Source organism: Choloepus didactylus, chromosome 2 (genome assembly GCF_015220235.1).
Source record: "Choloepus didactylus isolate mChoDid1 chromosome 2, mChoDid1.pri, whole genome shotgun sequence".
Lineage (NCBI taxonomy): Eukaryota > Metazoa > Chordata > Mammalia > Pilosa > Megalonychidae > Choloepus > Choloepus didactylus.
The window spans coordinates 53,641,718-53,781,932 of NC_051308.1; the positions used below are offsets into that span (position 1 = coordinate 53,641,718).

A 140,215-nucleotide genomic window follows, 5' to 3' on the forward strand; every position below is an offset into this window, starting at 1 on the left:
TTTTTTTTATGCATGATTGTTCTGTAAACACAAAACTTCCCTAGTTAAGAAAAAAAAAATCAGGAAAAAAAAAAAAAACAGGGAGGAAGTAAGCCTCTTCTGTAAGGTTTAAATACCCACTAAAAGATTCTAGGGAGTGTGTCAGAGAAGTGGGGTTCGGTTCTGGATTGGTTGCTGTTTCTAGGTCAGGAATAGGATATGTGGAAAGTAACTAGGAATTGGGTGCTGTCATGAGGTGAGGGCAGTTTAGCAGTTGGAGACCCCAAATTATGGATGGAGCAAGGTGGGTCTGGGAACAACACTAGTGAGAAAGTAGTAGTCACTCAAATGGGAGGGTTAGGTCCTTACAACATTTTACAGCTGCTGTGTGACTTTGAGAAAAACAATTTTTTCTGTTGACATTGCAGCTGGCTTTATCTGTGTCTGTCTTCCCAGCCTGATTAATGTTGTGGCTACTTTTAAATTTTTCCATCGAGCTGCTTTTCATCCTTTCAATTCTGGGCAGTATTTTACACTTTCTTCTACCATGAATGATTATAAGATGTTAGGGTTGGAATCCTGGGGCCAAATGGCCTGTATTTTCATCCTGGTTCCACCAGTTATTTACCAGCTCTGTCTCTCAGTTTCCTCATCTGCAAACTAGGAAAAAGTAAGAGCACTTGCCTCATAGGATTGTGGTGAAGGTTAACAACACATTATTAACAAATCATATATGCAAAGTTCTTAGATGAGTGCCCAGCCCTTAGTAAGTGTTCAATAAACATTAGTTCTTTTCCTTCTTATATATATTTTTTAAATTTTTATTTTAAAGGTAATTAACTTTTGGTTAAAGATGGCAGGTTTTCTACACGCATTTTCTCCTCTCCTTCCAAAGACCCTTTGAAATAATATTAATGGAATAAACAGGTATATAAACTCTGAGCACTGGAGAGACAAGGAAAGACGTTATTGGCGATGGGAGAAACAAAAGGTGGAAGAAATAAAGCAATTGGAGGAGGGATGATTGCTGGGGCAGAGAACAGGAGACTGAAGCTTTGAGGAGTGTGTACAGAGGGCTGCGGGGAGGACAGAAGAGGGCGCCGCTCTGCTCTGCAGAACCCAGTGGGTTTGGTTCCTTGAAATGCCAGGTGGAATGAAGCTGAACTCTTATCCTTGAGCTGCTGAATCCAACCCAAAGCTCAAAATACACAGCAGCACTGCACCACCACCCCAAGGCCAATAAAACAAAAACAGGGACAAACAAAAATCCCCAAACAAAAACAACCAAGGGGATTTTCACTTGAAAAACAGAACGGTCCCAGAAAAGAAAAAAAAAATGCCCAAAATGGTATTTAGACATTTTCCCCAGTGCAACCATTGGCTTCTACCCTACCCACCTGCGAGACGCATACTTGTACACAGTACTCCCAATCTGAGGTTTTAAAATAGGAATAGATATCTTAGAAAGACCTTCACCATACAATACAAAGTATTGTAAACAAACAAAAATAGTAACTGATAGTTTAGAGAAAAGAAGGGAGTTTTAAAAGTGTTCAAATTAATAACCTCAAAGAGATTTATTATATTCATTAAAAAAAAACAGGACACAAACCAAACATCCTATGTAAGTGCAGACTAAGGGATTTAATTTTTAGAAAGTAGGAAATACATGTACATATTTATATGTACATATATTTACATATGTACATAGGTACATAATTTATATGTACATGTAAATGAGTATGCACATATCTAGATGGATGGATCGATAGATATAGATATGAACTCATTATAAAGATATATATTGATACATAGTTCGAATTCATCTTAAAGAATAATTTGTGCTGTCAAATCAATCCATGAACACCCATATACCGACCAGTAAGGTTAAAAGACTATTACCAGATCCTTTGACCTTTTGCCTCCCTTGTGTACCCCTCCCTCATCACATCTCCCTCTCCCTGTCCCCCTTCTACGAAGTTAACCATGATCCCAAATTTTGGATTAATCATTTCCTTGCTTTTCAGTATGCATCCATCCCTAAGCAATTGTTTAGTTTTCTCTATTTTTGATATTTATACAACTGAAACAATGCTTTATGTATTCTGTGTCATGCTTCTTGCACTGGACATTATGTTTATTTTAAATAACAGTTTTACTGACATTTAATTCACATACAGTAAATTTCACCCTTTTAAAGTGTACAATTCAGTGGTTTTAGTATATTCATAGAGTTGTGCAACCATAACCACTATTTAATTCCCAAACATTTTTATCACCCCAAAAAGAAACCCTCTACCCATTAGCAGTCCCTCCTCATTCTCCCCTCCCCCCAGGCCCTGGCAACCACTAATTGACTTTCTCTATGGATTTGCCAGTTCTGGACGTTTCATATAATTGAGATCATATTCTATGTGGTCTTTGTGTCTGGCATCTTTCACTACGCATAATGTTTTCAAGCCAGTTCTTGTTGTAACTTGTAGCTTGTTCATCATTCTTATTTTATGGCTGAATAATATTCCATTGGGTGTATATATCACATTTTGTTTACCTATTGATCAATTGATGGACATTTGGGTTGTTTGGCTATTATGAATAGTGCTGCTATGAACATTCACATACAAGTTTTTCTGTGGACATATGTTTTCAATTCTCTTCAGTATATACCTACGAGAGGAACTGCTGGGCTATATTTAAGGATCTGGCAGACTGTTTTCCAAAGCGGCTGCAGCATTTTACATTCCCAACATCAATGGATTAGAGCAAACATTATATTTTGAGTCATCATTCCTGTTGATGCCTGTTAAGATAGCTCATCCATTTTAGGTACATACCACAGTTGACAGACATTTGGGTCATTGCCATGCTTTTGTTATTTTCCACAATGCTTCCACGAACATTCTCCTAGAGGTCGTCTGGTGCACATGTGTAAGCACTTCTCCAGAGTCTGTGCCCAGAAGCGAATTCCAGGGTCATAAGGTATGCAAATATTCAACTTTCTTAGATACTGCTGAAGTGTTTCTCAAAGTCTTATTCTCATAATAACTTCTTTCCAGTGTCTAAGAATTCCTGTTTCTCTGCAACCTCTCCAACCCTTGACATTATTAGATTTTTAAAAATCTTGGCTAATCTGATGAGTAGGCAATGTTCTCCCAGTGCGGTTTTTAAATTGGCATTTTCCTGATTACTCATCTCACTAGGCATCATTTCATATATTTCTGGGCAGCAAGTTTGTATCTTTTGCCGATATATGACTTGGTTTATTTTACATTTTCCTGTTGATTTTTGGTCGTTTTTCCTATATTCTAGATACAAATCCTTTGTCAATTATATGTGTTACAAATATATCCTCCCAGTTTGCAGCTTTTCTTCCCCTTCTCCTTATAAACTTTAATAAACACTATCAAAGTATGCAATGAATTCAAATGTATTCAATGTATTAATATATCCAAATACATCCATCTTTTCCTTTAGTTTGTGATTTGTGTCTTGTTTAAAAAAAAAAAAAATAATTCTTTGCCCTGAAGTCATGAAGTCCTCCTTTATTTTCTTCTAAATGTTTAAAATTTTGTCTTTTACATTTAACTTCTTATTCCATTTGGAATTTATTTTTGTGTATGGTGTAAATTAGGGATCTGACTTTTCTTTTTTCCACACTAGTAATCAGCAATGCCACCCCTTTCATATATCAAGTTTCCATCCACATGTAGGACAGTTTCTGGGTTCTCTAATTGTTCCATAGAACTGTTTGTCTACTCTCTTCTAATAGGACACTGTCTTAATTGCTCTGGTTTTAGTTAGAATATCAGGGAGAGTATGCCCACCCCACCACCAATCTGGTTCTTTTTCAGGAAGGTTTCAGATATTTTGGACCCCTCTTACAAATAGACTTTAGAGTAAGCTTGTCATGCTCTGTGGAAAACCATATTAAGCTTTGGATTGGAATTTTTTAATTCTATAGGTCAAAATAGAGAAAAAGGATATATTCACAAAATTTATTTTCTTATTCCACAAATGTATTATGTTTTTCTATTTATGTGGGTCTCTTCTAATATCTTTCAAAAAGTTTTATTATTTTCTGCATAAAGAACTTGCACCTCTTTTGTCAGAGTTATTCCTAGATTTCTGGTTTTTTTTTTTTTTCTTTTGTGCTTCTTTTATAACTGGAAACTTTTTAAAATTATATTTTTCCATTTAATACTAAGTGTAGAAAAAATAAAACTGACTTGTATATCGCTTTTGTATTGGCAACTTTGCTAAACTGTCTTATTAATTCTAGTGGTAAATCTGTTGATGATTTGGAATTTTCTATATGGGCATTCATATCATTGGCAAATAATGAGAGGATTTTTTCATCCTTTTCAATTCTTATACCATTTCCCTGCTTTTTCTTGTTTTAGATAAAATCCGTTTGTACTGCCATCCTTATTTTTTCCTGACTTTAAAAGTAATACTTTTAAGTTTTACCAGTGATTTCTGATGTTAGAGCTGTAGATTTTTTTTGTAGATTTCCTTAATCAAGTAAAGGAAATTAACTTCTATCTCTAGTTTACTGAGAGGCTGACTTTTATTTTTTTAATAATAAATGAATATTGACTGTCATCTAATGCTTTTTCTAGACCTATTAAGATGATTATCTCTTTTAATTTTTTAAATTACATTAAGATATTTTCCAACATAGCATCCTGGAGTAAATCCAACTTATGATATATTATCTTTTTAAAAGCATGGCTGATAAAATTGAATTAGTATTCAAAATTTAAAAAAAACAAAATAAAAAATAAAAACATGGCTGGATTATGTTTGGAATGCAATGTTTTATTTAGGCTTTTTTCCCTCATCTATATTCATGAGGGAGACTGACCTGTAATTTTTCTTTCTTATATTGTCTTGTATGGTTTGGGGATCATAATTCCATTAATCTCATAAAATGAATTTGGGAGTATTCCCTCCCCCACTAGTCTCTGTAAGAGTTTGAGTAAGTTTGAATTATCTTTTGGATATAAGGTAGAACTCACCAGTATAATTGTTTGGGCCCATTGTTTTCCTAATGATTCAATTTCTTTAATAGTTACAAAATCATTCTCGTTTTCTAGTTTTCTGTCTCATCTAGAGGCAACTGTTACCAGTATATTTTTCTAGGAATTTGTCCATTTCACCCAAGAATAAAAGGGTATTGACATAGAGTTATTTACAGCATTCCCTGTTGTCTTTAATCTTTAGTTAACCCCCCTCTTCCTTCCTAATATTGCTTGTGTGTGCCTTTGCTTGAATGATCTTTCCAGAGCTTTGTTAATTATTTTGACTTTTTGGCTCCCTCTATTTTATATTTCTTCTCTATTTCATAAGTGTTCCTCTTATATTTTCACTCTTTTCCTTTTCCTGGGTTTCGTCTGTGGTTCTTTTACTAACATCTTAGTGTTCAAAGTTTCTTCTCTTCAGATACAAGCAATTTAAGGTTCTGGTTTTCCCTCAAATTACTACTTTAGCCTTGAAATGTATTTTTTTATTGTTCAGATTTAAATATTTTCTAATTTATATGATTTCTTTTTTAACCCTTTAGATATTTAGAAGAGTATTTAAAAATTTCCAAATGTATGGTTTTGTTTTGTTTTTTTTAAAAAGGGTATGTTTTTTTTTATTAAATTCTGTCATGATTGTTTTGTGATTAGATAATAAGATGTTTGATATTAATTCTTTGAAATTTGTTGACAGTTGCTTTATGGCCCAGACTGTGGTCGATTCTTGAACAATTTTTGCTTGTTGTAAAAAGAATATGCTGTATTTAATTGCTAAGTGCAGTGTTTAGTATATGTTCTTTAGATTGACATTGTAAAGACTCGGGCTATTAAGCTATCAAAATTTTTGATTAGTAAATTATTAACAATGTGAAAAATTAATAATTTCGCAGCAAACGGTGGAAGTCACCCAAAGTATAGAAGTACATGGGATACAGGAAACTGGGTCTCACTCAGGAAGGCAGTGATGCTCTAGGATGACAGCTGTGCAGCAAGTCTCTTAATGAAACAGCCCCAACTGCAGCAGGACACCGGAGGGCTCCAGGAGGAAGGTGTTCTGAAAAAGTGACGATCCAAGAGATCTAACACCATCCTTAAGAATCTGGGAAACTTTGATCCAGGACAAATCCTCTCCATTATATTCCAAAGCCAGGGTCCATTGGAATTGGAGACTTTGAGTTTATTAAGCCAGCTGAGCACACTGGCTAATACGCCCAAGGCCAAGGCTGGTTAGGTTTGCCTTGGGTGGGGCAGGTTGAGATTGCACAGACTGAGGGGAAGCTAATAGCCACTTGGTCTGTAACTGGAGCAGAGATCACAGAGGCAAGGGCTGGTTTCTCTAACCTCTACAAGGGTCATCTCTCAAGTCTCTTAAGAAAACCCATCCAGTGGGGTGATGGAAGAAAATGTTGCAACTTCTATTCATCTCATTTTTGTATTTCTTTAGTGTGTGCATACATTCTAATGTGCATAATTAATTAGTAAAGTAGGAAATGTAGGAAACATATATGTCTGTATGTGTGTATACACACATACAGACATATATACAGAGAGTGGGTATATACTTGGCTATTTTTGGCTGATGAAGTACATAATTATGAATACTTGAAGATCCCGGCTAAACAGGAGCTATGTAGGGTAGAGGCACTTAGATTCCCTCCTGTAGTCGTTTAGAATAATAATGATAGCAAAGACAGAGGTTGTGTGCGTTGTGCTTTTAACTGATTATTTCAGTTAATCCTTACAACAACCTTTCAAGATGGATGCTATTTTTCTTATTGTACAGGTGAGAAAACTGAGGCTTAGGGAGGTTAAACAGCCTGCTTAGAGTCACCTAATGAGTGGAATATCCAGAGTTAAAATCCAAGTATCAATCTCCAGATCTCATGCTCTTTTCCACTAACTTTAGCAGCTTCCCTTAGCAGAATGTTCCCTTTTCAAATTTCAAAGTTGTATTGCATCACTTACTTGTGAATGAGATTAAACTGAATGTTTGGAGCAGGAAGACGGAATCGAACTTCGTATCAGTATGCTTTTAAATTCGAGTAAATGATAAAAATGCAAGAAAATGACTCTCTAGTCTTCTTTCAAAATGCCCTAAATATATTACTAATCCTTCTCAAAGACTCACAAAACAAAGGTTAGTATGGCAGAGATTAAATAAATGATTGGAGGCCTCAGTGGGTTGAATTGCAGCTCCCCAAAATATTTCTATATCCTAATCCTGGACTCCGTGAATGTGACCTTATTTGGAAAAAGGTTCTTTGCAGATGTAATTAAGTTAAGGATCTTGAGATAAGATTATACTAGAGCACCTGAGTGGACCCTAAATCCAATGACAAATGCCCTTATTAGAGTCAGAAGAGAGAGGACACATTCACACTGAGAAGACGGTCACGTGAAGGCTGAGCCAGAGATTAGAGGTAAGCAGCCACAAGGAATGCACGGAGCCGCCAGAAGCTGCGAGAGGCTGGGAAGGAAGTTCCCCTAGGGCCGTGTTGACTTGGGACTTCCAGCCTCCAGAACTGTGAGAGCATACATTTTTCTTGCTTTAAGCCACAAGTTCATGGTCATTTGTTATGGCAGCTCTAGGAAATTAATACAGAGGTGAATTATTTCATTCCCCAAACATGGAACAACTTAGAACTACACGATGTGGCAGCTAAGAACCATTTCTGCAAGATCCGATAACCTGGGACCACGCTTCCTCTAACAGATCAGGAAAAGTCACACTCCTGGAGCCAAGGAGCAAACATGTGCAGCTCACACTTAACTCTGGCCAAGAGAGTGAGCAAGAATTCTTGATCACTATTCACAGCATAGCAGGATAATAATGAAACCGTACTTACTGACAAAAATCTCAAGTTCTGTTTAAACATGGTGATTAGATTCAATAGTTTATTACTAGTTTGTCCCAAAATCCCATTGAAATGCTTAGATAAAGGGAAACTTGAATTATCTTGGAGTGGCATTAATGTGGTAACTTTGTTACAATGGATGAAATGATATTATTATAATTACATTAATTATAGTCCATTGCTTACATTAGAGTTCACTCTTTGTGTTGTGTAGTTTATGGGTTTTTCTTTTTAATTTTTATTCCATAACATATATACAACATAAAATATCCTGTTTTAACCACTTACAAGTATTCAATTCAGTGGGGTTAATTACATTCACAATCCTGCTTTTTTCTCTCTCCTTGTGATTACATTGGATCCACCCGGATAACCCAGGCTAATCTCCCCATCTCAAGATCCTTAACTCAATCATATCAGCCAAATCCCTTTTGCCATGTTAGGTAACATATTCACAGGTTCAGGGTATTAGGATGTGGACCCCTTTGGGGAGCCATCACCTTGCCTATTACAAAGATCCTCCTGAGTAGGATTTTGAATGGCCAAGGACAGTTCTCCTCCTTGAATGGGCCACCACTGTCCACTGCAAACTCAACTTCTTTGCCTGGATAGAATGTGAGTACAGGGGAACCTCAGGGTAACAGCAGCTCTCCTTGGCTTGCTCCACACCCCACCTCTGTCCACTGGATCCCCAGGCAGGAATCAAACACTGCTCTATCTGCCAAGAAGACACACTCTCCAAGCAGTCAACTGAAGCCCATCTCCTTAGTCTTGAGGGAAGGGGCAAGTACCCCCACCCTCTTCTTTGGGGTAAAAGGTTCAGTCTCAGCAGAGCTCTCTGCAAAGAAATCCACCTCACAACCTCCCATTCTCCACTCCCAACCTTCTCATCCTCAGTATGACTGGCTGTCTCACTGGTTCTCAGTCTTCTACATGGAAATTTCTTCAGGTCTGCCTCTCATCTCACTCTGGGATCATTTATCTACTGCATTTAACTCAGTCTCTAATTTAATATGTTGTTATAAAACAAAAAATAGAACTGGGCAGGGGACACAAAAAGATGATTCACAGAAGAATAAATATAAATGATTAATAGTAATTTAAAATTGATTTTCAATGAGATCAAATAAATTCAAATTAAAAGAAGATGCCATTTTCACCAATGAGACTGGCAAGCTTTCAGAATCTACTAATAGGCCTTTTATACACTGCTGAGGGGAATGTAAATTTTTGGATGGCAATTTCTCAATATGTAGCAGTCCTTAAAATGTGAATTTAAGAAAGTCATTAGAAGGTGTACAAAGATTAATAATCTAGATATTCACTGAATCATTATTTATATAAACAAAGTTATTGGTTATTAAACAATGAAGGATTGATTAACCTACAATTTCTGTATATGATGTAATACTTTGTAACTATCTGAAGAGGTATTATAGAAGATTATATGACATCAATAAATAAGTCATGATATACTGATAAATGAAAAAATATGAATTAAAAACAGTATTTACAGATTGGTCTAATTTTGTGGGAAAATACATATGATAGATAAACAATCAAATGTTAAAAATGAGTATCCTTATGTGGTGGAATTATGGGTAAATTTTAATTTTCTTCTTTGGCTTTTCTGCATTCATTAATAAAAAACTGTGAAACTCTATTTTTACCTTTATAATAAAATTTATTTCCTAAAAATGTAAGTGATTCTAGACACAGCTGTCTCTTGAGAATTTGCTTTGATATAAGCAGAGCCTGTCGGGAAAGGTACTGGGGAGCTCTCTCACGGTTAAAGGGGAGCAGGAACATGGAACATTGCCCAGCAAGGACAGGATGAGAGGAAATTCCACATGATGACTAGCAAGGGTGGGGTGCGTGGCTGGGTGGGGCTGGGTCTGAAGCCAGTGCTCTATTAATAGACGGCCTGCCTGCCCCTCACTGGGCCCCAGTCAGCAAGTACTGGTCCTGAGCCCACTAAGAAAGAGAAATGGGATATTCTGTTGGAGCTCAAAGGGCTGGTTAGGGAGGAAGAAATTATATAAAACAATTACAAAGGTATGCATTAACAAATTCAAAATAATGTAGTATTGGCTGGATTATGTAAGTGATAGAGGTGGTGCAGAGTAAATAATCTGAGTTCTGAGAATTTGCTGAGAAAAGATAGGGTGAAATATATGGATGAATAGATTGATTCACCCACACAACCAAAAAACTCCTTAAGGACTGCCTCCTGCCTATTATGCATATTAGGTTCCCCTTCAGTGTCTGTAGCAGGGAGGGGGGAAGGAAGGAAGAAGGGACATTTCAGGAGGGTGGTGCAGCTAAGCCAGTGGTCCTCAATGTGTGGTACCTGGACCAGCAGTGTCAGCAAACCCTGGGAGCTTGTTAGAAAGGCAAATCCTCGGGCCCCACCGCAGACCCAGTGAGTCAGCGACTCTGGGGGTGGGGTCCAGCCTCTGTGTTTTAACAACTCGCCAGATGATTCTGACGGAGCTAACATTTGAAAACCACCAGGCATAGGAGTAAAGGCATGGACAGGTTGTGAGAAAATAATCTATGATCTCTGTACATGAAACAATACTTTGTAACCATCTGAAGTGATGTTGTAGAAGATTAAATGACATCAGTAAATAAGTCCTGATGTATTGTGACTGTGGAGACTGGCTTTACTGGAGTGCAGAGGCCATATCAGAGATGGATGGGAGGCAAGGTGAGAAACTTCCTAGATGGGATAAAGGGGGAGGAAGGATCTGTAAAATAAATTTCAAAAATTTTCACAAACAACATGGCTGTATTTTTATACAACTAAAACAAGGGAATGGGCAGAGGACACTAAAAAGCAATTCATAGAAGAATACATATAAATAATTAATAGTTACTTAAAATTCATTCTCCAAGTGATCAAATAAATTCAAATTAAAAGAAGATGCCATTTTCTCTGATAAGAAAGTCTTTCTTCAGTTTGATAATACCCTGTGAGAATATGAAGAAAATGTGTTAATGAAAATAAAATCATGCACACTCTCTCCTCACCAACATCTCAATTATCTTAATATTTCCCGTTTCCTTATATTGTTTGTTCCCATGTATAGACAATGTTTATACAGTTATATTGAGGTCATATGTGCAATTTTGTTTTCTTTTGTGTTTCTTTTAACACTTTGTAGGGGGATAACATTTTAAGAATTTATTAGCAAAATAAAACTTTCATTTTGGTGTGGGGTTGTGGATTTTAAATCTGAGTTATTTGCAGACTTGAAGGATCCATTGTTTCTGGAAGGTTGTTACAGCAGAACCAAATCAGGAAATATTCAAATATTGGGTTCTGAATTTCAAAAGTTGAAGTCCAGGTCAAAGATAAAAGCATTTGGAAGTGAATGGATGGTCAGAACCAGTTTCTCACCTCACAGATTTGAAAAGATGGTGCACTCAGGGAAGCGATCCAGAGACTTGGAAAGAAGGAGATGCGCATGCCTTGTGCCCACTCCCCCAGGACCCCGTGGATGAGGGAAACCTGGGGATCTGAGATAGGACGGGACCTGTACCACCTTCCTGAGAAGAGCAGAGCATGGGAAGTGGCAAGTGTCTCAGACACCCTTCCACTTAGCACCACGTGGGACGAGAAATTTCCATATGGCCCAGCTAGGAAGGGAGGACCTGAAACAGCCTCTCAGAACTCCCTGCAGCCACAGAGTCATTTGGCGATACAGACCAGATGTGGCTAAGACAGAGGCTGGCCTAGAAAACTTCCACATTAGGGAATAGAGGAGACAAACCAGGTCCCACATGGATCAGTGACCAAGGAAGAGACAAGTTGATGGATATCCTAGTGGATGCCAGCAAGAGCAAGTGATGACAAAGTGCCAGGCACAGCCCCAGAGCAAATCAAGCAATTGGGAACAGGGGGTAGCAATAGGGCTTTGAATGCCTGAGATTACCCAGAATCGGCATAACGGGGGCATGGCACTTGGAGTAACAGGGGCTTTAAAAAGAAAGTCAGTCTTACTACAGAAATTTAAAGAAACCTGCATTTTTGGCACAACTGAGAATGTAGCCTAAGATTCACACTTGTTACAATCATATAAGATTTTTTTTAAGGTCTTATGAAACATTTATTATTTTCATGGAACGTATTATAACAAATATACCCCCATCAAAGGACTGTATTATATTATATTTAATCATTTTCCTATTGTTGGAAATTAATTTTTTCCATTTTTTTATAAATTGAAGGAATTTCTTATTATTGTTTTTTTAAACTATTTTATTGTGAAATATAACATGTATAGAGAGAAGTGGTAACTTTCAAAGTTCAGTTTAACAAGTAGTTATAGAGCAAATTTCGAAGTATAGTATGGGTTACAGCTCCACAGTTCCACAGTTGCAGTTGTTTCCTTCTAGCTGTTCTAATACACTGGAAACCAAGTATATCTATAAAATTATTCAGTATTCATAATCTTTTGTTCAATCTTATCTTGTCTGTTGCTACTTCTCCCTCTCATTTGATCACTGCTTTAATCTCCAGGGATACCTAGGCAATGACCACTCTAACTTGTTCATATTGAAAAGGGGTGTCAACATTATAGGGAAGAGGGATGCAGCTGGTTGATGTCCTTAAGAAGACTGGTATACCAGTTTGAATGTATTATGTCCCCCCAAACGCCAGTATCTTTGATGCAGTCTTGTGTGGGCAGATGCATTAGTGTTGATTAGATTGTAAGTCTTTGATTGAGTGTTTCCGTGGAGATATGACCCACCCAACTATAGGTGATAACTCTGATTAGATAATTTCCATGGAGGTGTGGCCCTGCCCATTCAGTGTGGGCCTTGATTAGTTTACTGGAGCTCTGTATAAGCTCAGACAGAAGGAGTGAGCTTGCTACAGCCAAGAGAGACACTTTGAAGAGCACACAGAAGCTGAGAGAGGAGCTGCAGCTTACAGAGACGTTTTGTAGACAGCTTTTGAAAGCAGACTTTTGCTCCAGAGAAGCTAAGAGAGTACAAATGTCCCAAGAGCAACTAAGAGTGACATTTTTGAGGCGCTGTGGCCTAGAGAGGAACATCCTGGGAGAAAGCCATTTTGAAAACAGAACTCTGGAGCAGACACCAGCCACGTGCCTTCCCAGCTAATAGAGGTTTTCCGGATGCCATTGGCCATCCTCCAGTGAAGGTACCCAATTGTTGATGCCTTATCTTTGACACTTTATGGCCTTAAGATTGTAACTCTGTAACCATATAAAACCCCTTTATAAAAGCCAATCCATTTCTGGTGTTGTGCAAAAAGGCAACATTAGCAAACCGGAACAACTGGGGCCTCTGGGTTTCGGGAGTTATATGGCATAGGAACAATCTGGAGGTTTTAAGTTTCTGAGTGAGTGAAACTTTTTAGAGTCTCAGATAGAGACCTAGCTATTCTTTAGGGTTTTGGGGAACATTGTTGATTAGGGCTTGGCATACTGTGGCAAATTGCAACATCTAGCCGAAGCTTGCCAAAGAGTAACCCCCAGAGCAGCTTCTTGATTCCATCTGAAATCTCTTAGCCACTGAAACCTTATTTTGTTACATTTCTTTTTCTGCTTTTGGTCAAGAAAGCATTCTCAATCCCATGATGCCAGGGCCAGGCTCATCCCTGAGAGTCATGTCCCATGTCACCAGGGAGACTCACACCCCCGGGAGTCATGCCTCACATACAGGGGAGGGTAATGAATTTATTTGCAGAGTTGGGTTTAGAGAGAGAGAAGCCACATCTGAGCAACAAAAGACATTCTCTGGAAGTGACTCACACATAATTATGTGTAGGCTTAGCCTTACCTTTACAGAAGTAAGTTTCCTAAGAGCAAGCCTCAAGATTGAGAGCTTCACTTATTAAGTAGGGGTCCCCCATTTTCACATAGCATATATTTTCTCCAAAATAAAAAATCAGTGACTCACATGATCTTCACTTAGTTGTACACTTGTCATCACACTCAATTTTAGACAATTATCATAACCCAAAACACTGCATAACTCTTATCTGCCCCCCCCTGAATTACTTACCACTAGTATTGGTGTGGTACTAGTAAAGTATTCCTATTAAATACAGTCCGTAGCATGCAAGAGGTAGTTTTTCCCATATACCACTCTGTTGTTAACTCTTTGTACAAGTGTCATACCTCTGAAGTAGATCATGCGGTAACTTATTTATATTTGTAGTGCTAATCTGTGAGATACATGACTTTAAACACCCCCTTTCAATCATGTTTGCCTTTAGTACAGCACTGTTACTTATAATCCCATTAATGAACTATCATCACCACTGTCTATTCCTATACCTTTAAGTTTAACCTCATTAACAAGTCTGTGCATATTAGCTAACTGCTCGCCCTTCTCTCGCTTCTATCTCTAGATCCCCTATATTCTACATTTTAAGATTTTACATTATCTAGGGGGTTCATATTAGTAGAATCATATAATACCTCTCCTTTTGTGTCTGACTTCTTTCACTCAGCATTATGTCCTCAAGTTTCATCCATGTTGTCATATGTTTCAGGACCTCATCCCTTCTTACTGCTGCATAATATTCCATTATATGTATATGCCACATTTTGTTTAAACACCAGTCTGTTAAAGGGCACTTGGATTGTTTCCATCTTTTGGCAATAGTGAATAATGCCACCATGAACAGCGGTGTGCAAATGTCTTTTGTGTCACTGCTGTCAGTTCTTCTGGGTATATACCAAGTAGTGGAATTGCCAGGTCCTAGGACAACTTGATATTTAGTTTTCTAAGGAACCGCCAAACCGTCTTCCACAGCAGCTGTAACAGTATACATTCCCACCAGCAGTGGATAAGTGCTCCAATTTCTCCACATCCTCTCCAGCATTTGTAGCTTCCTGTTAGTTTAATGGCAGCCATTCTTATTGGTGTGAGATGATATCCCATTGTGGTTTTGATTTGCATTTCCCTAATCACTGAAAAAATAACATTTTTCCATGTGTTTTTTAGCCATTTATATTTCCTCTTCAGAAAAAGGTCTATTCATATCCTTTGCCCATTTTATAATTGGGTTGTTTGTACTTTTGTCGTTGAGTTGTAGGATTTCTTTATATATACGGGATATCAGTCCCTTACCAGATACATGTTTCCAAATGTTTTCTCCCATTGAGTTGGCTGCCTCTTCACCTTTTCTTCCATTTTTAATGTAATAAAAATATGACAACAAATATGTTCATAGTTATTCTAAAATATGTGTTTACCACCTACAATATGCCAAACTGTGAATTAGGCACCAGAAATTCAGAGGTGAAAAAAAATTGCTATCTCCCATTGTCTGGTGGGAGAGTCAGAGTGTAGTGATCATCTCAATGCAATATGAATAGTATTATAAAATGTGTATGTAACTTGTGTCTTCTTTGAAATTATTTCCTTAGGATACCAAGTAATGAGATTCCTGGTTTATACTGACAAATTTCTTTCTAAAAGGTAGCATTTATACTGCTTTAAAATATACGTAATATCCCTTAATTTGTATATGTGCTGGAAATCTTTTGTTTTCCTTTTTATTTGATTTATATTGTTTCTTTCTCGGGAGGAACAGATTTTTATAAATGTATTTGAACTTATCTTTTCCTGTTTAAAATTTCTTCTATGTTTTTAAAGCTTGGAAAATTACCTCGTTAAAGATATGCTAAATACCCGTTTTTATTTTCTGCTATTTTTAAAAAAATGATTTGATTTTTATTTAGTTGTTCAATTAATTAGTCTATATTTAATTTATTTTATCAATTAATTAGAGCAATTTATTTTGAGTTGCTAGCTAAGACCATTCCTCCTTTCCTTATTATTTGGTGACATTTATCAAATATAACCCTCCCCCCCTTTTTTGATATATTATACTTGGTAGCTCCTAGACCCTGATGGGCCCATGGCTCCTGCACTATTGAATCAATTACATCCATATCTTCATAGGGAGGGAAGAACCCTCAAGAATAGGGAAGCTACTGTTTGGTTTTGAATTTCAAAGCTGAGTCAGATCCAGTGAGATTATAGTACAAAAGCAAGGGCTTTGGATTTGCAAAACCCAGACCATGTTGATGAAGCTAAAAAAAAAAAAAAATTAAAAGGATTTGGGAATTCAAACTGTTGGAGTTTAGAGACTAATCACAGACCAGATCATGGATCAGAGAGGAACATGGAATATGATGTTAGTGAAACTCCCACCTCATAGGAAGGGAAAAGTTCCTTCTAATGCTGGGAGTAGATGCCAGGTGAGAGATGGAAGAGAAGGGGAAAGGATCATCTGAAACGTTCCGACTCCCTTCCTTAGACCAGGATGGAACATTGACAAAAGGTGTCTGGGGGTGGGGATGGGGGTTGGTAAAACAACCAACCTGATAGATTTGGGAGCATCTGCACAAACTGGGCAGAGCTTGGAGAAACTACAAGCCTTGCAGAGAAACCCTTCCCTGAGTGGGATGCCATGTCCAATGCAGTCCAAGAAAGGGTAGGAGCAATGACTGAAGCAGGTGCTGAGGGCAGCTTTAGATGATCCACATGCCACAGCATGTTGGGGAGAAAGCAATGAAGCGTTTTCTGCCTTCCCCCCACCCCACTGCCAAGAAAGTGTGGAATGGCTGAGAGACCAGAAGAGATACCTAGGTTCCAAACAAGGAAACTCAGAGCGTGGCACGCTTATCACTAGAGGCAATGGCAAGAACCCAGGTATGGGTGGCACATGCCAGTGTAATGCCCACAGACCAGATCAGGCCAGCTGCACCTCTGTGACCAGGCAGGACAAGGGGCACCTCCTCAGAAGCCAGGGGGGACCCTGGATATCCACACAATACCACTGCACCCTGGCACCATCCTGAGAAGGAGAAGGAGAGACTCATGAGAGCTGTTAGGGAGTTTGAGCTTTGACTTGACGACTTTACTTGAAAGAGATGAGGAAAAAGAGCTTTAGTTAACATTAATCAGCAGGTTGAAATATCCTGTCCCAGGTCATTTCATCTTTGCTATCAACAGGAAATAGCCTCCAGACTAAGATTATACAGTTATAAGACATAAATTTATTTTTCCACATCTGAGTAGTATGTAAATTTTGAAACCACCGAGCACACCATAGATGCATACAAACATACATATAATTGAGGCCCTTCTGGGCTTTTTATTCCTTTGTTGATTTAAAATGTATCATTAAAGTCAAAATTTTAAATGTGTTTGGGGCCTGTTATGCCCATAAGCAGTATACAAAGAAATCTTTTGTTTTGTTTTCCTTTTCTTTACTAGGCACAGTGGGGATTTTAGACTTTGTGGCAGAGGAACTCAAACACTTAATACGCTGTCAACTTAATGTGAGGCGTAAGATGGCCACTGTCGCTAAGGAAGTTTTATGCTGGGAATAAACGTAGGAGAGTGGGACAGTTTGGAAACAATTTGGAAAACTCTTCTGGAAAATCCCTCACACTCCATAGGGATGACCGTATGTCTCAGTTTGCCTGAGACAGACCCAATTTAAGCCTGCTGTCCCAGCACAATTATTAACAGTGCCGCCTTCCACTGTCCTGATTCGAGTAATAAATTAAATTGTCACTCTAGCCATGAAGTCTTCCTGGCACAAGGTGGCAGCACTTGTCCACAGTTGAAAAGGTAATGCAGCTAGTGCAGTATCAGTGTATCCAGTATCAGTGGCAGAGAAAACGGTCCCTGCGTTAACTCAGGTCAGGGCGCAAAGCATAGCACCAGGCCACCAAAATGAGGGTACCTGAGAACCCAGGGATGTGTAATGAGGTAGGCCTGTACAAACATTCCTCCATCCGTGAGAGAAACTGTCCTCAGGGTACAGACTCTCTCAGTTCATGAAGTTGGGCTTTGTTTACGCATTTCCTGTGTGATCCTCAGGGAAGGGTCTCCTCCACCAGTAGCTTCTTCACGGACAAGGACTCTGATCCATGCCCGGAATGGAATGTGCTGACTGCCTGCATATGTTCAAATGGCCTGTGGGAGTGTTTGTTTTCCAGATGATACTTCAACTGTCAGCTCTTCTCCCTCCCCGCCCCCACAGCTTGCTGACCCATGCTCCGTGTATTAATCTATTGCTGTGTAACAATACTACCATAGACTTGGTGACTTAAAACAATACACATTTATTATCTCACGATTTCTTTGGGGCAGACATCTGACCATTGCTTAACTGGGTCCTCTGCAAAGCTGCAATCGGGATGTCAATCAGGGCTGGATTCTCATGTGAAATCTTGACCGGGTAAGGTTCTGTTTGCAAGTGCATGCAGTGGTTGTCAGGATTCAGGTTCCTGCAGGTTGCTGGACTGAGGGCCCTAGTTTCTTGCTGATGGTAGGTGAAAGGCTGCCCTCCATTTCTTGCCATGTGGCCTTCTCCAAAGAGCAGCTCAGAACATGGGCTCTGTGGTCGATCCCATTATATGGCAGGGACAGTACTCTCCTGATCATACATGTGCTCCCCTACCTTTTCCCATCCTCCTTTGCAGTTAGGTTGGGATCCTGTGATTCGATCAGGCCTATTAACAGAGTGGAAGTTCAGTGTGACACTTATGGGCTGAAAAAACTAAAGCCAGTGTCCCCTGCCATCCCTCTCTTCCCTGACTCAGTAAATATGGAGACCAAGTGTTACAATGGTCGTGCCATAGATGGAGGGGGCCTGGTCCCTGAGAGGTGGGCTGGAGGGGAGCCCCTGCCAACCCACACAGACTCCGTTTGAGTGAGAAATAACAGCCTGCTGTGTTAAGTCACTGAGATATTAAGGTTTGCCTATTGCATCAGCCTCATCTGACTAACCACCTTTGTTTGTTGTTTGCGTTTGCTAATGCTGCCATTTTGCAAAACACCAGAAATGGATTGGCTTTCATAAAGGGGGTTTGTTTGGTTACAAAGTTACAGTCTTAAGGCCATAAAGTGTCCATGGTAAGGCATCAACAACAGAGTACCTTCACTTAAGGATAGCCAGTGGTGACCGAAGACCTCTGTTAGCTGGGAAGGCACATGGCTGGCATCTGCTTGCTCCCAGATTGCGTTTCAAAATGGCGTTCTCCAAAATGTCAGTGTCAGCTCCCAAACGCCGTCTTCAAAATGTGTCTCTCAGCTGCAGCTAGCAGTGAGCTTTTATAAGCCTCCAGTGAACTAATCAAGGCCCATCCTGAATGGGCAGGGCTACACCTTCAAGAAAACATTCAATCAGAGGTCACACCCTAACAAAAGGTGTCACTCACAGTTGGGTGGGTCACATCTTCATGGAAACAACCTAATTCCAATATCCCACGAGATTGGATTAAAAGATCGTGGCTTTTTGGGGGGGACATAATATATCCAAACTGCCACATTTGTGTTTCTTTATCAACTCCCAGGCAAAATGTTGCAAAGAGAAGCTCAACTGAGTACATTCAGATCATACACAACCAGCAGTGGAATGAAGAGGATGGCCCGGACCACTCTGAGAGTAACATGACTGTTGGTTCCGTTCTCTTATAAGCTGTGTGACCTTGGGCAAGACACCTCTGCTCTGTGCCTCAGTTTTCGTATCTGTAAAATAGGGTAGTATAGTACCTTCTCATAAGGTTGTTGTGAAGAGTAAATGAATACAGACATGTAGACCAGTGGAACAGTTCCTGGCTCAGTATCCATCTTATTGACCAGGGTTAGGGAAGCACTCTGGGGCAGGTAGTGGGGCTCACTTCCACCCTTCTCCCCAGCCCCATCAGCACACGTCTCTCAGCGTTAGTTCTCAACTGGGGAAAAGAGCCATGTCACTCATCCTCAGAACAAGTCCTAATTTAAATGCTTTCTTCATTTCTCTTTCCTGCATGACCTCCCTCTCTTTCAAGCTGTCACCCACCCTAAGGCTGCTTCTTTTCCTTAACACTAGAGGGTGCTTTAAGACTGACCCCATCCAAAGCTCCAGTTGAAATTCTCACTGAGTCCAGTCAGCAACTGGCAGGAGCTGGGCAAGTGACCAACTGGAGCACATCACTCTGAACAAGGAGATGGGCTTCTCCTCACCAACTAACCATCAGGTTGCACACTTTCCTATTCCAGCTCTTTCCCGGACCCCTTTCTTAGAGCCCTATTCATTTCCTTCCTACCAGTTATCCCAATGTGTAATTATTTATTTGTTTCTATGCTGATTATTTTGATATCCCTCTGCCTACCAGACTATAGGTTCCATGAGGGGTGGGTCATATCTGTTTTGTTTACAAGACTATTTCCAGCACCCAGCAGAGTGTTTGGTGCATAGCAGTTTTTTGATAAATACTGGAGGACTCATTAAAGTAATCCCCCTGTTTCTTTTCATCTTCTACCCCCACCCCCACTCCCTGACACACTGGAACATCAACCTGACCTCATGCTCCCAATCCTCCCATCCCAACCTCAATACCTTTGGTTATTGACACAAATTCCTAACAAATACTTCCACTCCAATACATTTTACTCATTGCCACTACCCTGCTCAAAAAAACCCATCACCCACAGGGTTCAATTCTCAACTGTTTTCAAATTGGGAGGGATGGGGGCTAAATCTCCCCAAGGCCCCCATATTCTTAACTATATAGGGAAGATAATACTGACTTACCAGTTGCATTGCATAAATTAAATCATGGCAGGCCTGGGGTCTAGCAGAAAAGATATTTAGTAAAGGGTAGCTCTTTGTATCAGTAACGGTTTAGTTTGAAGGAATGGAGATTGTTCAGAGGTGCAAACAGAAGACTCTAGGGGATGTTTCAAAGACTACATAGGGGACAGAGAATAGATATAATTTTATGTTTCTCCTTCCAAAAGATACAAGTAGTATCAGCAGGTAGGAATTAAAAGGAATGATTTTTGTTTCAACTAGAATTTCCTAAAAACTAGAAATATTCGAAAATGGTAATGGCTTTGAGCGAGTTCCCTATCACTGGAGGTAATCAAACTGAGGTCAAATGCCCACTTTTTAAAGAAGTCACTGAAGAACACTGTGCGTCAAGTAGAGGTTGGAATTGGGTCACTTCTAAGGTCCCTTCCGCCTTATAAGAATTGAAGATTCTGTGAGAACCCTTCCCCGACTTCTCTGGCCCATTGAATTCTCTCACTTTTTTGAGGCCTTATTTATTTCGTTAAGTGCTGTATTGATGTTTGAGTTTTCATGTTCCTTCCATAATTAGGTAGTGAATTTGTTTTTAGAACAGTAGCCTTGTTTATGTCTTACTCCCCACTTCCTGCTGCATCTAGCATAGTACTGGATAGCCAGGGGGCGCTCAGTAAAGATTTGTTACAAGGAAAGAGAGGAGGGGAAGATCCAGCCAGGTCTTCAGAAAGAAAAGCTCCCATGAAGAAGCAGGGTTGCTTCCTCGTTGCTCCGTCAAAGTGAACCTCGGCTTCAAAAATTGAACAGTTAGGCAAGGAGGTGACCCCAAGGACATTGGGATCCTATGACTCAGCTTTTGAAATGCCGAGTGAGAGCTCATTGTTTCCTTAGACATCTTTATGTAGAGGTCAGAAAAATAAAAAAAAATGCATGAAGGATTAAGGGCAGTAATACTTGAAATCATTTGCCTTCTCAGATTAGGGTAATTTTGTCACTTTAGTGCTTTAAAGGTGATAGTGTGAACAAACAGCCTTTATTTAGAAATTCAGAAAGAAATTCCACATGCCTGTGAGCCAGTCCCATTACAGCAAATCTGGAGATTAAATACATCTGCTTGTTTCAGTATCTGGTGGGGAAATGGCCCTTGGGAGTCCCCTTGTTATTGGCCCCTGTGGGGTTTCAGACAAGTTGGGCAAACAATATCACAATCTTTCTGTAAAAGGAAAGTTGACACTGTTCTTTATATTTCATAGACATATAAAGAATGGAGATATTTGTGGTGGGGGAGGGGGACCAGAAACTTGGGATGGGGACACCTGGGCGGACATCCCCCTCAATTTTGAACACCGGGAGTATTCTAAACCCTCTTAGTCTGCAGAATTGGCCTCTTCCTATTAAAAGGTAGCAGCACTTCCTTCCTGTACTTGCTTGAGGACAAAACTGGGGCTTCTCCCCACCCACCTCTCTCCTGGTAATTAGGCCTATAACTAGGGTTAGATCACAGCATAACCCAGCCAGGGATCATAGGCCTGATAATAGAAGAAAGAGACTAGAACCCCAAACAAGCTACAAGTCCTAGCCAGCATGGACCAGCAAAAGCCAAAGGAACTCCTGTGGGATGGGATTCTGAAGGTGCTGGATCAAGGGAGCTGGAATATAAGGTAGGATACAGGTGTCTTTACTGATTTGGGGGCATTCTTCTGACATACAGGATTTAAAACCCTCAAATGTGACCCCAAGGATCCCAGGAGATGATGTAACCTCACTATTAAAATGACTTCTAGAAGCATGGAAAAAGTGATGGCCGAAGGTAGGTGAAGTTGAAATGCCAGCACTGTCCTGGCAGACAGTGGAGGAAGAAATAAAAGGGTCAGTGAAGTGAGCATGCTAGATGATTCTGTTCCCTGATTCTGGAAGACCCAGTACAACATTCACAAATGCCAAAAGAAATGAGCTAGTGAGAACACCAGCATCACTGAAAGATCAGTCAGGCCACTCCTCTGTAAGCCAGGGCTGACGGCAGGAGAGGTAGGTAGAGAACCCGGCTCACTGGCATCTCCCGCCCCCACTTGGGGCCAGGTATTGGCAATTAACTGCAGAAGCCAGGTGTATGCAATTATGATGGTGATCAATAGGAATGGCGTGAAAGCCAAGGGTGCCTGACCCACAAAGAGTTATGAAGATGGTGAACAGAACACAGGGCCCTGGAAACCAAATGGATATTCAACCAACAGGGGTGTTTCTCAGCTTGTACCGTTAGAAGTCAATGATGGATGACAAGAAGTCTGTTAAAAAGTTACTATTCCTTGCCCAGTTTCTGGGCTTGTGTCAATTTTCAGACTCAGAATCCACTGACTGAAGAGGAAGCTGGGCCCCGGGAATAAAAAAACAGTGCAATGCCACAATAAATATACAGAGTAATGACTCTGCAAGTCCGTCCCAAAGGGTCTCACAGCCATTTATTCAGGTAATGCTACCCTGGTGCAAAATGACACCCAAATATTCTGAGGACTGCTGGACAAAGGGTCCTAGCTGACATGACAACCAGAGAAACAAAGCATCATCACTGTTAGAGTGGTGGCTGGGTAATAAATAAAGTCCTGGACAAGATCCAGCCTTCCAGTGTGTCCACTGGGTCCACAGGTATACCCAGGGTAATTTCTATAGTCCCTGAATGTATAATCGGGATTGAAATCATTGTAGTTAAACCATTGGATCCTTAGCCTGCGGGATAAGAGCTATCATATTGGGGAAGTCCGTGAGGAAAACCCTGAAACTGCCCCACCTCCAGCAAAAATGGTAAATACAAAACAAATCTCCTGGTGAGGGGAATTGTTGATATCAGTGGCACCTTTAAGGACTAAAGGACATGAGAGTGGTAGTTTCCATCTTATTGCCATTTAATTCCATAGTCTGGCCATGCAGAAACCAGGTGCACCCTGGATGATGACAGTAAACAGCTGCAAATAACCACAAAGCAGTGCCAATTCCAGCTACTCTACTCATTTATCTACTAGAGCAGGTTGACACGGTCTCAGGTACATGGTATGCAGTCTTGATTTGGTGAATGCGTTCTTTGCTATCCCCATCAGAGAAGAGGATTAGAAACCACTTGATTTGGCTAACTCAGCCTGGACTATCTGGACATCCTGGCACATTATTGATGGTATTATGCTGATCAGGCTACACGAACAAGAAGTAGTTAGCAGGTTGAAGGCCTTTGTAAGACTCATGTGTCCCAGAGGATGGGAGGTAAACCTTCAGAAGATTCGGGGGTCTGTTGCATCACTACTATTTTTAGGAATCCAGCAATCATGGACCTCCCAGGACATCCTATCCTAAGTAAAAGGCAAACAATTACATCTTGCGCCTCCCACTATAATGAAGGTAGCACAATATCTGAAAAGTCTCTTTGGGTTTTGGAGGCAGTATATTCTACACCTGTGGAAACACTACTGCAGCCCACCAAGTGACATGCAAGGCTGTCAGCTTGTAGTGGGTCCCAGAGCAGGAGGGGGCCCTGTGGCAGATCTAGGCTGAGATGTAAGCAGCCTTGCCACTTGGCATTAGAGGTATTAGTGTTAGGAAAAATGCTTTGTGGCGCTTATGGCAAACCCCAATAGGAGAATCAAAACCTAGGTACACAGTCCTCTCTGGTTCTTTTACAAGTTCATGCCGTCTGTAGTGGAGAATCACATGCCTTTTGAAAAATAACTCCCCTGGTGTGATAATAGCAGAGAAAGAACACCCAACCATAGGACACCAAATGGGTATGTATCTGGAACAGCCCATCATGATTATCAGACCTACCAAGTCACAGGATCAGGCAGGCCCAGCAGCAATCATCAGAAGTTGGAAGTGGTACATCTGGGGCTAAGCACAAGTAGGACCTAAGGGCAAAAGCAAGTTGCATATAGCTCAGACCCAGATCAACTACTACTATTGCACCAGTGCCCCTCCATCAAGCCCATAAGGGGCCATTTAGGATCATACTTTATGACCAAACAACAGAGGAGGGAAATACCCCAGCTTGGTTTGGAGATGAGTCGGTTTTGTATGTGGGTTCAAGTTGGAAGTGGACTAAAGCTGTACTACAGCCTCTTTACAGTGAGGCCTTGAAAGACAGTGGCAAGAGAAAGTCCTCCCAATGGGCAGAACCTTGGGCAGTGCATTTGGTCATCCATTTTGTGTCAAAGGATAAATGGCCTGTGGTTATAATATATAGAGAGAGCTGGATGGAGAAAGGGTAAAAGATTGAGGACAAGATCGGGGCAGAGACAAGTGGATAGACATATGAGATTAGGCATGAAGTGCGAAAATTTTTGTGTGTATGTTAATGCCCACCAGAGCATCCTACATGGAGAAGACACTAAACTGCCTACAAGACAGAATGACTTAGTCAGTTGACATCAGCCAACTTCAGTCACTGACCATTCCAGTGCTGACACAAGGGACACACGATCCAAGGCTAAATTAGCTAAAGAATGTCCAATCTGCCGGCAAAAGAAATCAACACTGTGTCCCCCACAAAGGACCATTCATCAAAGAGATCTACCATCACTTGGTGACAAGTTGATTATTTTGAGCCCTTTCTATCTTAGAAGGGCCAGAGATTGTTTTTACAGAATAATGTCTATTTCAAATAGCATCTTAATTAAATAATTCCCAACCAGTAAGCAATATATATTCATTTCAATCCCCAGACTCAAGTTACACCAAAAAGATTATTCTAAGAGCAATTGATCATGTTTTCTGATAGCTATCTATATCAACAATTTGATAAGACCTACCGCCAAGGTCTTTCACACTTCTTTACTCCTATTACATGATCTCCTGGAATTCTTTACTCAATAATTTCACCAGCAATCTATACATGAATTTAAATCATCTCAGAACTCTCCTGATTGCCTTTGGAATACCTTCTGTATTTGGGGGTTGAATGTTGCAAGATCACAAGCTTTGTTATCAACTGAACAATGGTTGAAGTTGTAAAAGCCTGTTAAATGCTACTATTAAATAATTAGTTGTGCTCTACAATTACTTTCAACTGTTATCATTTGGAGGAGGTTCAAGTTTCATAGTTCACCTTTTACTATGAGTTTCCAAGTAAGTAATCAAGGACTTGTAGTTATCCAGGTGTTCTTAAACGATGTTGTCTTTGGTACTCAGTAATCTGACCCATATGAGGGGGAGACAGTACCTTTCCAGCAGAAAACAAGGTGGAAAAATCCTAAATATGTGGGTACATTGAGCAAAAAATTTTGCAATAATGTATAAGGAGGAATGTAAGCCTTGACTACCAAGGAATGGAACAGAATTGAGTGAGCCACATACATATCAGGTACATAAAATATCTCTGTACATTGCCTGTAATTATTCATGAGAAAACACATTTTGGAGAGGGAGGAGATCAATGCAGATTGCTTCATTGCATAAATGGCTTTCCTTACATTGATTAGCTTTCTGTTTTCTGATTTTTACCCTTGTGTGTATGTTTAGCAAATTAAGTCCTTTGCTAAAACTGGGATGGGGGAATGGGGGGTGGGGAGAAGATAAAGCTCTGAAATTTGGTAAAAGTGTTGTTTAGCTGATTGTGGAGTCTGGGGCCAGAAGATCAGAAATCACAAACCCATGTAAAGAAACCTGCTGTGGCTTTGTGTTGGGCAAGAGAATTCAGTTACACCCCTAAGAGAAGTAGCCATTAGGAAACTTTCTCCCCAAAAGCTTCAGAGAGGGAGCTTCCGTGGCTATGTGTCAGTGTTCCAAAAACTGGCCCAGTGCATTACAACTAATTGCATTTTACTATAATTTATGTCTTTCACAATCAAAAAGTCTTTAAAATGTTTGGAAGTAGATAAAATAGAAATAGAAAAAAAATGCCCTTAAGGATGCAAAATGACTGTATCATTTATAATATGCTGAAAATTTGAAAAATATTTACCTAGATATAAAATTAATGCAAAAGTGTCCTTAGACAAATAAATTTATTTTTTAATCTTTGTAATGCCAAAAAGGCATCACAAAAGAAAGAAAGAGAGCGAGAGAGAAAGGAAGGAAGGAAAGAAGGGAAGGAGGGAGGGAGGCACAGCTGAACAGATAAAAACCCTCAAATAAGGATTTCTTTGAGGGTTTGATCAGTATGATGCCTACTCCCTGTTGCTGTAAGCTAAACCAATAATATTAGCAGTTTTCTGAGAATTTACTGCATGCTAGGCACTTTGCGTTACATGGATTATTTCATAAAATCCACATAGTAACTTTATGAAGTAGGTACTATTCTTTCCTATTTTATAGATTAGGACAATGGGATTTAAAGAAGACCCATGTCACCTACCCAGTAAAAAGTATAGCTAGGATATTAACTTGGGGTGCCTGTCTCCAGAGTCTATGTGATCAACTATGACACTATAATTCCCCTAAGGAGCTAGGAAGGGAGAATCTAGCTGAGAATCACCTCTCTACCACCGGCATGTGGATCATTCAATTCTGGGGATGAGCCTCTGAAGGCAGGGCTACCGGGCACAGGTCTTCAGGTTGTGCACTTCTCAAGGGTACCACGTCTAAGGGGATGTCATTCACGTTGTTGATACATTCTAACTTATACTGGAGGCCATGGGTGGCTGCAAAGATCTGGAGCCACTATTATCCTGGGAGAGTAGCACAGAACAGTGCACACTTAAATTCACTGGCATACACAGTTATGAAACTGGTCTGTCCCAACTGCACTCCAGGCATCCCATGGAGTCATTTCTCTTCCTCTCTATTGCTTTCAATGACTCAATTCTGACCCTCAACTTGACTTCAAAGAGGTGGCACATGGAGAATACATATTGCCAACTCTGGTTATATTCAAATTGTGCAACAATATATGAACTCCATTTTTTTTTTAAGGAAGAAGTATTTCTTCTAATTGGCCCAAAATGCCATATAGTCTTTCAGAGGTCTTTATGAGGGTCCCTAACCATAGTCTGTAGCACCTCATCCCCCTGAATGCCTTAGTTGTTGAGTGCTTGGACTGGGCCAGCCATTTTAATGTCAGTTTAAAACCAACATAGGAAAGAAGATCACATCTTTCACAAGAAAAATCCTACCCACAAAATATTATCCAAAGGAAAATACTGGAATTTCTAAGTGTGTCATCCATCTGGATAAGCCGCACTCTTCAGTGTTCTCTTTCCACATGGATCATCTCATTTACTGTCTTGTGCTTTGTCCAAGGCATGAATTAATAAGCACCAGGTCATGCAGCTGAAGTGGAGTCAGTGACCCAAACTGCCCAAAATGCCAGATGGTGGGGGAATTCCTCTTGTGAATTTCAAAGTTTCCCTTCTCTCCTGCCCAGGTCGTTGCATCACTTTTCTGGGAGATGCCTGAATAGGCCAGCTCAGCTAGCCTGAAAAGTCTCAGACCCTGGAATGGAGGGGAAATGAGTGGTAGGAGAGCAGAGACCAGTGTGTTTTCCTTGATGTGGCTGTCACCATCCCTGGAAAAGTTCTGCTAGAATAAACGACTGTAAGAACAACAAGGGACCTGGACCACTTCCCTCTGATAAGCAATAAATACCAGAAAGAAGTGACTTGGTGGAAGTTGCAGGGAGGTGAGTGGCAGATCTACTTCTTACACTCAGATCTTCTAGTCTTAAGTCCAGCTGCTTTACAACACACCATACTGGTTTCTCAATCTCCAGATTTAAAGAAGAGTAATTAGAAGACATCCAAACACCAGCATCGCAAAGAGATAAAAAGAAAAGTCCAAGTGGATCTTACTTCTGGAGTGAGATGGATGGAGAAGCCCCAACTAAGCCCAGAGAACAGAAGGTGAGATGAGGCTTTCTCCTCAGAGGTTGATTTCTTGTGTCTGAATGTGGGTGGTGAGTCGTAGCAGCAGTTTTCAAAGGTGCCCCCCATGCCCTTCCCAGAGGTGGCTGGGCTCATTCCCAGGAGGCCAGGTGAGGATTCTAGAATCCAGGCCACAGCTCCTCCTGCCCATCTCCTTACTCTTCTACTGACCGCCATCCTCCGTCCCACCAGAGTGCATGTTTCCTTAGAGACCCTGGGTAACTTAGAACCAACAAACATTAGAAAGAGAAGGGAACTTGGAGATCATACTGTGAAAACTCCCCTTTTATAGTGGAGAGGAAAGGTGCATTGCTAAAGGTCATTCATCAGTCACTGGCAAAGGGGAGCCCTCCAAGTTCCGTTCTGATGTCTTCCCCCAGCAACACACTGGTCCCTTTCCTTCTTGTCTGCTGCCCAGGGGTGGGGGTGGGGTGGGAAGGAAATGGGGCACAGAGGGGCCGCAGGGATTTGGAGAGTCCTACATCAGCCAGCTGCACTTCCCAGAAGGACCAGAGGGGCAAGAGTGTCCCCAAATGTGTCCCTCATTCCAGTGACAGACACCTGTGACCCCAGGAGACCAAGTTAGGACTCCCTGTCTCCTGGAGAAAGGTTTTCTGAAGGTCATTGGCAGGGAGGGTGACTTGAAGACATTCTGTTGAATGTTATCCTTCCAATCTCCAATCAAGTCTGATAACTTCTGGAGACTATCTCACACTCTGTGCTTCCTCATTGCCCTGTGGAGGTGCCTTTGCTCCTGAAGCCAAGATTGCAGTACTGTTGGACTTCACAGGAACAGGGCAGTGTGGTGCAGATACTTTGGCGCCAACGTGTCTTGTGTCAGCACTTAATGCTTTAGAAAAATTAGCCCAGGTGTTATCCTGGACTTGGCAAATATCAATACAAAACGGATCGGGGCAGTGACACCTGGGAGATTCTCCACGTGAGGACAGGGAGTCAGAGGCTCTGTGAAGCAGGGAAGGCTCTGCAGGTGGGTGGTAGAGTCCAACATAGAGGATTAGCTAAGAGGAAGGCACAGAGGTGGTAAAAGGAGCCGACACTTTACAAAATCTGACCACTCTTAGGGCTCTAACTGGATAGAACAGTCAAAGACCTTAGTGGAGATGGATGCACAGAGCCAAGCTGAGGTGGACAACTTGCAACTGCAGGACTGACCCTTGGACTCTTCGGTTTTCTCTCATGATCTCCTCTCCCTTCCCTTCTCCTTTTGTTCACCTCCCACCCTTCCTTTCCCTTCTGCCTCTCCTACTTTCTCTGCCTTCTTCTTTGTTTGTTTTTTATCTATTCCCTTTTCTCCTCTTTTTAGCTCCCTCCCCCACAGCCTGTCCCAGACTAGCCAGTGGCCCTGGGTGGCTTCCTCTAGTTGGGGACTGAGATGGGCTCCTGCCCTTGGGCCAAGCCACTGATGGTCAGTGCCTGTTTTTAACACTAGTAAAGTATGTATTAGAGTAGGAAGGAGATGGCTACATTTAATTTGCCTTTTTAAATTTTTTTAATCTATTGGCCCCAGGAACTGCAGGTAGTACCTAGATTCAGAGAAGATTTTTAATCCATCGAAGAGTACCCATGGATGATACAAAAGGGCTATAATGCACAATCTCTGTATTTTTAATCAGCAAGCAATAAAAGCACCATTGAGTAATGATCAGCATGGCATCCATTAAAAGAGTGGTGGGTTCTTGTCCACAGTAGCCGTGCATTGTGCACCCCCAGTGTGCCAGAGATGAACAAGACAAAGCCCTGCCCTCAACATGCTCCCAGGCCAGCAAGAGAAACCAAAGCAGGGGGACAGTGAGCGTAAACTGAGGACAGGGAGTGCATTCTGGAAGAGGTAAAAGAGAAACAGAATAGGACCTGGGCCAGATTGTAGTACAACTACTTGGCTTGCGTGTTCATTTCTAATGCCCTCTTACTGCCTGAGGGACAGTTGCAGAGGAGCAGGAAGTTTCCCTCCAAGGAATCAATTCCCCTTCTGCAAAGAGGGGGGGGTGAGGAGAGGGGGAGGGAACTGCTCTACATGAGGCATGCTCTTGGGAGCTCTTAATGGTTTTCTCATTTGAATAGTACAACAACCCTGTACAGATTCTCTCATCTCCCATCATACAGATAAGGAACCTAACTTCCAAGGCTGAGTAAGTTTTCCAGGTCCTACAATTTCAACTCAGGTTTGAACTTCAAGGTACCAGATCTTTCCACTCTACAATGCTGTCCCTGCAGACTCAGTGCTCCACGCTGGCAAGAGGGAGCTGGGGCTGGAACCCTGCAGAGGGAATTGCACCTCTTCTGAATACAGAGGCCTCAATGGTGATCAAGGCCAGCTTTGCAGGTTCAGGAGTGTGAGGATGGAGTCGCCCTTCCCTCAGGAAGGACAGCTCTTGTCTGGCTCTTAGATATACCCAGTCCTGCCCTCCCCACCCCAGGCTATACAGATGAGTAAACTGAGGTTCCAGAAGCAAAAAAGTGCTCGCCCTGGGTCCCATTTGCTTCCTCTTAGGGCTCTTCTCATCTGCTGTGTGTTTTGCAGGTCACCAACCAGAGGGCAGGCTGGGCACCCCTCCTCCTCACACTGTGCCTGCTGCAAGGTGAGTCCCAAACACAGTCCAGAGTCAGAGCTTTCAAAAGCGTGCCAACCCAGACCCAATGCCAGGCTGCAGAGACTCCTGACCAGCTCCTCAGTGGCATTTGGCATCCCCTCATCAGTTTGGGCATATCCACAGCATTCTCCCCGGGGATCCAAGACCATGCAGCAGTCAAATTTGGACCCCGAGGGAATGAGGGAGGTGAGAGCTCACGTGAACCAGCATGTGCCTGCCTTGTTGCTTTCTAGCATCTTCACTGTTTTGATATCTCCCATTTCTCTGTTCCCTTCCATGTAAGGAGATGACTGAGAGTTGGCTGCATTTTCTAGATAAGGTTCCAGTGCATGCAAAAGACAAAAGTGGCAGCACTTCATTAGTATTCATTCTACCAACATTTCAGTGCCAAGCCCTCTGACCAGCATTAGGAACATAACGATGCAGACCCTGCCCTACTCTTCTTTTTTTTAATGCAATTTTGAGATATGTTCACATACCAGATAATTATCCAAAGTGTGCAATCATTGGTTCACAGTATCATCATATAGATGTACATTCATCACCATGATAAATTTTTGAACGTTTTCATCATTCCAAAAAGGAAATTAAAAAAAAAATAAAAAAGGAACACCCACAACATCCCATATCCCTTATCCCCCACTATTATTTATTTAATATTTGTCTTTTTTTCTTATTCATCTGTCCATACACTGGATAAAGGGAGTATCAGTTGCAAGGTTTTCACAATTACATAGTCACACCTTAAGAGGTATATAGTTATACAATCATCTTCAAGAATCAAGGCTACTGGATTACTGTTTTACAGTTTCAGGTGTTTAGTATAGCTATTCCAATACTAAAAGCTATTCCTAAAAACTACAAAGGTATATCTATATAAAACGTAAGAATAATCTCCAGAATGACTTTCGACTCCATTTGAGATCTCTCAACCACTGAAACTTTATTTTGTTTCATTTGTCTTCCCCCCTTTTGGTCCAAGAAGGCTTTCTCAATCCCACAATGCCAGGGCCAGGCTCATCCCCAGGAGTCATGTCCCAGATTGTCAGGGGGATTCACACCCCCAGGAGTCAAGTCCCACATAGGGGAGACGCCTACCCTGCTCTTAAAGAGTTCACACTCTACAAAGGAATGAGATGTGTAAACAAAAATTACGTGTATTGATAAATATATATAATATAGCAGTATGTATTTATACTTATTGAACAAAGAAGTACGTGATTCAGTTATTTATTCAATACACACTTATTGAGGGCCTACTATCTGCCGGGGGCTGAGGGCAGAGAGATGAAAGACAGAATCCTGGCCTGAAACATCCTTGCACCCTGGTGCAGTGAGGCTGACCAGGTATGGATGAGGCTCGGCTCACAAATGCCCTGTCTCTATGCTGTGGTGGCAGGATTTTATTCTGATGGTGATGGGGAGCCACTGAAGAATATAGGGAGCAAGTAAATGCTTTAATAAATCATTATTGAATTAATTAAATGAATGGAAATGCTATGGTAATTCCAAAAAAGGATTGGCTCTATCAAGTTTATAAACAAGTTTTATAATAACTCAATGGTAACAGTATTTGAGAAAGTACTCTGTTCTGGTCTGCTAATGATACCGTTAAGCAAAATTCCAGAAATGGATTGGCTTTTATAAAGGGGGTTTATTTGGTTACAAAGTTACAGTCTGAAGGCCATAAAGTGTCCAAGGTAAAGCATCAACAAAGGGTACCTTCACTGGAGAAAGGCCATTGGCATCAGGAAAACCTCTGTTACCTGGGAAAGCACGTGGCTGGCATCTGCTTGCTCCCAGGTTGCATTTCAAAATGGTGTTCTCCAAAATGTTGCTTGTGGGGCATTTTGCCCTCTCTTAGCTGAGCTCCTCTTCAATATGTCACTCTCAGTTGCTCTGAGGTCCTTCTGTCTGTGAATTCCTTTATACAACTCCAGTGATCCAATTAACACCCACCCTGAATGGGCGGGATAACACCTCCATGGAAATTATCCAATCAAACGTTTCCCTCACAGTTGACTGAGTCACATCTCCATGGAAACACTCAATCAAAGAATTCCAATCTAATCAATACTAATGTCTGTCCCCACAAGATTGTATAAAAGATAATGGCATTTGGGGGGACATAATACATCCAAACTGGCACATACTCTCTGTGTGATATCATCACAATCTCCTTTATCTGGACCTCCCACTGCCCCCTTTAAAACTTATTTCCAAATGGAAACTCAGGCAGGCCTCCAATTTTTCTGCTAACTTACAGGTAATAGGTACTCCTACAGGTACCTACAGGTACACCTAACAGTTACTTTAAGTCTCAAACATTCTAAACTCAAGACTTTCAAGTGTCCAGTTAAATATTTTAGTGAACACTTCAATCTTCACTCAAAGATATACCCTCCCTCAACCACTAGGACCTGCAGTCCAGGAAGGGGGAGGGTATGGGTACCTTCTTCTCTTTCCCTCCTCCTTTATGGCCTCTAATTTTCCTACAATTAAACCTTAGGACAAGTGCAAAGGCAGGACCAGCTTCATGGGCATGTGACGTGAGCCTTGGTTTGATGCTCTGCCATCGCTGTCAGAAATTCTTAGCTTTTGAACAAAGGACCCTAAAGGACCCTACATTTTCATCTTGTACTGGACCTCCCCCACCCCACCCCCAGTTGTGCATCAGGCCCTGGCAACAAGATATTAAACTGAACATTTTTTCTTTCTTGGGTTTAAAGACCCCAAAGACAGAGAACAAATTCACAGGTGCCAGGCACCCACTCCTAAAGAAAGATGCTGAGCCACCTGTGCAGGACCATGGAAGGAGATTGTGAAGCTGGGTGTTCCCGCAATAGCCCAAAGAGTAGCTGTCCAGGCACACGGAAAAGGGTGAATAATCATCAGAGGGGAGAAGAGGCTCCCTGTGAGAGCTGTTTTGGAAAGAAGTTATCATCCCCTTGTGCTCCCATCCACCTGCCAGAGGAGAAGGGAGGGGTCAAGCCAAGTAACAGAAGGAACTCCTAGAAAACTACTCAGTAAGCTTGCCATGCGCCAGGTTCCTTCTGACAGCAGACAATTGTGTGCTTCCTGCAACCAAATGTGGGGCCTACAGAGAGGAGCTGGCTGGGGGCCTCCATCAGGGCGACTGCCCAGAGGGATCATGACCACAGAAAGAAGGAAGGGCCCCCAGAAGCCTAGGCCTGTGAGTGGCACTGGAGTCCTAAAAGACCAGCAGGGGGCCCTGCAGCCAGAGGCCTCCAAATGGAGATCTGGAAGGAACCCAGAAATGCCTCAAGAAAAAGAGGCCATGAGAAGGAATGAAGTTCTAATACATGCTACAAAGTGGATATATCTCGAAAACACCATGCTAAGTGAAACAAGCCAGGCACAAAAGGCCATATATTGTATGATTCCATTTATGTGAAATTTCCAGAATAGGTAAATCCATAAGCGGGGAGAGAGGAAGGGGAAGTAACTGCTTAATGAGTATGAGGCTTTATTTTGTAGTGATGGGAATGTTTTGGAACCAGACAGAAGTGATGGTTGTACAACTTTGTGAATGCACTAAATGCCACTGAATATTAAAAGCTGCTAGGAAGACGCAGCTTTGGACACCACTAGCAGATCACAACTGGCATATTTAGCTCTTCTCTTCCCCCCAGCCCATGGCCAGTGCTGAAGGGGCCCAAAATATAGCTTTGAGTAGAGGAAGGGGGAGGGCAAAGAGAGAGATCCCAACTTGTCCCCTTCCTCCACACAGACCTCCAAGCCTGAAGCAGGTCCTAGCTGGGAGAGAGGAAAAGGCTTCAATCAGATAAGAGATTGAGTGGTGATGTGTCATTGGATTGGACCGGATATATCATTTTTAACTAGACTGAACTTTTTATGAAGATATCATCAAGGAATGGGCAGAGAGTAAAAGTGTATTTGTGGGGCCCCCTGAGGAACTGGGGAGAAATGCAGAAATGCCGACTTCCCCACCTGGGTTACTGCTGATTTTCCCACAAACGCTGAGGACTGCCAATTTAGTGGGCCCAGCCCTTGATCTGGGGGCTTTCCCTTGTGAGACTAGTTGCTGCAAGGGAGAGGCTCAGCCCACTTATAATTGTGCCTAGGAGTCCCCCTCAGAGAGCCTCTTTGTTGCTCAGATGTGGCCTCTCTAAGCCCGCTTGGCAGGTAAACTCACTACCCTCCCCCCTACGTGGGACATGACACCCAGGGGTGTGAATCCCCCTGGCAACAAAGGAAATGACTCCTGGAGATGAGCCTGGACCCAGCACTGTGGGACTGAGAGGATCTTCTTGACCAGAAGAGGGAGGAGAGATGGAGCAAAATAAGGTTCCAGTGGCTGAGAGATTTCCAATGGAGTCGAGAGGTCACTCTGGAGGGTATTCTAATGCAGTATATAGATATCACCTTTTAAGTTTTAGTGTGTTGGAATGGCTAGAGGGAAATACCTGAAGCTGTGAAACTGCAACCCAGTGACCTTGATTCTTGAAGACAACTGTATAACTATGTAGATTGCACAGTGTGACTGTGTGATGTGAAAACCTTGTGGTTTGCACTCCCTTTATCCAGTGTATGGACAGATGAGTGGAAAAATGGGGACAAAAATTAGATGAAGAAATAGGGTGGGATGGAGAGGATGGAAAGATTTAGGTGTTCTTTTTTACTTTTTTTTTTTTTAGAGTAAGGAAAAGTTTCAAAAATTGATTCTGGTGATGAATGATGAATGATGGTGCTGTGAATAACTGATTGTATACTGTGGATGATTGTAGGGGTGTGAGAATATATCTCAATAAAACTGCATTTAAAAGAAGTAAATGAACAATGGGGGGAGGAGGGGAAGGGGATGTTTTGGATATTCTTTTTTATTTTAATTTTAATTTTATTTTTTGGAGTAATGAAAATGTTCAAAGATTGTGGTGATGAATGCACAACTATATGACAATATTGTGAACAACTGTACACTTTGAATGATTGTATGTTATGTGAATATATCGCAATAAAACTGCATTTAAAAAAAAAGACATCATCAAGGAGCAGAGAAGTCCACAGAGCAAGCATGAAGAGGCATCCTATTGAATTTAACTCATCAATAAACAGGTCATATACTCTAGTTCAGCTATGGATCATATTTATGCCTACTGCCAAAGCAGACATATTCATAATGCTTCTCATTGGCACGTTTACACTTGGTTTTGCTGTATCTACAGAAAAGTGGTCAGTATGAAAAATTTTGCAACTACTGGTCCGGGGATATACCCATCCAGCAGACCAGCATGCTCGTGTGTCATGCACATACACCGTTCCAGAGGAAAAGCACACTAACCTTTTTTTTTTTTTTAATTAAATTCAGATTTATTGAGATATATTCACATACCATACAATCATCTATGGTATACAATCAACTGTTCACAGTACCACCATATAGTTATGCATTCATCACCCCAATCTATTTTTGAACATTTTCCTTACACCAGAAAGAATAAGAATAAGAATAAAAAAATAAAAAAAGAACACCCAAATCATCCCCCCCATCCCACCCTATTTTTCATTTAGTTTTTGTTTCCATTTTTCTACTCATCCATCCACACACTGGATAAAGGGAGTGTGATCCACAAGGTTTTCACAATCACACAGCCACCCTTGTAAGCTACACTGTTATACAATCGTCTTCGGGAGTCAAGGCTACTGGGTTGCAGTTTGATAGTTTCAGGTATTTATTTCTAGCTATTCCAGTACATTAAAACCTAAAAAGGGTTAACTATATAGTGCGTAAGAATGTCCACCAGAGTGACCTCTCGACTCCATCTGAAATCTCTCAGCCACTGAAGCTTTATTTTGCATCCCCCCTTTGGTCAAGAAGATGTTCTCAATCCCACACTGCCGGGTCCAGATTCATCCCTGGGAGTCATATCCTGCATTGCCAGGGAGATTTACACCCCTGGGAGACACTGACCCGTTCTTGCTATTTAGCATCTCTTGTCTACATTCCATGCAAACCATGACTCTTCTATCAGATGTTCACCCAGCCCTCTTATAGGTGCTTATGTGGCAGCTTTTTAAGCATCTGGCATTGGAGCACAGTTAGTGACCCCAGGCTCAGGACAGACATAGATTCACCACCTTGTATGAGAGCACCTGGCATGTGAGTATTAGCTGAATAATGAAGAAGGAGAAGGAGAAGGAGACGATGACATTTTCATCTCCCAGATGGAGACATAGACTCAGTTCCATTCCATATCTTGGGGTGACTCCTGCCCCAGTGACTAAGCTCTGCCATTTCTATATTGATTCTCCTTAGCTTCACCTTCACAGTGACATTTTCTGACCTGTCCCCTGATTCTGGTGGAGTTTGGAGCTTGTGACTCCCCAAGCAGTGACTATACTCAGCACTTGTCCTCCTTGACTTTTTTCTCTGCCTGCAGCTGCAAATGCTTTGAAGGGCCCAAGGCTGGTATCCGGGCAGGTTGGGGGAGAAGTCACCATCAGGTGTCATTACCACCCCACGCCCATCAACAGGCACCAGAGGAAGTACTGGTGCCGCCTGGGCCCCCCAACGTGGATCTGCCACACCATTGTGTCCTCCGACCCCTACACCGACCTTCACTACCATGGCCGCGTGGCTCTCACGGACTTCCCACGGGACGGCGTGTTTGCAGTGAGGCTGTCTCGGCTGTTCCCAGAGGATGTGGGGTACTACCGCTGTGGCATTGGGAACAGAAACGACATGCTGTTCTTCAGTATGACTCTGACCATCTCTGCAGGTATGAGTTGATGGCTGGTGGGGCAAGTGTGGTGAAAAGCATGCTAGGAAGGAGAAGGGGTAAGGGGTGGCTCAGAGACTCAAGAGGATTTTAAACCCTGGGGGAGGAATGATAAGGAGTTGGGGTGAGGCAAGGACTTTAAGTTGGCTTTAACTTCAGAAAGAATGTCAGACAAATATAAGGAAGTCTTTCCAGCTGAATGTGCATACACTATCCTATCCAGTTCTCTCTGAATGTTGTAGATAGTTCCAAGAAGATAGTGGATTGGATCAGGTAGTCCCTTATTGTCCCAGTGTCTCAGCATTCAGGTAGAGAGGGGAGCACTGCAGAAGAGGTAAGACAGGCAGGATATCTGCAAGGACTGAAGAATTGGATTCTCACTCAGACAGAACCTGCTGAGCCCCTTAGCGGGCATCAGACAGCTACTGGGCCCATCCCCCCTATGCCAAGTTCCAGAGAGTTGATCCAAATCAGGCACCCAGAGTATGAGAGAAGGAAACCCAAGCTGTGAAAAGCCACTCTACAAAAGAGTAGGAAGTAGCCAGGCACTCCTACCTGAGAGGCGATTTGTTTTTTTAGCTGCTGCCATCTAACCATCTGCTGAACTTGGCTACTCTACTGGAATTGGAAAGAGCCATGGGTCTCTGGGGAAAGGAAGCAGCAATAGGTCCTGGACAGCTGGGTCAAGAGTATATGGGCATAGGAGAAAGAGACAGGAATATAAAATGCCATTATTGAGGAGAACCCAAGATGGCGGCTAGGTGAGACAGGGCAAAATAACATCTCCATGAAAAATACTAGATAAAAACCAGAAGGTGACCCAGAATACCGGTTTCAGTGATGCACCAGCTGGACAAGGTCTGCTAGAACCACAGGGGCCGTACACTTGGTGAAAATTGGAGTCTGCATTCTGAAACGAGTGAGTAAGCCAGCTGAAAGACCTGCAGCCATGCTGCAGTGTGGGGAAGCCAGGGGTTGGCATTTGGAGACGGACTGGTTCTTTAAAAAAAAAAGGGGGAAAACCCAGGAGCAGCTGCATTTGTGACGGTGAAAACCACGCAGTGGAAGCACGGCAGAAGCAGTCTGAGCCAGCCTCTCGGTGTCCGGCGTGGAGGATAGCCCACTGCAGATTCCCTCAAGGCCAGGGGAGTGGAGAGGAGAGCCAGAAGGAGAAAGAAACTCCACTGCTTGCAGTCGCTCCACAGCAGGCTAGAGACACTCCTGCCCGGGGCCATGCCCACAGCCCAGAGCCATGCCAGTTGTCCCTGAGCTGGGAAGGAGGAACTGTGTGAGGAGAGGGGAGGGGTGGAGACACCCTGTTCAGCCATCTTTGCATCAGGCTGAGAGCGCCCTTGCACGGCCCAGCAGCCCGGGGCTTCCCTTGAGGGATGGCACGCACTTGTGACGTAGCAGAGCCTTCCCTTAACAGAGGTCCTGGAAGATCAGAGCTGAGAAGGGGGGCCTGCTCAAAAAACCCAGGGACGCTACATCAATGCCAGTGGTTTGTGGGTCAGCGTCAGAGAGGATCGGGGGCAGAACTGAAATGAAGCCTTAGACTCTTGCAACAGCCTTGAATCTTCAGGAACCTGGGAGGTTTGAATATTAAAGCTGCCCTGCCTCCCTAGCCACCGGGACACACGCCCCACATTCAGGGTGGATGGCTCCAGCAACACATCCAAATTGAGTTCACCAACTGAACCCCACAAGAGTCATTTCTCCACACACCACAAGAACAAAGTTGAGAACTGACTTGAGGGATATAGGTGACTTGCAGATGCCATCAGCTGGTTAGTTAGAGAAAGTGTACGCCACCAACTTGTATTTCTGAAAAATTAGATTGGTATTTTTTTTTTACAAATTGAAAGAACCTTATCAAGCAAAGCAAATGCCAAGAGGCCAAAAACAACAGAAAATCTTAATGCATATGATAAAACCAGATGATATGGAGAACGCAATCCTAAAGACCCAAATCAAAATATCAGAAGAGACACAGTACTTGGCACAATTAATCAAAGAACTTCAATCGAGGAACGAAAACATGGCAAAGGATATAAAGGACATGAAGAAGACCATGGAACAGGATAAAAGGGACATAAAGAAGACCCTAGAATAGCATGAAGAAGACATTGCAAGAGTAAATAAAAAAATAGAAGATCTTATGAAAATAAAAGAAACTGTTGGCCAAATTAAAAAGACTCTGGATACTAATAATACAAGATTAGAGGAAGCTGAACAACATCTCAGTGTCCTAGAAGTTCACAGAACAGAAAATGAAAGAACAAAAGAAAGAATGGAGAAAAAAATCGAAAAAATCGAAATGGATCTCAGGGATACGATGGATAAAATAAAACTTCCAAACTTAAGACTCATTGGTGTCCCAGAAGGGGAAGAGAAGGGTAAAGGTCTAGAAAGAGTATTCAAAGAAATTGTTGGGGAAAACTTCCCAAACCTTCTACACAATATAAATACACAAAGTATTAATGCCCAGTGAACTCCAAATAGAATAAATCCAAATAAACCCACTCTGAGACATATTCTGATCAGACTCTCAAATACTGAAGAGAAGGAGCAAGTTCTGAAAGCAGCAAGAGAAAAGCAATTCACCACATACAAAGGAAACAACATAAGACTAGGTTGTGACTACTCAGCAGCCACCATGGAGGCAAGAAGGCAGTGGCATGACATATTTAAAATACTGAGAGAGAAAAATTTCCAACCAAGAATACTTTATCCAGCAAAACTCTCCTTCAAATTTGAGGGGGAGATTAAATTTTTCACAGACAAACAAATGCTGAGAGATTTTGCTAATAAAAGACCTGCCCTACTTCAGATACTACAGGGAGCCCTACCAACAGAGAAACAAAGAAAGGAGAAAGAGATATAGAGAATTTTAACAGAAATCTATAGTACCTTACATCCCAAATCACCAGGACACTCATTTTTCTCTAGTGATCACGGATCTTTCTCCAGAATGGACTAATATGCTGGGACATAAAACAAGCCTCAATAAATTAAAAAAAAAAAAATTGGATATACTCAAAGCACATTCTCTGACCACAAAGGAATACAAATAGAAGTCAATAATTTGTGAATTGTAACTCCACTATTTACTTCCTACATGATATAAAATACACAAACTCTAATGAAAAATCAGTGGTTTTGAACTCAATGTAAAGTATGTAAGTTTTGACAAGAACTATATAAAGGTGGGGGAATGGAGGAGTATAGGAGCATAGTTTATGTGTCCCATTGAAGTTAAGTAGGTATCAAAGAAAAACAAGATTGTTATGGATTTAAGAGTTTAATTTTAACCCCCACAGTAAACACAAAGAAATTATCAGAGAATATGACCATAGAGATGAAAAGTAGAGTATGGGTTAAGAGAAATGTGGGAAGGGGCAATGGGGAGTTAAGAAATGAGTGTAGGGTTGCTGTTTGAGGTGAATGGAAATTTCTAGTAATGAATGGTGGGAAAGAGATAGCATTACAACATTCTAAATGTGATTAATCCCACTAATGGAAGGCTAGGGAGGGGGTAGAATAGGAAGATTTAGGCTGTATATATGTTTCCACAATTGAGGAAAAAAAAAAAAAAGGACGGTCTAAATAGATGACAATTGAATGTCAAGGATGACCCTGGATGGAATCTGAGGATGGAGGACAGGAGGCTCAAAGGGACACAGTTGAGACATAGGGGGGGAAAAAAAAGGAAATATAGAATGTATGCTTTGTATCAATGTTGAATCTCTAGTATTTCTTAGCTGCATTTAATGGGATTGCATAAAAGAATGTTCTTGTTCATGGGAATTGTATATGTGAGTTATAGTGTTTGTTCAAGGATGGGTGCAGCTTGTTCTCATATGTTCAGAAGACAGAGCAATAGATGATGGATGATAGATAGGGAGGGAGGAAGGGAGGGAGGGAAAGAAATACCAGTGTGACAGCATGTTAAAGTTGGTGGATTGGGGTATCAGGGGAGAGGGGTCAGGGTATGCTGGAGTTCTGTGTATGGGGTTTGTATTGTTTTTGCAACTGTTCCTATAACTTTGAATTTATTCCAAAATAAAATATAAAAAAAATAAAATAAATTAAAATGCCATTATTCACAACACATAGAGAATGCATCTAGTTTCCCCAATTTTTTTTTATCCAGCTATTGGCCAATGACTGCATCTCTAAGTGAGGTTGCATTCTGTTTAACAAACATTTTAAACCTTTACTAAATCCAGTAGGTGGCCTGGATAGCCTTCCCATGTGATCTTGCTCCATTGTTCACACAGGTCCTTCCAGCATCATCCCTACAGCCACTCTGGCTACTGAAGAGCTTGCCACGAGGTCCTTTGGAACATCTCCGATGGCCAACAGATGGATCCCAGGAGCCACCCAGACTATAGAAGGACAGGGGACAGGTTGGGACAGAGTTGCTCTGACTTCAGAAACTAGCAAAATGACAGATCCAACTAAGGGAGGACAAACCTCAGGAACAATGGGGGCAATATTTCTAGGGACAGGCAGCTGGGTGAAGGGTTCCATTAGAGCAACTGTTCCCATCCCGGAGACTCAACAGGCTTTGAAAAGCAGAGGTATGTCCAATGCAACAGAAGGTGTGTGGGTGTGGGGCAACAAAAACTCAGTGGCAAATAGGGCTAGGGAAAGCAAGGGAGGGAGGAAGATAGCAACCACCAAAGCTGACAGGCAAAGAGAAGAAACAAAGAGGGTCAGAATAGACCTAGTTGGAGCCTGGACAGTTATAGGAACCATCAAGCCATCAACCCTGGTCTCAGAGAAATGGGCCTGGGAAAACTTCCAAGAGGCAACACCAGTTTCTAGGCAACGAGCTTTGGGCTCCATTGAAACAACCCCAGCTCCAGGCATGTGGACCTTGGAAACCACCAGCACAGAGACAGCGTCTGCAGAGGGAAGCACTGAAGGACATCCAGCAGTTGCTGCAGGAGACAGTGGTCCCCAAGCAACACCAAGCCAGGCCCTGGCAGCAGGGCCCCAGAGGCCCCCTGGCAGGGGCTCCTCCTTGGAGAGGTAAGCACCCAGGCCCCTCCCCTCATCCCCTGGCATGTCACTCAATGAGCTCACTCTGTGCCCCTATCCTCTGCTCACTTCTCACTCTTCGTACCCACAAGACAGTAAAGGATAGAGGGTATGCAAATCAAACACCTTCCCTCTTTCAATGGTCCTTGCTGTGAGAATGCTACCTGAGTATTTCCATGCGGTTTTCAAGCAAAATCTAAATGAGAGACTGACAATATTTAGGCTGGAAACTTCAGAACTTATTTTTAAAAGATGAGGAGTGGAGCCTCCAGAAAGGGCAAGTGACTTGCTGAAGCCACAAGGAAAATTGTGGCAGAGGTTCCACACCTGAATTTCCTGGCTGTCACTTGGTCCTGTTTCCTGCCATGGTCTATAGTGGGCTCCAAACACAGGTGGGTGGAGTCGGGAAAAGGATCCAGTACTTGGCAACCTGGAGACAGTCCCAGCTCTGCTACCCATCAGCCACAGGAGTGAGGACAGCTAGAGTCGATTCTCATTATTTGCAGTAGTTCTGCTTTATCAAGTCTCCTGGAACACTGAATTTGTGAAGACTGAACCATTGCTCCCTTTCCCCAGAGACCCATGGCCCTTTCCAATTCCAGTAGAGTAGCCAAGTTCAGCAGATGGTTAGATGGCAGCAGCTAATAAAACAAATCTCCTCTCAGGTAGGAGTGCCTGGCCACTTCCTACTCTTTTGTAGAATGGCTTTTCACAGCTTGGGAAAAGTACAGGGTTAGGTTCCTAAGAGCCTCTGGTAACAACATTTTCATCAACTGATCAATACATAGCCTTGTTTTATGTGTTTCTGCTTAAAGACACCTTATTTAATATTTATTGTTGATTCATTAACGTTGAACTCACACCTGAGTGAAGTTTATCTGACATGTACCTTCTCCATTAGGCACATCACAGCTCTCTTGCACTTAGGAACACCAGACAGCTCTTCAGCTCTATGCTGAAAATCATACTCAAAATCAATTAAACAGCAAAATCACCAACAAAAGGCACAAAGAATGCAAAAAATGCAATACCAAATAAACTGCAAAAAAGATACCTGTTTACATTATGAGAGCTGAAACAAGAAGGCAAAGCGTCACCTTGTTCGACCTCAGCCAGGAATGTTCACATTGGACAACTCAAATTTTTGGCCATTCTACTCACATCCATGAATGATCATGAAAGCACAAGTATTGATTTTAGGGTTATGAATAAATTTTTGCAAGGATGCCAATTCACAAATATGGAATTCATGAATAATGAGGATCGACTGGAACTTGTCTTGCCCTGTAAAATGAGGCGCTCAGGCCAAATGGTCTTTCATCTCCCATGCAGCTTCAACCTCCCCTGTCCTGTGCTCTTCCCACCCCTGCCCACTCCAGTTCATCTCCAGAAGAGAAAAGTCTGGCTGGGATCCTGACTCCAGTGTCTGCAGTGCTGGTGCTGTTTGTGCTTGTGGCCCTTTTTCTATTGCAGAAGAAGCTCTGGAGAAGGAGGACCTGTGAGTTGGGTTTAAGTTGCCCCAAGACTGGGGGAGGGGAGGGAGTTGTGGGTAGAGTCAGAGTCTATGCCAAGCCTTTTGGATATAGAAAAGCTAAATTCTCGGCTGAGCCATTTCACCTCTCATGGCCCTGCCTTTATCCATAAAATGGGGGAAATCATCTCTTTCCTTATTCTCAATGGCATCCCAGAGCTTAAGGAGAAGCTCTTCGAGGTTGGTAGGACATTTCCTAACACCAGAGGCATATAGACCACACAAGTAACCCCAGCAGCACCCAGCTGGGGTGCAGAGCTCAGAACACGGGCCCGTCTCTGCATCGGCACATGTCTGCTTAGCCCACTGGAATCAGCCTACAGCAAGGTGTGCACATCTAAATATTCCTCAGATCAGAGCTCCGTGGTGTTTAGACCTGGTGAGGAAAGGGTGAGATTTTCTGAGAGCAAAATGGAGGAGGCCAAGGCTCTCAGACCCAGGGCCCCGAAGGCCTGGCTCGGTCCCTGTGTGAACTGAGGGCTCCGCTGTGATCTGGTGTGTTGGGAAGTTCTGGAAGGCGCGCGGTGGGTGGGGGTGGTTCCCAGGAAATCAGATGCATCACTCTCCGTGCCTAGTACCCTCACAGGGCACTCTGTGTCTGTGCAGCTCAGAAGGCAGAAAGGACACCAAGAGTCATCCTGATCCAGATGACACGTTTCCTGGGGCTGAGCCTCCAACCAGACAAGATGCCCCACGTGGAAAGGCAGATGCTCCTGGATGACTCCCCTCCTACCCATGCCAGCCTGACTGTCCTGGCGAGGGACCCAGGACCCTGAAGAGTGGAAGGATAAGCTTCTTAGTCACCACGAAAGGCAGAACCAGGACGGGCCAGCACCCTCTTCTTAGCATCTCTCCTCCACCTGTATGAAGGGAAGCTAATGGAGCTGGTGCTCTATCTGAGGAAGGGAAGGCTGGCTGGGGTGGGAGGGGGTGAGGAGCATATTGAATAATTATCCTTGGGCCTAAGAAAGTCAGGCAGAAGTCACAGTCATAGGTGACAGTATGACTCAAAGAAGGCTTCAAGAAAGAATTCACTACACTGAAAAAGGTCATGCAGGGAAAGCGTAGAATTTCCATTCCTAGAGATTTGAAAATAGGAGGCTGCAGACCAGTGTAGAGAACTACAAAGCCTCAACTATTATTCCCAGCCCTCACTGGGCTCTGCTTTTCAGTACTCAGCCTCCTCTACACATTTTAATTATATCCCTCTTGCATATCACAGCTTGTTTCATGTATATGAGTCTTTGCCTCCTCTAGTAGACTCTAAGCTCCTTAAAGGCAGCAATTATGTTTTATCCAACTCACTGTGTTCCAGAAAAATTTCCAATTTAATAGGACCCCAATAAATGTTTGTGATTGATTGTCTGGCTCCGGGGGGCATAGGCTCAATGACCCCTGGGGACACTGCCCACGCAGTTGCTCTGAATCCTCTGGGCATCTGCCCCTTCATTTGGGGGTCCCCTACCATGACTCCTTAGGCAGGTGGTATCTCTATAGTGGCCAAAAGGAAGAACATCCCATCCTCAGGTCACCCCTCTTCTCTTGACCCCATACTTATTAGGCTTTTTGGTGCTGGCAATTAAAGGCCATTGTTGCCCAAGATGTGGGGGAGTCAGGTCCCACTAGTCTAGACCTTTTGACCCAGTCTAGATTTTCTGGGATTTTCCTAAATTCATGGAGTAGTAGGGTATTTTTCAGTAGATTCTCACCTTCTTCATAAAGCTCTTCTTGTTCAAGGCAGTTGAACTACTGCCTGTAGTTCCTTGACAGCAAGTACTGTTGATGAAGCTGGACAATGTTGGGGAAGGGAGGGCAGCAAAAGAGAGAGTGGCCAAGAGGGATTTTATGTGGATTCTGTTTTATGACCTCATGCCCTTTGGAGGACTTTCCCTTCATCTTTTCAAGAATCACATCTACTCTTTCATTTTGTCAGATCTGTTGGCAAGATGTCTGGATTCGTGTTTGGACAGAGCAATCTTTGAGCAGAGGAGCAGAAGGGAAAGACAGTTCCCAACATGGAGTCGAGAATTGTCAGGCAGATGCCCCCAGAAGGCTCAGCCCCACTAACTAAGCTATCAGGAGCACCTCCTCATAACTGGTGCTGAACCCAAATGCAGTACCAGAAGAATCAAGGAGATAAAGTCTCTGTGCTTTGTGAGGGTGACGTGCTGTCTTGGATCTCTTTACAAATGAGAAGTAGGGAAGTTACATATATCTGACCAAATAGAATTGTAACATTTCAGAACTAATAGGTCCTTAGCGATTAACTAGTCTAAAACCCTTAGTCTAGAGGTGCAGTAACTGAGGTCCAGCTGAGGTGAAGCAACTTGTTTCAAGTCCCTTAACCCAGTTAGTAATGGGAGCCTTTCCTTTGCCCCATGCTAACCAGTGTATTAACACATAGCTCATTGTCCAAAATGAATGATTCCATGGTCAGTCATCATTCCAGACAATTTTTATGCCCCTATCTCAATGACTTGCCCAAAAGCCTAGAAGAGACATAAGACCAACATCATTATCCCATTCAACCAAAGAGAAAACGGGTCCTGGGGGTAGGTCAGTCAGTCAAGGCCACTCAGGTAATTAGAGGTAAGGATGAGCTGAGAACCCAGGCTGTGTATGTTTGTTCCACCTAGCCAGGCTTTACCAGGGCTTCCGCAGAATGCTACATTTTCAGGATGTTATGAAGTGTTCTGAGGAAAAGAAGGTTTGGTATCTCAGAGAAGTTTAGAAAATACTGGGTTAAACAAAAAACAGGCTTCTTCTCTGCAGGATTTCTCAGAGGCTTTAACATCCGAAGTTGCATTGTGACCAGCCGGATGGTGGGGATAGTTCACCTGTTTCCCAAGCACATAGGACTATTAGGTTTTGGTGAAACAATCTCACAGGACTGGAGTTCCTCAAGTCACTCTTTGTTTGGAAAGCTTGATGCACTAAACCAGGTGTCAGCAAACTTCTTCTGTAAAGGGCCAGATAATAAATATTTTAGATTTTGTAGGCCACACGGTTTTTATTGTAACTAATCTGCCTTTATGGCCCAAAAGCGAACAGAGACAATAAGTAAATGAAAGACTGTGGCTGGATTCCAACCAAACTTTATTACAGAAATGGGCGGTAGATTGGATTTGACCCTGGAACCATAATTTGCCAATCCCCACACTAAACCATAAAACCATTCAACACTCTCCTGCCCCCACTCTCCTCTGAAGGCTCAGATCCCACTCTTCTACAAAAGCTTCCCTAATCTCCCCAGCTCTCAGGGGCCGCTTTTTCCTCTGAACCCCTCTAATACTTGCTGCCTGGGAGTTAGCAGTTAGAATATCCTGTGTGGCTACCTCGTTTTTGGGGAGAGAGGGAAGAAAGGAGAAGACCACCTCAGCAAGGGAATTGGCCCAGTGGCTGGAGTCAGGGGCAGCTTCCAGGAGTCAGGGTGTTTGGAGAAATCCGGGGTCCACCAGCAGGAGGAGCCAGGACAGTTTCAAAGAGCCAGAGCAGAGCCAAGACCAGAGTCTCAGGGCCAACAGTTCGGAGCAGGGCAGATAAGATCTAATTACACCTCTGCCAGGAAGGAAGTGGGGCAGCGTGGAATGTTTGCAACTCTACTTTACAGGCTAACTGATGCGTGGAGTTGGGCAGGAGGCAGTTGGCTTAAGGGAACAGAGGCAACACAGACAAAGTAGGCAAATTCTACCACTTGGTATTGTCAGTGATTATCTTTTCATCTTATTTCTCCAGCTAGCATGATGCTCGCACCACTGGGATGAGGGGCAGGGAAATATCCATCACTAGACTGGACTCAGGAAGCATCCATGGGGATTTCTAACCCAGGATCCGGGGAGTCACTGGCTTTCAAGTGATCATGCAGATTGTCAGGAAAGAGCACAACCTTCCAGTTCTCAGTTGCATGCCCCCTCTACTTATTAGTGCTGCTACGATTGTTAAGTGTTGCTTAACAATACTAGAGGCACCATCCTAGGTGTTTTCACACTTAGTATCACATTTGATACAGCATTTCTATAAGGTAGGTATTAATTAGTAACTCCCATTTTACAGATGAAGAAAACAAAGTCCAGAAAAAACAACTGGTTATACTACTAGAGAAAGGGCAAGCTGGGAATTGAATGCAAAGTGGCTACCTCCAGAGCCTCCATCTTTGATCACTATGCCACACTGCCTTCCTCCTTGTTTGAATTTATAAGCTGGTTATTTCATCAGCCCCTTTGTTCTCCTTGTTCTCCTCTCTTAGGCCTGTGCATGGAAGTTTTCATAACCCTTCCCACTAAATTGTTCTTTTCAGTTACCCAACTGGCTTATTCTTGTCCTGACCAAGTGAAGTGTAAGACTTTCAAAGAGTTGGACCTGAGAGCTAAAAATTCAGGTACCAGCCCTGAGGTCCTTGCTGGCTTTGTACAAACAGATTTCAGCTCTTAATTATCTGTCAGGATGTTCGTCCATCTTAGCTTACAAAGGACAAATGCTTAACCCTTAGGCAACTTCTTACTGCTCTCCATTAGCATTTCCTCTCTTCCCATTGCAAACAAAGGTGGCAGCCTGAGAAGTATAGAATCAGTTTAATAACAGTCTCAGTTAGATATAAGGAGGAAGCTTCCTCCACTGGAAAACCTGATGAATTTCATCCAAGTAGAAATGGTTTGTTTCATGCTATCCCAGTGTCGAGAGCTTGACAAATATTGTATAGGGAGTGGAGATTCTGCACACAAGGAGAGGATCTTCTGTGGGTGGTCCAGCAGGCCAAATCCAGTGCTGCCAAGGTCTCCATTTTACATTAAGTGATCTGGCTTGGCTTACAGGCACTGGCCATCTCAGCCCAGGCTGCTCCCTTCACTGTCGGCAGGAAGATGAGCTCTACCCCCACTGCCCGCTCTCCAAGGGGTCAGCTGCAATCCAGGTGAGCAGCAGAGAGGCGGCAGCCACAGAAAAGGAGCCCATGCCCCACCTCTGAAGGTGTGTGGAAATCATCGTGAGCACCAAGGCACTGAGCCAGTAGGCCACTGTTTGCTTCCTGGGCTCGTTCGTTACAGACGCACGTTCACTGATTAGCATCTGACCAGTGTTCTACTTGTTCCAACCTCTGGTCATGTCCTCACTCATCACTGATTTGCCGCTCCTATCTCAAGCTACCCTCTGTGTGTTGCGGGTCAATCAAAGGCCACTTCTTTCCCTGATGTTGCAAAGTCCTGGCTCTCCAAACCTAAGTAGAAGTGGAAGAAGAAAGCCAGGACTACCCCTAGCAAAGGCATCTTCCAAGTTGCCCTCTGTCTGAAGATGTCGCATCTTACTTCAAAGGAGGGAGTAGGCAAAGGGCATCAGTCTTCCTTAGGGCCTGGGATGAGAAGAGCAGACTGGTTACAATACACAATACACAATGCAAGTGGTTTAAACTCTTTATTTTCCAGCTCTCTCTTCCCCAATCCCCACTCGTGTAGGGCAGACAAGTAAAAATTACAGTATACATCACCAGAAAGATGCCAACCTCTGTTCTACAGATGTGAATGTCGAGGTGCAGATAGGTGTAGGCTGCAGGGAATCACGAGGGGTGTTTTTCCAACAGCCACCTGCCAGGCAAACCTTGGGCTGAGGGCCAGACCCAGACCAGGAACAAGGAAAGAACAAGACTTTAGGGGGACCCCAATGCTTTATGAGAGGGGCTGGGCCCTGTCACCTGACACTCCACCTGTTGACTTTGGATGTCTACTCCAAAAAATCTTCCTCCTTCCTTTCCTGGAGTTGGCCAGGGTGTGGAGGTAGATGAGAGTAGGAAGGTTGTTCGGTAAACTTAGAAAAGATTTGTTCATTTGTCCCTGCCTCTCAAAACCTGATACTAAGGGCTCTTTGGGGCCTGAAGACTAAGTCCAAAGGCAAATAGAGAGAACTTTTGAACCAAGAGAGATTTTGGATTTTCAGGCTCTTTCAGGTTCAGCTTCACCATTCCCTGCTCCCTACAACAGCCTCCTTAGGGCAAGACACAGTCAGTCTCAGGGATCTCACACCACAGTCTCCGCCTTCTCTCCTGCACCAGCCAAAAAATGATAGGGGGTACAGACACCACCTTCTCTCTCAGAAGTGCTGGAAGAAACGTTCCCACTTTGGTTAGTAGTTAACTGAGCTAGTAAGCAGGTAAGGGGATTGGGCATCCAGGAAGGAAGGCAGGTGGTCAGGGAAAAGGAGGTAACTCAGTGAGTTCATAGAAGGAGAAAGAAAAAGCCTGAGGCTCAGATACTTACATTTGGCCAGGAATCCCCACTCTCCAACACTATGAAATGACTGGAACCACTAACTGGCAATGGTCTTCTCCTCCTCGTTCAAACCTCCCCCCACCACACATACCACCCAGCTTGCAGTCACTTGACTTTTCCCCCAGTAAGGTTGCTCTTGGCATTGACGCAGTGCTGCCAAAGGGTGCCACGACCCAAGCTCCTTAGGAAGGACTCTGGGGAGCCCCTATAGATTCACCCAATAGCCTGGCAAATCTGGAGTCTTTATGATTAACCCTCTTTCCAACCCCTTTCACCTGCTTCCTAACAGGGAGACTAACCTAGGAAAAAGCTTAGGCCTCTCTATACAAGTCCAGGCTCAGAAATTCCAAAAAGCTTGCCAGAGCACGCCAACTGGAATGTTTCATCCCAACCCTCTTAGTGGGATTCCAAGCAGGAACCACAGTAGGGACCACATTGCCAACCCACCAGCACTCAGCTAGGCACCAAGGCAGCAGTCCCCATCCCCCACCCCACCCCAGCCCAAACGGCAGAGCCAGAACAGTAGAGGAAAAGTGAATGCTGTGCTCCTGCCAGTGGATGACAACTAAGATCAGGAAATATGGTACCATCATCTGTTAATGGTGCTGGTGGAGTACTTGAGGCACGGATGATCCCAAATAGCCAATAGCCTTAAAAAGTGGAGAGGGGGCTTACTGGTTAACAATGACAGATTGGCAATTCTATTTTCCAGTGATTGATACTAAAAATGACTGTATATTCTAGTCTCAATGGAGTCTCGGGGGAATGCTGGATTACAGGGCTGACTGGCCCTGGGGTTAAACATTGACTCCAGATTAAACACTGACCTAGCCAAGGACCTGCACATGGTAGCAGAGAGCTGGCAGTAAACAGCACTGAGAGGCTTTTTCATCTAGCTACTTTTACTTTGTCTGTTTGGCAAAAGCCACACTTAAAAGAACCATCCATACTGAGTGCTGCCTGATGGCAGTGGTGACCTGGGGAAGGGCTGTAGGGCTCAGGCCTCCCCTTCTCTGTTGGTCGCTGGGTCAATCCGGGGCCTCGGAGCACCAAACTAATGATGCAGTGCTGAAGTGTTGGGTCTGTGCGGGCCTGTGGGCTTGGTCCTCTCCAGTTTTCTCTGGATCAAATGAGAGCAAATGGGGGTAGCTTTTTTGCCTGTGGAAACACAATTTAAAATACTCATCCTAAGAATGAACTCTGGGAAGTGGAAGAAGATGCCCAGTGCTGGGAAACCTTGGTTCTAGATCCTCCTGTGCCACCCAGGAAAAGGCTTAGGCCTCTATTCATAAGTCCTTTGCTAACTTGGGCCCTATGCTAACTTGGGCAAACCATTTCACTCCTCTGTCTTTGGTTCCTCATCAATCAGCAGAGAATCACTCTTCTTTCAGAAAACCTGCACTGTCCTGTTCATTTGATACTGAATTAGAAACACCTATTAGATGCCAGCCACTTGACATGTGATATTTAATCTTTATAACATTCCTGTGGAGTAAGTATAATTAGCATCATCTCATAAAAGAAGAAACTCAGGCCTAGAGACAAATAACTTGTCCAGGGACCCCACCACCACCACCACCACCATTAGCAGGTGGCCGGGCTTGGATGAGAGCCCAGGGCAGTCTGGGCTCAGAGCCTGTGCTCTTGGAACAAGGCTGCACTGACTCTCCATGCTTGCTACCTCCAGCCTGTGTTGTGGATATTGACTCCACAATTAGATGAAGAGCCCTGAGAGGACAGGGATGTATACTCTGGCATGTCTCTGGAATCTCCCTGGACCTCTAACTGATCATGTTCATAGTAGACGCTTGTGGAGAGCTAAAAAAATGCCCCCACCCCAAAGTTATCTCCACATCCTGATCTCCGGAATCTGTCAATGTTACATTATTTAGAAAAAGGATCTTTGAAGATATGGCTAAGGATATTGAGAAGAGGAGCTCTTCCTTGATTACCCAGATGGACACTACATGCCATCACAAATGTCTTCAAAAGAGAAATTCAGAGGGTGATTTGAGACACACACAGAGAAGAAGGAAATGTGACCACACAGGCAGGGGCTGGAGTGATGTGGCCACAAGGCAAGGACTCCAAAGAATGCTCTTACCAACCAGAACTAGACGAGGCAAGGAGTGGCTTCTCCCCACCCCCACCCCACCCCCAGCGCCCCTGCGAAGAGCGTGGCCCTGCCGACACCTTGATTTCAGACTTTTGGCCTCCAGAACTGTGAAAGAATAAATTTTGTTTGTTTTAAGCCTCCAAGGTTGTGGTAATTTGTTACAGCAGCCTCAGCAAACTAATACAGTGTTCCATCAAAACACAGATTCTTAGAACTGGAACATCTTTGGAAACCAGTTGGCCCAGCACACTCTCAGATGAAAACAAAAAAAAAATTGCAGCCCTAAGGCAAGAAGTGATTTGGCAAAGGTCACTCTGCAAGTAAGAGTGAAGGAGAGGCAGAAGGAGAAGCAGGTTACAGTTTTTCTGTCCCCCAGACCAGTGTTTTTCCCACTTCCCCACACTGACTCACGCCAAGTCTCAAAGATATGAAAGTCAAATGAAAAGCTTGTTCTCATTTTTATATTCTCTCTTTTTTATTATTTACAGGGGAAGCTGTTGAGTTGTGAAGTGATGCAAGTTTTAGAACGTAGAATCACTGCTGTTATCATCATTATTGGGTTAGGCAGTTGCACCGTCTTGGCCAACACTGCTTCTCCCAGGGCTGGGAGGCCAGGACTATGTTTTAGGGTCACTGGGCTCCAGATGGGGAAATCACAGAGAGGGGAAGCTGGGTAACTCCAATCGCACCAGCAGTGCATGACTGAGCCTAAAATAGGATGTGGGGTTTTGAGTGCCTAACTCTTCTCTGGGTTCTACTCCTCAATTTCCCTTTTCCCTAAGCTGTGTCAGTCCTACATGGGTGGGATAGGTGGGCTCTGTGTATCTGTGTAGGTGTATATGCACATGTTGTGTACATGTGTGTGTGTCTGACACAGTCTGCTAAGATCATTTGGGAGACTAGCAGGAACATGCACCAGGGCATGATCTAAGAAACCACCACCTTCATGGAATGGCTGAATGGGGAAGGGCATCTGGAGCCCCCAAGGCAGGCTGAGAAGCGATGGCTTAATGGATGTGCTCCCCTCCCTCCCCTCTGGCATGTGCTCCTCAAGTTTTTTCACTAGTATCCTGTGGGTCTACCTTGATCCCTACTCCAACCCAGAAAACGAGACACAAGTCACCCATTGCTTTGGGGGAGGTGGGTCACTGAGAAATAAGAAAACAAAACCTACAAATATCTTGATTATTGCATTCAAAAGGAGAGAGGTGTAAGACAAAAACAAAGACAATTGAAAGAAGGTGCAATCTAGAAGAACTAGTTTTGTCCATCGCTGCCCCACACCACTTGCATCTCTTCTTACCTCCTCTCACTAGCTATAGACCCTAGACTGGAGAGGAGGAAAAGAGCTAAAGGGGAAGAAAGAGAGCTTGACTATTGATCTGTGTACCCACCACCCCACCACCGCCACCACCTTGGGGCTGAGTCGTCAGGTTGTGGGTGATGCAGTGGGTTAGGGGCATTGACAGTGATGGAGACATCTAGATGGGCTTGGAGATGCCAGAGGAGAGGGGGCCTGCAGAGAACTCTGGAGCTCGGCAACCTTGCCAATGTCCATTGCACCTTCAATTTTATAGGAACAATGGAGCACAGAAGGCTGCAAGGGGTGTTTGAGGAGAATGAAATGCAGACCAGTCAAAGTTTCTCTCTGTGCACAAAAGGGGCAAGAAAGTGTGGCTGTGTCCCGGAAGCTCTCCCTGAAGGAGCCCAGCAACACGGACAAGGAGAACACAGAGTGTCCTCTGTGGCCCCGGTGACAGGAGACCTGGGGAGACCACAGACCTGTCAGGATAAGCAGAGACAAAGGCCCACTCGCCAGACAGGACAAGTCACATCACAGTAGATGGGGCTCCACAAAGAATATGAGGCCAAAAAAATGCCGAGACAAAGTCAGGCTAAAAGAATGGGCCTCTACTTCTCACCACAACAGTAATATCGGCAAGAGCCACCCTCTCACTCGTGCCCTCTTTAACCAGGCTTAACAAAACCCCCAGAAGAGAGAAGTGAGACAAAAAGGAAAGGAATTTCAGAATGAGACTGAGTTTTAGATCTGGAGCAAAGTGACCAAGAAATCATTGAATTGGACTGAGTTTGCCTGGAAATGACCAGGTAACTTTTTATCTTGCATCAGACAGATTATGGGCTTAAGGTCTGAAATTAAGATCCATAACAGAAAATACAATTTTGCTTCTTGCCTTCCAAATCTGTGATTGTGGATTAATACCCTGCAGCAAGTGAATGGTTCATTAGCATAAGACACGGGGCTCTGACGGCCGGCTGTGTGCTTCCTCAGAGCTCTATTTCTCCTTTCTTCCTTCCCCTCCTGGGGTTTGGCCTGTAGGACTCTTTAGGGAGAGCCTGGTTCAGCCCTGCACAGGTAGGATGGGGCCGGGATTCTGTGTGTGTGTGTTTGGGGAGTGGGCTTCTTTTGTGTGACACAGGACTGCTGAGATCAATTTGGGAGCTCCCAGGAGTCCTAACCAGCTCATGTTCTGGAATCCACCATGGACGGGTGGAGGTAGGGAAAGAGGAAAGAGGTGACTACCCTCCCTGCTGTGGAGCGGTTCAATGCCCCAACAAGACCCCTAGGTGAGCCGTTTTCAGGGGATCCCTGGAGCAGCCAGGGCCCTTCATTCCTTCCGGGAGGAAGAGAGAAGAGCCAAGCTCCCCCCAGAATTCCTGAAAGCTCGAGATGCCAGTTTCTGGAAGCTCTTGGGTTGGTGTGGGGGCTCCATGGAAGGTGTGTAAAGGGCGGACTTGGTCCAGGCTAAGGATCCTAGAAGTCGGGGGGGTTCCCAAGGGTCTGGGGAACATGAAGCCAAGGACTAAGAGAGCCACTACTGCCTTCTGTACCCCATCACATGAGCAGCAATGGCACACCTTGCTCTGGGCCAGGTGTTTTAGATCTAGTGTATAACCTGTGGGTTTGCTATTATCACCCCTATTTTCCAGTTGAAAAGAAACATGAAGGTGACTTGCCTAAGGCCTTGTGGCTAGAAAGAGGTAGAACAGGATCTTCGCTCTTGGCACTCTGCCTCACATCCAGCAGCTGCCATGATGGAGGATATGCAAGAAACAGTTTTCCCAGAGTCAAGGGGAAGCAAATGGAGCCAGCCAGGAAAGCCGAAAGCAAAGGAAAGCAGGGGATTGGTGGGGGTCACGTGCCCCTAGCTGGCCACTGTGCCTGCAGGACAGTGTCCCTTTAAGAGCTCAAAACAGGTGTGGGTCCAGAACGACACACAGTTTCAGTTTTGGCAGCAGCATCCAGTGCCCTGCTGGCAACTTCCGGAGAGAAGGAGGCCACCGACTGGCCAGCAAGCTGTGACCCCAAAACCCTGGTAATAGGAGAGAAGGAAGTGGCTAAAAGTAAGTGTGTCTTCTCTGGGATCTCTGGATAGGATGCCATCTGAGAAGGGCTCGGGGTGGTGGCTCGGGTGATACCTGGCTTTCACAACTCCTAGACTCACAGAGATGGGTGAAGAGGACAGGAGGGTAGCCTGGGGGGCTGTAATGGGCAGCAGGCTGTAGAGGTGCATATGAAAGGGGGCTGAGTGAGGATGCACGTGGAAGCCCCCACCCCTTCTCTGCAAAATGCCAGCAGATGAGAAGAAATGTCTGTGGTCGCTTCAAGGCTGGTGCCTGAATTCCCGACTAACACCTCCACTGTATATTAACTGTGTGACCTTAGGCAAGTCACCTAATCTCTTTCTCAGCCTCACTTTCTTAATCTATAAAATGGCTATATAAATAGCCATATCTCTCAGGGTTGGTGTGAGGTTCAAATGAGGAAATATTGCTATGTAGCCTCTAGAGTAAAATAGCAATTGTTTGCTAGCTTTCAATTTAGTTCAATTAATCAAAGATTTATTGCACACCAGACAGACCTAGATTTAGATGACACCTATAAAGTGACCAGCCCATAGTAGGTACACTTCTAAGCCTTGAAGTTTTCCACTGCAAACTTGCTAGAGAGGGCACATTCAGTCCCTTTTTTTTTCTGGGCTTCTAAGAGGCTCTGAGATCCTTTCCTGTTTCAACCCATTGTACCATGCTGCCCTGTTGCACGTGGGGAACATGAGGTCCTCACAGGATAACCGAGTAAGGTGGGGCAGAGCCAATTTCCAAGGCATAGCAGCATTCCCAGAGCCTGGAGCCCTCCTGGCGCTGCAGGCAGGGTGCTTCAGACACGGGCTTTGCCTCTGCACCCTCTCCCCTTGCCCACCCTGACAGTACCCCCATGCCAGCTGGGGGGCCTGCTGGCACACGAGTAGTGGCTGTGCAATCTCCATTCACCCCAAATCCCCCAGTTCCCTTTGCAGAACTGCCACTGTGCCTGGGACTCCCCGAGCTACTTACTCTGTTTTGCACTGTGACCTTTGCCTTCACTTTCTCCCTTCCACTAGGGGAAATTACAGGTTTCTTAACATCTGGAGAGGGGATGTGCCAATTTCAGGGGTTAGTGTAGGAGACAGCTAGCTATCTGGTGGCTGGGAGTAGAGGGTCTGCCAGGACTCAGATCTGGAACTCTCCATCCATCTTTCTCCCTGACTCTGGATGTGGTGAAGTTCCAGAGAGAACACTGAACCAGGAGTCAGGAGACCAACTAGCTCTGTGGTCATTGCCTGTCTCCTGCACCTCTGGACTTCGGTGGTTTTATTTTAGTGAGATACCATCGGGCTTCCATTGTGTAAATCCTCTTACGAAGGACTTTCACAGCATCATCTCATTCCCACCTGAAACAAACCTGGAAGGTAGATAAGGCACTGATCATGATCCCATTTTACAGTTAAGGAAACTAAGACTCTTGTGAGCTCATGTGAGTGGTATAAGGTCACCTGGCAAGTGTGTAGGAGGACATTTTGGCACCATCATTTTGATATGGTCATGGGGGCTTAAAAAAAAAAAGACCTAACTTTAAAAAAAAAAAATTATTCTTACCCTTGCATTGTGCTCATCTACGTCTCATCCTTCCTCTGGGTGGGCTGGGGCTGGAGTCTCAGCATCACTGGCATTGACACAGTGTAATGGAGTACAAAGAAGCTTTGAGATTACTTCACCCGGTTATGGGAAACAAATGTAACATTCTGCACATTAATAGCAGCTGATATTATTTTCCAGGAAGAAATTTCTCTGTTGGCACCTGCCTTTGGGTCTAGGTGCCACTTTACAGGACTTGCCCTTCCTATGAAAAGCATAGTGAAGAAAGACAAGTTAACCCTCTCCTCTAAGATTAGATTTTCTGTTCCTACCTTTCCTGACTGCTTCTTCTCAAAGTCAAGGCCCTCTGCAGTATAGCAGAGTGACTAAGTCTGGATTCTTGATCCAGTACTTGCATTTCAATTCTCAGTCACTTACTAGCTGTGCAACCTTGAGCAAATTTCTTACCTCTCTGTGCCTCAATTTTCTCATCTGTGAAATGGGTTTGCCCATTTTATCCTACTTCCGGGGGTTGCTGTGACAATTGAATGAGTTACCAGTAAAATACCTGGAAAGAGCACATTATATTTTAACAATACGTATTATTCCCCACTTCTATTCCAAAGCATTTGTCTCCTCTCTCAGTCCGTGCTGGTCCAATTAGAAAGCTCACCCCTTGTCTTCAAAGAATACCCAGCAAACAGACTTCTGTTTTCCTGTCACTCTGTGACAGGGGAAAGAGAGGGCTGTGGTGATTGTAGAGAGCAGAGAGGAAAGGAACTAAGGTTTTATAAACCCGACACCATACTAAGGACTTTACCTATGTTGTTTCATTTAATCCTTCTAGTGACTCTCTAATAGGTATGGTTATCTCCAGTTTACAGATGAAGAACTTGAGGCTCAAAGCATTTCAACAGCCTGCCCCCAATCACACAGCCACCAAGGGACAGAGCTGATAGCCAAGCTGAGAAATCCACATTCTGTGCTCCTCTTCAAGTGCATAGCAACCTTGCATGAAGGTCAAGTGTGCAGCCCACCACCCCACCCCACCCCGCCCCCATGGTTGAGTAATTGTACCTCTATGGTTAAAGAGAACTTTATGTTTTAGGGGCTTCATATTAAGTGCTTTATACTTTCTATTAAGTACTAGCAAATACATTATCCCATTATCTCTCCCTCCATATTCCCACAACTTGCACTAGCCCTTCAAGCTAGAAGAGGCCGGGACTATTATCTCCATTTTACAGATGAGAGGATTGAGCCAATATATTTTGTCCAAGTAGTTGGGCTCTCCCAGGAGCCCTTGGCAGAGCAGAATGCTGGACTCCTGGGTTCTCCTCGATCCTCCAGGTTCTGCTTCATGCAATTGCCCCTTGGGTGCCCAGAACCAGGAAGGCGTTTAGCAAAGTGAGAGAAATCAGCCCTGTCTTTGTCCCCTCTCAGAGAAAGGACAAGGATGTAACCATTTCCAATCCAATCAGCCTTTGCTGAGCACACAGTCATGCAAGCCCCTCTGGGGAGGAGAGATTAATCATAGTTGGCCCCGGCTTTCCAGGAACTCGCCATGCAGTGGAATGGATGAGATAAATACCTACACATGTAGGCAGAATGGGCTGGATTCAGTAACAGAGGTTCTAAGTCGTTGTTAAAAGGCCTTCTAGAAATCCACAAGGCCTATTCTGAGATCTTCGTAATACTGTCAGTTCAAATGCTTGATTTCTGCTTATGTCTTGCCATAATAGCAGGTCCCTTTTGACAGAGTCTTGGATCTTTCTAGCTCAGACATTCTCAGGACCCTTTGACTATTCCTTTCCATCTCCTTGCCCTCTGCATTCTGATCCCCTTCCCCTAACACTGCCTTTACCTGGAGTCTTTCCCAGACTCCTAGTACTTATATAAACTCCTACATAAACTTGCTAAATCATAGCTCCTGTCTATCATTCACAAGTCTGAAGCCCTTCCAAGTCACTCAGACTGCTCTCCCTCCCTCAGTGATTTTGTGATTTCTGGGATCCCCCACCCTGGGGAGATGAGAGGGACACCCCCAAATGGACTCAGGCAGCGCCTCTCCTGAAAGTAGGGGAAAGGACTGTTCAGGCCAAGGGAAGTCCCCTTCCCCAGCCATGCCAGCCATCCCCACTCCTCTGGACTCCAGAGCGTCCTGCTCCTCCAAGTTCATACTCCCAGGAATAGTCAGCAGCTGCCAACTTGGCAAATGCATGCTCTGTCCATCTTCTCTGAGCCCTAGCTATTGGGAGACCCCTGACCAATTCTCTGCTGTGTTTCCAAGCAAATGAAGAGGCAAGAGTTGGCTATGGCTCACCAGAAGCCAGGCCAGGACATGGGCCCAGGATACCCTAATATCAAGAGAACCTGAAATTAGAAACCACAGATTTGGACTTGAAGAACAGACACTTTAACTGAAGGGGAGCTAGTTAGATTAATTTTATAAAGAGACAAACTATTCTCCAACACAAGCCTAAACCCCTGCCTCCATCCACAATCGTGCACACATATGGTATGAATATATCAGGGGCGCTAACTTGGCAAGAGAACAATCTTGAATAGCCTAGCCTCACCAGTGGAAAAATAACTCCCAGTTTACAGGCCAGAAAAGGTGTCTTTGTGCATGATGGTTATTAGCATCCATATATCCCAATGGAAGAAGCCCCTCTGCTCATTCAAGGACTGAAAAAGGTGGAGCACTCTCAAATTCCTATTTCATTGTGGGTCTTGGGCCAAAAATCTCTTCAACCTGTAGATTTCCTATCTGCAACAAGAAGATAATAAAACCTGCCTTTGGGTTCCCTTGATCACGTGTGAAATCATAAAAGAAAAGAACCTAGTAAAGCATCTGGCATTTAGTAGGTGCCCAGTAAATGTTATTCTCCTTCCTTCCTTCCTTCTTTCAGCAAATCTAGCTCCAGCCACCCTGGGACTGGGATTGCCCAGAGCCAAAAGTCTGGTTTTGAGAGGAAGGGGTCTTTAATGATTCTTGAAGCCCAGAGTCCTTTCAGTTGCTAGCAGGGAAGTAGTGTTCAGTTTTTAGCTTCTGGCAAAGAAGCTTCCCTGATACAGAAATTGTGAGAGCCCTCTCCCTCCAGTCATTGCCCATGGGACTGGACTCCACACTTCCTTGCTGAGGTCACCCTCTGCCAGATTGGCCTTTCTAGCTGGGCATCCCTGATAGTCTACCCCGTGGCCTGTGGCCAGGCAGAGGGTAATGGGTAGCAGGCTCCAGTGGACATGCATAGCCACCCTAGCATTGAACAAGTGGAGAGGAAGCCTGTGCTGGAAGTCGGGACTCCACCTTGAAAAACCTGGCATTTGATTTGCTGTAACCCAGTCAAGTCACCTTGCCAATCCAGAGCTACATCCCCCAACTCATCCATGGGAAGACCCACAACTGTCTCACAGTAATATCAGGGAGCTTGCTTATCTAAAGATGACGATGGGGCTGAGAATGAAGGAAAGCTACTGCTGGATTGGGCTCTTAAAAGCATGTGGCATTTTGTCCTCCCACGTGTGACTGCCCCCAGAGCTAGCACAAATGGAAATGGCAAATTCCCTGGTACCCTGCAGCCAGCCCTCTGCCCCCCCCACCCCCACCCCCCAACAACTGCCCCAGAATAGACACCTGGGAGCCTGTCCCATGGTGGCCTGCGGTGCCTACCCAGATGCCCCCCTCTCCCCAACTCCCAGCATCCCTTGAGCACATCCACACTGGGGTCAACTCTAGTGTTTGGCTAGGGCCTCACTCCAAGAGTTAATCTTTGGCCTGGACTGAAATGTGTGGACCAATTAACTGGACTCAAGAGTTGAGACACCCATATTCACACCCACTTCCCCTACGCCTCCCCCTTTACTTTTCCAAAGAACAGGAGAAACAGAATACCTTTATCTCTACAAGGAAATGAAAGGTTTCCTTGCTGGGAAATCCCCAACTGAAAAGAAATAACCAAGATAAACAACTCTATTGCTTTTGGCTCGGTCTGGTAAAGGGTGTCTCTAAGAGCAGCAGGCAGGGGCCAAGGTAGTGAGGGGAGGGCTAGGAGATAATGCCCTGGGCTGTGGTGAGTCCCTCCCCTCTCCCTTGGGAGCTTCCTTATCTTTATGGGTGCTTATTACTTGTTATCATGTTTTCTCATTTTAACACTCTATTTTGTCAGTCTGTTATCAAGTTTAAAGCCCAGCAAAATCCATGGGAAAGCACCGACTCCTCTCTTCCCCGTCCCTCCTCCTCTTTTCTCCTCTAGGCTGCAGTCAGGCCAGGCACTGGCACCCTCGTCCTTCCCAGCCCTGGGCTGAGTCCTCCACACAGCGGCAAGGTGCAGCGTGCTGCTCCCTCTGAGTGGGGCCTTATCTTGTGTTCTCATCTTTGTCTGTTCTGGCTTTACCAGGCTGAATAATAAAGGCCAACACCTGTGTTTTTCACCCTGACCCCATTACCTAGTCACTGGGAAACCTTGGACAGGTCACTCAACATCTCGAGATCTCTGTTTTCTTATCCATAAAATGGTTGTAATTTAATCCAAGTACTCCATTCAAATGGAAGCTATAAGGCTCAGATAAGATAGTGTAAATGGCAGTGCTTTCATCAGCAAAGGGGGCTCTACAAATAACGGGAAAAAGCGTAAGATATAAGCATGTTATCATATTTGAGTTGCAATGCAATAGGCTGCAAGGGGTCAAGAGCATGGTCTTTGAATTCAGACATGGCTGGGTTCAAATCCTGCCTCCCCACCCTCCCTCATACACACTTAATCCCCGAGTCACCTTGAAAAAAGTGCTTAGGCTTTAAACTTTCATTTCCTCAGGTATAAAATGAGGATAAGAACACCCACCTCATAGGGTCGATATAAAGTTTAAATGTGATAAAGCATGGGAACTATTTAGCACAGTGCCTGGGGCATGGTAAGAGAACAGTTGATGCTGGCTATCACCATTATGATTACATTTACAACCCTAATAATTATTAGCCCTCCTTTATGCGCCTTAGTTTGCTCAACTAAAAATACCATAAAATATGCTAGACCCTCCACCTCCCAGGGACACATGGAGGGCACCTGTAATGGAAAGATGGGGCCACGTGTTCACAATAACCCGTCAGCCAGCTAGCAAGTGAGCAGTTCCAAAGGCCTTAGGTGTGCTCAGGACCAGCCCTCTTGAGTAAGGATACAGAAGAAACAGTGCCTCTATCTCTATACCAAAGGATCTTGCAGCTTAGTTGAGAAGACAAAATCTGCTTTAACTGTTGAGGAACAGTAAGCACTGTGATATGGGTCTTTGAGGTGTAATGGGTAAGGTGGAGCCATCCATTGATTCAACAGGTTGTTTGTCAGTGGCTGGAGACAAAAAGCCAAACAGGTATTATAGAAACTCTAAGGTCAGCTGGTCTTGGAAGACAGAAGGGCTTCATCTCCTTGTCGTTATTGTCTTACAGCATCTCACACAAGAAGTTGGCCTGGGCAGCACAGCCCCACTCAGGAGCTCCGGCCATGACCCTCTTCTTCCTCACCTGCCTGTTGGCTGTCTTCTCAGGTGGGTCTGCCAGGTGCCAACTCCCCATGGTTCCACCCCCTTCACCGTACCCTCTTCCAGGATCCAGCTCCCTGGGGACCTTGAAATCAGGCCCATCCCCAGGGATGTCCCTCTCAAAACATGCATTCCCTTGAGGAGGAGTCACATAGAGACAATGCAGAAACATCACTACAAAAGGATTGGTGAGAATCGGGGATCGGGGACAGAAATGACAATTCCAAACTCCAAGGCCAGGGATTTGGTGAAGGGTCTTCACTGGGAAAAAAGACCTTGATCTCTGGATCAAACATTTCTAAGACTTGTTATGGGATTTTGAGAAAATCACTTATCCTCCCAGTCTCTCAATATTTTTATCTGGAAAAAATCTACAAAGGGTTTTTATAAATAAAAGGAAATAATAGCAAATGTGAAAGCAAAGCTCCCTACAAAGGTGGCATTATTATTATTATTTATAAACAAGGAATATCATTAAATAAGTTTGCCATCCCATTGTCTTTGAATGATCATTAATCAATTATAATCAGAACCTAATGATCAATCAATCATTTTACCCAATCCCAGCAAATGTCTAGGTAAAGATTTACGTGGTAAATATTCCACAGAAGGCCCATGTGCTAAATGGAAAATTTCATCTCCTCAGTGTGGATGGTCTGGATCCCTTCAGCAGACTTTACTCCCCAAGGGCCTCAGAAAGCTTCTGTCTTATCTCTTCCACAGTGGTTTCCATGAAGAGTCCCATATTCGGTCCCAAGGAGGTGAGTAGTGTGGAAGGCAGCTCGGTGTCCATCAAGTGCTATTACCCAGCCACCTCTGTCAACCGGCATTCCAGGAAGTACTGGTGCCAGCAGGGAGCCAGGGGCCGCTGCATGACCCTCATCTCCTCGGAGGGCTACGTTTCCAAGGAATATGAGGGCAGAGCCAACCTCACCAACTTCCCGGAGACCAACATGTTTGTGGTGGACATTGCCCATCTCACCCAGAATGACACTGGGCACTACAAGTGTGGTCTGGGCATAAGTAGCCGAGGCTTGTCCTTTGATGTAAGCCTGGAGGTCGGCCAGGGTAAGGACCGAAGCTCCTTGAGCTTCTGTGGAAACGTGATGCAGTGGGGAGGGCTTGAGGAAGAATTTCCTTAGAGGGAAGGGTTTGTGGTCCTGGGAGGAGGTGAGGAAGGCTGAGGGTCCTCCACCCTCTGGATACAAGGACTTTTCATAATAAGAGATGGGAATGAGACAGATGGGGTCCACATGGGGATAGTGGCTGGACCTTTCTAGTTCTTCAGGGCCAGTAACGTTTTAGGGCTTTACTTAGGCCCGAGCTTAGAAGGGCACCAAGAGGACAACTTCTCTCTTGCATTTGTTGCAGATGGGACAAAAGGTCTGTAAGCCACAGGGATCCTTTAATCCCTGCCATTAAGGTACCTTTAGATCAAGGCTTTGTGTCACTGGAAGGTTCCTTTCAAATGCACATTTGTCACCTGGGCTCCATTAGCCCATCAACACTATTAGCATAAATGAGATTATCATTTCTCTCCCAAAGAACAAGGCCCTGAAGGTACAGGTCATTCTTTAAGGCTTGTTTGATTTGGGGAAGAAACAATTCTGAAAGTCTTTCTGACTAGGTTTCAACAACGAGTACAAGGGCATCTTAAAAGAGAAGAGACCTTAAGGGAGGAAATTTGGGAGAGATGAGGAGCTCCCAAAGATATGTGTCACTCCTTTGTGATGTGCCTACTGTCTGCTTGTGAGCCAAATAAAGAACTCATTCAGATGGTGATGGATATCCATAGAATTTCAGAATCTTAAGAGCAGAGGAGAGCTTAAAGTTCACCCTATGCAGCCTCTGATTAAATTAAGTGGTTGAAGCTCACTTCACCAGCAGCCCGTTCCATGTTTGGACTGTTCTAATTTTTAGAAACTTCTATTGCCATGTGCTGAAATCCTCCACCCTGTTACTTACATTCATTGCCTTCATTTCAGAGTGCATTAATTTAGGCACCTGCGCTGTGTAGGCATTGCGCTAGGCTCTGCAAGGGAGCCAAGCATAAATATCTACCCTCAAAGAGCTTCCAGTTTCTGGGGAAGACAGAGAGGAACATAATTAACTATTCACAAGTTTGGATGTAGTAAGTGATTCAGATGTAAGTGCCAAGAGAGCACAGAAGAGGTAGAGATTAGTGCCAGCTTGGGGAAGGCTTCAGGGAGGAAGGGGCAGTAAAGCTGGGCCTTGGAAGATATATGTTGGTAGGGTCCCTCTGGGGGGGGGGGTGTTCCAGGTGATAAGCACTCCCAGACTCCCAATGGGAACAAAGAGCAGTCCGGTGCTGCAAGAAAGAGGAACCACAACTCACCCCCCATCCAATCCCATCCTGCAGGTCCTGAGCTCCCAGAGGGCACACAGGTCTACACAGCAGACCTGGGCAAAAGTGTGATCATCAAATGTCCTTTCAAATTTGAGAATATTCAGAAGAAGAAGTCATTTTGCAAGAAGTCAGGCCAGAGCTGCCCCGTACTCATCGACTCCAATGGGAATACTGACCCCAGCTATAAAGAAAGAGCAAAATTAACTATCCAGGGTACGAGCTCATTGGAGTTCCAAGTCTCCATCAAACAACTCCAGCTCAGAGATGCTGGCATATACATCTGCAAGATCGGAGACCGCGAGCCCAGCGATGAGCAGAGGGTTGTTGACCTCCAAGTGCTGAAGCCCGAGCCTGAGCTGCTTTACGGAGATCTGAGAAGCTCGATAAACTTTGACTGTGACCTGGGCACCGAGGTGGCAGATGTGCCCAAATTCCTGTGCCGGATGACCAAGGGGGAAGCCTGTGATGTAGTCATCAATACCCTGGGGAATAAGACTACAGCCGTTGAGGGCAGGATCCTGCTCACCCCCAAGGACAAGAAAGGCTTCTTTAGTGTGGCGATCACGGGCCTGAAGAAGGAGGACGCAGGGCTCTACCTGTGCGGAGCCCACCCCTCAGGTGGGCCAGCAGAAGGCTGGCCCGTCCAGGCTTGGCAACTCTTCGTCAATGAGGGTGAGAGCCTGGGGTGGGGCAGGGAAAGGGCAAGGCAATCCAGCAAGCAAGAGCCTAGCTTGGTTCCCTTTTCTAGGGCATGAATTGTAAATCTGTTCATCATTATTCATGTCTCGGTCAACAAAACCCATTCACCGATCAGCCCTGAAAGGGATGCTGTGTGGACAGCAGCTCGTACGGGAACGTCTTAGTTTCCTAGGGCTGCCGGAACACAGTCCCACAAACTGGAGGGCTCAAAACAAAAGAAATGTGCTCTCTCATTGTTCTAGAGGTTACAGTCCAAAATCAAGGTGTCGGCAGGGCCATGCTGCATCTGAAGTCTGGAGGGGAGACTCTTTCCTTGCTTCTGCTAGTCTCTGATGTTTGCCAGCTCTCCTTGGCATTCCTTGGCTTTTACAGACAGCACTGCAGTGACTCCTCCAATTTCATGTGGCTGTCTCCCCCACATCTGTCTGGGTCTGGGTCCGAATTTTCTCTTCTTATAAGGACTCCAGTAATACTGGATCAAAGCCCACCCTGATCTAGTTGGCCTCGCCTTAACTAATCACATCTTCAAAGACCCTTTTTCCAAATAAGGTCACATACAAGAGACTGGGACTTAGGACTTGAGTATGCCTTTTGAGGGAACACAATTTAACCCATAACAAGGAGAGCTAGAAAATGTGGCTTCTGCCTGTGTTAGCTCTTAATTATTCTCCTCTGTTATCAAAGGACTTTTGACTGCTGTCCTCACTGAACAGAAATGTAGAGAGTGAAGGTCCTGATTGAGGCAGGACTTGTACATTGCCTGGGTTTCAGAGAGGCACAGTGTGCGACCCCCACGAGGACCTAACATGGAACCCTAGTGCCATGACAGGGCATGCAGTGTCCCCTCCCACTGGCCCCTGGGCAGGGTGGCAGCCCATCCCTCATACTCAGATGAGAGAAGGTTTGGGCTTAGCTTTCCTGTGAAGGCAAGGCCATAGCCTCTCAATTTCTGCTCCAGCCTCTCTTAGGGTTATTAGGGCATGATCTGGCCTACCCAGCTCTACTTTGGAGAACCATCAGTGTGATGAAATAATTCAACCCTGCTCCTTCTCACCCTGAAATGCTCTACATTGAATTGCCCTCATGAGAAGTAGCAAACCAGCACTTGTCCTTCAAAGTATATGTCCTTGTGAGTTCCTTAAGGGGCTCATACGCCCCATGCATCATTTCTCTGCATCTGGGGTAACTTTGCATCTGGGGTCCCCCAGGGTTCTCTCTGGACCTTGGTTTTAGCTGCTTGGAGGAGCATCTTTGAAATGCTCCTCAGGATTCTAAATAATTAAACCTCTCTATGCTGCATAGTTTATATTCTAAATCATTCCATTCTAAATATATTTTCTTCACTTGGAGAAAATCCATATGACCATTTTTATGTGATGAACAGACAAAAGCATCTGTAGAGGAAGATTAGGTCAGAAGCCAAAGGAGAAGGGCTGATATCCTCTCCTTAAACTCCTTCCGTTCTCTGCTCAGAATAAGGTGGGAAAAGGGAACAAGATGACAAAGCTTGTGGTTAAGTTCACAGGAGTTTGGTCCCAGTGGTCCTCGCTACAGACTCTGTCATTAGGTGAGTCTTTTCCGTCTCCTGAAGAGGATGAGGTAATGAGTCTAAGTGTCACTCCCCGCCCTGGCCGAGACCACGGGGAGCGAAAAGTTAGCCAGGCTGGGCAAGACTGTTCCTGTGTTGCCGTCCTCCCGTCCCACATCTCTCTGTCTGTGCTTCTAGAGACCAGGATTCCTCATAGTCCTTCTGTGGTGAAAGGTGTGGCAGGGGGCTCTGTGGCTGTGCTCTGCCCCTACAACCCTAAAGAAAGAGACCACCCGAAGTACTGGTGTCGCTGGAATAACACTCAAAATGGCCAGTGCCCGCTGTTGGTGGAAAGCGAGGGGCTGGTTAACGAAGAGTACGAGGGCAGGCTCGCACTGTACGAGGAGCCGGGCAACGGCACCTACACCGTCGTACTCAACAGGCTCACCTCCGAGGACGCTGGCTTCTACTGGTGCCTGACCAATGGCGATGTTCGCTGGAGGTCCACCGTGGAGCTCAGGATTGTGGAAGGTAAGAGCTGAACTGGGACAGGAGGGAAGGGGGTTGCCCTGGGAACCTCTCCATTCAGCAGCAACAGCAGCCCCAGTCACTCTTCCCCCGTCCCACCTAACTCCACGCTGGATGGGAGAGTCCTCAGGAGTGTGCATCATTTTTGTATCTGTAGCAAGTGCTAGCACACACCCCACATCCTTCAAACTACTGTACCACATGGAGCACCTCCTATGATGAAGAACATTCCTTCTTTTACAGCATATCCAGCATCAGCTAAAGTAGAGTACTGAGTACAGCAATTTGTGTCAAGCCTGAAAGAGAAGGGAAGAGAAAGAAATCATACTGAAGTCATGCAAGGTTCTAGGTTCTATGATAGAATCTGGGTTGATTCGTGGTGGCCATCAATAATAATTATTACGCAGATGCACAATTACATTTCCTATGTATTCAGTATAGTGCATTTATTTGCAATGCTTCCCATAGAGGAAACGGGTTGTGGACAAAGGTCCCCACCACAGTCACGTCCCTGTAGTATCAACTGCAGTGCAAACTTCCTTGCCTATTTTTTGCTCCCTCCCTGCTCCAGGAGAGCCAAACCTAAAGGTACAGGAGAATGTCACTGCTCAGCTGGGAGGGACTCTCAAGCTCCCCTGTCACTTCCCATGCAAGTTCCACTCTCATGAGAAATACTGGTGCAAGTGGAGCAACAGGGGCTGCCAGGCTCTGCCCAGCCAAGATGAAGGCCCCAGCCAGGCCTTCGTGAACTGCGACGAGAAGAGCCGGATCATCTTCTTGACCCTGAACCCAGTCACCAAGGCCGATGCGGGGTGGTACTGGTGTGGGGTGAAGCAGGGCCACCGCTACGGAGACACTGTGGCCATCTATGTGGCCGTGGAGGAGGCAGCAGAAGGTGAGTCTCTGTGGGCAGGGCCTGCACCCCTGAGGACCCCTCAGGATCCTCTAAGGCCCCTGCCTAACAGCTTCTCAATCAGGGGTGGCCCCTCGGTTACACCGTAAGGATGGGGGGGCAGATTTAACCTCCAAAGACTTATTTTTTCCTCCAAAATGGCATCCAAAATAACCATACAAACTAAGTAAAAATAGTGGGTTTGCCATTTAACCTCAGCTTCAAGTTAAGTCCCATAGTTTTCCCTTCAGAGCAGATTGCAGTCCCTAAGCTCTTCTATAGATAGAAATTCCAGGGTCCACTGTCATATACAATATACCTGTGCCTCCTCCCACTGCCAGAGCCTGTTCTCAAAAGAGGGACAGATACCTTCCTTTACAGATCTGATGAAAGAAAATCAAGCCAACCTATTCTGTCAATGTTTGTATTTTAAGCCTCTTTTTTAGATGTCACATGAAATGTTTTATCTCCGATTAGGGTGTTTTTAATCCTCTTAGAAATCCTAGTTTGTCTGGGTCCAGTGGATCTGCCCGGCTCACTGTGGGATTATTGCCAAACTACCACCAGGGGACAGTACTATCATACCCAGTCCTGAAGTCAAGAATGGGTCAGTTCTTAGGCCCAGCTGGATCTATGGTGGAGCCTTGCAGATTGAAATGAATTTGGTATTAATGGAGCAGAGATCAGCTCTGCAAGCTAAAGGAGGCCATCACTCTATTTCTAATGCCATCCTGGGTCCTACCTGAACAGCGTTGAGCTGTAATACAACCTTGAGATTCCTAATGGAGCCTCATTCCTCAGTTTCCCTAATCACAGGGAAAACAAAACATGAAGAGCCATAACCCACCCGCCCTACCCTCCCCTGCTTCAGGGTCCCACAACATCAACCAAGGAAGTGCTTCTCCCACTGAGGAGGTGGTGGAGCCAAATGTCAGGGTGGTTGAGAACAGAGCCAAACTGGATCCCAGCCTTGTCGTTGAGGACAGAGAGGATACTGGAGACCAAGCTGGTGGGAGCAGAGCTGTCGCTGATGCTGGCAGGTGAGGAAGGATTCAGGGCTCACCACGGGGTACATCCCAGAGGCCGAGGACTGCAGCTGGGCTGCCAGGTCCAAGGAAGAGGGCCTGTCTGCCTCTTGAACCTTGGGGGCAGGCCCACCCCTACTGCTGCTTCTTGTGCTTTGGAGGGTCCCGTGGTGCCCTCTGACCTTCTCCCCATGGCTGGGTGGGGTTCATAATTCAGTTCAACCTCCCAGGTCTGGGATGGAGAGCAGCTACCATCCTTGTCTTTGCCATGTCTATGAAACCCTCTTAGAAGAATGGAGCTAGGAAGCTGCATCAGGAGGAGGGAGCAGATCACCCTGGGAGAAAAACTGGCCTGAACCAACCTGCCAGTACATCCTGGGGCCCCCAGGTTTCCCTTTTAGTGATTTACTAACTTAATCCTCTTTCCAGTTCTGAAGGGCAAGGCGGCAGCTCCACGGTGCTGGTCTCCACCCTGGTGCCCCTGGCCCTGGTGCTGGCGCTGGGGACCTTGGCTCTGTGGGTGGCCAGGGCCCGGCACAGGAGGAACGTCGGTGAGTCCCCAGGATGCTCCCTGCCCCCACCTCCAACCCCGAGCCCTTAGTTCTGGCTCAGCCACCCAAAGAGGAGGCTGCCATTGTCCTATCTCAGAAAGGTTTCTGGGAAAGGATGGTGGGGGGAGATAAACCCACACACACCCAAAACTTAAATTGTGTGCTGTGCAAATATTGTCTCTTGAAGGACATCTCTGATTGCTCAGGGTCTAAGTTCAGAGGCAGGGCAGCCTAGCAAAAGGAGATCAGGATGTCAGGACACTGGGCTTTCATCCTAGTTGATGACTATCAGCTGTGTGACTTCGGCACATCGCCATTTCATGCCTCAATTTCCTCATGATTCAAAACAGGGATAATAATTCAGCCCTCAAAGGGCTGACGTGAGGATGAAACGATGCCTCTTGAAAGGTCACAGAGTCACAAGCAGAGGTCAGGAATTGAATCTCAATTATCCATGAAAAGGGAGTGGGGAGGAGACGGATAACCCAACAATCATTTCCATTCTGCTTTGGCTAGCAGTCATAGATGAGCAACCAGAGACCCCTGCTCCCACCTCAGCTGTACGGTGGAGCTACCGCAGGGCCCCCACAGTGGAAAGGCATGTCACTAATAGCTGGTTGTTCTCATACCCACCTACCCACCCCCCACTTCTATGCCAAACCCTCTTCTCCTCCGACAGACCGGATTTCAATTAGAAGCTACAGGACAGACATTAGCATGTCGGACTTTGAGAACTCCAGGGATTTTGGTGCCAATGACAACATGGGAGCCTCTTCAGTCTCTCAAGAGACATCCCTTGGAGGAAAGAATGGTACGTCTCCTCACTGAAGGGAACGTTCAACCCCTGGAAGAGCAAGAACTGGACCCGACTCTGTGACTGGGTTGAGAGTAGGATGTACTGAGACCTAACTCACCCCCCTTCTTTTCACTCAGAGTTCGTTGACACTGCCGAGAGCATCACTGAGAATGAGGAACCCAAGAAGGCAAAAAGGGTAAGGGGAGAAGGGAGAAGGAGGCTCCCTGTGTAACGAGGAGATGCAGCATGAGGGACTACAGTTAGACATCAAGAAAAACTACCTCAAAGTGGGGACCAATTCCAGAAGAGGGAAGATGTTATGGTGTAAATGTTATTGAGGAGAACTTTTCCAGGGAGAGGTGTATCTTACTGAGAAGGGATTGTTGCTGGGTGTTGATGTGGATGAGGCTGAGGAAGGAGGTAAATGGCATTTACAGGCTGCAAACTTGCAGGAAGGAGGAGAGTGGGAGGCATGGAATGCATGAGATTCAACCATGGGAGGTGAGGTGGGGAGCTCAAATGTCAAATGTTGGTGAGTAAGTGGTTGCTCCTCCTGGGCTTTGGGACCCACAGACAATAGGTGACCTGCCTTGCTTGAGGTTTTGCTCAGAACCAGATTTTTGCCTGGGTCTGAAAGACATTTGCTTGTGGTGGGCAGTATGATCATCACAAGAAGCCACCACCCACCCCAACCAAGGGCCATAGTGCTTAATGTCCCACCAGAGACAACCCTGCCTTTGGGCTACACAACAGCCTCCCCTCCTACCTCAAAAGGATAATTCCTTGTGCCTTGAATCCTGAGCGTTGTGATCATACCCACTTTCCCTCCCAGCAGAAGAGCCCCCAGCATTAGGAACAATTCGGGGAATGAGTTAGTCCTGGAGACAGCCTGCACGCCTGCCCTCGTGGTGCTGAAAGGCTACCACCCAGGGCTGGTGGAGAAGGAAACACGTCAACTGCTGAGACCGCCACCAGCCTTGGCCACCTTGGCCCTCAAGACTGCGTGGGCAGGGCTTCCGGGGACAGGCCCAGGCTGCAGAGCTGGTTCCACTCCATGTGTCAGAAGGAGGTAGTGAGACAAAGGGACATATTTTTAGAGACTTCAACTTTCCGTTTCTCAAAATAAGTCCCTCTGGGTGAGCCTGGGGGCCAGGATAAGAACAGTGGGTCAACGCAAGCTTGTGCTGCTTGGGCCTTAGATAATGAATTTAGGGTACTTAGCACATCCCCTCTCCACAGATCCCCACCCACTGAGCCCATGCCCAAAATACTGATTTCCTCTCCTGTTGCTCCCTCAGTCATCCAAGGAAGAAGCCGACATGGCCTACACTGCCTTCCTGCTCCAGTCCAGCAACATGGCAGCCAACGCCCAGGCTGGCAGTGGTGAAGCCTAGGAGCATGCTGCTGCTCCTCCCGCTGCCCTTCACGATCACCTTCACAGTCACGTTGATCCGCAGGGCCCCCAGCTTCCGGGCCTCCCACTGCCTGCACTCACAGCCCGCCTAGGCTTTTCCTATCTGGTCCCCTCCCAGTGGCATCGAAGCCTGGTCTAATTGTTCCTGTGGGGGTACCCACCTGCAACTTATTCGTAATGTGGGAAACTAAGGCATGGAAGGGGAATTACAATCTTAGAGGGGCCTCTCAGAAAGAAGAGAGACAAGGGTGGGTGGAGAGCCAATTTCAGAAAGGAGAGCTGTGTAGGGCCTCTGTGCTCCCTTATTATGGGATGTCAATGGGATTTGCCCCTCTGCTCCCCCCTGTCTTCCTTCCTCTCTTTTTCTTTCCTTCATTGAAAATACATATTTGAATACTTGTTAGAGTCCAGGGGCTCTGCTCGACACCAGGACAGGTATGCTGCAAACCCAGCCAATAGCCTTCCTGTATATATCATTGGACCCTTGGGAGCCACGGCTTCTCTTGGTGCATTTGAATCCCTAAGACCTTAAATCCTTACTAGGTCTCCTCATCTCAGTCCTTTTTGAGAGAAACAGGGACTCAAGGATCAAGTGACACAGATACACATACAAATAATCATAAACATTCACTCTTGCAACTTCATAAGTGAGAAAATTGCGCTCCTGAGAGGGGAAGAGGTTTTTCCAAGAGCACTAAGTGTGATAAACCAGTGTCAAATCTAGATTTGGCATCTCCTGTCCTCTTGACCAGAGCTCTTTCTGCAAGGGCCACTGCTCCCCTCATGGAGGAGAATAGGATAAGAATAGGAGGAGGAGGAGAAAGATGTAAAAGGAGCCACATCTCTCACAGAACCCACCTTGGGAAGATGACACTTTACTTTTCTGTCACTCTTACAGACCTAGGAAGATGAAAGAACAAATGCTCAAAATCCCTTATATTTGAAGAGTTCCTAAGAAGGGAAGGCAAGAAGGTGTTGATGGTGCTGGGAGGGGCTACTTTCAAAGAGCTAACTAAGGTTTAAGGTCTTTTTTTCCTCTGAACTCTGTACTTCAACCAGCATCTACAAGCTGGCACTTGCTAACAAATCAAAAATATTACTTAATTCATTAACAATTAAAGACTGTGATTAAGATTAACAACTGTGAGGAGCTAAGATTGCATTTTCTCCCCATACCTTCTGTTTCCTGGACAACCAATTTGCTTTGGTCCTATTCTTAGACACCAAGGACATGTGTCAAAACCAAAGGCTTCCCCATTTCCAGTGCTGGACTGAGGTCAACTATGAGAGTACCCAAAAGTGGGATCAAGATTATCTTCAACAGAAGAATAGTTTTGTGTCTACTCCAGTGGTCAAGAGCCTAAAGCACAATATTGCAGAACATAGTTAAGAATATTTTACATTTGCATAAACTGAAAGCAGGTGTTTTAGTTTCCTAGGCTGCTCAAAGCAATACTATGAAAATAAGTTAGCTTAAACAATGGGAATTTCTTTGTTCACAGTTAAGGCTGGGAAAATGTCCAAATCAAGACATCATCGAGGCAATGCTTTCTTCCTAAAGAGCAGCTGCTGGAGAGTCTTGGCTCCTCTGCCACATGGCAAGGCACATGGTGGTGTCTGCTGGTCTCTTCTCTTCTGGGTTCCATTGCTTTCGGCGTCTTGCTTCCATGCCTTTCTCTGTGTCTGCATTTCAGTCTCTTATAAAGGACCCCAGTAATAGGATTAAGAGCCATCCTGAATGAGGTGGGCCACACCTTAACTGAAGTAGCTTCATCAAAAGTTCCTACTTACAATGGGTTTACACCCACAGGAACAGATTAATTTTAAGAACATGTTTTTCTGGGGTACATACGGCTTCAAACCACCACAGCAGATAAAACCAGTGTTACTCTTGAGCATAAAAAAGTCTTGGTAAAATCTCCATGGATTACTTAACCTCAAATCTCATACTTTCCAGGGTACCCTCCAAGATCAAGAGGCCATTAATTAAAACTGAAGTAACCAAATGAGTTAACTTCTTTTCTAGGATTATCAACTAGGAGCAAGTTAAATAATAACTTAGATTTTAGAATAGTCGATCCAAAGTCTCTTTAGGGGACAGTGATTAGATAAAGGACCCCTTGTCTACGAAGGCTGTTTCTAGGTTCTGGCACTAAACCATGTCATATCTTAAAAGGAATGCTCAAACTATCTGTTGGCTGCTATACCCTCACCCCACCCTTAGACGCCTCCACAGGGCCCCCATGTGTGGAGAGTTCTCTCTGGGAAAGAGTACCCTCCAGTCTTCTATCCTGCCTACTGAGGGGCAAAGCTGTTGCTTCTACCCAGGCCTTGAACATAATGCTTCGGATGCTACGTGCTTCCCCAGCCTGCCCTCGCCCAGGACACAGCCTTCAATTCTCCTTGGGTCTCCACTCAGCTCCTCTGAAACTCGGGCTCCTCCCCACCCAGGAGAGGTGGTTCTCGGGAATGTTTATTTCTCTCTTCTCTATGTTGGGCATTCATATTTTTAGCTTTTCCTGGAATAAGAGCAAATCATTTTGAAACCAAAACTGCAAATATGCCAGAACATAGCATTGTTTTCTCCCTGGAATTTGCTCTCTGACCCACCAAAGCACCATGCCTGCAGCACAAGGATTGAGACACAGGTTGCAATACCAACAACCAGCAAGCCAATCCTTAGCTTGTGCAGCTTATGCCAGTCCCTAGAATCAAAGGCCAGGAAGTGTCACTGAAGCCACAGATAATCTTCTATTATTCCTAACTGATGTTGTCAGTAGGTGACAGCAAGTATAATAATGTACTGCCCCAAACCCCCTGCTCCTGAGGGACAGAGAAACGCTTTTCTCTAGAAGCTAGTCTACAGCCTTAATGGGATATCCAATAAGCTAAAAACTCACCAGTCTGGGGGAGTAAAAATCAAGTGTTGGGCTCACAGTGAATTAGCAATGATCAATGTCCAGTACTATCCAGGGAACTACTTGGTATATTTCTGATGACAATTGAATCTTCTCCAAAGTTTTGGAATTATTTTGAGAGATTTTTTTTTTTTAATGAATTATGTAATGACGTGACTATGCATTACTAAGGCCCAATAGGGCCAGGATCTGGTTGTGGCAGTTTATTGTTTATTTTGGTTTGTAAAGCTAGGGAAAAAAACAAACAAACAAAAAAAAAAAACAATTCTCTCATTTCTCCCAGACTTTTCCAAGACTCTTGTCATCCAATTATTACCTTAGGAAATTATTTCCTGAAATAGATAGGGCTTGAACTCCCCTTGATCCATATTCCACTTTTCTCAGTCTGCTTATCTTGCCAAAAAAACAAAAAAACAAAAAAAGTCCTGGAAAGGTAGTGCTGTCAGCTCTCTTTCTATTCAGAACAGAACATCTCTCCTATGAACAGTAGACAGCAGAGAAGGGAGCTGACTATGACATGGTTTGTGAGGCTGGTCCCCAAGGCAGAGAAACATGTCTAGGACCCCCCAGCTTCCCAGAGATAATTAACTCTACTAGGGAGCATGTACAATAAAAATCATAAGAGATCCTCCCCAAAAGACTAAATGTCTAAGTAGACAGTGGGCACACCGAGACAGAAGATGTGAGACAAAGACCAGTGGCACCCAGCTTGCCGAGGGTCTGAGCAGAATGGAGAGGAGGGTGCCCAGCCATGAGAGCCAAGGAATTCTAGTTCTCCTAAGGCTGATCAAGAAAGAGTGGCCAATCCACGCTCACTAGAATCAGAATTCTTTGTCCTGAAATCTGAATAGATAGAGAGATAGTGAAACCACTCAAGTGTATTCTTGCACATAGAAGCCAATTCAGTGACACCAGGATTTTGAGAAAAGAGTTTATTAGCAAATGCTAGCCAAGTGGAGACAGTAGGGAAGTCCTCAGCTCTGTCTCCTGGATCTGTAGAGTTAAGGGAGCTTTATTAGATTAGACAAAGGGAGGTGGAGATAAAGATATTAGGGATATTGGCACATAGTGATTGGCTAGTAAACATTTAAATTAAGGACTGCAAGCTGGCTATTGCCATTGGCTGTTTAAAAATTCAATTAGGCATTGCAAGGTGGCTATAACTGCTAACTGTTTCTCTGTTTTGATGAGTGGGCTCGTGACATTGCTGGCACGTGTAACGGCCAGACCTCCCGCTTCCTTTTTGGGCATGATGTTTCTTTCCTGTTGTTCCTGCTCACTTTGATCCTGCTCAGAGGGTATTTTTATATTCTGGGCTGACTTTAAGTTCAGGCTGCTCCTTTGGCACATGCTTCATTAGTTTTAGCCAGTTCTGCAGGGAAAGAAGAAAACAGAAACTTGTCCTGGAATTAGGCAATCCCCTCATCAATTCTAAAAGGGGAAGTGAAAGCTTTAAGTTAGTAAGGGAGGGGCTAATCTAGCGAGTTAGTATGTGGTGGTTTCAATAATATCCTGAAATCCTAGTTTGTTTGCTTGTTTGTTTCCTGACAGGTCACATTAAAATTCATCCCAAATTCTCACATATTTAGTATTCTACTCTTAGAACACCAACAGGAATGTGGCTATATTCCAGAAAAGAAATCTTAGTCAAAAAATTCTACCATTTCTTTTAGAAGAAAATAACGAGCAGGCTTATTTTCAGGCTTAACACTTCCAAAGCCCTGCTCCTGGGGATTGGCACATTCTGGGATAGGCAAGACTGTGGACCAAGTTCTTGGAAGAGGGGACCACCGTGAGTCCAGCAGGCGAGAGGATTCTCCTGGAGCACCATGGAGAGAGCAGTGCTGGGTCATGGGGAGGCTGGCCTCAGGATCACACCCCTCAGTCTGGAAAAGACAGGAGATGCATTTCTGAATCAGGCCCCCTGGATGGTAGAAGTAGCAGGGTGCAGTAGCCAAGAAGGACCCATTGCAACAACCTCCACCCCAACGATGATGACTCCTCTCCACTGCACTCTAACTACATTCCAGTCAGCATGTGTGCCGGTTTGAATGCATTATGTCCCCCAAAACTCCATTATCTTTGATGTAATCTTGTGTGGACAGACGTTAACAGTGTTGATTAGATTGTAATTCCGTGAGTGTTTCTGTGGAGATGGGCCCCACCCAACTGTAGGTGATAACTCTGATGAGATAATTTCCATGGAGGCATGGCCCCACCCATTCAGGGTGGGCCTTGATCAGTGGAACCATGTAAATGGGCTGACAAACAGAAGGAACTCAGTGCAGTGCAGCTGTGAGTAACATTTTGAAAAGGAGCTATAGCCAAGAGGGACACTTTGAAGAAAGCACAGGAGCTGCAGATGAGAGACAGTTTGAAGATGGCCGTTGAAAGACTCTTGCCCCAGAGAAGCTGAGAGAGGACAAATATCCCAAGTGCAACTAAGAGTGACATTTTTGAGGAACTGCAGCCTAGAGAGGAACGTCCTGGGAGAAAACCATTTTGAAACCAGAACTTTGGAGCAGACGCCAGCCTTCCCAGCTAACAGAGGTTTTCCGGACACCATTGGCCATCCTCCAGTGAAGGTACCTGATTGCTGATGTGTTACCTTGGACACTTTATGACCTTAAGACTGTAACTGTGTAACCAAATAAACCCTCTTTTATAAAAGCCAATCCATCTCTGGTGTTTTGCATTCTGGCAGCATTAGCAAACTAGAACGGCGTGCTAAGCCCCTTGTGACATTTACCATACACAGTCCTCACAACCTTGTGAGAAGTACTCTCTTCATGCCCATCTGTAGGGATAAAACCTAAATTTTAAGTAGATAAAACCTAAGTTAAAAGGTTACTATGTAAACTTACTAACCCCCTCCTACGTGGGACCTGAGTCCCAGGGGTGTAATTCTCCCTGGAAACGTGGGTCTTGACGCCCTGGGATGCGCCTGGCCCTGGCATCATGGGATTGAGGATGACTTCTTGACCAAAAGGGGAATAGAAATGAAACAAAATAAAGGTTCAGTGGCTAAGAGATGTCAAATAGAGTTGAAAGGTCATTCTGGAGTTTATTCTTACGCATTAAATAGATATTCCTTTTTAGTTTCTAGAGTATTGGAATAGCAAGAAGGAAATACCTGAATCTGTTGAACTGTAATCCAGCAGACTTGATTCTTGAGGATGATTGTATAACTATATAGCTTTTATCATGTGACTGTGTAATTGTGAAAACATCGTCACTGACACTCCCTTTACCCAGTGTATAGGCAAATGAGGAATAAAATACAGACAAATATATGTATAAATAATAGGGGGGGAGATTAAGAGGCATGGAATGTTTTGGGGGTTTTTAAAATTTTCTTTTTTTCTTTATTTCAGAGTAATGAAGATGTTCCAAAATTGATTGCAGTGATGAATGCACAACTAGATGATGATACTGTGAGCCATTGATTGTACACTTTGGATGGATTATATGGTGTGTGAATATATCTCAATAAAATTGCATTAAAAAAAGTTATTTTGGACATTAAATGAATTTATCTAAAGGACTTAGAGCAGTTCTTGGTATATCTGGTATTATTTACTGGCTATGAATTTTTTTCCCTTGAGTCTATCCCTGCTTCAGCATACCTGGAAGCTGGAGCTCCCTGCAGAGCCCTGCACAGGACTGGGGATGGTTTGCACAGAATCCTCTGATGAGAGAAATGGACAGAGGCCATAGGAGTGGTCTTTATGGCCAGTTCCTGGTCCCTGAATGCTGGATGAAATCACAGAAGCACAGCCTCAGCTTTACCTGGAAGGGTTTGCCATGAAGAACTGGGGTCCCTGGAATGGAGGTGAAACAGGCTGCCCCTTGCCTTGAGCTCTGATTTTCTGGGAGGGCTAAAGGTGGTGCACAGGGATTATAATTGAATCACGGAGACCATCTGTCTAACACTGGCCCAGAAAGCAAAGCACTCAGGGACACCCTCTAAGGGCTGGCATCCAGCCCTACGTTGGGTAGGTCCAAGGGCTCAGGCCCAGCTACTTCTTCCCCTTAGGAATTATAGTACAATGAACTTGGCTGGTCTTTGTCCCTGGTTCCTGGGAGATATCCTCTAAAGCCTGGAATTTCCCACAGATGGTAGGAGTGTTTTTTGCTATTCATGGTGGGCCTGGGACTACTGCTGATGGTTTTTATGCTAATGAGGTGACTCAGGGTTGAGGCTTTGAGCTACTGGTCAAATCAGCCAGACATCCCACATTTCCATCTCATGAAGGGGCCAGGGGCTGAAGATTGGGTTTAAACTAATAGGCACTGATTCCATCAATCATGCTTACTTAATGAAACGCTAATAAAAACTCTTGGGAACTGAAGCTCAAGTAAGCTTCCATGACGGACAATACACGTCAATGTGCCAGGAGAGTGGTGCATTTGGACACCACATGGAGAGAACAGGGAAGCTTGCATTTAAAACCTCATCCCATGTGTGTCTTCTTTTGGCTACTTCTTATTTGCCTGTGATCGTAAGTATAGCACTTTCCTGAACTCTGTGGGTCATTATAGCAAATTACCAAATCTGAGGGGGTGATAGCCCCAGAATTTGTAGTCAGCTGGTCAGAAGTGAAGGTGGCCTGAGCCCCTGAATTTGCCACTGGTACCTGAGGGGGGATCTTGCAGAAGATCACCCTTAACTGCGGAGCCTGACCCAACAATGGGTAGTTTGAGTCAGCACTGAAATGTGTTGAGCGTACACAGGAGTGCAGAGCGCCAGAGCCTGAACATGTTTGCCTACAGCAGCCCACCCAGCCATAAGCAGCACTACTGCCCATGCCCTGTGGATGCTTCAGTGCTCAGATTTCTTTATCCCTCCATCTGGGAGTGCCTGGTCCTGAGTCTTAGTTCCCAAGATGAGGGAGCACCAGAGACACATAGAGTCCCGTCTAATCTGGCACCAGGCCTGAAGAGGCAAATGCCCATAGTGGTCAGGACTCAGACCCTGGATCCAGATTCTATGGGTTTGAATCCTGGCTCTGCCGCTCTTCTAATTGTGCCATCTTGGGCAAGTTACATCACCTCTCTGTGTCTCAATGTCCTCATCTGTAACACAGGGAGAGTAATGCAACCTAAGTTAAAATGCCATTCTGGAGGTTAAATGGATTTTCCTAAATAACACAGTTCTCTGTATATCTGGTATTATTCCTTCCACCTGCCTGTCACTGGCTCTGAGACTTTTCCATCAGGTTTACCCTTCTGGTCAGGCATTGCCCTCAGAGCAAATGCCCCTGAGAAGGACATGGCACAATGGAGTCCCAGCCCCTTAGTGTGCCTTGCCTCTTAAACAGTCTCCTGGGACTAGGGCAATCCAGCAGCCCTGAAAGTCAGAAGGGGGATGTAAAACCCAGAGGGAAAAAGAAGACAGAAGGGAATAAGGACTATAAACAACTCCTACTTCACAATTTAGGAAGGGGTTGTGCTTCCTTTGGACCCAACCCTGGAGACCATGAGGCAACTATTGAAGGTAGGGACTGGACAGGGTCTAAGAGTTTCTTTTTATTGGTTTGGTGGTGGTGGTGGTGGTGGTGGTTGTTTGGGTATATTAGAGCAATCTTTCTTTTTTTTATTTTTTTATTTTTTAGAGCAGTAGTAAGTTTACAGAAAGCCATGCAAAAGCACAGAGTTCCCATATACCCCTCTACACATACTCATACATCACTTTTCACTATTATTAACATTTTACATTAATATGGTATATTTGTTATAATTGATGGACCAATATTATTGTGTTTACATTATTAACTACAGTCCACAATTTATTAGGTTCACTTTTTGTACAGCTCTATGAGCTTTTTAAAAAATTTTTATTGTGGTAACATATACAACAGAAAATAACCCTTTTTACCACGTTCAAATATAAAATTAGGTGGTGCTAAGTACATTCCCAAAACTGTGCTACCATCAACACCATCCATTATCAAAGCTTTTCTATCACCCCAGACAGAAACTGTATCAAGTAAATATTAACTGTCCATTCTTACCCCCACCCTTGCCCCTGGTAATGTGTGTTCTAATTTCTGAATATAAACTTACATATTCTAATTATTTCACATAAGTGAGATCATACAATATTTGGACTTCAGTGTCTGGCTTAATTCACTTAACATGATGACTTCAAGGTTCATCCATGTTGTAGCCTATATTGGAATGTCATTCCTTTTTATAACTGAATAATATTTCATTGCATATATATGTCACATTTTGTTTGTCCATTCATCCCTTGATGGACACTTGTGTTGATTCAACCTTTTGGCTCCTGTGAATAAAGCTGCTATGAACATTGGTGTACAAATATCTGTTTAAGTCCTTGCTTTCAACTCTTTGGGGTATATACCTGGAAGTAGAGTTGTATGGGAATTCTTTACTTAACTTTGTGAGGAACTGCCGAACTGTTTTCCACATAGCTGCACCATTTTGCAATCCCACCGACAATGTATGAGGATTCCTATTTCTCCACATCCTCTCCAACACTTATTATTTTCCTTTTTTTTTTTAAATAGTAGCCATTCTAGTGGGTGTGAGGTGGTATCTCTTCGAGGTTTTGATTTCCATTTCCCTAGTAGCTAATGATGTTGAGCATTTTTTCATGTGCTTAATGGCCATTTGTATACCTTCTTTGGAGAAATACCTATTCAAGTCCAACGCCAATTTTTATTTGGGTCTTGTATTTTTGTTGTTGAGTTGTAAGAGTTGTTTATTCTGGATATTAAAACCTTACCAGATGTATGGTTTCCAGATATTTCCTCCCATTCTGTAGGTTGTCATTAGCTTTCTTGGTAATGTCCTTTGATGCACAAAAGATTTTAATTTTGATGAAGTCCCATTTATCTACTTTTTTTCTTTTGTTGCTCATGCTTTTGGTGTAAAGTCTAAGAATACATTGCCTAATAAAAGATCCTGAAGATGTTCCCTTATGTTTTCCTTCTAGGAGTTTTATAGTTTTCATTCTTATATTTAGATTTTTGATCATTGTGAGCTCATTTCTGTATATGGCATGAAGTAGAGGTCCTTCTTCATTCTTTTGCACATGAGTAACCAGTTTTCCTAGCACCACTTGTTGAAGAGACTATTCATTCTCAATAAGTGGACTTGATACCCTTGCCAAAAATCAATTGGCCATAAATGTGAGAGTTTATTTCTAAACTCTCAATTTGATTCCATTGTTCTATATGTCTTTGTGCCTGCACCAGGCTGTTTTGATTATTGTAGTTTTGTAATAAGTTTTAAAATTAAAATAAGGAGTACGAATCCTCCAACTTTGTTCTTCTTTTACAAAATTGATTTGGGTATTCAGGGCCCTTTACCCTTTCATATGAATTTGATGAGTAGCTTTTCCATTTCTGCAAAGAAAGCCATTGGAATTTTGATTAGGCTTGTTTTGAATCTGTAAATAACTTTGGATAGAATTGACATCTTAGCTATATTTAGTCTTACAATCCATGAACATAGAATGTTTCTCCATTTATTTAGGTCTTCTTTAATTTTTCAGCAATATTTTGTAGTTTTCTGTGCATAAGTCCTTTATATCCTCAGTTAAAATTATTCTTAGAGATTTTATTCTTTTAGTTGTCATTGTAAATGAAATTATTTCTGTATTTCCTTCAGATTGGTCACTACTGTTGTACAGAAACACCACCGATTTTTGCATGTTAATCTTGTACCCCACAACTTTGCCAAATTTGTTGATTAGCTCTACTAGCTTTGTTGTAGATTTTGGGGGGATTTTCTATATATAGTATCATGTCATCTGCAAATAGGGAGAGTTTTATTTCTTCCTTTAGAGTTTGGATGCCTTTCATTTCTCTTTCTTGTCTAGTTGCTGTGGCTAGAACTTCCAGTGCAGTATTGAATAACAGTGATGACAGTGGGCATCCTTGTCTTGTTCTCGATCTTAGAATGAAAATATACAGTCTTCACCATTAAGTTTGTTAGCTGTGGGTTTTTCATATATGCCCTTTAGCATGTCAAGGAAGTTTCCTTCTATTCCTGGTTTTCTGGGTGTTTTTATCAAGAAATGGTGTTGGATTTTGTCAGACACCTTTTCTACATCAATTGAAATGATCATGTAGGGTTGTTTTCCGTCATTCTATCAATGTGGTTTGTTTCAGTTTGCTAAAGCTGCTGGAATGCAATATACCAGAAATGGGTTGGCTTTTACATTGGGAATTCATTAGTTTACAAATTTACAGTTCTAAGGCCATAAATATGTCCTAATTAAGGCATCAACAGGACAATACCTTCTCTGAAGAAAGGCCAATGGCATCTGGGATTCCTCTGTCACATGGGAAGGTACATGGCTGGTGTCTGCTCATCCTTCTTTCCCGGGTTTTGTTGCTTTCAGGTTCTGGCTCTTTCAATTGCTCTCTCAGCTCCTCTGGGGGCTTTCCTCTAAGCCTATGAGTGTTTCTCTCTTTGAGCTCTCTAGCTTTTTTTTCTGTCCTTTATCTTCTCATAAAAGACTCCAGTAAAGGATTAAGACCTACCTTGAATTGGATGGGTCACATCTCAATTGAAACAACCTAATCAAAATGTCCCACCCACAATAGGTCTGCACCCACAGGAATGGATTAAAAGAACATGGACTTTTCTGGGGCACATAACTGCTTCAAAGCAGCACGTGGTGTATTCAAAGTTGATTTTCTTACATTGAATCAATCTTGCATTCCTATGATAAACCCCACTAGATCATAGTGTATAATCCTTTTAGTATGCTATTAGATTTGGTATGCTAGCATTTGATAAAATTCACGAGTGAAGTCATTTGGGTCCTGGACTTTTCTTTCTTAGGAGGTTTTGATTACTGATTCAATTTCTTTCTTGCTGTTGGAATATGGAGGCCTTCTATTTCTTCCTGATTCAGTTTAGGTAATTTGTGTGTTTCTAGAAACTTGTCCATTTCATCTAAATTTTCTAATTTGTTGGCCTACAATTATTTATAGTATTGTCCTAAAACCCTTTTTATTTCTGTGGGGTTGATTGTAATATCCCCCCTTTCATTTCTGATTTGAATATTTGCATGTTTTCTCTTTTTCTCTTTGTCTGTTGTCTTCATGTCCTGGCTGCTATGACTAATACATCACAGTGGGTTAGCTTAAACAATAGAAACTTATTGTTGCATGGTTTCAGAGGCTAGAAGGTTTGCTTCTTTCCAGGATCAGCAGTGTTATGGGTGGCTGGAAGTTGTTGAGTTCTGTGGCTTTCCAACCATATGGTAATATCCTCTCCTTTCTCTTCTGGGTTTCATTGACTTCTTGTTTCTGTCTCCTCCATCTGGCTTTCTCTTTTTATAAGGCCTCTAGTAATAGGATTGAGGCCCATCCTTATTCAGTTGCCCACATCGTTACTAAAAATAACACCTTCAAAAGTTCCTATTTTCAATGGGTTCACAATCACAGGAATAGGATTAAGATTAAGAATATGTTTTTTCTGGCATACATAATTTAATATACCACATCAGTTTAGTTAAAGGTTTGTCAATTTTATTGATATTTTCAAAGAACCAGCTTTTGGTTTAATTGATTCTATTATTTTTTTTATTCTCTATTTCATATATCACCACTCTAATCTTTATTTCCTTCCTTTTGCTCATTTTGGATTTAGTTTGTTCTTCTGGGTGTGGGGTTCTCCCAGGTGTGAGGTTAAGTCACTGATTTGAGGTCTTCCTTCTCTTTTAATATAAGCATTTAAAGCTATAAAATTGTTTCTTAGCATACCCAATACCCATAGTTTTTGTATGTTGTATTTTCATTTTCATTTACCTAAGAGATATTTCCTAATTTTCCTTGTGATTTCTTCTTTGACCCATTTGTTATTTAACAGTGTGTTGTTTAATTTTCACATATTTGTGAATTTTCCAATTCTCACTCTATTATTGATTTCTAGTTTCATTCCTTTGTGGTCCATGGAGATGCTTTGTATTATTTCTATATTTTTTAAGTTATTGAGACTTGTTTGAGAGCTAAGATATGGTCTATCCTGGAGAATGATCCATGTGCACTAGAGAAGAATGTGTATTCTGCCACTGTTGGGTGAAATGATCTATACGTGTCTGTTAGATCTATTTAGTTTAGAGTATCATTCAAGTCTTCTATTTCCTTATTGCTTTTCTGTCAAATTGTTCTATCATTACTGAAGGTGGTGTATGGATATCTCCTACTATCAATGTAGAACCATCTATTTCTCACGTCAAATCTGTCAATAATTATTTCACATATTTTGGGGTTCTGATTTCAGGTGCATGTATATTTATAAATGTTACATCTTGTTGAATTCATCCTTTTATCAATATATTGTGTCCTTTTTTTGACTCTTGTAACAGGTTGTGACTTGAAGTCTATTTTGTCTGATATTAGTATAGCCACCCTAGCTTCTTTTTCTTGTTGAGAGGTTTTTGGTTACCATTTGCATGGAATATTTGATCCCATCCTTTCATTTTTAACCTACTTGTGTCTTGGAATTTAAGGCAAGTCTCTTGTAAGCAATATATAGTTGGTTCATGCTTTTTTAGCTATTCTACCAATCTCTGTCTTTGGACTGGAAAGTTTAATCCATTTACATTTTAAGGAACTACTGATAATGCAGGACATTTTTTTTCTGCCATTGTGCTATTTGGCTTTTGTAAATCTTGTACATTATTTTCCTCTTAATTCTTCCGTTACTGCCTACTTTTGTATTTCCTGATCTTTTGTAGTGAACCCTTGTGAGTCCTTTCTCATTTCCTTCTGTATATTTTCATGTGTTTTATTTGTGGTTATCATGGGGCCTGAATTTAATGTCCTATACCTATAACAATCTCATTTGATTTGATTGCAACTTAACTTCTATAGCATACACAAACTATGTTACTATACCCCATCCTCCCCTTACCTTCATGTTGTTCTTGTCACAAATTACATCTTCATACACTGAGTGCCCAAAACCATAGATTTATCATTATTTTTTATATCTTTGTGTACTGGCTCCTATAAGAAGCAAAAAGTGGAGTTACACACAAAAACACAATAGCACTGGTGTTTAAAATTACCCATATGATTATCGCCAATTACTTGAGATCTTTATTTCTTTATGCTACTTTGATCTATTCTCTATTGTACTTTCCTTTCAATCCAAAAAACTCCCTTTAGCATTGCTTATAGGGTAGGTCTAGTGGTGACAAACTTCCTCAGCTTTTGTTTGTTTGTTTATTTATTTAGGAATGTCTTATCACCCTCATATTTGAAAGACAATTTTGTGAATTTTATAATTTTATAATTTCCTGGTTGGCAGTTGTGTTCTTTTAGCACTTTAAATATGTTGTTCCCTCCTGCCTTTTTGCCTCCATAGTTTCTGATGAGAAATTGGCACTTAATCTTATTTAGTCTCCCTTCTGCATGCAGCTTTCAGTAGTCTGTCTATGTGTTTGGCATTCTAAAGTTTGATTATAATGTGTCTGGATGTGGATCTCTTCAAGTTTACCCTGTTTGAGGTTCATTGGGCTCCTTAGATGTTTATATCATGTCTTTCTATAAATTTGAGGAGTTTTCAGCCATGATTTCTTCAAATATTCCTTGTGCCTTGTCTCTCTTTCTTCTCTTCTTGAGATTTCCATAATGTGTAAATTGCTATGTTTGATGGTGTCCCACAGGTCTCTTAGGTTCTCTTCACTCTTCTTCATTCTTTTTTCTTTCTGCTTCTCAGACTAAATATTTTCACTTTTCTTATTTTTCAGTTCACTAATTCTTTCTCCTGCCAACTCCATTTTGATGTTGAACCCCTCTAGGGAAATTTTCATTTCAGTTATTATGGTCTTCTGATCCCTATCTCTTTATTGACATTCTCATTTTGTTACATTTTTTTCTGATACTCTTTAGTTCTTTGTGCATGCCTTTAGCTCCTTGAGCATATTTAAGACCATTTGTAAGTCTTTGTCTAGTGTGTACAAAGTCTTGTCTTCTTTGTTGATGATTTCTGATGGTTTATCTTGTTCCTTTGAATGAGTCATCATTTCCTGTATCTTTGTATGCTTTGTATACTGAGTTACCTGTTACATAAGTTTGTATTCACTTAGTGTTATGACAGAGATTTCCTTGAATGCCAGGTGAGAGTGAGGTCAGGGACTTGGAGTCAAGGAGAAGCCTGTTTAAAGTCTAGTCAAGCTAAAGGGAAGTCAAGGAAGTCTTTAGCTGACACAGACCCAGACACTTGGAGACTCTAGGAGATGCAGACAGAAGAACATTTGGAGATGTTGAGCTAAGAGATGAAGCCCAGTGTTTGCCCCAGAGATGCTAAGAGAGGACCCCCCAGACACTTAGAAAGAAATGTCCTAGGAGAATGTGCCGGTTTGAATGTATTGTGTCCCCCAAATGCCATTATCTTTGTGGTCTTGTGGGACAGACATTTTGGTGCTGGTTAGATTTGCTTGGAATGTGCCCCACCCAGCTGTGGGTGGTGACTTTGGTGGGATACTCCCATGGAGGTGTGACCCCACCCATTCAGGGTGGGCCTTGATTAGTGGAGCCATATAAAACATGCTGACTCAAAGAGACTGAACGGAGTGCAGCTGTGAGTGATGTTTTGGATTGGAGCAAGCTTGCTGGAGAAGAACGTCATGGGAGAAAGCCATTTTGAAACCAGAACTTTGGAGCAGACGCCAGCCACGTGCCTTCCCAGTTAACAGAGGTTTTCCGGACGCCATTGGCCATCTTCCGGTGAAGGTACCCGATTGCTGATGTGTTACCTTGGACGTTTTGTGGCCTTAAGACTGTAACTGTGTAGCAAAATAAACCCCAGTTTTATAAAAGCCTATCCATCTCTGGTGTTTTGCATTCTGCAGCATTAGCAAACTAGGACAGAGAACAAGCAAGTATGCACAGAGGCTGAGACAGAAGCTAAGAGAGACAGAAGCCTAGAGACATTTTGGAGAAAGCCATTTTGAAACCAGAACCTGGGAGCAAAGGACCAGCAGATGCCAGCCATGGGCCTTCCCAGCTGACAGAGATGTTCCAGATGCCATCAGCCTTTCTTCAGTGAAAGTATTCTCTTGTTGACGCCTTAGTCTGGACACCTTTATAGCCTTAGAACTGTAAATTTGTAACTTAATAAATTCCCTTTATAAAAGCCAATCCATTTCTAGTATTTTGCATAACAGCAGCTCTAGCAAAGCAGAACATAGGGTCTAAGAAATAGTTTCTTGAAGACTCTGCTTGATGTTGTTTCTATAAAATAAGTTGAACCATCTGTTAAGAGGTGGTGGTGAAAGTCTGGCATCTTAAAAGAGGGGTGTCCAAAGGAAAACAGAAAAATACAATATAAAAGTTGTATTAATGTCTAAGAATTTGGTGGATAAAAATCTTCCAATTAGGTAGTACTGCTCCTTGAGTTTTTTTGAAGTTAAAATGTAGCTGCTCCTGATGAAATTGTCCACAATCATGGTTATTCCTCATATAAGAGCCTGTATGTCTTCAGCATGTTACCAGAATTCTTTAGTAAAGAATTAAAGAAACAGCTTATCTAGGGAAAAATCCAGCCCATGCATAGTCTGCTGCAATGAGTCCTTTGAGGTATTTACTAAGTTATATATCAGGCTTTAGCTCAGGCTTTAGGTCTCACAGTGCTTCTTTAGATCATGGGGTAAAAGCAACATAGAGTCTCAATAAGGATTTGGCCAGATTTTAGTTTTCAGTAACATCAAGTCAGAAGGGTGGGAGGAAAATTGAAAACACTAGTTTGGGGAATTATAGCCAGATATTGAAGGAAATTGCAAGAACTGAAAAATTGATTAAGGTTGGCAATATGTGCAAAATGGCAGGATCCAGTATAATTTACATGTCCGTACAAAAACATGAAGTTCCCACAGTTTACAAAGGGCATGCAAAATAGCTCAAAGAAAAAGAACAAGACAGAATATCATAACCCACAGGAGTATACTATAGTTTTCTATTGAAAGACAAAATTTCTCTTTAAAGTCACCCTCCTTTTGATCAAAGATAATCCCAAAGAACTATTATTCTTGTTTATAAAATAAGGCTGATTTTATTAGATTTGGCCTGATAATTTCATAGATGCAGCAAGAATGGTAATTTATCATTTAGCCTTTTTACATTTGGTTTTTGGAAGTTTTGATAAAAGATCTCAGATTGGACTTTTTTTAATACACTTTTTATTGTTAAATTTAACATATATACCGAACAGTGTTAACTTTCAAAATATGATTTAACAAGTAGTTATATAGGTAATTTCAAAGAATGTGATGGGTTACAGTTCCACAGTTTCAGTTATTTCCTTACTGTGAAATATAAGATATATACAGAAAGGTAATAACTTTCAAAGTACAATTTAATGAGTAGCTATAGAATTGATTGGAGTTTTACAAGTATCTCTAGGCTAGGAAGCCAAGCTAAGAACTAGCCACCAGCTTTCACTTCTACTACCTATAGATTTGGGAGAATTCTTTCTCTTTGAGGTTAAATCACATGGTTCCTGGACCTAGCAGGTGAACTTTACTCACCTGTAGGTTACGAACCCTATAAGTCAGGTACCAGGCCAGTTTTACCAAGAGAGCTTTGTAAGCACTGGCTCCATAAAGTCAATCTTAGTTCCTTAAAAATGTCTTGGTTCTTTAAAAGCCTTAGTTTTATAACCTATGTTTCCAATTATATCCCATTAACAAGTAGGACAGATTCTTATTGAACCTATGCAAATAATTATATTGCCATGAAAATAAGAATATTCAAGAGTTTCCAAATTCTGGAAAGATCAAGAAGGGAGAAAAAGACATTTGTTTCATTTTTGTTGGCAAAAGTATAGTCTACTAACCTGTTATAGCTTAAAGCAAAACAGAAAGGGGTTCCTTATATCCAGAAAATAGAATATTAAAGGTTCAGCAATATTTTAGACAAAACCCATAATAATGCTTTATCACGTCAATGGTCCCATGAAATTGAATCTTGTCCTGCTTGATCTTGTGTCAGCAATCTCATAAAGTCTATCAGCTTTTCTACCTGAGTTATAGAAATTGTGGCTCAATCCAGACCAAAATAAATTTGGTCTCAAGGTGATTTAAACAATGACATTAGAAGACTGAGCTCCAGAGTACCCGGCATAGTCCTTTCCAAGTGTCTTTGAGACAGTCCCTTTTATATTGAAGACAAAGCAGTCTGGTGTATAATTGCAAGCACCTTTAAGTATCAGGATAAAACAAACCAAAAACAACAAAAAACTGTGGATGATAAAAGATTAATGTGGCCATGGTTAACATTCCTTTTTCATTTTTACAAAAATGAAAATCTGATTAGATTTCATTATAAAACAATCCAACTGACAAGGAAATTTGGTTGTTTCTGTGACATGTAACATTTTTTAACAATAACTGAAATTATGCCATTATACTGTTATCGTCTGTCGGGCAAAGCTGTATCAGGACATGTCATGGACAATTAAAACATCACAAATCTCTAGGAATGTATAAAATCTCTGAAATATTTATATTAACAACATTGTATCCATACAAAATTAAGCAATGGAATGTTAAGCATCTCTTTTAATTCGACAATACTTTCCATTATCAACCAAGAAATAACAAATTAAGCTGCAAGGCAATAAAGGCATATCTCTAATTGAAGTCTGGACTATTTTTCAGCTTTTTAAATAGTTGTTGTAAGCACTAATACTGACATTCATAAATGCCGAGTTCTAGTTCTGAGTTTCAGGTGTCACACAGATACCCAAAGTTCCAGGGATTGATCAGATTATACACAAAGGGATCAGCATCTCAGAATCTGGAGATAGCCATTACAATTCAGGAATAGATGTGACTGCTGTAAGAGCCCACTTGTCAGGTGAACTCACTACCTTCCCCCTATGTGGGACATTACACCCAGGGGTGTAAATTCCCCTGGCAACATGGGAAACAACTCCTGGGGATGAGCCTGGACCCAGCACTGTGGGATTGAGAGGATCTTCTTGACCAAAAGGGGAAAGAGAGATGAAACAAAATAAGGTTCCAGTGGCTGAGAGATTTCAAATGGAGTTGAGAGGTAACTCTAGAGGGTATTCCTATGTGCTATACAGATATCACCTTTTAGTTTTTAGTGTGTTGGAATGGCTAGAGGGAAATACCTGAAGCTCTTAAACTGCAACCCAGTGACCTTGATTATTAAAGACGATTATATAACTATGTAGCTTGCACAGTGTGTCTGTGTGATTGTGAAAACCTTGTGGCTTGCACTCCCTTTATCCAGTGTATGGATAGATGAGTGGAAAAATGGGGACAAAAATTAGATGAAGAATAGGGTGGGATGGAGGGAATGGAAAGATCTAGGTGTTCCTTTTGGCTTTTATTTTTATTTCAGACTGAGGAAAGTTTCAAAAATCGATTCTGGTGATGAACGCAGAAAGGTATGATGGTGCTGTGAATAACTGATTGTACACTTTGGATAACTGTTGGGTGTGTGAATATAACTCAATAAAACTGTATTTTAAAAAAAGTAAATGAACAATGAGGGGGAGGAGGGGAAGGGGATGTTTTGGATATTCTTTTTATTTTAATTTTTATTTTATTTTTTGTAGTAATGAAAATGTTCAAAGATTGTGGCAATGAATGCACAACTATACGACGATACTATGAACGGTTGATTGTACACTGTGGATGATTGTATGTTATGTGAATATATCTCAATAAAAGTGCATTTAAAAAGTTAACAGGAGGTTTGAACACTTGGTTAAATAGGATCATGGGTCACTGTGAAATAATACTTGGCTCTCTAAACAAAGTGACAAGACTTTAAATGTAAATATAGGCAGTAACATGATTGCAAAACAAAACAAGCAAGTCTTAGTTCTTTTGAAAGTGAGAAGATGTGATTCTCTTAAATAATTAAGGACATTGCAAAGTCAACATGAAGTACAAGAGTCTCTACCTTCTTGGCAATTGGTTAGAAGGTAAAGAAAAACTTTTACAACCTCTTATTAAGAACAGACCAATACATGCCGAGCTGTCTATCTTGGGACTTACCCTTATGAAGCTTGTTAGTGCAAAGGAGAGGCTAAACCTGCTTATAATTGTGCCTAAGAATCTCCCCCGGAGCACCTCTTTGTTGCTCAGATGTGGCCCTCTCTTTCTAGCTAAGCCAACTCACCAGGTAAACTCACTGCCCTCCCCCCCACACATGGGACCTGACTCCAGGGGTGTAAATCTCCCTGGCAATGCAGGATATGACTCCCAGGGATGAATCTGGACCTGGCATCATGGGATTGAGAACATCTTCTTGACAAATAGGGGGATGCAAAATGAAACAAAATAAAGCTTCAGTGGCTATGAGATTTCAAATGGAGTTGAGAGGTCACTCCCGTGGACATTCTTATGCTCTATATAGATTGTATAACAATGTAGATTACAAGGGGTGACAGTGTGAGTGTGAAAACCCTGTGGATTGCACTCCCTTTATCCAGTGTGTGGATGGATGAATAGAAAAATGGGGGCAAAAACAAAATGAAAAATAGGGTGGAGGAGTGTGATTTGGGTGTTCTTTTTTACTCTTATTTTTTATTCTTATTCTTATTCTTTCTGGTGTAAGGAAAATGTTCAAAAATAAATTGGGGTGATGAGTGCACAACTATATGATGGTACTATGAACAGTTGATTGTATATCATGGATGATTGTATGGTATGTGAATATATTTCAATAAAACTGAATTTAATTTAAATAAAAAACAGAAAAATAGTCTAAGAAAATTTTGTCATTTTAACAGAGAATAAACAGATTCTAGTTTTGATCAGTATGTTATTTGACACTAAAGCTCTTCAAAAAATGGATACTGATCAAATACAGGGTTGTCTGCCCGATGCACCTAACAGTCAATCTATGGCACCAGAGTTTTAAAGGGAAGAGTTTATTGCTATGTGAAGCAAAGAGAACAGGTGGCCTGTCAGCCTAAAGTCTGTCTCCCCAAGTTTAGACTTTTTATGGATTTAAACAAGGGGAGGTAGAGTTGTTACCATTACAATAACAAGTATGAACAACTATAGTACCATGAAAAGGAGTGGAAAGTTACCGTTACAATAGCAAGTAGAAACACTGTAGTCAGTTCTGGGCTGACTCAAGTTCCTTCATTAATAAACATCAGGTCTTGTCTTGTGATCATAAGATTTTAAGGTTGTAAAACAGGATAAGGAGGCACGGGGGTGGGGGGAGTGGTCATGAGGTTTTTACAATTTACAATTCAGTGGGTTCCAGTAATTTCAAGCATTTCCTTTGACTATTCTACAATATACTAGAAAGCAGGAAAAAGGCATTTATATAATGATTCAGCCATCCTAATTGTTTGTTAATTCTTAATTTCTTGGTTACAAAATCTTATAAATAAACCCATTAAATCTTACCCAGTTTTGATCACAAGACACAAATTCCTTCTCCACCAATCTTCTATAACTTTTCATAGCCATTCAAGTTTAACCCTACATTTTACTCTTTGTCATTTTACTTTAGGACAGAACTCCTCTCTTTTTTTTCTTAACAAAAACACATCCTGCATACCTTGCATACATGATTTAGCATAAATAGGATTTGAGTTATCAAAAGATTTTGGAATCTATCTTCAGGCTGACATCCTACAAAACAAAATTACTGTTGAAATACAGTTTGCCAGAGTAATGACTCAGGTTGACTAAATGCAAACTTAGTGGGGTTTTTTTTTTTTTTTACCATTTTAAATATCTAGTAGATGTAATGCTAATTTATTTGATCAGTAAACTTGTATAACTTCAGGAAGAACATACCCAAGTATAATAAAAATGTATGCTTGTATTGTGCCCAACACTAATAACTCAGAAAATATAGCTGTTTTATTAAACCAACAGTATAGAGTCATTTGTTAAAGATTTACCTAAATTATGTGAGCTTGGATTTTTAAAACATTTGGAACTAGTTTTTGTTAGAATACTTTTTTTTAACATTTGAAGTATTATAAATTCAGTTTCTTTAATTCCTGGTATTTTAGAAGGATTTAATGTATGTATATGAGTGCTAATTTATCCTAAGCCAATTTGAATAGAGTTTCCTTTAAGGAATTTTTCAGTTAATTTCATGAAACCATCTGGAGATAAGGAAATGTTATGCATATGTATAGACAGGCAGACAGAAATAAAGAGCTTATAGCTTCAACTTTTAAAATTTTAGCCATAAGTCAGACAAACAGAAGTACAAAACCCATTAGCTTATATAAAAGAGCTGGCTTTAGTCTTTGCCCCATTTTATATATTTTTTTCAAGAATGTGTTCCTGGAAGATGGTACAAGTTGAGGTTCCTTGCTTAAGAAGAGGGCAAAACTCACCAATATTTATGGAGGAGACTTCCAAGATGTTCTTTGCCCTGATGTGTAAGAGTGTGGAGGATGTGGACTACATTTTGGATGAGGAACTGAGGAGAGACCAAGCAGCCATCTGGGTGTCCCCAAAGTCCATCTGCATGGATAAAATATCCAGTTTGTTTCCAATTAATTTTTTTATCATCAGGTGGTTGTTTTTGGGATCCCTAAGCCCCTGGAGAGCCCCCAACAGGGAGAAGGGTTCCAGTGACTACATGGAGTTGGGGGGATAAAGTGGGGAGGGAAGAAGAGGAGCTAAAGGGAGGATTGGAGGTAGTAAAAAGAAGGAAGGAAGAAGGGGGTGACAGAAGGGTGAGGTCTTAGATGAGCCAATTTGAGGAGATCTGATGTTGCCCAAAGAGGCCTCTGAAGTTCCGGGGAGTGATTAGTGAACTCATGCCATGCAGAAACAAATTGGCAGGATTAACACCACAGTGGCAAAGCATATAATCACCAGGGGTCTTCAGAGAGGAATGCCAAAAGATTGGGAACTTCTCATAGTGAAGGAGGGTGTCAAAATAATAACTAAAATTTAAGATCCCAACAAAAGAGGAAGATGAAGATTCAAATGAGATCTTAACAAATAAAGAAGACAAACCCAGAAGTCAAAGGTGTAACAAAAGGAGCTGGAAAGAATTTGGCTTAATGGAAGGGGCAAGGAGAAAGGAGCCAAGAAAAATCCTGCGCCGCAGTCAGTGACAAAATCCCCACTCAGAAGAGCCACGAAGGCTTCTGTGTAGGAAGTTGCTCGCTCAAACCAAAAGAACAACCTCAAACCAAGTGTCCGTGAATGAAACCCCACTCACTGAGATCGCAATATACAAAAAGAGCTCTCTCAAAGAATCAAAGTCAATTCCTTACCAAATTTCACAGGCAAACTGTCTGGAGCACCAGATCAGGAGTCGGACACCCACCAGACCCCAGTTATTGAAGCAGGTAGAGGACAGTAGGTCCGAGCTGCACCTGAGTCAGCCCGGTGCAAGTCCAACAGATGCCCCAGTCCTTTTCAAGTTAAGGCATCATTGACTGCCAAAGGAAAAACTGCACCAGACCACGTGAAACAGGCAAGGGTGACTTTATTCATAGCTACCATGGAGGGGGGGCTGAGAGAGTAGAACTCAACTCCATGGGATAAAAGGACATCAGTCTTTTTAAGGGCTGAGAGCTGGTTAAAGGAAAAGCACTAGAAGATAGTAAGGGGCAGTAGATCCCTGGGATGGCTGAGGGATTTACCGAGGTTGCCATTAGCACAGCTTGTTTCCGAATGTTTCCCTTTGCCATAATTAGGCCACCTGGCATCTATAAGGACCAGGAATTAGGAAGCAGGAGATAAGAAACCACCTAGTTAGCAGGCACCTGGATAGTGTAAGGGCCCCAGTCAGAGGGAGGTCAGGGGCCTGGAGTCAGGGACTAGAGTTTAGTCACGCTAGAGGGAAGTTAAGGCAGTCTTGCTCACCCCTAATGCTAGCTCCTAACAGCCCAATATGATAAGTTTAAGGGTTTCATTTGGGCAGCACATAAATTGCAAATCTCTCCTACCCACTCTCATTCCACACACCTCCAGCACTGCCTGGCAAGCCCCATCCAAAGTGTAGGCAACATCTGATCTTCATCGACACATGCATACTCACACATCACACACCACACCTCACACCTCACACATTGCACATTTCACACACTCCCACCTCACACACTCTCACACTCACAATAACACATCACATGTCCTGTCTCTCTCTCCTCCCTCCCTCCCTCTCTTGATCTCAGTAAATTGCAGAGCCCAGCTGTATCACAGCTGTAGGGCAAGTTGGGAAGGGTGGCAGCTGATCTGAGCCAAGGCCTCTGGCAGTCACTCACTCTAAAAGAGAGAGGCTTGTGGCTGTCCTCTGACATCTTGGCGCAATTGGTGGCCAGAGGAAATCACAACTACAACTGCTCTGGGCCTTGGCAAATCAGACGGGTGTGGGGCAGGGTGGGCTGCCCGCCCACACAGCTTCCTCTGCACCTGTTCACGCCTTACATTCAACTTTCACTGCGGATGTTGTTGTTTTGGAAAGCACATGACAAATTTAGTTTGCGGGGGCGAGTGCAGAGGGGTTTGCACAGGAACACTGAGGAGCCGGACTGTCAACCGGAAAGGCTGTGGGAGAAGCCTAAAGCCCCTATAGGCACAGAGGGTGTGGCCTGGCCTGGAGGTGGGGCCTGGGAACGGACCTACAGTGGAACAGCCAGGAATGAAGGCCTGGGAATACACCACTCCACAGACATGAGATTCGACTTGGCCACAAGCATGGAAGTTGCCAGACTCTGGTGTTTCTTGGATGCATTCAGCTTCAAACCAATACCTAGGGCAAAGAAAGGATGGGGGCCATGTGAGACACTGGGGGCCCTCCCCACTCCTCACCAGTGTTCATTTCTCCAGAAATTTCTAGTCCACTCAGGTGTTAATTTGTAAGTAATAACCCAGCACATCTCCACATTAAAGTATTCTTAGTGCTTCTCCTGGACCTCACGAAAGCCATCTGAGGTAAGCAGGGCAAGGATCATCCCTATTTTATAGATGAGAACATTGAGGCCAGGGAGGCTTGCCCAAAGCTAGAGTGTACCAAGCCAGGACCAGAACCCAGTCTTCTGACTTGAATCCAAAGCTCTTTCCATGAAACCCTCATGGCTGATTGCCTCAGCATCTCTTTCCTCTTCGATCACTGGGCCTCTCCCTAGGGCCCTCAGGGTCCTGAAGGATCACTCTGCCAGGCTTCTGTGACTCTGGTGGAGGTGCTGTGTGATCTGTCACACCCTGATCCTGGCCTCACCCCTGGGGTCACTGGACAGTGGCCCGGTCCCCTGCCAGAGGATAGCCACCTTATGGAGGTGGTGGGTAGAGGCGAGGGATGGCTGGTCAATGTGTAGGGCCATCTGTGGTTAAGACCCCTGGAATGACGTTCCTCAGAACACCAGGGATCATCTAGTCCCACTCTTTATTTCATAGATAAAGAAATTGGGTCTACAAGAAAGCTAATGAATTACTCAAAGTCCAGTAGTTCGTTTCCTCATGCACTAGGTGCTTGAAAACTAGTTGTCAAATCAGTTCAACTTCTGACTTCAGGCCCAAGTTTCTCTCCATACAGCCTTCATCAAATGGGGAAAAGAAATGGTGAAGGGCTCTCTTATCCTGAAGACAAGGATAAAATTGGCTCGGAATGAATTATTATACATTAAGCATGGGAGGCCCCTCCAAGAAAAAGCCCTGAAGACAAAGAAACATCATGCCTTCTAGTTAATAAATAGTCTTAAGAAGCTGCCTAGAGGCCTCAGAAATTTGGGAACCCATTTTCACTCAACACAAAATGTTTTTGCAAATGCTGACTTCCGCTGTCTGGTTTGCTGGTGTTTTCTTTTTAGCATAAGACTAATTAGCAAACAAAACAGATGGCCATTTCCTCATTTTCAAGTCTTTCTTCTCATGGGAGACAGAAAACTCTGTCAGGCTTCAGATCTTGAAGGGCTCCTGGGTGAGCTGTGGGTCTCTGTCCTGCTCTCCGGTGGCTCTTGGATGGGAACTTGCTCTGGAAGGAGCCATGAACTTCTGGCTTTGGTCACTTTACTTCCTGCCAGGTGAGTGCTATGGGGAAACGCCACTCTGCATATGTGAGATTCGGCTTGGCCACAGGTATGGGAGTTTCTAGGCTCTGATGTTTTTTGGATGGACTCATCTGCAAAATAGCACCTAGGGCGTGGGGAGGATGGGAGCCATGCCAGACATTGGAGGCTCTCCCCACTCCTTGCCAGTGCTCCTCTTTCCAGACACTTCTATTCTGCCCACGTGTTAACTCATAAGGGCTGAAGGTGTCACTTCTCCCAGACATATTAGTCTATTAATATGGGATCTTGTCACAGGTACCTACAAAGTTCTTTCTTCTTACATCTCTAGTCTTTTTCTTTGGGTCTCTTTCACTCCCAAATTTTTTAATTTCAACTCTAAATGAGGACTTCCTACCCTGTTCCATAGCCCTAATCTATTTCCTAAGTCCCATATCTCAATTTACAACCAGGGATCATCTAGTCCCACTCTTCATTTCATAGATAAAGAAATCGAGTCTCCTAGGCAACCCCATTTCAACATCCCACCAAGACCTGGAAAGCAACATGCCGAACACTTAAAACTTGGGCTCCTCATTGGTCACCATCCAAACCAGCTATACTCCATCTGTCTTAACTGTCTCTGATAACAGCCAGACTAGCTTTAAAACAAAACAACAAACCTTTATATTTAGAGCAATTTTAGATTTACAGAAAAATTGCACAGAAGTTCTTACATACCACCCCTATCCACCCCCCCACACACACACACATAGTTTCCCAGACTGACTCTCTACCATCTCTTTTCATTTATTCCCACCCAGACCTTGATCCAATCAATGGCCAACTCATATAGTTTCTAGATGCACAGTTATCAGGATCAGAAGCAATGATACTTTCAGGAATGGAATGGAAAGAAGAAGAACACATAATCATCTCTTCACTGTCTTTCTTACTTTCTCTAATTCAGCATGCATGTAGCTTCAGATTAACCTCCCTAAAACTTGACTCTAATCACCAGATTTCCCTTCCCCCAAACCTTCAATGGCTCCCACTGCCTATGAATTAAATACAAACTCCTCCCTTGCATTTGCCATTTACGCAATGAGTTTACCACACTCTCTTGCACTTTCCTAACCTCCTTCCAAACAGGACTCCCCTTGAACATGTTCTGGGCATTCTTGCCACCACGTCTTTGCACATACTATTCCCTCTGCCGGGAACATCCTTCCTCTCCCCTCCACCTTTGATGGGTCTTTCAAAGTCCATCTCAAACTCCACCTTCTTCCTGTAGATTTTCCTGAGCACCTTCTTCCAAACGCAATAGCTGATCACATTTTGCCTTGTGTTGTGGCTCAATATGAATCCTCCTAATTTTGTTTATTAAATGGTGAGCTCCTTGAGGATTGAAATAGTTTCTTATTCATATTTGCTTTCTTTGTGATATCTTAAATACAGAGGAAACTCAATAAATATTGAGTAAGATTGAAAAACCTTAAAAGTCCAAAGGAATGGAGTTTTAATGAAATTTCAGACACTGTGCAAGGTAGTGGGAGTTAGGAGGGCACAGTGGTCAGTTAACTCAACTTAGGCCTGAATAGGAGGAGGGGCTGGGAAGGGGGAGTGGAAGGTTGTGGGGAGTGAAAATCTCCACACACTATACCCATCATCTGCCCTGAGCAGTACCACCCTTCTAGCTGAGCCAGAGGGGTCCCTGCTCTGGGCCCCATGCTTTAGAGTACCCACTCTGGTCCTCCTCCAGCCATGCCCATCCCTAAAAGGTAGGGAGTTTAACAGGCTCCAGGGGTTGTACCCACCCAGAGCCCTCCTCTCCCCATATACACGCCCTGTTCTAGATCTGGACTTCCTCTCCAGTTGACTCTAGACCCACTTCCAGTGACTGTGCAAGTCTCTCCTGGGTTTTCCTCCTGAGAGTGACTCCTAGGCCTATAAAAGGGTGACCACAGGTGGCTGTTTAGGGAGGACGTGGAGGGAAGGGGCTGGATGGAGCTTGCACATGTAAGCTGGTGTATCCACCACACACACCAGGACCCTTGGGGTGTGGGCAGGAGACAGGAGAGAGAAGAGAAGGGAGACAGGCCAGAGCTGGGAGCAGGAGGCCTTGGGCCAGTTTTCCCTCCTTGGCCATATTGTTGAGTAGTCATCCAAGTAGTATGTGAAATTGTCAATATGGGGGGCCAGAACATATTTTATTCAACAGCTTATTAGCTTGAATTACAACTTTAAAATATTTAGACATACAGTATTTAAGTCTTCATTTGTTCTCTTGCCCTTGGCCCTGCAAATGTTCGGGGCAGCCCTAGTCGTTGGAGTCCAGGATGCAGCACAAGCTGTCGGACACTGTGTCTGGAGGTGCATGTGGAGGTCCTTGACAGGGCAAGGCAGTATCATATGGTGTAGGCTTTCAAATCTCATTTACCTGATGCATAAAAATAAGTATACTTACTGTTGTGACCCAGTATACACACACACACACACACACACACACACACACACAACTAAAATTCATTCTTGATTCTTTAAGAAGGTTATGAGTGTTGGTCTTCAGCAGTTAGGTGGATTACAGCGCATTTACTGAGATGGGAAGAGTGTGAAGGAACAGGTTTGGGAAGAGAAATCAAGAGTTTTCTTTGGCCATTGTAATTTTGAACTACATTATAGACATTCAAGGATAGACAAAGGACATCTAGTTTCTGGTCCAGCGCATAAGGCACTTGGAAGTCATCTCTCCCATCCTAACAACAAGAAAAAAAGCTGCACAAACAAAAAAACAACTCTTCTTAGATCCAGCAAGAATTGAGGTCACAGGGCAAACCACTATCCCCAAAACCGGAGAGAAACTGATAAAGAGAGCCACACCTTGTGTAAAGCAGCCCAGGAAGAGAAACTCTCTGCGCGGGTGCTGGTAGGAACACTTAAACTATAGTTGATGAATTGCAGGAGGCTCAGGCTCAGTGTGGGCTAACTTGCGAGTTAAAGACTTTGGGGGGCCGAGTTTTAGAGGTGCTCCCACGCTTTCCTGAGTTTTACCTCCAGGAGCCCCACAATGTTCTCACAGTGAAGACTGGAGAAAGTGCCTTTCATGTTCCCATTTAGAAATATGTCCAGTGTGGTCTCTTCCCCTTAACAAAAGCTTGCCCTTGAAAAAACCATTTTCCTAGAGCCTAACCAACTTAAGATTTTTTCAGAGTTTAAATGATTTGGGGAAGGGCAATACAGCCCCCTCTAGCCTTCCTGTCTCACTTAGAGAAAGGAGAGGAAAAACAGCTGAGAAGCATCTGTGAAGATCACAGGAGGGCACAGGCTCAGAAAACATTGAGACTGAACCCTAGGATTCTAGAATGCTCCTTCCCACGCCTTACCATGGCATTAAGAGGACTCCTGTGTAAACACAGGGGATTGCAACAGAAGGACCTGCATGGCTCACACACGACAGGAGAGACAATAAAGAACACTGGAGGACATTTGAGCCTCTGACACCTACGGCTACTGCCAACAGTAAGCACTGCCTAACCCCTAGACAAATAACCTTCACGCGAAAGGTCTATTTACCTAAGTTCCTTCTGCCCGGTACATCATGTCCAGCTTCAACCACAAATCGCAAGGCATACTAAAAGACAAAACACAATCTGCCTCTCTCTATCATCCTCCCATGCTCCCAAGTTTGTTTCTACTTCCTTACTATTGCCCTCATTCTTCTCCCTGGAGTATCCTTCCTAGACTTCTCAGCTTATCCAGAAACCTCCACCCTGCCTCTTTCCCCGATGCTTTCCTTGACTCTCCTTGTTTGCCCAAACTCCTTTGGAGCTGTTCAGAATGTGTGGTCTGTGGATGAATTTCAGGAAGCCTGTGGCGTTCCCTCCGTTCCTCGAACATGCAAGTTCTCTCTTACAACCCGTAGGGCTGTGCTCCCTGCCTGGAAGACTCTCTCCTCCTCCACCCCATCTCCCCAGCCTCACCCCAGTGCACACACCTTACCCTATGAAAACTCTTCCCAGAAATAAGCAGATGCTTATCGGGACTCGGTTGACAATTAATCATATATGGTCTTACCCTTTTCTCTAGCAGGCACAACTGTGTTAGACCTGTCTTCTTTCAACCATAGCATAAGTTTTTTGATTTCAGGGACTCATGAAACAAATTAAAAAACAATTTTTTTTAGAGCAGTTGTAAGTACAGAAAATCATGCCGAAAGTACAGATTTCCCATATACACCCTCCCATACACACACACACATATACACACAGTTTTCCCTATTATTGAAATTTTTCATTAATATGATGCCTTTATTGCAACTGATGAACAACTATTAATATAATTATACTATTAACTGCAGTCCATGATTTACATTAGGGTTCACTTTTTGTGTTACACGGTTCTATGGGGTTTCAAAATTTTTATTCTGGTAACATATATACAAACTAAAATTTCCCATTTTAACTTCTTTCAAATATACAATTCAGTGGTATTAATTACATTCACAATGTGCTACTATCACCACCATCCATTACCAAAACTTTGTCATCACCCTAAGCAAAAACTCTGTACCAACTGAGCATTAACCCCTTATTACCTACCCCCATCCCTGCCCCTATTAACCTGTATTCAAATTCCAGAGTCTATGAATTTGCATTTTCTAGTTATTTCATATAAGTGAGATTATAAAATATTTGTCCTTTTGTGTCTGACTTATTTCATTCCACATGACATGTTCAAGGATCATCCATGTTGTCATATGTATCAGAACTTCACTCCCTTTCATAGCTGAATACTATTCCATTGTATGTATATACCACATTCTGTTTATCCATTCTTCCATTGATGGACACTCGGGTTGCTTCCACCTTTTGACATTTGTGAATAATGCCACTATGAATGTTGGTGTGCAAATATCTGTTTTCAATTCTTTTGTGTATATACCTAGAAGTGGGATGGCTAGGTCAAATGTAATTCTATGCTTAATTTTCTGAGGAACCACCAAACTGTTTTCCTCAACAGCTGCATCATTTTACAATCCCACCTACAATATATGAGGGTTCCTATTTCTCCGCATCCTCTCCAACAATTGTCATTTTCTGTTTTTTTAATAGTAGCCATTCTAGTGGGTGTGAAGTGGTATCTCATTGTGGTTTTGGTTAGCCTCCCTAGAAGCTAATGATGCTGAGCATCTTTTCATGTGCTTATGGGCCATTTGTATACCTTCTTTGGAGAAATGTCTATTCAAGTCCTACGCACATTTTTTATGTGGGTTGTTTGCCCCTTTTTTTTGTTAAGTTGTAGGAGTTCTTTGTCTATTCTGGATATTAAACCCTTATTAGATATATGGTATTTTAGTTTGCTAAAGCTGATGAAACGCAATATACCAGAAAAGAGCTGGCTTTTACAATGGGGATTTATTAACTTACAAGCTGACAGTTCTTAGGCCAGGAAAATGTCCAAATCAAGGCATCAGCAGGTGATGTTTTCTCCCTAAAGAACTATTCTAGTGATTCTCAAAGCACGTGGCAACATCTCCTGTTCTCTCCCCGGTTTTGCTGCTTTCAGCTTCTGGCTTCAGTGGCTTCCTCTCTCAGCTTCCCTGTCTTTTCTCTTTCAGCTTCTCTGACCTTTCTCTTTATCGTCTCTGTTTTATCTTCTTATAAAGGACGCCAGTAAGAGGATTAAGACCCACCCTGAGTAAGGTGGGTCACACCTCATACTCACCAAAAGATCCTACTTAGAATGGGTCCATACCCACAATAGGTTTACACCCACAGGACTGGGTTAGCTATAAGAAATGATCTTTTCTGGGGTACATAACAGCTTCAAACCACCATATATGGTTTCCAAATATTTTCTCCCATTCTTTAGGTTGTCATTAACTTTCTTTATAATATCCTTTGATACACAAAAGTTTTTAATTTTGATGTCCTATATAGCTATTTTTTCCTTTATTAATCATGATTTTGGTGTAAAATCTAAGAATCCATTGTCTAATACAGGTCTGAAGATGTTCCCCTATATTTTCTTCTAGGAGTTCTATAGTCATGGCTCTTATATTTAGGTCTTTGATCCATTTTTACTCCATTTTTGTACATGGAGCCAGATACAGGCCAACCTCCATTCTTTGCATGCGGATATCCAGTTTTCCCAGCACCATTTGTTGGAGACTATTCTTTCCTCATTAAGTGGATTTGGCACCTTTGTTAATCAATTGGCCACGGGTGTGAGGGTTTATTTCTGAACTCTCAATTCTATTTGATTGGTCTGTATGTCTGTCTTTATTCCAGTGCCATGCTGATGAAGCACATCACTGTTTCCTCCCTGTTCCACAGCCTCCCCAATACACATACAATGTGTGCATACCTGTGCACACAAGAACACACACTCGCACACACCCTCACTTTTTCTCCTGCCTTCCATGCCCATTCATTTAGGCCACAACTTAAACATCACTTCTTCCAGAAAGCCTTCCTCAAACTCTGTCATCACCTGCAACAGTCTGGATCAGGTGACCCTGCTTGGTGCTTCCAAGGAACCCTGTGCTATCTGTCCTGGGATTTAGTACACTGTGCTATGGTGAACAAAACTGTAAAGGAAAAACTTTTACGACGTAACTGCACCATGCCTCCCAATAACACAGTGAAGTCACTTGGGGATTATGTGGCTGTTTGGGGTCAACTGTGGCATATTATCTCTCCTTGGAGTGGGTTTTGCCATTTTGGCTATTCTCAGGGGTTTGCTGTCTGGGTCCTTAAAGGTTTAGGTTTGGTGATAAGGGTGGGGTTGGATCTGAGGATTAGGTTAAGGCTTGGCTGGGGCTGGGGAGAGTTTGGCTGAAACACGGGCTTGGGCATAGGGCTGAGGATGAACACAGAGTTGGCTGAGGTTGTGAATAGGGTTGGGGTTAGGAAGAGGCTGAGGATGAGGCTAAGGCAAGAGATGAGGATGGGGCTGAGGCTTGAGCAGATAATGGGGTTGGGACTGGGATTGCAGATGTGAGTGAGGGTAAGGTTTGGAGATGGGGCTGGAGTTGGGGGTGTGGCTGGGATTGGGATAAACTGGGGGTGGGGTTTCTTCTGCATTAACTCCCTGTCCCTGCAGTATCTGGGGCTCTCAGGACTCTCCGAGAAGTAAAGCTGGAGGCAGAGCTAGGCGGATCCATTACCATCGAGTGCCCGCTTCCTGAAATCCCCAAGAGAGTATATCTGTGCCGGGTGATGACTACGTCTGGAGTGTGTACCACTGTGGTGTCCAACACGAACTTCATCAAGGAGGAATACAGGAGCCGAGTCACCCTCCAGCCATGCCCAGATAAGAATCTGTTCCTGGTGGAGGTGACAGAGCTGACCAAGAGTGACAGTGGAGTCTATGCCTGTGGGACAGGCAGGAACACAGGCCGGGGCAAGACCCAGCAAGTCACCCTGCATGTCAACAGTGGTAGGTGCTCCAGCTGATTGGAGGTACCATTCACCCAGAAAACTTTTCCACTTGGGAAGGTTGAGACTACCATCCAACTATAACAGTTCCCCAACCTCTTATGCTATTGCCATAGTAGTCCAATAATAATTGGGATCCATATAGTTGAAACATCATAGAGTCAATTAACCTCATTGTCCACAGAATCTTCTATCCAATGTGTGTGAAAGGAATAAGATAAGTGCTCTCCTTGTACTGCCCATCCTACCCAGGGCATTGTGGGGTCGGGAGTGAGATTGAAGACAGATTTTGAAAATAGAATAAATTGGAAACAAAAGGAAATAATTGTCCTACATAGTATCAGGGATAACTATAAAGGAAAGGCACTCCCTTTTGAAGTCAGATTTGTAGGCCAAACTTGTTACTTCATGGTCTGATCATTCCTTATTTTTCCTAAATCCTATCTTTCTCCTTTGCTCCAGTGACTTCCCCATATACATGCAGCACTAATTCACAGCCTAAAATCCCAGTGGCCTTTCATGGTTTTGCAAGGAAGGTTAATGGGGATCCAGGGAAAGATTATTTCCTTCCTTAGCCCAGTTCTTTTCCTGCTCCCCTCGGTGAACCCAGTTGTCATTGCTTCACTGCCATCCACCCTGACTGAGCCAGCCTCAGCTCACACCACAGTTACTTCCCCAGTTTTCAGTCACCTCCTAGAGCCCACCAATGTTTTCTTCTTGCCTCCAACAGAGTATAATCCATTCTGGGAAGAGATGCCGACACCTGAGCCTCCCAGATGGTTTCATAGACTTCTGCACCTGGCACTGCCCTCTTGGGCCCACATGCCTGCAGATCCCACTTCTGAATTCATATCCAAAGGTCAGTTCACCAAAGCTAGGGTGGAAGAAGTGGAGGAGATGTTGGGGCATTATGAAGAGTGGGAAGGCATGTGTATATTCAATTCACAGAACAGTTGGTGAGCAGAGGTGCGTCTCAGATGTTTATTTCCCTGCATTAGAAGAGGGTACTTCCCCTGAGATCTGCTCTCCAGTTCCCTTAACCCTACCATACAGCCAGTACACCTAGCCCTACTTGCAGAACTCACATATCACCACCAGGTGGCACTACAAGTAATAAAGTTTGTGCCCCATTCACAAATTCTAGCTCTTTTATGAATGACTGTCAAAACCAAAACTGAGCAGAGGTGGTCATGCCTCCTGCTGACTTCACTGCTGGTGTCCAGGATTTTAACAATTCTGTTTTGCAATAAAAAGATTAATGATGATCCTGCTAAGGTTACCTTTACATTTCTATATCATTTTCCAGTTTGAAACACATTTGACATGTAATATTCCCATCATATCCTCATATCTACCCTGTGAGTTAGAGACATTAATTGAACATTATTACACCAGGGGACCCCGCTGGGTGCCAAGAGGGATAGTAACTGAACAGATCATATATCCAAGGTTATGACTGTTAGGTTTGGGATGGAAAAGAATGACAAGCACACAAATATAGCACAAGGAAGAGTGGGAATAAAACAAAAAATAAGCTTTTTTTTCCATGCTCAGAGGAGGAAAAGTGTTCTGCCTGGGAAATCAAGGAAAGCTTCCTGGAGGAAATGGTATTTGAAGCAAATATAGATAGGAATTTACCAGGTAGAGATGACCTGCTAGGAAGGCATTTCAGGCCATGAGGACTACAAGAACAAAGGTTATGCAGGTAAAAGGAAAGAGTGTGTACAGGAAAGAGATGGCAACCTAATGCTGCTGGAGACTAGGATGTGTATTTGAAAGGCGACTTTTTCTTGCTATCTCCTACAGTAACCACACCAGTTCAAAGGACTCAGACCCCTCCAGACCACACCCTCACCCCCATCACCCACCACCTGCAAGATTCCAGAGTATCTTCAGTAACTGCTTCTAAGACCCCAACCCTCCTGCCATCCACCACAGCCTCAAAGACCTCCGCTCGGATGGAGCTGCTCGAGTCCCAGACAGCAAGCTACAACTACCGCACCAGGCAACACAGGCAGAGGTAAGAAGCCTCCCTGATCCAGGATGGGTGCATCCCTGGGCAAGGTAGGCTAGAAATCCACTGAAATCTTCCTGCAATGTGTACCATGAGAGAAGCTTCTTGGCTTTTCCTCTAGAAAACCACTACAAAACACACTACCTATAAGAACACACTTTGACTCCATTCCATTAGGAATATGCTTGTCCATGCCCCAGCAGGAGGTCCTGTAGATGGGACCCAAGTCCTTTAGTCACTCAACATTCATTCTGATCTCTTTTGATGAGGAAGAATTCTGAAGAAGACCGCTTAATCTCGCACAGTAATTTACAGCATTAAGTAGCACTGTGCTCATGTGTCAACACGGTGGCAGCCACACTGGCTACCATGTCGTAGAATTTAAGAGGATGGCTTCTGAAGCATGAATTCACCATCTGGCCTCCCGCAGGCAGGTCATTTAATTTCTCCATACCTCAGTTCATTCATTTGTCACCTCGTGGGGTTGTTATGAGAATTAATGAGTTAGTACAAGTGCCTGATATTTACAAGTACTAAGTGTTAGCTGTTGTTGTTAAATTAGAACTGCCTTGGGAGGGTTTGAAGAAAAAAAAGCGTGATGGTTAGGCCACCGCAGACCAACTTAATTAGACTATTGGGAATGCTGTCCCCCTGCCCCTCCTCCCCCCCACCCACAATTATACTTTTCTAAGACTCTCCAAGTGAATCCAAATGCACCAAGGATTGAGAAATATTGTCTATAACTGTGCTGCCCAATTTAGTAGCCAGCAGCCACATATGGCTATTAAGCACTTGAAATGTGGCAAAACTGAGCTGAGATCTGGATTTTGAAGACTTTAGTGCAAAAAAGAACATAATAAATCTCATTAATCATTTTTATATTGATCATATGTAGAAATGAATTATTAGATGTTTTTAGATAAATAAAATATACTTTAAAAATTACTTTCACCTCTTTCTTCTTACTTTTTTATAATGTGGCTACTAAAAAAATTAAAATTACATATGTGACTCATTATAATATTTCTCTTGACCAGCACTGGTCTAATCTGGGGCTCAGTCCAAGGAAGTGCTGCAACAGACCACTAGGGGGCAGCATTATGGCAGACCTCTAAGAAAACCTGTAATAATTGGAATTATTTTTGCCTAACCAAAGACAAATGTGTTAGTGTACAAAGGGACCTCCAACATCATTTGGGTTTTATAGATGAGGAAACTGAGGTCAGGAGATTTTAGTGGTTTAAAATAGAGCCAAGACTCCTGTGTCCTGGTTCCGTATATCACAGCAACTTACCAATGAGTCAAAGTCAATTCAAGAAAACATTTTCTGAGTTTCTACAGTGTGCCAGGGGCTATGTTATGTCCTGAAGACGTAAAAGATGATGACGGGGGATGTGAAATGAAACGAAGTAAAGCTTCAGTGGCTGAGAGATTTCAAATGGAGTCGAGAGGTCACTGGTGGACTTTCTTAGCACTATATAGATAACACTATTTAGGTTTTAATGTATTGGAATAGCTAGAAGTAAATATCTGAAACTACCAAACTCCAATCCAGTAGCCTTGACTCTTGAAGACTGTTGGTATAACAATGTAGCTTACAAGGGGTGACAGTGTGATTGTAAAAACCTTGTGGATTGCACTCCCTTTATCCAGTGTATGGATGGATGAGTAGAAAAATGGGGGCAAAAACGAAATGAGTGGGTGGGGTGGGATGGGGTGGGATGATCTGGGTGTTCTTTTTTACTTTTATTTTTGATTCTTATTCTTTCTGGTGTAAGAAAAATGTTCAAAAATAGAAGGGGTGATGAATACACAACTATTTGATGGTACTGTGAACAGTTGATTGTACACCATGGATGATTGTATGGTATGTGAATATATCTCAATAAAACTGAATTACAAATAAAAAAAAGAACCAACCAATTGATGGGCAATAAAAAAAAAAAAAAAGATGATGACAAGCAATATCCACATCTTCCTAACTAACTTATGCAAGAGTGACTGCGGTAAGGGTGTAAAAGGTATGAACGTGAAAATTGGGAACTTAGAATGGGGAAAAAATTGTTTCTGGCTTACCATGGTGGGGAAAGAAGAGAGGACTTTTGTACTGGCTTTTTAAGGGAAGTGAAATTTCGATATGAAGAGCAGATGGAGAGACCTTCCAGTCAGGAAGAGTACCATGCAAAGAACATCCTCTTTGCCACAGACATTACAGTAACAAAATGCTAACTAGAATTTAATACTTGCAACAGTTGTGAGGAAACTGGAGCACAGAAATTTGGAAGGAGGACTGACATTTTTGAGCCCTGCTCTAGACCAAGTGCATTAAGTTCTTCATATCCATTATTTACTTGGCTTCATATTCACAACAGTTCTGTTATATAGGTTTTACAATCCCCATTTATGGGAAAATAAGGCTCAGAGGAGTTAAGAGATTTGTATATTTATTCAAGAACACAGCCAGTAAAAGCAGGAACCTGAATTCGAACCCAGGTTTCCTGACTCCATAGACAAGGCTCTTATAAGAGAATAAGTCCTTAACACAAAGGAACACACTGTGAGCCATCTCCAGAAATGTTAGCCATGCAACAGTACTTCCTTAAACCTATCTCTCTTAGTGCTCTTCTCTTCCTCTCTCCCTCCCTTTCCCTTCCACCTTAGAGCCTTCAACCGTGGCCTGTCTGGGGGGATGGAAGATCAAGGATTTCACATCCTGATTCCGGCCATCCTGGGACTTATCCTGCTGGTACTTCTGGGGATGATGATAAAAAGGTCCATTCAAAGGAGAAAAGGTGAGCGGCACTGATCAGGGTTTGGTTAAGGGGTGAGCTGCCCAAAGCGCCCAGTACATTCAGAGCCTACACCACCACTCCCCCACCCCACCCCCACCCCGCCCCACCGCCACCACCGTGCTTCCCGGGGAAGACAGGGAAACGCAGGGAGCTAGGAATGACTAGCCTGGGGCATGGAGAAGGTGGGATGGCGATCAATGGCCTGGACTTGCAGCAGGAGAGCAGCCTCACCCTTCAGTCTTCAGTGAGGGTAGAGCTGTGCCTCACACGTCCAGCACACTTTTATTGATAATCTACATGTCACTGCCAAGCATGGGGGGCGGAGCGAGACTGCCTTTCGTTTCTTAGGACCCGAGGGTGCGAAGGGGGTGGTCACAGCCTCTGACAACATTTTCCTTCCTCCCTCCCCGGGGCTTTGCCGAGAAGCCTTTTCCAGGCGGGTCCGCCGACCGGCCGTGAGGATGCGCGCCCTGGAGGCCTCCCAGCCGCGCCCGGCGCAGCGGCCACGCTCCCAAAACAACATCTACAGCGCCTGCCCGCGGCGTGTCCGGGGAGCGGATGCTGCGGGTAAGCGAGGCGGCCAGCGGGGAGGACACGCGGGCGGACAAACAGTAGGAGCAGAAACAGCGTGGGTGCAGAGGGTGCGCCCGGCGCTCTGCGCTCGGCTCCCGGGAAAGCCTGGCGCCGGGGGACCCGCTCCACCCAGGGTTTCCGGTAGCGTAGGCTGGAGGCGGGGAAAGTGGAGCTGGACCCCTCGATCACGCGCTCATCTCTGCCTCCTCTGGTTCCCCTTAGGTGAGCAGGAGGCACCTCTCCCAGATCCCAGAGCAACTGAGCCCCAGGCGGGGCCGCAGGTAAGCCCCGCCCCTCCCCTGATTGGCAGTCGCGATCGGAACACGCCTCCCCAGACCTGGGTTGGGAGTTCACTCCAGCGCAGTTACTTGAGCTGCGGTTTAGCTGGAGGGGTCAAGAGTTTCCAGCAACTCCTGGGCTCTGAGGCTGGGGAACAAGCTGTGCATGTTTCCTCCTTGGTTGATGTCGGTAGACTGATTATCCAGGATCTGTGTAGATTTGGTTATGTGTATAACTTTTAGCTGAGCTTTTCTCCTGAAATAAACGTGTGCTGGATGCCAATAACTTAGTAGAGATTGATAGATGGCAAAGCTCCAAATACGTGAAGGGCTTTGATATGGAAGAGATTAGACTTTCTAGGAGGTCCTACAGAGATGGGAGCTTTAGACAGTTATACCTTAATATGAGGGAGAACTTTCTAGTAAACTCCCTCAGATGTGAGGAGTTACTTCACCCATCACTGGAGGCTGTTGGACCTGGCCTAGATGATGGCTTGGCAGAGATATTGCAGATAGCAGCCAACCCCTGGGGTGGACAGATTCCTGTTTAAATCTGGGAATGGACAGAGGGGTGCTCGTTTTTCTATCAATGGCCATTGATGGATGGGTAAAAAGCCTTTGAACTATCCATTCAACTTTGCTTTCCCAAATTAAGAGACAATGTTTTATTCTCTAAAGTAGCCCACAGTGGCTAAAACCAAAGGAACCAGAAAAAAAAAGGGAACTGTGGCCATTTGTCCCTGTTTTAATTGGTGTGTAGACTAAGCTACCGCAACAGACCCCAAAATTGAGGTCCCATAAGATGAAAGGCTTTTTTCCTGTAAGTAAAAGTCCAAAGGCAGAGTTAGTGTGTGGGGTGGTTGGAGCTGTGCCACAATATAATCCAGGGAATCAGACTCCTTCTGTTTGTTGCTGTATCATCCTCTGGACTCTTGCCTGGTGTGTGGTCAAAACTCCATCACCAGTACTATGTCCCTATTCCAGCCCACAGGAGGGAGAAAGATAAAGTGAAGAGCAGCCAGCTTCTTTAGAAAGGGACCCTGAAATTCAACACACCACTTCTACTGGCATCCCATTGGCCAGAACTTAGTCATGTGGCCACGCCTACCTTCAAGGAAGGCTAAGAAATGTAGCCCTTGGCTGGGTAATCATGTGTCACCTCCAGCTTCTTGATCATGCCCTTATGACCCACCCCTGCTAGAGAAGGTACACGCTAGCTTCAGAATAGTCCAACAATGCCCATGACTATGGCTTGGGCCATGCTCAGGCTTTTTCCCTGAAAAATTATGCCCTTTTTGGTGATATATTTTTGCCAAGACCCTTGCCCATCCTGGACACTCAAAAATTCAGTCTTCTAGACTGAGCTTGAGTTAAATTGTAAAGTTGCTAAACTGTGTCCTTCCAACTTCCCATGCTTGACCTTCATCTACTCCCATCTTATACCAGCTCCTTTCTCTTAAATTGCCTTTGTCCACACAAGGCCTCTCCTGGTCCTGTGCCTGCTCAAACCTACCATGCCTCCCTGCTTGAAACTCTCATTCCCCCTACTAAGGGCAAAAGGTAACTGATCAAATGAGTTCACGACAAGATTCAAATGACTGATTGATTACAGGGTATTTCAGCCTTCACAAGGAGTGTTTTACTTTTTTAAGCCAAGTAAATTGATCTCAAAGGAAGAACTGTAACAGATAGTGGTCGGTATATTTTTGACGCAAGCTGCTGCTGCTTCCCTCTTTGATAAAGCACCAGAAGTCAAAGTTCCTTTCAATGAGCACACCCTGAGTGCCTACCATGTTCAGGAAACTCTACTTCTAGTTCTCAGCACTTGTGCTTAAATACCTGCCATTCCCACTGCAACTGTCTTTGGTGGATGTCACAGTAATTATGCCATATCAGGGTCATTGGTACAGTCTTGTCCTCTGAGAACTGACCATCTTGAAGGCAGATGATCCTGAAATTCCCCATGTGGTCTACTGTCTTCCTCCCCTTCCTGGAATGCATTGTCATACCATGTCACGGCCTCTCTGAGCCCTTACAGAGGTGCAGGGCATGACTCATCCTACTTCCTAATAACTCCCTAAGAAGATGCATATTTGTCCCACAAGTCACATCATCTAATCCCTGAGGGGAAACTCCTACAGCAGCTGGTCTCCTTCAGACCCACGCTTAGCCACATGATTTTACTTTAAGCCCTGTGGAAGGCATTTCCTGTCTACATTAGATCTAAGTGTTTTCCAGTTATCTAGGGTGAGATGCCACCCTGAAAATCCCCAGGGCTGGGCCACTTGATGGGGCTCAGCCACCCTCTGTGTCTTTGCTTTTTGAAGTCTGCAACCATGCACGTGCTCCTCCCACCCCATTTTCCCATTGTGGAAATCTGCCTGGAAAGATACTAAAATCACCCTCCTCATATCCAGTGACATTTCTTTGGTTGTTCCCAGGTGTCTGAAGCTCTCTGGCTCCCTGGCTCCGGGGGCACTGTGAAGACCAGCTGCGAATCCCTGAGCTTCCACCACCAGCCTCCTGCCAAGGAGGAAAATGCTGATTCAGAGGACTACATCAATATTCCCCACCAGACTCACCTCCCTGGCTGTTCCCCCAGGCTTGGATCTTTGTGCCAATGACTTTCTTCCATCTGCTGATTTCCAACATTTGTTCCATCTGTTCCCAGCTCCCTCGTCAATTCCCACTCCCCACCTCAACTCTTCTTCCCAGTCCTATCTGCCCTGAACATAGCTCTGTCCCCTCCTCCTCTTGCACATTTTTGCAGCCCCCTCTGGTTGGCAGGGGACTCTGGGCAAGTCATCTAACAGACTGAGGGATCTGGCTCGAGACCACGTGGCATCAGGCAGGAGTATAGGCATTGCTGTTGCTTCAGAAATCCTTCCAAAGCTTGGGCCTCACACAGGCAGAAGCCCCTGGGGCTGCATCATGGGAGGTGCCTCAGTCCCTGCAAGCTAGGAAGGGGCCTGGTATGAACATAGCCCTGGAAATGTCTTTGCCCTGAACTTCCACTTATCTGGAGTCCTCTGGTAAGGCCCATTTATTTTGATGTGGTAAAGGATTCTAAATTTCTAGAACCTATCTTGTTAGCACTCAATGTGTTTGGTATTGCTGTTCCCACATCAGTTTCCTGGATATTGAAAGCAAAGTTGCATCAAAGTTAGATAGCCCCAAGATAAAGAAGCATACATATATTCCTAAATCCTTTCCACTCTAAGTTCTCTTTACCCTAAGTCACCTAGTTGATGCACCCAAGTGCCCTGATCCCAGCATAGCTTTTATCTCCTTGTCCCTCTTCCGTATCCTGGCCTGATTTTTGTGCACTTAATATCGGTCTACTCTAGCCACCCTTTGTCCAAAATCATTACAGCTCTCTGTTTTCTTCTCCTTGCCAGTTTCAGCTAATTAATAGCAGGGCAAGGAGAGAAAGCAACCTGGGGTTCCTGGAGGGTCAGGGGCTCTGCAGTAGTGCTTTTGTCATGAAAGAAGAGACACCCCACCTCCTACATGTACTCTTTCTCTTTGGAGTTTTTGGAGCAACATCACAGTCAGCTGCTATATCTTTGGAATTAAGTCAACTTAATGCCAAAGTTCAGCCAGGGCTTGAGAATAGAGAATGCCTAGTCTTTCTATTAGGCAGGATGCCTTTCCCAGATACTGAACTCAGCCTTGCTGGGCAATGATCCAGAAATGAAAGGCAAGGCTGCCAGAATTGGTTTCTGTTGCTTTTTACTAGCAGGGCCCATCGTCACAGGTTGGACAGTCTATCACATCAGCAATGTCAGTTTGACACTGGCAACCTCTCAAGTGGCAGATGAGAGAAGAATGACTTGGCTAATTAAAAAAAGTTCACATAAAGGGGAAGGGAGGTGGTGGGGTGAGGCGTGTAGGTATGAGCGAAAGGTTTAATGAGAGTCTGCTTTGTGCTGGGCACCTCAATGTACTTGTATCTTCTATCATTTACATCTCTAACCAGTGCCCCTGACCCCCACCCCAGTGCTCTGTCCCTGCAGATATTATAAGACAGTGGGATCTCCATGCCCTAAAGTTCAAGTGCATATCCCAGCATCCCTCATTATTCCTCAACAATTCAAAGAAAAGACCAAAAATCCGGTTTATTAAATATTTACTGAGCACCCACGTATGGCCCCCCAGCTGTGGCAAGTATTGTGGGGGATACAAGAGAAACATGGGGCACTGTCCCTGCTGTCTTTGCAGAATGTTCAGTCTCACAAATAAATATAACATCAGCTAAAACACTGACAGCAATTAAATAGAGTTGTAATAAATACGGGAATCTGCTTCGTAGGTAATTCACAGCATCCAAGGGAGCCCATCATGGCTGTCGTTGGGCGACTTAATGAACAAAGTCTGAGGACAAGCCGGGGCCATGGATAGGACAAGCAAGGAAGGGAGGGCCATTTGAAATGACAAGGAGCTAAGAAGAGTGTCCTGGTCTAGATATTCAGAGCTGGTAGAATTTCTCCATCCATGCCAAGAGAATGTCCATTTCCCCAAAGGCTTTGGTCAGAGCTGCTTCTATGTCCAACTAAAAGAAAAGGAGAGTGGAAGTTCTGCCATGTTAGTTACAAGAAGTTTCTTCCCACCCCCTCTTCTGAGCAGGCCTGAGTCCCAAACATGGGCTGCGTCCCCTTTGGGATGGCATCTGGTGAACTCGCTCATCCCCACATCCCCTTCTATGTGTGTGGTCTGCTTCAGAGATGAGTACAAAAGAGCCAGTGAAGGGCAGTGGGTAAGGAGCAAGGAGAAAGCAAATGGCGCTCCTGACACCAAGGACCTTAGGATCTCAGCACAGGGTAGAGCTAGTCCATCCCTGAGTGCAGATGAAGAAACTGGGGCCCAGGGCACCCCTTTCCATTGACTGTTGCTGCTCCTCACCATTTATTTATAGGCTGATTTATCTGTTCCTCCAAAAACTTATCAAAATCATGTATGACTTTTGGGAAGACTGGGAATGGAACTTGGATTTCCTTTGTTGCCTTAGTTTGGGAAAAGGTAATATAATTTCCCAGAATTTTTTTTCCTTCAGAATTTAGGCCAATTGAATGTTATGGAAAATACTGTGGGTGTGTATGGAAAGAGGGGTGTCTCCCTCCCTTTTGCCTCCTTCTAATTACCCAGCTCAAGTACCCATAAAACTCTGGAAGGGAAAGTCCCTGGCAGTAAAATTATCTTGTAGGGAAACACAGTAGCATTTTAACTTGAAAATGACAGCAAAACAGACCACTTTGTTTGTGATGCTTATGGAAAGCAAGTGCTAATTGATGCAGATTTGCCTGTGACCTTGCTAATTCTGGAGTCACCTGCGTTGAGTCCTGCCTTAGGTCGCTGAGGCACCCTTGTTTGAGAACTCAGGCTAGTCTACTGCTGGCTGCCCCAGCCCTCAGCTCCTGGCCTTGATTACCTGTTGAAATGCTCTCTGGAACAGCAGAAATCGCCGGCGTGCGCTCCCACTGATAGAAAAGGTCTCATTTTCCTCCTGGGTAACAGAAAAAGAAAAAGTCGCACCAAGCATTGGGTAGGAGCCGAGGCAAACCTCCTCCTACTCATTCCTGGTGATGCCAGCGGGATTTCCAAGGCCTGTGAGGAATCCCACATCCTCAAGGTAGCAAGGAAAACTCCTACAGTGTGGCAAGTGCTGCCTCCTTTAGTTCTCACAGCATTTCTGTCAGGGGTGATCATCTGCATTTTTCGGATAGGAAAGCTGAAGCCCAGAGAGGTTGAGTGCTTTGCAAAAGGTCACCCAGCTAGGCAGAAGCAGACCTAGACTTGTTGGTCTCCAAAGCCTGTGTCTTTTCCTAGGCACCCCATAACTCCCTATTGTGGCATGAAAGCCACAACCACCTAAGGGGAGAGAGTATCTCAAAACACACTTTTTCTCGTGCCCCCCATCCCCCAGTCCCAGCTTTATTCTACTCACGCTGGGTTGCAGCTTTGACAAGATGACAATCAAGTTGTTGGCCAGAGTAGAGAACGACTTCAGGATCCTGAATTCAACTGCCTTATTGTAGTAGTTTTTGAAAACAGTATTCAAGTAAAACTTCAGCAGGGCATGTAGGAGGTAACAGCTTTCAGTGTCCTGGAGAGAGTCTGGGTCACTCTGGAGGCCTCCACCCACCCCCCAGTCCCCCAGGTGAACAGCCCACAGGCCACACAGGGCAAGACCCGTGCAAGAGAGGCAGGAGGTCTTCTAGGAGATGATGATAAACATTAGCTCTGACGGAGACTTTGGGGGCCATGTGTAGCAGCACCCGTTTTACAGGAGGATTCCTAGACCGAAAGAGAGTACGTGACTTGCCCAAGGTCACATAGCCAGGCAGTGACAGATACAGGCCTAACTCAGGACCCCTGCCGGCCCATCTGGTTAATATTCTATCTTCCTCATCACACTGCTCCTCTAATAGCTATGGGGGAGGCAGGCTGGAGCTGTAATGGACCCTCAAAAGCATCCAGAACTTGGTGGTTGAAAGTTGGCAGGGAAAATGACTGGAAGGAGAAGAAATGAGGTGAAAAGAAAACTAATGTCCTTGAACATGGTGAATGCCCTCTTGCCCCCTCAAGCTCTGCAGTGTGACACTTGGCGCCTTGCAGTGATTCAGGACTCACTTACTACATTTGGCTCAGGGCCCAGTACATTTGTGCTCACTGACTGACTAGATGGGTGATGAGAAAGACAGTACTGGGTGAGAGAAAAAGTTGGAAATGGAAGAGAGAGGTGGACCTAAGCAGATGCCCACTGGGTCTACACAAGCAAAAGAGAAATAGAGATTTATGGCAACTCTCTGGCTTAATGAAGAAAGATCTATACTATCCTTAATCCCTACCCTCTCCCCCAATGCTCCCCCACCCCCCATACCCCCATGGTTATAACCCCAGAGATGGGACTTCCTGGCTAACCGCCCCTCCCTTTCCAGAAGTGAGGGGCCTCTCCTATCAGCCTCCCCTAAACCATACCCCAGCCCCACCAATCGTAGAGCAGCCACACGGAGGGAGGCAGCTTCCTTCCCGAGGTGTGCTTACCGAGACGTTCTGCAAAACCTCCTTCCGCAGCAGCCGGACACTCGTGATGTGATCCTGAGCTTGCTGTGGAAACAAAAAGAAAAGATGCCTCCGGGTGGGGGTGGGGGTCGGCATAGAATCCGATCCTGCAAATATGTGCAGCTGCCCCAGACCCCTAATTCTCCAGTCTGTGAGAGCTCAGAGGCCAGGAAGGCCAAAAAAGAACCCAGGAAGGGCTGTGCTGAGGTGGCCCCTGGGGAGACAGTACACACTTCCAGCCACAGAAGACTACTAGGCTTGACCCCCAGGGGCAAATGGAATCCCAGGAGCAGCTAGAGCCCGAAGTGAGACCTGATGGGGGACCTGTTTGAATCCTTTGGTCATTCAAGACTAGTAGGAAATAAGGCTGTTTGGTTTAAGAACAACTGAGGGCTGGATTTTGCCTCCGTATTCCCCGGGTGGTGGGGAGTTGCTGCTCTGAGCTGCCTCTCACCCTTGGAGCTTCCTCTGCAGCTCAGCCACTCATTCCAGTTCTCGGATTTAGAGTCAAAGGATCCTCCTGAGGAAGGGACCTGAGAGCACATTTGTCCCACCTCCTCTCTGTGCAAGTAAGGAAACTGAGCCAGGAGGTGAGGGAGCTACTGCCCAGGTTCCTTTCAAGGTCAAGAGCACACCCAGGTGTCCTGTCCCCCAGTCTGGAATACACACACCCACACCTTTAAGCCCCCTCCTTTTGCCCTAACCCCTGGCAACTGGATCATCCATCATTTAACGAGTGCAGGGAATTTGTAAGGGCATGTATTTTCAGATCCAGGAGATGTCTGCCACCATATTTCACATGGCGACCTCAGGGTTAGCCATCCCTTTCTACCTGTAGCCTAGTTCTAGGCATGTGGGAACAGAGGAGCCTGGCAGAGCAGCGAGTGAGAACGCCAGGGGGTCTCAAAGGATTTTCCATGACTTCCAGGAGGGGCGCCTCCTGTCCCTCTGACATGCAGATGAAGCCTGGATGAATCAGGCTCCCTTTTTTATCCCCTGTGGGCTCTGTTTATTTTATTATAGAACAATCACATCTTTCTGAGCCTCACTTTCCTCCTGTGTAAAATGAGCTTGTTAAGAGCTTATGAACCGTCAGAGTCATTGTACAGGAAAATGGTTAACAAGCTGCAAAGGGCTCCGCCATCATAAAATAGCATCCTCCAGCCACAGTAACTCCCGTGGCTGGGTTTGGAACAACATGGTACCCACCACAGCATCCCTGATGGTCCAGAAGGCCTTTGACAGTTCCTGGAGATCTACCCCCTGCACTCGGCAGGGCCCAAATTGGAATTCTTGGCCCTGGGCCCCTGGCACCTGGCTCCAGAGAAGCAGAAACAGGCTCAGGCATGGGAGGGCAGCCATCTGCCTTTGAGAACTCATCTGCGGCAAAAGAAAGTCCAGGGAAATCCTGATGAAAGAAAGGCCTGCGTGTTGACTGACTCCTTCCCATGCACTGAATGGGTCCCAGTACAGACCCAGGAGTGATATACCCCAGAATATCAAGGACCCCAGCTCCTTGGGTCTACCTAGCTCAGCCTCAGGGGCCACACTGATGGGAAACCCAAGACTGGGGTGGGTTCCTGGTGTTAGAATGTGGCAAACATGTGGCCTTGCTGGAGTGCACTGGGGTGGGGCAGGAGACTTTCTGCCTCTCAATTGAGCTCATACCCACTGGTCCTGCCCTCCCACCATGCCCATCCACATTCACACACACCCTGCACCTCCCTCCGTGCTCCATTACATTTCTCTCAAGCCTCCAACCTGCTAGTCAGAATTGGACCAAGAAGAGTGAAGAAATGCACTGAATTGCGATGTGCCAAAGAGCATGTCTAGGGAGACCAAACTTGGGAGGAGAGCTTAACTGGGAATTCACTTGCCTGTGTTTTGTCTTTAAGTCCCCATGTACACTTAGGCAGGTCTTTCTCTCCTCCCGCAGAAGAACCCCATTCCTGACACCTCATCACCAGGGGGCAGAGGGGTAATTCTGGCCCATAAGGAGGGGCTGCAAGGCTATGGGTCAGGATCACATTCTCACTCTGCCACCTCAGCTGATCGACTCAATCTTGAACTCTCAGAATTAACATCTCAGGTAATTGAACAAAGGGAGAGACAGATTTCCAGATGAATCACCTCAAAACCTTCCACTAAAATGCCAATTGGAAGTGACTCTGTAAGATCTTCCAAGCCAGAGGAATTTAACACCATTATCTATTCTATCATTACTGTATGCGGAGAATTTCTTTCCAGTGCATTCTTTGCCTTTCCTTTTCCTTCCTTCCTTCCTCTTTCCTCCTTCCTTCCTCCCTCCTTTCCTTACCTTTCCTTCCTTCCCTCCTCCCTTCCTTTCTTATTTCCTTCCATAACCTTTAAGAACCTTCCTTATTCCAGGCACTAGTCTCAGACCTAAAGACACCCAGTCTTCCAACCACAGATTGAGCAGGAAAACCAGCGGAGGCTTGCCTTTGGAATTACCACCCACCACTGGTCTAGGGAAGAGGTCCCCAGGGCCGGAGTCGGTTATGCCACACAGGACTGTGCTTCAAGGGTCTCCCTCAGAGTGTTTCCATTCAGTTCTTTCAAACTCCACAGGCTCTGCAGCCTCTCTTGAAAATTCCTCTCTGGATGTCCTAATGCTCCTGGATGGGAAATTCTTCCTCCTATCCCGCCTAAATCCCTCTTGGTGTTAAATTGGAAAAAGCAGCTCCTCATCCACACTCATATCTTATCCTATGCAAACAATCAAAAAGTTGACTTCTGCCATCTCTCCTCCACCCCCATTCCCAAATAAGGCAGCAGCTTAAGGCTACGAAGCAAAGCAGTCAAAGCTCCCCAGGGCTCACCTTAGGTCCTGGAAGTGATGCTTGAGGGCTGGGTATTCAGAGGCGGCTGAATAGAGGGGAAAAGTTGGGCAGGCACCTCCAGTGTTCACCTATCAGGATGGAACTGTGGGTGGAAGTTTTCTGTCCCAGTTGTGGAAGTCATTTCAAAGTAAAGGTGTGCGGGCAAGCAAGAATTTATAGGGATTGGTGTGTCTGGGGGCTGGGGGGGCGGAGGAAGAAGAGGGAGGTGGAGAAAGGGAAGTTGGTCATGCTTTCCTCAAGAATTACTTCACTGCCTAGTCACCCTTTCCCTTAAGACAGTAAGGCCATGGAGAAGGCAGTGCCTGAGGGGAGGTGAGCCCTGCATCAGAGTTCTGCTCTGCTGCTGGCTGTGGGACGGGAAAGTCTCCCTGGCTTCTCTCCCCGTCTATATAATTTAAAAAAAAAAAAAAAAAAAAAAAAAAATCTGTCTTGCCTCCCTCAAAGGGCAAATGTAAGGAACAAGGGCAAAAACGGCATAGAGATGCTTTGTAAACTCAACATGTAAATACACTCTTGCCACGTAGAGCATAACAGTCTTCCTTCCAGGCAAAAAAATCCATAATTATGCCCTATATGATGGGAGTTAGTCCAGAAGCTAAGGTATCTCTCCTTGAACCTCTTGGGGCCAGGAACTGAGGCATGACCCCAGACATGCAACTACCCATCATCCCTAGGGTTACAAACACTCAACCAAAATATTCCCCACTTTAGCTTCTGCAAACCAGGAAGGATAAGGAAGTGTGTCCTTGAAGTGGACTGGCCTGGAAAGCTGTGGGCCCTGGTGTCCCACTCCCTGGTGGGCTAGCCTTGGCCTGACTGCTCTGCCTTGGGATAGCCCAGGGGATGCAGGCAGCCTGGCATCAAGTCAAGAGTCTTGGTCATATCTCCAACTAACAAGGTGCTTGGGGCTTCAGTTTCCTAGTGTATAAAAGGAAGGGGTCGAATGGAGCAGTGTTTCCCAAAGCATACTGCACAGAATCTAGTCTGGAGGAAAGCTCATCTTGCAAGCTACCCTATGAAGAAATAGGTTTCTTCGTCAGGTAAATTAGAGAAGCCTGATGTGTGCTCACCCCCCTCTTGAAAACTTACAATGCTCCTGAGAATAGAAAAGACTCTGAGAAGGTAGGTCCACATGGTGATGATGGCATAACATGAGTTTACCATTGTTTAATCCAGCCTTTCTCATAGGCATTTGACCATGATCCCCGGGGAACACATTTTGAGAAACACCAGACTCCGAATAAGAGATTGGCAAACTACGGTCTGCAGGACAAATCCAGCCCACCACTGCTAAACTAAAAAGAGCTTAGCCCTGCAAGCTAAGAATAGTTTTTACATCTTTGAATGATTGGGGAAAAAAAATCAAAAGGAGAATCATATTTTATGACTTGTGGAAATCATAAAATTCAAAACCCAGTGTCTGTATAAATAAGGTTTTATTGGTACACAGCCACACCCATTCATTTACAGATTACCTTTGGCTGCTTTTGCACTACAAGGGCAGAGGTAAGTAGCTGTAACAGAGACCACGTGGCCCACAACGCCTAAAATATTTACTATCTGGCCTTTTAACCGAAAACGTTTGCTGATCCCTCCTCTAAATTACCTTCCTGGACAAACATCTTAAGAGCTCCTTAACCCCTGGTCAAGCACGAGAAATGGGAGTTGGAATAGGTTAAGAGGGGCAGATAAAACTTTCTCTGGCTCCGTGGAGAGGAAAGAATAAATAGCTCCTGGCAGACTGTTCTCAATCTCTCTGGCACCAACACCTCCTGCCCCCATCATGCACACAGAGTTGTTTGTTGTCTTAAACAAACAAAGCATTTCTGTGCAATCCCCGCCCAGCAGCCTGGCCTGCTGCTGCTGGCAGCACAGGGACTGAGCTCCACTTCTTTGCTCCTGGAGGGCCTCAGTCTTGTCCCGTAGCCCTAGGCAGGGGCCCACACCATGCCCTTCTCCTTATCTTCAGGATCTAGAGCAGGACTCAAATCCCCCAGGCTATGGGAACAAGATGCCAAGAGGCAGCGTTGAGACAGGAAAGATGAAGTAGGGATGTTGGGACAATAGACGAGGGGGAGGAGGGCGAGGGATGGAGGAACTAGACAGCTAAGGCAGGAAGCTGAGAGGAAAAATGAGCCTCCAGGGCAGCTGCGATCCTAGACTACTCGTGGTAGGCGGCGAGGGCAGGAGAGATGAGCTGTTACCAGGGCAGGCTAGAACAGAGGCATGAGGTAATGGTTTTCCCTCGGTAGGCTCCAGGATATCCACCCGGGCACAGGGTAGCTCACCCTGACTAGGGAAGGAATAATATAATGCAGATATTCCAGGCAAACACATTCCTGGGTCTTTGTCTCTGATGAACTTATCACAACGTTACCTGAGAAGGGAGGGCAAGGCAAGAACTCAGAGACCTTGCCCCAACATCAGCTGAGATTGCTGGTTATGAGCACAAGCTCTGGCTGCAGATAGACCTGGGATCAAAACGTGACTGAGCTGCTGACTAGTTCTCTGAACCTTAGCTTCCTCACCGGTAAACTAGAGTCCTCATGGGGACATGAGGACACAATGACATAAAGTCTTGTTGCTCCATGTGGTCCATGGATCAGCAGCAATAGTAATATATGAGCACTTGTTAGAAAAGCAGAATCTCAGTCCCTTCCCCAAAATTATTAAATAAGAATGTGCATTGTAACAAAATTCCAAGGTGATTCTTATGTAGGTTAAGGTTTGTGAAGCATCTACATAAAACGCCTAAAGGACCCGTGTCTGAAAAGTGCTTAACAAATGATGGCTCTTAGTGAAGGGAGAAAGGGTCAGTGGTTCCCAGCTGGGAATATTTGGCATTGTCTGGAGATAGTTTTGGTTGTCACAACTGCAGGAGTGCTGCTGACATCCAGGGAGACAGCCAGGGCTGCTGCTGAACAAACTAGTATGCACAGGACAGCTCCCCTGACCCCCTCCTCCCCCACTAGACACACGACAAAGAATTATCCAGCCCCAAATGTCAATAGTGCCAAGGTTAAGAGACCTGGACTAGAGGAATAACTGAAAGCAGTGGGTATATGGGCAAAAGCTGAAATAGGATCTAAGAAGGATAAGAAGTGAATCCTTACTATGAAGTGGGGCAGCGGATCAATGAGATGGTGCCACCAAAGATGGCAAATTGGAAGGTACAGCACAAGATTCCTGGGTGGGGGATGATGGGTGAGGCTTGGCTCAGCCCTGGAAAATCCAAAGTATACAGGTATTTTCATCTGAACTACATCCTGGACCAAAGTAAGACCTGAGGTTCTTCTAGTCTCTATGAAAAGATGGAACTTGGAGAGGTTCCTTTACAAAACTTGGGTCAGGGGGAAGTCATCTAAAGACAAACCTTGATTTACAAGGCCATTTTTTTTTCCCATAATACTCCTGATTGGATTTAAGGGTTTGTTCTGATCATCTCATGCCCCCTTCTGCCCTCTTCAGAGCCTGAATTTTACATTTGAGAAATAAATCTACTCACCATTGACACCCCCTAAAATTCTCCTAAACCTGTGAGGAGAAAATGTATCCCCTTGCCACAACTCAGTGAGACAACAAAGAGCTCATTCTTAAGCCTGAATTCCCCCTTTTTCTGATTGAGGGAAATACCCAGCAGAAAAGAAGTAACGAGCACATTAATTAGGATTTCCTGAGAGCCAGGAGATAAGAGAAAGTGACATCATCACTTATCTTCCAGTGAATTGAGTTCCACCTTCATGTAAAGCAGGCTTTGACCTCCCTGCGTTGGCTGGGAAGTTTATGTGGGAATGTGGCTGCGGGATTCCTGGGTGGTCTCCTAGCCCTTTCCCCGTCACAGTTGCAGTAACCCCAGGGGTGGGGAACAGGGGTGGGTGTCCACTGGCTGGCTCCCTTACGTTGACACTTTGTCGTTCTGTCTTCTCCTCTGTCATGGCTGTAATAAATGATTTATTATTACAGGCATTTCAAAGGATGAGCGTAAAAACAAACACAGACCATCCTTACATCTGTACAGCATGTCTTGGTTTACAAAATACTCCCAGGTGAATTTTCTTACTTGTCACTTATCCTAACCTTTGGGGATAGGGAGGGCAGATGTTATTATTCGACGTTTCAGACTAGAAAGTTGAGATTCAGAAAAGCCCAGTGATTTGTTTATTTATTTTTTCGTTTTTAAAAAAATGTATAAAACAAGTGATTTTCCCTAGACCCAGGACCAGAGTGCAGGTCCTCCAGCTTGTAATGCAATGTTCTCTCCCCTGCACCACATGTGGGTACTGTTTCTTGATCTTGCATACATTCACTCATTCATTCATTCATTGAACAAACATTTCTTAAGCACCTACTGCTTGTCAGAGCAGGCTATAACAAAAATGAATTAACATGATACCATTTATAGGAAATGTCCAGAAAAGAAGGCAAATCTATAAAGACGGAAAGATTAGTGGTTGCATGGGGTTGGACAGAACAGCAGGGGGAGGGGAAGGATGGGAATAACTCCTAATGGGTACAATATTTCTTTTGGAGATAAGGGAAAGTGTTCTAAAATTAGATTATGGGGGCTGTTGCATAACTCTGCAAATATATTAGAGCCACTGAATTGTACACTTTGTCAGTGAGCTCTACTGTATTTAAATTACATCTCAATAAAGTTGTTAAAAAATGAATTGAGACACAGTCCTTGGGTGCTAATGACTCAGAAGACAGAACACTTGCAAAGAGATATATTGCAACACTGTGCAATGGGTGCCCTTAACAGAAGCCTGGAGTCTGTGCAATCACCCTTCAGAGGCAGAATCTCCCATAGTCTTGGTTGGCACCGTGCTGGAAGGGGTGGGGAGGATTTCCAGTGGAGGTGACATTTGATCTGAGGCTTCAAGCCTGTGCTCTCTCGCCTCCTACTGGTGTTGAGATGGCAGCTTGCCGGCATCTCCTTTAGCTGGGGCCACTGGGTATCAGTGATCAGCAAAGCTCTCCTGCTGACATTTACTGGACTTGTAACATAGGTGAGAAATAACTTTCATTGTGATAAGCCACTGAGAGAAGTGAAGGTGTTGTCTGCTGCTGCAGCTTAATTTAGGCTAATCTTACTAATACAGAAGTAATGTTAGAGGTGAGACGGGTTTAAGCACTTTGAAGTTCTCTTTCAACCCTCAGACAATGGACCTAGTCTCTGCTATAGACAAAACTGATTCTACATGCTGTTTAAACAACTTACTATAAGAAGCAGAGATTCTCAAAGTGGTGCTTCTCCTTGGGAACGATGTGAACAGGACATTTGGCAGGAGAGGTCAGGCCATAGCATGATGCTGCCCACATTGGAGATCCAGCAATTGGCTGCTCAGTTTGCTCAGGAGTCAAATAGCGGGGACAACAGCTCCCTAATGGGTGGTGTGGGGAAGACTGAAAGCCTATCTGCCGGAGAAAGCCTTGTGTTCTTGGCAGGAGTGATGTCAGGGCCCTTCTTGCAGAAGCCTAAGATGCCAAAAATTTTGGACAAGCTAAGAGCTACACGCACGCGCGCGCGCACACACACACACACACACACACACCATGTACTCACTTAGCTCACTTACTGTACATATTCTAAAATTGGTGAAAAGAGGCAGGCTGAGGCCTGGCAGGTCTGAGCTTGCTCCAGAATGTGAGAAGCCAAAGATAAAAGGTTCATGTCCCTGAAACGGCTTACATAGGATGCATGAAATGCAAAATGACTTGCATTCTTAAACTAAAATCTTTTGGAGTGCTTTGTTTGGCTCCTAGTCTCCAGCCTGTACCCATAACTAAGTGATCAGATCCATGGAATCATCAAAGGCCAAAGGAATGATGAGTAGAAGCTGTTTCCAGCAACAGTGGGTGTGACTTTCTCCATTCAGACTTTGCCTTCCACTTCCAGAAAATATGCTTTTGGAAAAGTCTATTACTCATGAAAATGAAGAGAAGGGGTTTTCCTCCCAGGAGGATTTCCTGCCTTAAAAAGTCACCACCTCCTTTCCCAGGCCAGAGAGATGGCTCCACAAGAAACTTGATTTATTGGCTTAATCCTGGTTGAGTGAATCCTATTTTCCCACAATAAAATAATCATAAAATCAATTTAAAGCCACAGAACCTGAACATCAAGTTTTCAGTAGGCTGTGACTGAAAGGAAGCATTAAAATATCTCAAAGATATGAGGTCCCTTCTTCTCATGTAAATATCCCTTGCAGAGTCCCTCTCCCTAGAGTGCTTTTGAGACATCCCAAAGGGGGTTTCCTCTTATGTTCATAAACCAGTCTGTGCTGCCAGGGCCGGCCAAGCCAGCTGTTGCAAGCCTCAAGTGCTGCCCAGTATTGGTGAGAATGGGACTCTCCTCGTCGGGCTCAAAGTGCCAATTTTTTCCTGCCAAAAAATGTTGCCAGGTTACATTCACCCCTAATAGGGTGTTTGTGCCCACCGCGTTACAGAGTTTAGTAAAGAGTTTTCTCAGTTTTCACTCAGGGCCCTTCTCGGCCCCAGGGTGCCCACAGATCTCCAGTGATTGGTTTGGGGCAGCTTCTGATAGCAGGTGACACATGGGACTGGGGTTCATTAATATCAGTTACCTTGGGCCCTATGAGTAAGCCCACCACCATGCCAGACTCCTTTCTTCCCCAAGTTGGATCTTCTCGGGTGGGGGGTGTGATCGATCCCTTGGAATTCTGGCTTCTGTAGCTTCCACTGCTCCAGTCCATCCGCACTGTCTGTGAATGATGAACGGAGTCAAAGCCTTTTTCCCAGAAAGTTCATCAGCCCCACTGTGATGCAATGGGGCAAGCAAATACTTGCAGGGAAGGGTGTTGCCTAGTTCTATGGGCTGGTTTTTGGGGGTCTCAGCTGTAGTCCAGTATGTCAGCCTGTTGTGTAGCACTTTACAAAGTACTTCCACAATTTGTTATTCGCAAAAACCCTGTGAGATAGATAGACCAGATATTATCTCCATGTTATGGATCAAGGTAAAGAAAAGTTCAGTGGTTTATCTAAAACATAAAGCTAAAATATGAAGCTATGTACACTTGGTCCCAGGCCTCCTAACTACACCTAGCTGTATGGGAGGCAACATAGTGTCCTGTTAAACATGCAGACTCTGGGGTCACACTTTATGTTTTAAAACCTGGATCCTGGTTTTGCATCTTACTAGTTGTGTGACCTTGGACAAGTTACCTGATTTTTTTAGGCTTCCATTTCCTCATCGGTAAAGTGAGACTAGCAGCACTATGTGCCCATAGATATTTGTGAGGATTAAATGAGGAAATATATACAACGCTCTTAGAAGAGAGCCTGACACATGGTAAGCACTTAAAAGAGTTAGCCATTTTTAAAATATTACTGATATTATTTTTATATATTACCATGCCACATTTAATGCCTTAGACCAGAAAGACTGGATGGCTATAAACAAAATTTTTAACCTTTATCTATATGATTTAAAAAAATAAATACCTGATAAAATGCTCAAAATAGTACCCAAATGGAAACAATAAAATAGACTGTGGCTAACCCCAGTTTCTATCAGTCTGTTTAGATAATCTGTAAAGTTGCTTTAAAATGATATCAGTAGGATGCCCTCCCCCCTACGTGGGACCCGACTCCCAGGGGTGTAAATCTCCCTGGCAATGCAGAATATGACTCCCAGGGATGAATGAGGACCCGGCATCATGGGACTGAGAGTATCTTCTTGACCAAAAGGGGGATGCAAAAAGAGACGAAATAGTTTCAGTGGCTGAGAGATTCCAAATGGAGTCGAGAGGTCACTCTGGGACATTCTTATGCACTATATAGATAACACCTCTTGGGTTTTAATGTATTGGAATAGCTAGAAGTAAATACCTGAAACTACCAAACTCCAACACAGCAGTCTGGACTCCTGAAGACAATTATATAATAATGTAGATTACAAGGGGTGACAGTGTGATTGTGAAGACCTTGTGGATCACACCCCCTTTATCTAGTGTATGGATGAGTGGAGGAATGGGGATAAAAACTAAAGGACAAATGGGGTGGGATGGGGGGATGATTTGGGTGTTCTTTTTTCACTTTTATTTTTTATTCTTGTTCTGGTTCTTTCTGATGTAAGGAAAATGTTCAGAGATAGATTGTGGTGATGAACGCATAACTATGTTATCATACTGTGGACAGTGGATTGTATACCATGGATGATTGTATGGTGTGTGAATGTATTTCAATAAAACTGAATTTAATAAAAAAAAAAATCCAAAAAGATATCAGTAGGAGAGAACCTAAGATGGTGGCTAAGTGAGATGGCAAAAAAACACCTCCGTGAAAAATACTAGATAAAAGCCAGAAAGTGACCCAGAACACCAGTTCCAGAGTAGCACCAGCCAGACAAGGTCTGCTAAATCTACAGGGACCATGCATTTGGTGCAACCAGGAGTCTGCATTCTGAAACAAGTGAGTGAGTCGGCTGAGTCCCTCAGCCACACTGCAGTGTGGGGAAACAGTGGGTTGGTGTTTGGAGACAGACTTGTTCTTTAAAAAAAAAAAAAATGCCCAGGAGCAGCTGCAGATTCGACGGGGAGAGCCGCGCAGTGAAGCATGGCGGAAGCAGGCTTGGCTAAAGCCTCGGTATCTGGCATGAAGGATACCCCTTGCCACACCTGTTGCTGACTGTCTCAGGCCCAGGGGAGCAAAGGGGAGCCAAAGGGAGAAAGGACCGCACGACTTGCAGCCATCTCCCCGGTGGGTGGGGAATGCTCCAGCCCAAGGCTGGGCCCGCAGCCCAGAGCCACGCCAGGGAGCCCAGTGTGACAGGGAGTCTTTCCCACAGCACCATGCACTCTCCACAGTGTCGGCCATGGACTGTGGCCTTTAATACACCCATAGCTGATTGTCCCGGAGCTGGGAGGATGGACGGAAGTTAACGCATCCCATTCAACCATCTTTGAAGAAGGCTGGGAACGCCCCTGCACGGCCCAGCGACCCGGGGCCGTGTCACGTGCACACTTGTGACGTGACACAGCCCTCCCTCCACAGAGGTCCTGGAAGAGCACAGCAGGGAAGGGGGAACCACTCAGAAATCCCAGGGAACCTACGCCAATACCAAGGTCTTGTGGGTCAGTGGCAGAGAACAGCCTTAAATCTCTGGGAACATCTGGGAGGTTTGAGTATTAAAACTGCCCTCCCTCCCTAACCGCTCAGACACACGCCCCACATTAAGGGTGGACAGCACCACCAACACACCCAAATTAAGTGCACCAATTGGACCCCTCAAGAGTCAGATCCCCACACACCACAAAGACAAAGTTGGGGAGAACTGACTTGAGGGGAATAGGTGACTCACAGACACCAACTGCTGGTTAGACAGAGAAAGTGTACGCCACTGAGCTGCAGTTCTGACAAATTAGAGATAAAGTAAAGCAAATGCCAAGAGGCCAAAAACAACATAAAATCTTAAAGCATGTGATAAAACCAGATGATATGGAGAACCCAAACCCAAACACCCAAGTCAAAAGATCAGAAGACACACAGTACTTGGCACAATTAATCAAAGAACTACAGACAGGCAATGAGAGCATGGCACAGGATATAAAAGACATAAAGAAGACCCTAGAAGAGCATAAAGAAGAAATTGCAAGAGTAAATAAAAAAAAATAGATGCTCTTATGGAAATTGAAGAAACTGTAGGCCAAATTAAAAAGACTCTGGATACTCATAATACAAGATTAGAGGAAGTTGAACAACAACTCAGCCTCCTCAAGGACCACAGAACAGAAAATGAAAGAACAAAAGAAAGAATGGGGGAAAACAATCAAAAAAATCAAAATGGATCTCAGGGATATGATAGATAAAATAAAACATCCAAACTTAAGACTCATTGGTGTCCCAGAAGGGGAAGAGAAGAGTAAAGGTCTAGAAAGAGTATTCAAAGAAATTGTTAGGGAAAACTTCCCAAACCTTCTACACAATATAAATACACAAAGCATGAATGCCCAGCAAACTCCAAATAGAATAAATCCAAATAAACCCATTCCAAGACATATTCTGATCAGTCTGTCAAATACTGAAGAGAAGGAGCAAATTCTGAAAGCAGCAAGAGAAAAGCAATTCACCACATACAAAGGAAACAACATAAGACTAAGTAGTGACTACTCAGCGGCCACCATGGACGCGAGAAGGCAGTGGCATGACATGTTTAAAATTCTGAGAGAGAAAAATTTCCAACCAAGAATAGTTTATCCAGCAAAACTCTCCTTCAAATTTGAGGGAGAGCTTAAATTTTTCACAAACAAATACTGAGAGATTTTGCCAATAAAAGACCTGCCCTACTTCAGATACTAAAGGGAGCCTACCGACAGAGAAACAAAGAAAGAAGAGAGAAATATAGAAAATTTTAACAGACGTATGTAGAATATTACATCCCAGGTCACTGGGACACACATTCTTCTCTAGTGATCACAGATCTTTCTCCAGAATGGACCATTTTCTGGAACATAAAAACAAGCCTTAATAAATTAAAAAAAAAATGAATTTGTTCAAAGCACATTGTCTGACCACAGTGGAATACAAATAGAAGTCAATAACCATCAGAGACTTGGAGAATGCACAAACACCTGGAGGATAAAAATGAGGGGGAGATAAAAACAATCCTGGATAATCAAAAGCTGAGGGACCTCATCACCAGTAATCAATCCTATAAGAAATGCTAAAGGGAGTTGAGCGGGCTGAAAGGAAGGGACACTAAACAATTGACTGAAACTACATGAAGAAATAAAGATTTCCAGTAAAGAGCACATGGTAAATATAAATACCAATACTACTGTATTTTTTATTTATAACTCCACTATTTACTTCCTACAGGATCTAAAATACATAAACTGTAATGATAAACTAGTGGTTTTGGACTCAATGTAAAATACGTAATTTTTGACAAGGACTACATAAAGGTGGGGGAATGATGGGAGTATAGAACATAGTTTATGTGTCATATTGAAGTTAAGTTGGTATCAAAGAAAAACAAGATTATTATAGATTTAAGATGTTAAATTTAAGCCCCACGGTAAACACAAAGAAAGTATCAGTGAATATGACCATAGAGATGAAAAGTAAAGTAGGGGTTCCTAGAAGTGGGGGAAGGGGCAATGGGGAGTTAAGAAACGAGAGTAGGGTTTCTGCTTGGGGTGAAGGGAAATGTCTAGAAATGGATGGTGGGAAGGTGATAGCATTGCAACATTCTAAATGTGATTAATGCCACTAATAGAATGCTAGGGAGGGGGTGGAATGGGAAGATTTAGGCTATATATATGTTTCCACAATTGAAAAAAAAAAAAAAGAAGACAGTCTAAATAGATGACAATTAAATGCCAAGGATGATCCTGGATGGAGGAGAGGAGGCTCAAAGAGACACAGATGGGACACACACACACACAAAAAAGGAAATATAGAATGTAAGCTTTGTATCAATGTTGAATTTCTTGAACTTCTTAGCTGCGCTTAATGAGATTGCATGAAAGAATGTTATTGTCCAAGGGAAAGGTATATGTGAATTATATTGTTTGTTCAAAGATGTGTGCAGCTTGCTCTCATATGTTCAGAGGACAGAGCAATAGATGATGGATGATAGATACGGAGGGAGGGAAGGAGGGAGAGAGGGAGGGAAAGAAAGAAATGGTGTTGTGATAGGATGTTAAAGGTGGTGGATCAGGGTATCAGGGGAGGGGGCTCGGGGTATGATGGAGTTCTATGTAGGGGGTTTGTACTGTTTTTGCAACTCTTCCTGTAAGATTGAATTTATTTCAAAATAAAATTTATTAAATTAAAAAAAAATGATAGTAACCCAGCCCCAAGAGAAGTCTTATGAGAATATGATATGAAAACATCAGGCCCTCTGTAATTAGGCACACCCTTTTTAAATTAATAATAGTGAAGAAAGGAGATGAGAACTGAATCATTTCATAATAAAGGATTTGGAAAAAAGTCAAATCATTTTGCCTTATAGTCATTATACCTGAAATAACTGTTGCTACTTTCCTCTAAAGTTTGCTTTGGTCTGAATGTGTTTTTCTTTTACCTTCATTTTTAAAATAACTTCATTGAAGTATAATTCACATACCAGACAATTCACCACTTTAAGGTGTACAATTCAGTGGGTTTTAATATGTTCACAGAGTGGTGCAATCAGCACCACTATGTAATTTCAGAACATTTTCATCACCCTAAAAAGAAACTTCATGTCCATTAGCAGTCACTCCCCATTCCCCTCTCCACTTAGCCCCAACAACCACTGATTTATCTTCTGTCTCTGGATTTGCCTGTTCTGGAAATTTCATGTAAGTGGAATCAGACAGTATGTTGCCTTTTGTGACTGTCTTCTTTACACTTGCACAATATTTTCAGTCTGTGCAAATTGTATCACGTATCAGTACTTCATTCCTTTTTATGGCTGAATAATATTCCATTGCCTAGATATATCACATTTTGTTTATCCATTCATCAGTTGATGGACATTTGTGTTGTTTCTACTTTTTAGCTATTATGAGTAATGCTGCTGTACACATTCATGTACAGGTTTTGTGTGGACATATGTTTTCAATTCCCTTGGGTATTTACCAAGGGGTGGAATTTCTGGGCCATATGATAACTATGTTTAACATTTTGAGGAAATACCAGAATGTTTTCCAAAGTTCCTGCACCATTTTACAGTTCCATTAGGGATATTTAGGTCCCCGATTTCTCCACATCTTCATCAATACTTATTATTGTCTGCCCTTTTTTTTTTTATTATTTTAGCCACGTTGTGGGTGTGAAGTGGTATCTCACTGTGGTTTTAATTTGAATTCCCCTAACATCTTTTCATGTGCCTGTTGCCTACTTGTATTATTGGAGAAATATCTATTCATTCTGGGTTGCCTTTTTTTTTTTTTTGAATGATAAACTTTATTTTCTAGAGCAGTTTTAGGTTTACAGAAAAGTTGCACCGAATGGTACTGAGAGTTCATATAAATACTCCCTCCCCACACATAGTTTATATCCCATTATTAATGCCTTTCATTAATGTGGTACATTTGTTACAATTGATGAATCAAACTGATACATTATTAGTAACTAAAGTCCATATTTTACATTAGGGTTCATTGTTTGGGTGTACCGTTCTATGGATTTTGACAAATACGTAATATCCCTTATCCACCATTTCAGTATTATGCAGAATAGTTCACTACTCTAAAAATGCCCTGTGCTTCTGATTTCCAGTCTGGCATGGGATGTCTTCTTATTACTGGGTTGAAAGAGTTCTTTATGTACACTGGATATGACTCCTTTATCTGATGTATGATTTGCAAATATTTTTTCACAATCTCGTAGGTTACCTTTTTATTTTCTTGATGATGCTTCTTGAAGCACAAAGTATTTTAATTTTGGTGAAGACCAGTTTATCTATTTTCTCTTTTGTCACTTGTGCTTTTGATGTTGTATCTAAGAAGTTCTTGCCTAATCCAAGGTCATGAAGATTTATTTCTTTATTTTCTTCTAAGAGGTTTATTGCATTAGCTCTTACATTTAGGTCAATGGTCCATTTTGATTAATTGTTGTAGGTGGAGTGAGGTAAGGTCCAGCTTCATCCATTTGCATGTGAATATCCTGTTGTCCCAGCACCGTTGTTGTAAAGACTATTCTTTCCCCCACTGAATTGTCCTGGTACCCATGTCAAAAATCAATTGACCCCCCCTACGTGGGACCTGACTCCCAGGGGTGTAAATCTCCCTGGCAATGCAGAATAATATGACTCCCGGGGATGAATCTGGACCCGGCATCATGGGACTGAGAGTATCTTCTTGACCAAAAGGGGGATGCAAAATGAGACGAAATAGTTTCAGTGGCTGAGAGATTTCAAATGGAGTCGAGAGGTCACTCTGGTGGACATTCTTATGCACTATATAGATAACACCACTTAGGTTTTAATGTATTGGAATAGCTAGAAGTAAATACCTGAAACTACCAAACTCCAACCCAGCAGTCTGGACTCCTAAAGACAATTATATAATAATGTAGATTACAAGGGGTGACAGTGTGATTGTGAAGACCTTGTGGATCACACCCCCTTTATCTAGTGTATGGATGAGTAGAAAAATGGGGATAAAAACTAAAGGACAAATGGGGTGGGCTGGGGGGATGATTTGGGTGTTCTTTTTTCATTTTTATTTTTTATTCTTGTTCTGGTTCTTTCTGATGTAAGGAAAATGTTCAGAGATAGATTGTGGTGATGAACGCATAACTATGTTGTCATGCTGTGGACAGTGGATTGTATACCATGGATGATTGTATGGTGTGCGAATGTATTTCAATAAAACTGAATTTAATTAAAAAAAAAAGTTAATGATTAAAAAAAAAATCAATTGACCACTAATGTGAGGGTTTGTTTTAGACTCTCAATTCTATTCGATTCAAAAATTCCCAGTTTGAGTTCTTCAACTTTGTCTTTTCCAATGTTATTTTGGCTGCTCTGAGTCCCTTCCATTTCCATATGAATTTAGGATCAATTTGTCAATTTGTGAAAAAAAAATAGTCAACTGGGATTTTGGAAGAGATTATGTTGAATTTGCATTCACCTTCATTTTTGAATAATCTTTTCTTGGCTATAAAATTCTAGAATGGTCATTTTTTGTTTTTGTTTTTTTGTTGTGTGTGTTTTTTTTTTCAGCCCTTCAAAGATATTATTCTCTTATTTTCTAGATTTCCCTGTTTCTGTTGAGAAGACACATAGTTGCTCATTTGAAGATAGTTTTACTTTTGATCCCATTGCTTCTCTGGGATCTTTTAGTTTTCAGCAGATTTTCTATGATGTGCCTAGATGTAGTTTCCTTTGTATTTATCTTACTTGGCATTGTGTGATTTCCTAAATCTGTGTCCATATGTCTTTCATCAGCTTTTAAAAATTCCTAGCCATTATCTCTAGAAATATGGTTTCATTCCCCTCCCACCCCACTCCCAACCCACCAACCCCACACGCACATTTTCTCTCTTCTCTCCTATAGGAACTTCAGTAGATTTCTTCACTGTGCTCTTTATGTCTTTTAAATTTTCTGTATTTTCCATCCTTTTACCTCTCCATTTTTTATTATGGCTATTTTCTTTTGACCTAGCTACCTGTTCACTAATTTTCTCTTTATCTATCCTGGATCTTCTGTTAAACTCATCCATTAGTTCTTAATTTCAATGTTATACTTTTCAGTTCTAGAGTTTCCATTAAATTCTTTTTTATAATTACTAGCTCTGCTGAAATAGTCAATCTTGTCCTTTATTTACTTGAACATATTTAGCATAGTTATTTTAAGTCTATGTCATCTTCATTATCTGTATTCCCTAGATGTCTGTTTCTACCTTCCAATATTTTCCTTTTATTTTTATCAATTTGTTTTGTCTCCTCATATGCTGGTTAATTTTCTCTGATTTCTAGACATTTTATTTGAAAATGAATGTAACATTTGAGATTCCAGTCAGAAACTTGGCAGGGAGGGCTCTAGGCTTCCTCCTCAGCAGACCCTGAACACTCATTTTTTTTTTTGGCCCATTTACAATCATACAAATTTGTGGAAAAGTTCTGCACAGCTTCTCAGTCTCCCAAGTTTTCAGTAACTTTTTGGATTTAGCCAATATCCCAAGGGGAAAAGCAGCCCCCAGTGCTGGGCTTACTTCTGTGTGTTTTAATCTCCCATATTTTTGTCCAGTAATTATTCCTGCCTTGTTACCTCTCTAATCCCTTCAACTAAAAAGTTTTTTTTCATATTTTGTGCAGCTTTCTAATTCTTCTCAATGAAAGAGTCATTTAAAAGCTAGCAGCTGTTCCCTCCTTCATACAGGACAAACCAAGAGGAAGCTACCTGCACATTTTCACCAGCTTCTCAAGAGCCCCAGAAAAATCACTGAATTCTGCCATTGGAAATAGAGACACACCTACTGGGCAGGGTCTGTAAGGATTGAATGAGATAACCTGGATAAAATGCTTAGTGAGTTTTGTAATGATCATGTTTCCCTACTTGTTCCAGCTTCCAGAAAGCTCAGAGCCAAATTTTGACCATTCTAGCAATTCCTGATACAGAACCTTATGATACATTCTTTGTGAAACAACCTTAACTCAACTTCTTGCACTGTGTTCCTAGTATTTCACCTATTTTCTGTAAATCTTATAGTATTGCATGTATCTTTCTAATCCATTCTAAATCATTTTGATCGGAGATGGGATATAAATAAGGGAATAGCATAATTTAAATCAATTTTTTAACTTCCATATGCTATATATGTGCCAGGAAATATTGATATTAGCACTTGATTGAGCCACTTACCTGAGGGAGCAGCTGCACAGTTAATGACTTCAGGGTCCCTTGTATCTTCACGCCTCTCACTGGCATCCTTGCTCACCATTCAAGGTACAATTCAAGGATCCCCACCTTCAGAAAGCCCTCCCTAATCTCCTCACATGGAGCTCCTTCTTCTGATTTCTCCCAAACTTTATCCTCTTGACTGGTACTAATCACAATGGGTCTTTTATTGCTGGACAGTGATTTGCCCCCCCCCCCTCATTGTCTTTATAGGCTTGTAACCTCCACAGTGCCTACAAAGAGAGACTGCCTTGAATTGCATTAATTTTTGTTTGTTTGTTTTACTTAGTAAGTTTATTTTTCAGAAACTTAAGGCCTCCAGATTGTTCCTGTGTCAGATAAACCCTGAAACCCAAAGGTACCAGTCTTTCCAAGAACATCATCCAGTTCCATTCCTCTACCCCATAACATTGACACCCCTTTCCAACATGAAGAACCTAAAATGGTCATTGCCCAGACATTCCTGAAGATTGAGAGAATGATCAAATGAGAGGGAGGAGTGTAACCAAGAAGTTAGGTTTGACAAATGTTTATGATTACTGACTCATTATATAGCTATTTCTTTTTAGTTTCTAGTGTGTCAGAATAGCCAGAAGGAAATACCTGAAATTGTTGAACTGTAATCCAGTAGACTTAATCTTTGATAATGATTGCAGAACTATATACCTTTATTATGTGACCATGTGATTGTAAAAATCTAGTGACTGACACCCCCTTTATCCAATGTATGGGTAGATGAGTAATAAAATAAAAATAATAATAATAGGTCAGGAATATGGAGGGGAAATACCCCTACTTAAACTATGGACTATAGTACTACTTTAATAATCTTTCACCAATTGTAACAAATATAACTACTTTTTAAAAAAAATAGTAGAATTACAAAAAAGATGTTATCATCAATTGTAACAAATTTTCCAAACCAATGCAAGTGTTGGTGGTGGGGTGGTATATGGGAATCCTGTATTTTTTGCATGATTGTTCTGTAAACCCACAATTTCTCTAATTAAAAAAAAAAAAGATCTATTTCTGGGGGAACCCAACCCAAACATCTATCATCCTCACCTCACTTCTATGCTCCAAAAAGGAAAGCTTAGTGTTTTTTCAGGGTCAAAATCTAACATTGTCTTCAAAGTCATTTTTTCAAATACAAACTACACGTACAATGTGTATAGCCTATGAGCTTCCCAAGGGCCTGCAAAATATTAGTGACCCTGATTGCCCAACATTGTGGATGCAATTAGTGCCATTTAATTATATACTTAAAAACAGTTAAAATGGCAAATTTTAGGAATTGCATTAATTTTTAACAACTTTACTGAGACATAATTGACATGCAATAACTTAAAATGTACAGTTTGATGAGTTTTGACATATTTATGCACTCATAAAACCATCACCACAATCAAGGTAGTGAACATATCTGCCACAATTTATTTCTCCATTCAACTGTTGATGAACATTTAGGTTGTTTCAAGTTTTTGTCTATTACAAATAAAATTGTAATGAGCTTTCACGTACCAAGTCTTTGTATGGACATATGTTGGGGATTTTTTTGTTTTTGTTTTCGTTTTTCCTCTCTTGGGTAAATACTTAGGAATAAATGGCTGACCCAAATGATACATGTCTGCTGAACTTTTTAAAAAACCACCAAACTGTTTTCCAAGCTGGTTGTGCCATTTTATGTTCCCACCAGCAGTGTGTGAGAGGTTTAGTTCCTCCACATCTTCCCCAGCACTTGGTATGGTCAGCCCTTTTAATTTTAACCATTCTCTCAGGTATCATTGTGGTTTCCCTAATGACTCATGATATGGAGCATATTTTCATGTGCTTTTCTGCCATCTATATATCTTCTTTGGTAAAGTGTCTGTTCAAATCTTTTGCCCATTTTCTAATTTTTTTGAATTACTGAGTTTTGAGTATTCTTTTTATTATCTGGGCACAAGTCCTTTATCATATACATGATTTACAAATATTTTCTCCTAGCCTATGGTGTCTTTTCATTCTCTTAACTGTGTCTTTTGAAGAGCAGAAGTTTTTAATTTTGATGAAGTCTAATTTATTAATTTGTTCTTTCATGGATCATGCTTTTGGTGTCATATCTAAGAAATCTTTGATTAGCACAAAGCCACATTA

At 43.5% G+C, this 140,215-nt stretch overlaps 4 protein-coding genes across 5 annotated transcripts; 3 read left to right on the plus strand and 1 right to left on the minus strand.

Moving 5' to 3' along the window:
* Positions 1–2,930: 2,930 nt before the first annotated feature.
* FCAMR (Fc fragment of IgA and IgM receptor) lies at positions 2,931–45,575 on the plus strand. 2 transcript variants are annotated; one of them, XM_037811799.1, is made up of 8 exons: positions 2,931–2,958; positions 27,769–28,023; positions 28,114–28,243; positions 30,807–30,864; positions 37,299–37,637; positions 41,918–42,674; positions 44,063–44,181; positions 44,821–45,575. In XM_037811799.1, exons 3-8 carry the CDS (start codon positions 28,205–28,207, stop codon positions 44,988–44,990), a joined length of 1,482 nt encoding a protein of 493 aa, XP_037667727.1. In that variant the 5' UTR covers positions 2,931–2,958; positions 27,769–28,023; positions 28,114–28,204; the 3' UTR covers positions 44,991–45,575. The 2 variants fall into 2 exon arrangements, with proteins under 2 accessions (XP_037667727.1, XP_037667737.1); XM_037811809.1 differs by having other exon boundaries at positions 27,769–28,243; positions 44,826–44,941.
* Positions 45,576–55,795: 10,220 nt separating this feature from the next.
* PIGR (polymeric immunoglobulin receptor) lies at positions 55,796–73,984 on the plus strand. Its single transcript, XM_037824859.1, has 11 exons — positions 55,796–55,953; positions 62,948–63,045; positions 63,763–64,107; positions 65,420–66,079; positions 67,833–68,165; positions 68,734–69,057; positions 69,926–70,094; positions 70,509–70,630; positions 71,310–71,441; positions 71,564–71,622; positions 72,725–73,984. Exons 2-11 carry the CDS (start codon positions 63,003–63,005, stop codon positions 72,818–72,820), a joined length of 2,283 nt encoding a protein of 760 aa, XP_037680787.1. The 5' UTR covers positions 55,796–55,953; positions 62,948–63,002; the 3' UTR covers positions 72,821–73,984.
* Positions 73,985–98,567: 24,583 nt separating this feature from the next.
* On the plus strand, positions 98,568–116,093 carry FCMR (Fc fragment of IgM receptor). The gene is made up of 8 exons (XM_037824860.1): positions 98,568–98,744; positions 105,813–106,148; positions 106,878–107,006; positions 107,954–108,167; positions 110,823–110,953; positions 111,380–111,520; positions 111,749–111,807; positions 114,246–116,093. The coding sequence occupies exons 1-8, from the start codon at positions 98,708–98,710 to the stop codon at positions 114,426–114,428; spliced, it is 1,230 nt and encodes a 409-aa protein (XP_037680788.1). The 5' UTR covers positions 98,568–98,707; the 3' UTR covers positions 114,429–116,093.
* A 90-nt stretch (positions 116,094–116,183) lies between these two features.
* Positions 116,184–121,827, minus strand: IL24 (interleukin 24). Its single transcript, XM_037824861.1, has 6 exons — positions 121,707–121,827; positions 120,076–120,246; positions 118,849–118,911; positions 117,749–117,907; positions 117,233–117,307; positions 116,184–116,356 (listed from the first exon to the last, which is right to left on the minus strand). The coding sequence occupies exons 2-6, from the start codon at positions 120,244–120,246 to the stop codon at positions 116,273–116,275; spliced, it is 552 nt and encodes a 183-aa protein (XP_037680789.1). The 5' UTR covers positions 121,707–121,827; the 3' UTR covers positions 116,184–116,272.
* Positions 121,828–140,215: the final 18,388 nt, after the last annotated feature.

Excerpts from the sequence above, each read along its gene's own strand:
- FCAMR (XM_037811799.1), top strand. The coding sequence starts at position 28,205 with ATGGATGGAGAAGCCCCAACTAAGCCCAGAGAACAGAAG. Across the intron at positions 30,865-37,298 it reads CACACTGTGCCTGCTGCAAG|CTGCAAATGCTTTGAAGGGC; the intron begins GTGAGTCCCAAA and ends CTCTGCCTGCAG. Across the intron at positions 42,675-44,062 it reads AGGGGCTCCTCCTTGGAGAG|TTCATCTCCAGAAGAGAAAA; the intron begins GTAAGCACCCAG and ends TGCCCACTCCAG.
- PIGR (XM_037824859.1), top strand. The coding sequence starts at position 63,003 with ATGACCCTCTTCTTCCTCACCTGCCTGTTGGCTGTCTTCTCAG. Across the intron at positions 64,108-65,419 it reads AAGCCTGGAGGTCGGCCAGG|GTCCTGAGCTCCCAGAGGGC; the intron begins GTAAGGACCGAA and ends CCCATCCTGCAG. Across the intron at positions 66,080-67,832 it reads GCAACTCTTCGTCAATGAGG|AGACCAGGATTCCTCATAGT; the intron begins GTGAGAGCCTGG and ends CTGTGCTTCTAG.
- FCMR (XM_037824860.1), top strand. The coding sequence starts at position 98,708 with ATGAACTTCTGGCTTTGGTCACTTTACTTCCTGCCAG. Across the intron at positions 98,745-105,812 it reads GTCACTTTACTTCCTGCCAG|TATCTGGGGCTCTCAGGACT; the intron begins GTGAGTGCTATG and ends CTGTCCCTGCAG. Across the intron at positions 110,954-111,379 it reads GTCCATTCAAAGGAGAAAAG|CCTTTTCCAGGCGGGTCCGC; the intron begins GTGAGCGGCACT and ends TTTGCCGAGAAG.
- IL24 (XM_037824861.1), bottom strand. The coding sequence starts at position 120,246 with ATGAGTTCTCAAAGGCAGATGGCTGCCCTCCCATGCCTGAGCCTGTTT. Across the intron at positions 117,908-118,848 it reads AGGTTTTGCAGAACGTCTCG|GACACTGAAAGCTGTTACCT; the intron begins GTAAGCACACCT and ends GACTCTCTCCAG. Across the intron at positions 116,357-117,232 it reads TCCAGAGAGCATTTCAACAG|TTGGACATAGAAGCAGCTCT; the intron begins GTAATCAAGGCC and ends CTTTTCTTTTAG.